Source organism: Conger conger, chromosome 16 (genome assembly GCF_963514075.1).
Source record: "Conger conger chromosome 16, fConCon1.1, whole genome shotgun sequence".
NCBI classification, from domain to species: domain Eukaryota; kingdom Metazoa; phylum Chordata; class Actinopteri; order Anguilliformes; family Congridae; genus Conger; species Conger conger.
In genome coordinates, this window is record NC_083775.1 from 25,065,036 (window position 1) to 25,186,402 (window position 121,367).

At 44.4% G+C, this 121,367-nt stretch overlaps 1 protein-coding gene across 1 annotated transcript; it reads right to left on the minus strand.

The window, feature by feature from the left end:
* Positions 1 to 26,209: 26,209 nt before the first annotated feature.
* On the minus strand, positions 26,210 to 83,871 carry LOC133114127 (uncharacterized). Its single transcript, XM_061223318.1, has 4 exons — positions 83,032 to 83,871; positions 78,018 to 78,151; positions 30,812 to 32,044; positions 26,210 to 26,616 (listed from the first exon to the last, which is right to left on the minus strand). Exons 1-4 carry the CDS (start codon positions 83,670 to 83,672, stop codon positions 26,210 to 26,212), a joined length of 2,415 nt encoding a protein of 804 aa, XP_061079302.1. The 5' UTR covers positions 83,673 to 83,871.
* Between the last annotated feature and the right edge of the window lie 37,496 nt (positions 83,872 to 121,367).

Here is a 121,367-nt window from a genome sequence, read left to right on the forward strand (position 1 = left end):
CGCCAGTGTTATGGTAGAATGAGTTGTGTTTTGGTAGTCTTAGTGCATTTTGTATGTAAGATTTACTGTGCCAGGCTGCGTGTTGGTAAAGAGAACTGTGTTAAGAGTTTTGAAAACTTGCACTCAGTATTGAGATATGGGTATAACCAATTGTAAAAAAAAATGGTAACCCCTGTATTCGGTTTACTTTTTAGCCCCTATGAAATGGTCGAATACATTGGGACTTTAAAGAAATAAAATGTATGCCAAAATACTCAATATATATCATCTGTATCTTGGTTCCAAACAATATCAACAGTATATTTGTATGGTTACTTGTTGCCATTTACATTTACAAGTGTTACAATTTTTTGTGATGAAGATGTTATATTAAAAATCTACAATTATGAAGGCATAGGGTGCATACATTTTGTTTATCTGTGTAAATTAAATGAAGTTAAATTAGAATAAGGTTTTCATGCAGTGCACTAGTGATATTCATTGTTCTGAACCAACATTTCCCATTATTTTTCATCTTTATGTTATTATATTCAATGAAACCGTGGAGGCAAAAAAGCATGAAGCAAATACAGGAGATGAAAAACAAATAAAAACAGCACGAGAAGCGCATTTACATTGCTTTAGTCAGTGATTATGAAATGCATCTCTCAAAAGTGCTGTTCCTCTTACTGAAAGTTTCAAACATGTCAGTTTGAACCAAACCGAACACAAGGGCTAGAAAGGATAGCAAGAGAAACAGAAATGGAAGCACAAACGTGGCCCAAAGGAGCCTATTTCCAGCACGCACACAGGAGTCATTATATCACAGAGCTGGACTGGCTCTTCACATCTCCTCTGTCCAGCTTTACATAATATCCGCTTTAGAGACGGCCTGCTCGTGCTCCTCAAATAAAACCCGGAGCTCAAACCTTCCCCGCCGCGTTCTGTCCGTGACTTCCTGCCACTCCTACACCACCCGACCCCTTCGGCCTCCGCGGGAGAAGCGAAGACGTCGGCAGAGAATCGACGCGGACGGCAGGAATCACGGGGAAGGCTCAACATAGCTCATCGATTTCTGTGCCCCCTGGCCTCTCACATTTCAAAACTTTCACGCTACAAAAGGGATGCAAAGTTATTTTAAAGACTCGGACGCCTGGGGCAGTAACGGGCCCGGCGGTTTCTAGCGCTGTTCGCTGCAAAGTGGCGTATGGAGCAGGAGCTGAGCTCGTGTGAGGGGCTCATAACCGCACGGATTCGGATCAGGGAACGGGTCTTTGTTTTAGTCGCGTGCTGCTGGTGCCTGCTGCTGGAAGCCTTCTTCAAGTCATGCAGGAAGCCAGTTGTTGGCTGTAGTAACCGAGTTGTGGGAATGTTTTTAACCGTCGCCTCCTCAGTTGGTGTCGGGAGAACATTAATATTCAATTTTCCGTCTTAATTCCATATGCCTCTGAGCACAAACAGCGCTTTGAGAAGTCTAACTCACCGCAGACACTACTGGGCTACCGCGCTCCTGTTCTGTAGTGCCATCCCTGTCAGGCACTGTGCACAGTTTTACTAGACACCGGCACTGAAAGCAGCTTTTTAAAAGGTGATAATTTGGCTCCGTGGCTATGCTAAAACATGTTGATGTTACTGTGTGGCGGGCAGCCCTTTGGTTCCTGCTCCATGTCCAGTTATGACAGGCATATTAATGCACTCGACCACGGTCACCTTGTGACAGCATCTGCCAGGTACCTAATTAGCTGCATAAATACATAAATAAAAGTGGATGTCCCCACCAGCAATATAATTCCACAGTATCTATCCAGGCTTTGGTTTGGCTCATGTATTAATCATATATTACTGTTGCAAATTTGGCACAAGGCTCCCTTACACACAATAAGTTAGCTCTGTGTCTTTCAATCACTGCCATTATCTGGGAAGGGACACTCTCTACTCCCCGCTCTAAAATAGGGGGCTAGCTGATTGACTTTCTGCTGTAACTGGTTAGCTAACTTCAAGGAAATAGAATGACGTTTGGCTAACAGCTCTATTGTAAGAGGGGCAGAGTTTAAATTTCTCGGATAATGAGTAATGCAATATATGGCCAACGGTTTTGAGCCGAGGCAATTGGGAGAAAAAAGGGGCATTAGAATTCTAGGACTCTGCCCCAGAGGCTAATACATTTCTCTGATCAATTTTTTAATACCCACTTCACTTCACTTCATATTCTCCAACGAGGCCACACCGTTTCTCTCGTGTGTCCGAGGAGAGCAAACCTCAAAAAAGGTGGGGTTTTCAATTAACACCCCAGGGGGCTGTGTGATAAATGGGCTGGATTAAGTGGGTCGGCTGTGCCGGGCGAGGATTAAGCGTTTATCAATACCGGCTCCGCTCCCCGTCTCACACACGGTTACTTGACGCTTGCTGCATGTCAGAGCTGTTTGCTTTCAAACTGCCTTCATTAATTACCTCAGCATTAAGCACAACCCTCGAGGATTAAGAGTTTTTTTGTTTTTAAATAAGCACTCTTACATTCATTTGAGCGTTGGTATTGAACAGGCGCGTGGCAGAGAAACCGGGTTATGCAAGAACCGGGTTATGGTGACACTGCTGCATGCTGGGATAGTAGTTTTTGCTGTGCTTTTATTTAGTGTACCAATGTTTGTTTTTTTGTTTGTTTTGTTGATGTGGTGAGGTCAGGGAAGGAGATGTCATGGAAAGCCAAAAGGGTCAAATTTTGTCAGGCTTTGCCAAGCATCTCATTTTGTAAACTTGGTTGGCTGCCATTCATAAACGCCTTTCTATTGCCTGCTGGCGTAAATTAATACCGTTATACGGTCCTATCTGCCAAAGTGCTGTTTATTTACGCCCGGTGGCTCCTTCTGAATCAACATATAATTTCCATTGAGCCTCTCCCCTATCCCATGGTCCCTTTCACTGCTAAGCACAAAGCGAAGAAGAGGAAATAGCATGCAGCTAAGCAAAATTTGTTTGCCAAATGCCAAAAAACATTAGCTGTGTGCTACGTCCTCCTCCTCTCTTTGTGCTTCCCAGTGAAAGGGACCAAGGGACCAGGGGAGAGGCTGTATGCAGATTGTATGTTAATTCAGGATGAATGTATGCCACCGGGCGTAAGTAAACAGCACTCGGCTGGCGGTGCATACGGCATTTATTTACACCAGCAGGCGACAGAATGCGGTTATGAATGTCGGCCGACAAATTTAAATTCAGACACCAGGGAAAGCCTGGCGAATCGTGACCATTTCTCCATGACAAGTTCACACAAGGCCTTTTGAAAAATGGTTCCCTTTCAAAAAGAGAATGACTAAAAAAAAAAAAAAAGGCTTGATGCAATTTTTTCCTTTTCGCTGTCGTATGATATTTATTTTATTGATTTTCATCATTTGCTGAAGTCTGAAGGGAAATGCTCTGAAATGTTGCGTGAGGTATACCTGACCACGCTGCCATCAGAGGTCTGGTCCATTGCAACATATCTGGACTCGTTCATTGGATGGTGTATTGAGGCCAACTTGCTCTCCTCCATTGCCTTGTGAATGGTAAATGATTGCCATTTATATAGCGCCTTTATCAAAAGCGCTGTACAATTGACGCTTCTCATTCACCCATTCATACACACACTCACACACCAACTGAATTTTCTCGCTTTAATGTATTCTTCACAGAGCTCTGGGGTGATTTTCTTGTTTGTTTGGTGCAGCAAATTAAATGGCAATTGATTTCTATCGATTGGTTGTGCATTTGAAGCAGCAGCAGTAGGTACCTTAAAGGTTTTCTTTCTAGAGGAGATAAGACAGTGATGTGTATATTTGGCACAAAGTTCCACAGAACTGTCAAACGATATCTATTAAGCCTATGTATGCCTTTACGGTAAAATCCTGATATTTTTCCGAACATTTTAAGATTTGTTCCTCCCACTTTACATTAAACCATCAAGTGTAATTGACGTAATTACATTTTATAAATGATCAATTACTTCTCTATACACTGAGAGAAAGTCACTTAATGTGATTGATTTCGGAGACAGGGTTCAGGAAAGTTTCATTAGGAAAACGATTACTAACACAAACCTGGATCACACGGTGATTGTTTTCACATAACAGTTATAAATCAGCCACAGGGTAGTTGTAATTGCTCCAATAATTTAGCGTATCAGAAGTCGGCCACAATATGCGAGCGAGAATGTTGAGCGAGTGCGTCAGCCAGACAGATACAGTACACGGTCTCACACTTGTGATTAAGAGATGCCGCCATAAGAGCAGAAGAGATGCCCCCATGTTCAAAAACCGAGGGCGATTATCGTTAACGCAACTTCCATTATCGTTACTCGGAGCCTCGTGTTTTATTACAGTTAAGTAGCATTTAATTCCGATGGCTGGCGTGATTATCGACGCTTCATTACTGCGGCTTCCTCAGCCATAAAGCCGTTTGTAGCTCTGAAAGCTGGCTGCACGTGTCATGGCGTGTAGGCATCTTCTGCCCACGGTCCGCGTCGACCCACTCCTCGATGCTGAAAAACGAAAACCACAAAAAACCGCCACCGTTTGACTGAACCACAAACTCGCTCAGAGCCCGGGGAAAGAGCGTCTCTATTGCTCCTCAAACAATGCTTTGAACCAGAGGGGCCTTTGAGATGTCACTGTGAGAAGTGGCTTTAAAGACGTGTTGCTCTCTCACTGACTCACTGGCTGATTGACTTGAGAAGTACCTCCCTCGGGAGTGTGTGGCAGTACCTGATGGCGCCACCAGGCGAACAGCCCAATAGGGTTCACCCTTTCACTACTGCTGGCCCTGGAAGCACTCTATGCTGGTAGTAGTGACCGCTGACCTTTGGCCCTGTAAAAAAAACGTTCATCAAGAATGCCACACCTTTTTCAAACACCTCCGATACCAATATTCCAGTCTCTGAGAGCAGTTTGTGTGAGCGGAGAGAGAGTTCACTCCCAGAGCCAGTATAGATTATGGATTATGATAAATTGTGGGCTCTCTATGGACTCTTTCCAATCGCTTACTTTTACCTCCTTTCTTTGGAAGGAAGGAATGTCCTCCAAGATGATGGACCTCAGCCGATTACCAGGTCAGTCGAGGGCCAAGGAGATGAGGATAAAATAAACCATCGGAATAAGATGTCCCCATGTCTGGGAATTAAACATAGGTAAACACTCCAAATCAAAATCAGTAACATTGATTGACAAAAGATTATGAATAATGTTATGAGCTACCAGTCAGTGAGCCACACAGCCATGGACTAAAGGACTTAGATGTACTGTCGCTACAGGGAATATGAAGTGAGAATCAGCGGGGTAGGAATTAACCCAGCTTGGGCTGATGTACGCAGTTTAAGCCTGGAATGTTCTATCACAGCTGTCTTCAGCTCAGTGTCTGGGATGTGATCAGACTGATGATTCGGGAGCAGAACTTTACAGAGGCCTGCAGACTCCGCATCAACCTAAGCTGTGATTCACTGCAAATATTTTATTTATTTGCTCATACTTATTTATAAAGCATTGTTTCTGCTTCAGAATGGTGCGCAAAATAGCTAAAGGCAATGTAAAGGAGAGAAATAAGATAAACAAAACTAAGAAAAAATGTGAGCTCTAGCCCTCTGCGATCATTCAATGACTCTTTTCAGCACATAATAATTGGCTTCATAATTACCGACTAACACACAGGACTGAAGTACAAAACAACTTCCATAAAGTTCACCTTCAGTTATTTTGCATAAAAGGTAGTTTTACCCAGTGCCCTGACATTTCCAGAGAAAGACGTTAATTTTTATAGCTCTGCAGAAAGAAATGTGTATTTAAATAATTAAATACAGTCATAACCAGACTTATTATTCCCTTATTATGACTAAAGACAGACTCTAATTGGCACTTTCTGGGGACTGTCAGTTAAGCATGAGTTCAATACTTTTATGAATTGTGTGTGTGTGTGAGTACACATTTTGTATTTCTTACATGCAACTGCTTGCTTGTATAGAACAATACATTTGAAGTACTTCGCGCACACACACACACACACACACACACACCAATTTGTGCTTCAAGGCAAATTTACAACACAAGCAACAGCTTTAGCAGCACGTTGTCAGAATATTTTCAGCCTACAATGCACAGTGTGTGAGCAGCAGAGCTCCCATTGGTTGCTTTCCCGCTGCAAAAGAGCCCATCTTAAAAGTGTTTGTTTTCCCCTAGGATTGATTAGTCAGACTCTTTATTTGTGGTTAGACAATTCTGCCTCATACTTAAAATCACTGAGGTGAAAAATAATTATTTTCACACAAAGTAATACAGATTCATCACATTATTATTTTCTTGGTTGAAGGGGTGCACAAAACCTGTACAGCAAGAAAATGAATGTATTCTGATTCTTAAATAATTTAAAGAATATTAAGTGACAGTTCACTTTCTGGGCTTTTAAAAATCTATTTATTTATTCATTCATTTATTGATTTTTACCGGGAAGAGAGTGCTATGATCAGATGACACCAAAAACATTTTGGCCATACACACTCTCGACATGTTTGGGAGCAAAGGAGGAATTGCAAAGAAGTAGACCTCATACCTACAGGAAAGTGCTAACACCAACAACAACAACAAAAATGTACCGCCCTTGGCAAAAGCCTATTACTGAAATGGGTTAAGTGAAAAAGACATCCATGTACTGCGTTGGCATTTCAGTCTCCAGACTAAAATCCCTTCACAGACCTGTGGTCTGAGCTGAAGAGGGGGTCCATAAGCACAAACCAAAGATTTCTTAAAGGATCTGCATGAAGGAATGGTCAAAAATCCCTCCAATTGTGTTCTCTGACCTTATCACTAACTATTGAAAAACTCTCATGGCTGTCATCTTTGGCAGGAGTGTTTGCAGAAAGTATTAAACCAGAGATGCCAATAATTGTGAAACCTGATTTTTTGGCAAATTTATTTTTATGTTGAAAACTTTGGCTGATTCCATTGAATCATTAATAAAGCACACTACTTTACACATTTTAGAAGATAAGTCTATATTATTTTTTAGTTTACAGTATTTTCTGTATTTTCTGTATTTTTTTCACATGTTATCAAGGATGCCAATAATTCGGGAGCCACTGTATATTTAAAAAGGATCTATCACTTTGCGCTACATATTTCTCAATTAAAATACTTCAGCATCATGCAGCATTTTCATTTTTTTGACTATATACGATACAGACAGACAGTAATGCTAGCTTTCCCATCTAAACGACATGGAGCGACCATGTACAAGGCCTCCGCTTTGCGAAGACGATCACAAGCAACAATACCCTCTCCTGTAAGTGGGTCGTTGGTTTCAGATCATTTCATCATCATGAGCGCACGGCTTTGATGGGCCATTAGAAAGTGGAATGCAAATGTATTATGTAAATGCCAGTCAGTTAATAAAAACGTAAAGGACATTTTAACATAGCCATGGTATTAAATATTTAGTCAGAAGTTTTTAACAGCAGCATACTGTCGAACGTTTTGACACACCTTACCTTTTTCTGCTTTTTTCGTATTTTATATTTTATTTTCTCTGTTTGTAATCAAACAATGCGTACATGGTCAAAGTGCAGATTCAATTTTGAGACTTCAATTTGTCTCAAACATTGAAATGCGGGGCTATGTATAAAACAGACTGTAATTAAAAAATACCCTTTATTAAAAACTGAGAATTTGCACTTTGACCACATATGAATTGTTTGATTACAAACAGTGGAAATAAAATACAAAATACGAAAAAAGCAGAAGTACTGTGTGTGACTTCTTGGGTATAAATAGTCCCTGGTTCTCTTGTATTACTATGTGTGACTTCTAGGGTATAAATAGTCCCTGGTTCTCCTGTAGTACTGTGTGTGACTTCTAGGGTATAAATAGTCCCTGGTTCTCCTGTAGTACTGTGTGTGACTTCTAGGGTATAAATAGTCCCTGGTTCTCCTGTATTACTATGTGTGACTTCTAGGGTATAAATAGTCCCTGGTTCTCCTGTAGTACTGTGTGTGACTTCTGGGGTATAAATAGTCCCTGGTTCTCCTGTAGTATTGTGTGTGACTTCTAGGGTATAAATAGTCCCTGGTTCTCCTGTATTACTATGTGTGACTTCTAGGGTATAAATAGTCCCTGGTTCTCCTGTAGTACTGTGTGTGACTTCTGGGGTATAAATAGTCCCTGGTTCTCCTGTAGTACTGTGTGTGACTTCTAGGGTATAAATAGTCCCTGGTTCTCCTGTAGTACTATGTGTGACTTCTAGGGTATAAATAGTCCCTGGTTCTCCTGTAGTACTATGTGTGACTTTGAGGGTATAAATAGTCCCTGGTTCTCCTGTAGTACTATGTGTGACTTCTAGGGTATAAATAGTCCCTGGTTCTCCTGTAGTACTATGTGTGACTTTGAGGGTATAAATAGTCTCTGGCTCTCCTGAGGTACTATGTGTGACTTCTAGGGTGTAAATTAGTCCATGGTTCTCCTGTACTGTGTGGCCTGTGGGGTGAACCCAGTTCTTGGCAGGGTGAGCCAGCCGTCAGCCCACATTCATAAGGATTTACTGCAGCTTGGATCGAGGCTGTCAATGTTATAAACCTCCCTTCTGTGCGGGGCTGTAAAACCCTGTAATGCACGGATTATGGACTGGTTTGAGCTGGTTGCAGGTGATGAGAGGTCTTTTATCTGAATGCATTAGCTCCTACAGCACGGTACTCCATTTCCATTAGAATACAGGTGTCAGAACCCAGTCCTGGGGGCCGGTGCGTCCGCTGAGTTTTGGTGTATTTCAGCAACAGTGATCAATGCACGTCCTTGTTTGGCCGAAGAGTTCACACAATCTCCTTCTCACAGCCTTAATTGGCTGCTGATTGAAAGGAAACCACAAAGGCCTGCAGAACACGGGCCCTCCGGGGCCGCAGTTTGACACCCTTGCATTAAAACGTCACCGCGATTTCACCTCGGAGAGCGAAAAAGGAGCGTGCCTCTCAGCGACGGGACAGGATCATACATCGTTCTGACGGCTTCTTCATCGCTCCCGGGTCTGGAAGGGCCTCGTCGGTGTGTGACTGAGGACCGGCGACTCCTCTCCCGTGTGTTCACCAGCGCGAGCGATGGCGTCCAGTCTCCCTGCCGCCGGCCCGAATCCGTCTCCAGCGGCTGAGGTGTGAAAGGAGCATTGTGGGTAAGGGAGGTTATAGCGCCAGTGCTGAGAGCCTCCCTGACTCTGCTCCTCTTTAATCAGAGAGAGGAGAGAGAGAGCCATTGCTCCCCTGTGCCTGTTTTTTAGCTTTTACTCACTGCTCACCCACAGGCAGGTATTTAAGGACGGACGTATGCCAAGTGTAAAATGGGTGAGCAGCCCAAGCGTTATAGTGAAAAACGGCGAGAAGCTGGTCTCCCAGAAAGAACTGTGGGGGAATTTCAAAAGATGACGGTCTATTATCAGATAACGTTGAAATGGGTGCTCATCTCTGATTAGAAATTTGTGAAAAGGGCCCAGAAATTATGGAATACATTTACACCTGGTGGGTAGTCCAGCCTCAGGGGGTCTCCTGGCTATCTACAACGTTCCTCTGATCAGTGACGATATCCAGCAGTCATGTAGCTTCACTGAATGTCCTTCAATGCAAGGGCACACTTATCAAAAATAGGCAATGACAAAGAAACCAAAATGGAAGCTTTAGGCCTATATTATTTAGTATAACACTTTCAGAAGACATGGTCCAAAAAGGCCCCTCTGTGTCTCCATAGAGGAACTAGATCTAGTTCAAGGGTTCTTTGTTAGGCAAAATGGTTGAATCTGGGAACCTTCACACTCTTCACACTTACCATGGTGGGTTCTTTAAAGAACTAAAAAGGGTCCCCTATGGAGACAAGCCAAAGAGCCCTTCTTTTCTGAGAGAAATGGTTGTGTATGAAGTCATATATCATTGTGTCATTTATAAAATGCTTTGATGTTTATATAAATAAGAAATCTGACCATATATGCAGTTTTATGATGTATTCTGTGACACGTGTGCGACTTTACAGATATGAGAGCAGCAGAGATGGATCTGTTTTCTAGATTGATACACATGAATGCACTTGAAATATTTGATCCCATTTGTCAACATGCATCCTAGCAAACACAAAATCTTCTCGCAATGTTTTCTGCTTTGTAGTGGCAATGTTCTAACACTGACATTGCATTCCGGTAATGTTGTGAGAACATTTTCTGTTTGCCAGGGTTTTTTTCAATGTTTAGTGTGTTCACTTTCTGGTCTTTGCCTGTGAAAAAATCAAGAAAGGGCGTTATTATTTAAAGCTGTTAGCGAGTGAAAGAGAGGTTCCATTTGGCTTGGCGCTAAGTGCATGGTAGGAGTTTGTAATGACAGGTGGGGTAAAGCAGTGAAATTGCAGCTGGATTGCAGCCCAATTGCCATCGGGACCTGGAGCTGGAACTGGAGCGTCCATACGCAGAACAGGAGCAAGTACCCAAACAGCGCCGGCCAATCAGGTTGCACAAACAGCCGGTCGGTGAGGAGGGGACGAATGCACACAGAGCGACGCTCGGCTTAAACAGGTGGGAGGGAGGGACAGTCAGAGCAAGGCCGCTAAGTCACCCAGCAGCAGACTGCTTTGGTGACTTTCAAATGCTGATTTTCTCTCAAACAAAATTAACAAAAAGAAATATCAAAATGTGTTCAGTTTCAGGCTCGATTTCTGTTAATATTTCTTGCCAATATGAATTGTATAGAAAAGCAGAAATGGAAAATCACCTCTGGTGGCTGATGGTCCAGGTGGTAAATGAATCAGAGACATTCTGGCGCCCCTGTCCACTGTATCACAGATCTGTTCCCACCCGGTCTGCCTCATCGTGGTGTGAGTCGGACCCTGAAAATGTTTCTGTCCATAAGTTAGATGGCCTGTGGGCCTCTGTGGAAATAGAAGGCAGTTACACAAGCTGAGAATGGCCTCTACGCTCCCAGATACATGTGTTAGAGCAGTTACTGCTGTCTGAGCGGCTGTTTCTGTGGACTGTGGCCCAGGAGGGGATGTGTCGTGCCAGAGAGACGTAGCTGGAACAGGAGAGCCACTCACAGAGACACAACTGAAACAGGAGAGCAGCTCACAGAGACACAACTGAAACAGGAGAGCAGCTCACAGAGACACAACTGAAACAGGAGAGCAGCTCACAGAGACACAACTGGAACAGGAGAGCAGTTCACAGAGACACAACTGGAACAGGAGAGCAGCTCACAGAGACACAACTGGAACAGGAGAGCAGCTCACAGAGACAGCTGGAACAAGAGAGCAGCTCACAGAGACAGCTGGAACAAGAGAGCAGCTCACAGAGACACAACTGGACAGGAGAGCAGCTCACAGAGACACAACTGGGACAGGAGAGCAGATCACAGAGACACAACTGGAACAGGAGAGCAGCTCACAGAGACACAACTGGCCACGAGCGGGGAGTGGCCTCCATCAAAGCTCACACTTAGTTTAGTTGTGACCTGTGTGCAGTACGCACGCAAAAGTAGTACAGGGATGCTGCCCATACTTACAGTTAGGTCCGGAAATATTTGGACAGTGACACAATTTTCATAATTTTGGCCCTGTACGCTACCACAATGGATTTGAAATTAAATAATCGAGATGCAATTGAAGTGCAGATTTTAATTTGAGGGTATTTACATCAAAATTGAAGGAAGGGTTTAGGAATTGCAACAATTTTCATACATAGTCCCCTCATTTCAAGGGACCTAAAGTAATTGGACAAATGAATATAATCATAAATAAAATGTTCATTCTTAATACTTTGTTGAGAATCCTTTGCAGGCGATGGCTGCCTGAAGTCTGGAACCCATGGACATCACCAAACGTTGGGTTTCCTCCTTTGTGATGCTTTGCCAGGCCTTGACTGCAGCTGTCTTCAGTTGTTGTTTGTTTGCAGGTCTTTCTGCCTTAAGTTTTGTCTTAAGCAAGTGGAATGCATGCTCAATCGGATTGAGATCAGGTGATTGACTCGGCCATTGTACAATATTCCACTTCTTTACCTTTGGGTCATTGTCCATCTGTACTGTGAAGCGCCGTCTAATCAACTTTGCTGAATTTGGCTGAATGTGAGCAGACAGAATGTTCCTATAGACTTCAGAATTCATGCGGCTGCTTCCGTCTTCTGTCATATCATCAATAAACACTAGTGACCCAGTGCCATTGGAAGCCATGCATGCCCATGCCATCACACTGCCTCCACCATGTTTTACAGATAATGTGGTGTGCTTTGGATCATGAGCCGTTCCAAGCCTTCTCCATACTTTTCTCTTCCCATCATTCTGGTACAGGTTGATCTTAGTTTCATCTGTCCAAAGAATGCTGTTCCAGAACTGGGCTGGCTTTTTTAGATGTGTTCTGGCAAACTTTAATCTGGCCTTTCTATTCTTGTGCCTTATGAATGGTTTGCACCTTGTGGTGAACCCTCTGTATTTGCTCTTGTGAAGTCTTCTCTTTATGGTAGACTTGGATAATGATACGCCTACTTCCTGGAGAGTCTTCAGTAGATGTTGTGAAAGGGTTCTTCTTTACCATGGAAAGGATCCTGCGATCATCAACCGCTGTTGTCTTCCGTGGACGTCCGGGCCTTTTTGTGTTGCCGAGTTCACCAGTGCGTTCCTTTTTTCTCAGAATGTACCAAACTGTTGATTTGGCCACTCCTGATGTTTCTGCTATCTCTCTGATTAATTTTTTCTTTTTTCGCAGCCTAAGGATGGCCTGTTTCACTTGCATTGAGAGCTCCTTTGACCGCATGTTGTGGATTCACAGCAACAGCTTCCAAATGAAAATGCCACACCTGAAATCAACTCCAGACCTTTTACCTGCTTAATTGATGATGAAATAACAAGGGAATAGTCCACACCTGCTCATGAAACAGCTTTTGAGTCAATTGTCCAATTACTTTAGGTCCCTTGAAATGAGGGGACTATGTATGAAAATTGCTGCAATTCCTAAACCCTTCCTCCAATTTTGATGTAAATACCCTCAAATTAAAACTGAAAGTCTACTTTAATTGCATCTCGATTATTTCATTTCAAATCCATTGTGGTAGATTACAGGGCCAAAATTATGAAAATTGTGTCACTGTCCAAATATTTCCGGACCTAACTGTATATCCAACTGGATTGTGCTGGTGCTGATTGCTAATCCTGATTGAGGCAGTGCCTCTAATCCTGGCTTTACAAGTGCTGACTGTGACTCTAATCCTCACTGTGGCAGTGCTCCCTGTGACTCTTATCCTGACTGAGGCAGTGCTGACTGTGACTCTAATCCTGACTGGGGCGGTGCTGACTGTAGCACTGTGGGGATAATGTGCAATTTTCACAACTGCCACAGCTTCACCCAGGGTGGGAATGTTTCATTCAGCAGGACACACTCTGTCTCTCTGCAGTCCACTGCCTATCTCCGGGCCATCAGGTGCCTGCAGTTCTCTTATTGCGCAATGTTCCATGCACTGCACCGGTGAACAGGGAAGGCTTGCCGTTTCAACTGGCCATTCTGAACACAGGAATGAAGAAACACAACGATTCAAAAACCGGTCCGAGTCTGTGGCACGTAGGAAGCCACGTGGGAAGATGTGGCATCTTTCTCAGTTTGGCCTCTGAATAAAAATAAAAAAACCTCACTGTGAGTTCTTGCCATGTTGCAGTGTTTAATATCCAGTCCATATATCATGGTGCGGAGCGTAATGTGTCTCAACCAGGTAATATTGCAATAAAGATGGTAAAATGTACACCATAACAACCTGCTTCCACGTTCCTCCTATGTGTTTAAATTTGCTCTGGCCTCGCCTCAGACTTTTGTTATTGACCATATTCGCGTACAGTATTCTCTCGCTCATTTCCTGGAGTAGGTTGCACATTTAGAATCACTAGAAAGGAGAGGCGCTGTAATATTTGCTGATCCGACTCTACATGTTTGCTGATGTGTAATCTCGCTTGGCTGGTTTGTGGAGCTGCAGACTCGGGGGTCTATCTCTGAATGGATGCACGACTGCAATTTCAGATTTTGTGTAAGGGCTGCATCTCCCACACGGTCTATATTTGGACGTAAACATTGCAGGTATGTGCAAAATAAAATCATTTCTATGACACAACTCACCTCGTCCCTCAACACCCCCCCCCCACTTCTCTAACCACCACCACCCATCTGCTGTTGCCATGGCAATGTACAAAGAGGTTTCCAGGCAATCACTATTATTCCAGTCGCCGTGGCAACGTTTGGCTTTCATCCAGGCTTTTGCAACGCCGCCGTCTTGCTCTTCCCGAACGCCACAGGGTACCTGCTGTCGACGCCATTCTGCACCTGGACAGCAGGTGACCCCCAGACAAAGACGTTGTGTTGTCCAGAAAAGAAGATGCTAAACTGAGTACAGGTGTGTGGGTTGTCATCTGAGGTTTCTTTATAGATCTAATGGTCTTGGAGGCATTGATGCCAAATGTGATGCACATGTATCCCTGCAGAGGCAGCATCTTAAACTGTATTTTTTACTGTGGAAAAACTGGCTCGTACCACACCATCCTGACCTTTCATTATCTCTGTTCTGTGTACAATTATGAGAATTATTATGTTATGAGAATCTGTGTAAACAGTGACCAATCACTGGACAACTTCCAAACACATTTCACGGGCATCCGGTAATGCACATCTGGAGGCCTAATGTAGATTAACAAAAATTCATTTCTGAAGATACTCCTTGTTGTGGCCACTCAGAGCCAGGTTTTGAGTGAGTGAGGCCTCCTTTTTTTTTCTTTAGCTTAATTTGCCGTCAGTGATGTAGAACACCTGCTAATTGCGGAACTGCAAGTCCATTAGCGTTAGCCTTAGCCTCCCTGAGGTCCATCCGGGGGGGGGGGGGGGCTTTAAAAATTGCTCTCTTCGGGGGAATCCTGTCAGCCGTGGCGGCAAATTACTGTAATTTCAGTAACAGCCACACTCAGGCCTGAATTACTGCAGAGCATTAATCAGCTGCAGTAATGAAGGCCAGGCCAATGCAGGTGAAGATTGCTCTGCCAGCTGCAGCAATGCATTGTAGGAAATGCGGTTATTAACTGGGACAGGAAGTGAAGGCTGGCAGATCTATGAGGACACATAACTACTTCCTGGGTCAATTTTGGATATTTTTTCAGATTTGTCAGTATGAGTCTCTTAGTCGTTGGCCTCAGGAAAGTTGAGTTCTCAACCACAACTTGCAGCAATGTTCCTACAAATTTGATTCCTAGGTGGGGCACCGCCATTGTATCTCTCAGCAAGGGCACTTGGAGGAAATGTTTCAGTAAATATCCTGCTGGATAATTGCATTCTGTGTGCTGATTTAAGGTGGGCAAATCCCTCTGGATAAGTGCAGCTGCTGAATGCATAAACATAAATGTAATGAAGCAGCCATTTGTCTCTGACAGTCTATAAACATCTGCTCGTGATTTTCTTGGGGTGGATCAATAACTAAGGGCGAGCATGTCCATGCCAAACGTGTGGCGCTAGCCAATGACCTGAAGGCATTCGTGATGGAGCAGTAGGATCATGACTTCATGTCGGCTGAAGTGACGCACGGTACAAGAATCTCATCGTGACTTCCCCGCCGTTTTAGCTCCGGGTGATACTGCCCCGCCCCGTGACGACACACAGACTCAAAGCAGCCGTTTCTTTGCGCTTCATGTGTACGAGGAGATGAAGAAAATCAGCAAGAAGCAGAGAGAAAAGGTGCTGGGTACATCTGAGCCCAGCCTCAAAGCCTCTAATGTAAGCAGGGTGAGGGTTGCAAACACACGCGCTGAATATCAACAGTCAGATTCGCTGCAGGGCCAGAGCACATTACGATTAGACACAGTCTAGGCCCGAGTTGCACAGTCTACTTATTTATACATTTTCTTAAGTAGCCTGGCTTTCTGGTATGAAATGAAAATCACCCCTCCCACTGCAGCATTGTGTGTGTTTGCGTCTGTGTGTGTGTGTGCGTATGATTTCCATTATCTCCTGGCTGAGGATACAGTCCAGCAGTGAGTGCCATCTTATCATGAGCACTGCACCGCTATCAAACATTTATACAGCATCAGAGCGCAGCCTCCAGAACATCCGGAACCCTCTCCACAGTCCACCGCTGTGATGGATGGGGCCCAGGGAGGCCAGAGCACTGTACTTAAAGGCCAGCACTGCCCCCTTCTAAATCACACACCTGGGGACCGACAAACAGAGGACAGGAGAGACCACTTCCCCTGAGTGATGTGATGAGTGAAAGACTGGGCCGGGCTCAGGGAAGATTTAGCCCCCTCTACAGCCAGGACAGAGCCAGAGAGACACTGGCTGAGGGCAGATTTAGCCCCCTCTACAGAGCCAGAGAGACACTGGCTGAGGGCAGATTTAGCCCCCTCTACAGAGCCAGAGAGACACTGGCTGAGGGCAGATTTAGCCCCCTCTACAGAGCCAGAGAGACACTGGCTGAGGGCAGATTTAGCCCCCTCTACAGAGCCAGAGAGACACTGGCTGAGGGCAGATGTAGCCCCCTCTACAGAGCCAGAGAGACACTGGCTGAGGGCAGGAGAACTGGGTTGAGCTGGGGGCAGATTTAGCCCCCTCTACTGCCCAGGAGTCAGAGAACGTAGGAGAAATGAGCTGAGTTTTACCTCAGATTCCTTGCAGACATCAGATACTCCCCTCCATATTGTAAACACACTGAAAAGTTTGGAAGCCAAAAAACTTTCTTTAAAAACATTCTTTAAGTGGGCACGCCAGGGACAATGCTGTGGAAACGGACGCTGTGAGTTGGGCTACAGCGCCAGTAACTCCAGATACTGTCTGAAACCTGTCGCTGAGACGCGGAGAGGACAGAAGGAATGTAGGAGCGGAGTATCTGGCAGGTCTGAATAATGGCTGCTTTCGCTGGCCGACAGACGGAGACCTGAGGGAAGGGGGGGGTGTGGGTGGGTTTTTGCAGCTGAACTTCTCCTCGCTTTTCGGGAGGGGAGTTCTCCCACAGTTACCATAGGAACCGCATGTCTGTTTTAGAATTTCTCTGTCCTTTTCTTCCTCAAACAGGCCTTACAGGAGGAGGGAATATCAGCACGCTTCTGTCGGCGCATGTCGATACACGCACACTGATGTTTACCTGCCACGTGCGCTGCACGTTGGATACGTCACTTTGTGTGGTCTGTGCAATTAGGCAGTTTGCTCTCAACTGTGTTTCCAAGTGTGCAATTACAGTGTAATTACACATGTATAACAGGTTATACTACACAGGTATAATATGTGGTAGAGAAAGACCAGGCTTTCTGTTGCAAATTAGCCTTCAGTGCTGTGTGCTTTATCTATACAGGGCAGTCCAGGCCTGGTGCTAGGGCCCACCCACCAGGGCCTGCCCACACACAAGCCTTCCTGGCTATGGCTGCGATCATAACAGATCTGCCGTGGATTTCTGGGATACAAGTGCAATCTACTTCCAATTTGCTAGCGATTTTCAGTATTAGGAAGAACCACAGGGTTCGTTGAATGGGTGCCATTGGCATTATAGGGAACTGGAATGATCTTTCATTTTCTGTTATTTGTGAACAAAAAAGTAGGAAAAGTATTTTTTTGCCATTCAGTAAGTACCTCGATTACGTACTGGGTTTTTCCTGAACACACAGGCAATGTCCAACCAGATCCATTCACCTGTGGACCGAGCGTTTGGGTTGGGCTGTGAAGGGCCCATTGCTGACTCCCACTGGTCGTCTCGTAAACCCACACCCTAGCCCGCTGAGAGCGAGGGCGATTAATCTCCGTAATTAGAACGTTTGCACCTTCATTCTTGATCTGGCTCCCCCCCCCCCCCCCCCCCTTCGTAGCAGAGCTCAGCGTTCTGGCAGCTTGGGGAGGCCTCTCCTTCTGGAGCGGGGCGGCCCAGCTGCCACCTAATGCCGACCACCTGTTCCGCGCCCAGGAAGAGCCTGCCGTGAGCCGAGCCAGCAGACAGCCACTCGGGCTTAATCGGACATGACTAATCAATCACAGAGGCCCCCCTCCCTCCGTGGCCTTTATTTAGAGGGCTATATAAAAAGCAGGCCGCACTCTGCGCGCTGAGTGTTCCTGTGGAGCGATTAGCTGCTCAGCGCACAGATGGGGCGCTGATTTCTCCCCCCCACCTCCCCGACAGGGCATACGGTGTGGCACTGCTGAGGAACAGGGGACTACTAAGAAACAGGGCACTACTGAGAAATGCAGTGCTGAGAAACAGAGCACTGCTGAGAAACAGGGCACTGCTGAGAAACAGCACTGCTGAGAAACAGAGCACTGCTGAGAAACAACACTGAAGAGAAACAGAGCACTGCTGAGAAACAGAGCACTACTGAGAAACAGCACTACTGAGAAACAGCACTGCTGAGAAACGCACTGCTGAGAAACAGAGCACTACTGAGAAACAGCACTGCTGAGAAACAGGGCACTACTGAGAAACAGGGCACCACTGAGAAACAGCACTGAAGAGAAACAGGGCACTGCTGAGAAACAGAGCACTGCTGAGAAACAACACTGAAGAGAAACAGAGCACTGCTGAGAAACAGAGCACTACTGAGAAACAGCACTACTGAGAAACAGCACTGCTGAGAAACGCACTGCTGAGAAACAGAGCACTACTGAGAAACAGCACTGCTGAGAAACGCACTGCTGAGAAACAGAGCACTACTGAGAAACAGCACTGCTGAGAAACGCACTGCTGAGAAACAGAGCACTACTGAGAAACAGCACTGCTGAGAAACAGGGCACTACTGAGAAACAGGGCACCACTGAGAAACAGCACTGAAGAGAAACAGGGCACTGCTGAGAAACAGAGCACTGCTGAGAAACAACACTGAAGAGAAACAGAGCACTGCTGAGAAACAGAGCACTACTGAGAAACAGCACTACTGAGAAACAGCACTGCTGAGAAACGCACTGCTGAGAAACAGGGCACCACTGAGAAACAGCACTGAAGAGAAACAGGGCACTGCTGAGAAACAGGGCACTGCTGCGAAACAGCACTGCTGAGAAACAGGGCACTACTGAGAAACGCACTGCTGAGAAACAGGGCACCACTGAGAAACAGCACTGAAGAGAAACAGAGCACTGCTGAGAAAACAGGGCACTACTGCAAAACAGGACACTACTGAGAAACAGCACTGCTGAGAAACAGAGCACTGCTCACTTCTGCACTGGAGGGATTTTTCATCTTTACTCAGAGCTAGAGGGAGGGAGGGAGAAGGCAAAACAGAGATACCAGTATGTAAATGCATTCATCTGTTTGTGTTTCCTTGCTTAAGAGGAGTCATATTCACATAAGGGTCGGTAATATTTGCTTTTATAATATGTGTTTTTCTTGTGTTTGCCATTTTATTTTAATTTTTTTAATGCTTTTTGGCAACACGGTCGTTTTCCACTACTGTGCCAATAAAGCTGAATTCAACGGAAATTTCAGAGATGGAGGGAGACAAAAGCAGAGAGAAAGAGGGAGAGCGATAGTGGCGTATCATATTGCATATGTATGGTGATGTTCAGTAATTGCTATGTAATTACATATTTGGCTTGTGCTGACTAGTTACACACATGAATAATGGCAGACGCGTGAGGTTTTTCACCACTGTTAATCTTGCATAATAACATACACTTTCATTATAGTTAGTACTGACACATAATTGCTGAGAGCCATGGCCAATGCAGTATAAAATGTGTCCAAAATTTGAAACTGGCCGCAATCTCAAAGATAGCTGCCATGCAGTTCTCCCATTCACTCCCGCAAGAAATTACCATGGTAACCAGTTAATGGAAATAAGTGCATTTTTTGGTTTTATGGCTTTAGGCTTACAGAGCGCGAGTCCTCCAGCACAGTATCCCAGTAACACCTCAGTAATACAGCGCGCTTGTCTTCCACCCAGCTCTCAGAAAATAACCCAGCATTCACGGGGCTTGGGTGGAGGACGCCAAACCAGTTTAATCAGGATCACGATTACAATCAGGTGGGTCGCTGATCCATGGGAGAGCGAGGTCATGCCAATATGAGCCAATCAGACGACTGATTAGCAACCGCAGAGCAAAGTGACATCCGTGTCGCATGGAGCTGCAGGTGTCGAAGGCCTCCAGGACCAGAGCAGAGTCACCCAGACGCGACGGCTGAGTCTCAGATCCGACGGCGGTCGCCGTGCTTCCTGATTGGTCACAGTCCTTCAAAGGCGTCTTAAAAGGCAGCGCGCTTAGGCAGCATGTGAGCGAGACGTCAGAGTGAAAGTGACGTGAGTACTCGATGCGCGATTACAAGCAATTTAGCCCGCTAGTTCGCAGAAAGCTCGCGGGAGGCTTATAAAGATTAAATACGTTATTTCCGCATGCTGAGTAATTGAAAGTAAAAGAAATGTAACCGCAAGAAAGTATGGAGATTGTTGTGTGCTTGCACTTGTGGACGAGCTCTTTTACAGTTCTTTGCGAACTGTTGTTTTCAGCTGCCATTAATTTAACGGAAATAAGAAGCATAAGGTTAATCATGAAGAATCATGGGATATCCTGCCTGGCGAAGGATACATCGATGCTCACTTCAAAATCAGTCAAATGAAGGCACCTTAGAAAGCATCATCTTTTTTCACTCTTTGGAATGGGACTCTAAGAAGGCAGCATTTTTAACGATTGAGACGCAGCCTGTATCTCTTCAGGACCAGGGTCTAGCCTGTTTACACATGCTAAAATGGGCACTTGTTGCCGCATTTCAAAATCGATCAATGCATAATATATGCTTTTGAAGTAAGAAGAGAGGTTTCTAATTAAGTAGTTTAAATGGGTCATGATTGTACTTCAAAGATGAAGAGTCCTTATAAATCTTTAATCATTTTGCTTACAAAGGGAACTCTCTGTTTGGGGAAAATATGGATTCAACCACCCATATATTACCAAACATCCATTTAGTATTTTTCCGATACTATTTATTTCTATACTATGCTTTTTTCTATTTTTTCTATATTTTATTTCAGTGATTGGTAAGTAGTCTATTGATAAAGATGATTACTAACTGAAACGAAAATGTGAAAAACAAACTTCATTGAAACCATTTTGCATTGTTCCAAAACTATATTTTGATCTAGTCGTGAGTGTGTATGAGAGTATGTAAGGACATGTTGTTGTCGATCATGGTTTTGTTGTGAGATAACATTAGTGCAAGGCCAGTCCTCCAACCTCTGCTCTTCTAAGCACACTGGCAATAACAGCAGCCATAATGGCTAGCATTACAGTAAACTTGAGGAAAACATGAAATCCTTTTTAGCCGTACTTTGACTACAACAAAATGGCCGCAACTAAATATTTGGAGAAACAAAATTCAGAACATGTTGGAAAAACTTGAACTTAAACGAACACACAAATTAAACATAAAAATTTAACTTGATAAAATGAATCCTGTATTACCCCATAGATCTTAGGGAACAGTCACAGATAAAGACATGAGAAGAGACTGGTTTATTGTAAATAATTATTAAGAAGTGAACAAGACAACAGTGATTAATTCCCCATTTTTTTTGGAACTTGCAAAATACAAATAATGACAAGAACAGCATTTAATTTTAAAATGAACCCTAAAGCAAACTGTCACCTCCCGGAACGATGTACAACTGGTAGAGCAGTTCTCTCCGCTGTTCCCCTCCCCCATTCCAAACACAGCTCCAGATCTTAGCTCTCAGCCCAACCGGGAATGTGGACCTTTCTTACAGTTTTGTGGCAGTTTTACAGTCATTTTTAAATAAATACATAAACGGATCAAATTAAAAACATACTGTATCCTTTGCCAACTTTAAACACATAAAGAAATCCATGAAGAAGGCTTGGAAATGACCAGTCATAAAATTGCATTGTGAGGTTAGCTCTCGGGATTCTGTAGTCTGAAGCTTAGTTTAGTGGTAGAGCTCAAAGACGTCTAGAAAGGGTCCGCTTCTCACGACGGGATACTGCCCTGGCAACGGTGCCCCCATGTTTGTAGTGTCCAAGGGGCACTGAGCAACACTGAGCAAAATTTGTCGTTGGGAAGTCTGGTGTTCCTTCAGAGCATCCAGTTTTGGAAATTGGGTTCCTGCAATCAGATTGGTTGATTGGCTGATTTTGCTTGAATCTCATCGAAAGATTCTTGTGATTTGTCCGGAGTAACTGACTGTTGGCTTATTAGAAAATCACATTCCCCATGTGTTTCATATTAGAGTGTTGAACGATCATAATACTGCAAGGTGTAAAAATCTGACAAGTGAGGCTAGTCATGTAAAAAAGACCTCCAGATCTTTCAAATCTTTATTCATAATAATAAATCTCCAAACAGACATTCTGCAAAAACAACTTTCTCTGGACCTCATTCCGACAATTTTTTCTTTGTTTCCCCAACAGGCCTCCATTTTCCTCAGTGTGATACACACACAAAATCAAACAGGCATTCAGCTGTCTCTAACGCACAGCGGCCAGGACCCACACAGGAAACGCCATTTATACACAGTCCCTATTTCTGTACATCTCTCTCTTTCTCTCTTTCTCTTCAAGCCTATTTTTGTCCAGCAGTCCTGTGAATGCGAGGGTGGATTATCTCTGGAGGAGTCGTTTCAGTAAATTGGCTCTAGGATTGCATTGTGTTTGGCTTTGGCTTTAAGACCTTCTGTATTCACCTGGTAAGCACACACATCTACGATAGCATTTGTTGTCGAGATTTTCGACCTTTTTCTTTTTACTCCATTTTGTCCACTGCTTCACCTTTGATAACACAATGCAGCATATGCTCCTTCAACAAGGAACATGATTGGAAGAATTGGTCAAAACCTTTACAAACCTGTATACAGCTCTAGAAAAAATTCTCCACATCAAATTCAGATTCACAGTTTATGGTTATCTGTGTAATATCTAACTCTTGATATTCTTTCATGAACTATTGACCCCATTTAAATTCTAAACAAAAATATTGTCATTCAGAATATTTGCAGAAAATGTGGACTGGTCAATATACCAAAAATACACAGTGTTATTAGACATTGCATAATGCAAATTAAACAAGTTCATGCCCATAAATAAATAATAAAAATAACAATGTCTTTGCTTAGGAAGGGTTCAACAATCAATGGTGGAATAACCCTGATTCTTCTTCAAAAGATATGTGGTATTCTCATAATTTTTTTCCAGAGCTGTATGCTTAAAATATAAGTGGGAAAAATCTCCAATAGCTTCCATTTTTCCCGAAAAACTTTCTGTGACCTAGATCATGTTTTTCAGTTCATTTCATAAGCAGAAGTAACGAGAAATAGCTTCAGCTTTCTATATATGAAGACAGTGTGGCCAATCACAGGTACTATTTGTTCAGCTGATTATCTGAGAGAAAAGAAAACCAGGGCCGAATCCGGAATCTCTGAAGTGGGCAGTGGTCTCCATTCCTGGTTCTGGAGAGCCCCAGGCTGTGCCGGCAAATCACTTGATTGCACAGTTAACTCACCTCCCCTGGTATCTTGGGTCTGAATTGGTTGCTGCTATAAGGGCAAAAACAAAACCCAGCCCACCCTGCAGCTCTCCTGGACCAGGGATGAAAGTCACTGCTATCGGGGAACCAATGGCCTCTTCTGCTCATTCTTTATTTTTATGTTCATATGTATCTCAATAATGGTTTTGTTCTCTGGAGTCTGTTTTGGAGAACTGCTCAAACTGCCGTTAGTTGGTCTTGCGGGATGCGTTTGCAGGAAATCAAATGATCAACAGTAACGGTGTTATTGCCATTAACAACCGAGTCTGTGTCGCAGTGATGAAACTCTTCAAATAAGCATTTTAGTGAGGAGATCAACACAGACTTCACCCCCCACCCACCCCCCTCCAAGAAAGGGTTCCTTTGGAAAAACTGTAACTTGGCACACCCTTATAAAAAGTAATACATTGTTACGTATAAATGCCAAAGTCTATGGAATACAGTCTACATGTACATCAGGATCTCATCAGTATATTACAGGTATCAGTTATCCCCACTTTCATGGATGTAATTGTATGTGTACGTCCTTGAGGACACTGCACAATGACATGTTTTGGAAATATATTGTACAACATATGCAAAATAACCGCATGAAAATAGAAATAATTGATATATTTTGTAATATGTACCTTTTATTTGGCATAGTTTGAAATACGCATTTCTGATATGTTTTCCTATTTTGTTTTCTGTTTTGGATTTGATTTTTTTTTTTCCTCTATATATTGACAGTTGACATATATTGCTTTTTCAAGAGAGAATGTACAGATTGCATACATAATACTTCAATAAATGTTCTTATCTAATAATTTAGAAAACACAGCTAGTCCCAGTCTGGTGGTATAGTGTTCTCCTTGAAAAGCAGCCCGAGGTCTCACACACCATAATCATGTGAGACCAGAGGAAAAATCTCTACCAACATCACCAGCAGTTCAGTTACTGTCAGATATTCAACTCCTGTGTACAAAACAGTTTTGTGCTGCCTTCACCACATCCCTTCATAAATATTCATAACTCAACAGCAGATTGGAAAATGTAATTGGCTTTATCACAACCGGTGACAGTTGTCAGCAAATAAAGAGCGCTTCTAGCTTCAACAGTGGCAGAGTCATTGCTCAGTAACCACTCGGCAAACATCTTTTTCTTACCGAGACGCACCAATCGTTAAGCACAGGTAAGTCATGTGACCGTCTACCTCAGTGATTCAGCCAATCGCATCTCGCCGTGTGCTGCGTGTGTGGATACTGCAGCCGGCCCGCCTCAAATGAGCACGCAGGCTGAAGTCCGGGGAAGCCAGCCTGCTGTCGCACACACCTGTGGGGAACGTTCCGGAGGAGGCTCTCCCATCGCCTTCCAGTGCCGCGGCGTCCACGTTCTCCTTCCCTCCCCCTCCCTATCCTGTCGTTTTTAAAAGTGGTATCCCATGGAAAGAATTAAACAGAAGAAAGAAAGACCCAAAGAAAGACATAATCAGACAGACTCAACCGAAGAAGCCCCACCCAGTCCTGTCGGATGCCTGTGGGCATGTTCAGCTGAAGACGCTCCGTTAAAGGTGAAGTTTTTTTTGTTCGTTTTTATTTCTTTTTGTAAGCAATTTGGCACGCACAAACTCGCCCTGTGTCCAGTGCCCTCGTCTCTCAGACACGACTTGGCAGTAAACTCTGTTCTTCAAAGAAAAGGAAAGAAGGCACGGCCCCGAAAGCAGTCTCTCCAAGGTCTGCCCGTCGGCCCGGTGGACGCGGAGTCGTCTCTCCCCGATTCGGGTGGATGACATCAGTGCTGTTCTCTGGAAGAGTCTCAGTTACAGTGCGGCAGCCTCGGAGAGGTCCGGCCGGGGGCCACCCGGGATCCGGGGGAACGTACCACCCGCTGGGCGGAGGGGAGGGGGCAGTCCGGGTGGAACGCTCGTTTCCTCTGACGGTGGAGGAAAAGTACATTGTTTTGCCCCATTTAGATTTGTAGAAATTTTTTGCATGACTGTCTCAACCACCCCCACCCCCCTCCTCCCCCAAAGATAGTCTCCCAGGGTTGGGGCAGGGGCCGACGGAAGTGTTTTGTTGGTTTGGATGGTGGTTGTTAGTGGTCTTATCTATTAATCTTCCTTTTCATGACTGGTCATGAAAGCTGCGATGATCGCTGTGATGAGCTCAGCCAATCCCGCCGCCACTCACACTCACGCACAGAGGAACGGTTTGCTACTCCAACCTCTCCATTGACCAGAAAATCTCTCCCTTTCTCATTCCCTCGTTTCTCAATATCTTTTCATTCCCTCTTTCTCATTTCTCACTCTCCTACTCTCTCCATTTCAGTTCCTCCTTCTTCTTTCTTCCCTCCCTCGCTTTCTCTCCCTATCCTTCGATCTCTCTCCCTCCCGCCTCCTCTCCTCCCCACCCTCTCTCTCATTCTCCCTCACTGTCCCTTCCTCCCTCTATCACTCCCCCTCCCCCCTCATCGCCCTCTCATTCTCTCTACTCTGTCTCTCACCCACCCTCATTCTCCCTCTCTCCAATTCTCACCCGCTCTCATTCTCCCTCTCCTACTCTCTCTGTCTCTCACTCACCCTCATTCTCCCTCTTTCTCACTCTCTGACCCCCCTCATCCTCTCTCCCTTCTCTCTCACTCTCACCAACCTCCTCTCATCCTCTCTCTCACTCTCTCACTCACCCTCCCTCATTCTCTCTCCCTCTCTCTCACTCTCTCACCCCCCCCTCTCTCATCCTCCCTCCCTCTCCCTCCTCCCTGGCTGGAGTCACACGGTCACCTCAGTCTTGCTGTTGGTGATGAAGTACGGTTGCGGAGGGAGGTAGTGCTGGCTCTGGGCCTGGCGGAGGGGTTGGTTGTGCTCCAGGCCGTAGTGTCTCTTGGCCCCGTAGTTGTGCCGGCGGCCCAGGGTCTCGGAGGCACCCCAGCCCTTGAGCACGCTGGGGCTGGCGATGGTGTGGGAGGCGTAGGCCAGCGGGTGGGGCCCGTGCGAACGGCTGCTGGATTTGGTCCTGTGGCTGTTCTGCTTGCTGCTGCTCATCTCCGAACCATAGGGGGCAGCACCTCCGCCGCTGCCGTGCTCGAAACGCACCGGGTGCAGCGGCAGACTGCCCTTCACCGCGAAGTCCACCATCTGCCGACGGCCGGAGAAGTAGCTTTCACTGGCCTTTTCCGCTGCAGAAACGCACACACAAATAAAATAAATACACACAGATAACAGAAAGGAATTAGTAATTGCATCAATTTAGTTTCTACTTAAAAAGATTCACACCATATATCGCGTAGCTTCTTTTTCAGTGGTCCCAGCTTCTGGTGCAGTTAATGAAGGAGTTTGTATGTGTGTGTTGTGTGGGTGTGATCAGTCTTGCTAACTAAGCGTCCTATGCGGCAGCTTCTGTTGCCCAGTTTCGAGCCGTTTTCAATTTGAGCTCAACGTGAGCAATATAACATTATCCATGTTGATGTTTTTCTCGGGCCGCCTGATAAAAAGAAATTCATTTTGGATGAGAGAATAATTGGAAATCAAAGAGCGAAAGACTAGCGAACAATAAGGAATGGCGCCGTACGTGCATCCTCATAATTTATTTCCACAGGCCTGGAATGCCATTAAGTCTGGCTGCGGATCACTTTGTTTTTGTCCTGACTTTGGTTAACAAATGAAAGCGGTTTGAGCGCAGCATTTTTAATGCACTGCGGCAGCCGCCGGACTCTGGCCTCGGCCTGGCTCTCCCAGCTTGTGGGCGCGCTTCAAAAGCCAGCGCGTTTCAGGGCGAGCGACCTCCGCTTGTCGAGACGCTCACCAGGGCATTAGGGGTGGACCGACGCCTCCGTTCCGGTCTCCGGGGGCTCCGGTTTCATAATATTTTCCTTGCCTTCACCTTCGCGGTTATCCGCGGAACAAGTCGCAAACCGGGAGATTTCCGCGGCTTCCCGGAGTCGCGGAGACGACGGGTTAGACAGAACATCTCCGGGGGAAACCCGTCCCTGCAGGTTGACAGCTGTCACCCGAGCGCTCGCGTTTGATGGCTTTGACTTTGAAGGCAGATTAATTGACTTGGGCAGAACCGTGAAAGTCAGCGGTTTGATCCAGAGCAAGGCGCTATCAAAATTTCACGGGTTAATTTATTTATTTCTCCATCGGGTTTATGGAGTCCCTGCAGTCTCCCGGCTTTGTTTATGAGTTGATTCATGTTCACGTGTGAAATTCCCCCCTGGGTGTCTTCCTCGTTTGGTGTTTGATAGCCCATCATTTTGAACTTTTGAAGATAAATGTACCGTGTTTAAGGGCTTAGCCAAACTATGAATCTTATTAATCCTTCTTCATATTTGTAGATAGTGTGTGAGACTGAGGGCGACTGACAGATCTGTTAAAGGAAGAAAAGAAACACATTTTCAACGAAAACAACGTTTTTATGAGCAGAGCACTATAACCCTGCCGAGTCAGTGCGACGAAGAGGAATTAAAACGATTTCATCTCAAAAGTGGTCGACCTGAACAGACACATATTCGGGAGAGAATCACTATTGTTGTCATCTTTAACAAATATCGAAAAAGAATACGTATCGTCTTACTTCTCTCTTCTTTTGTGTGAATGACATTAAAATAATTGGGTCCGTGCCCTGACCCAGGCGGGCAGGGGTGGGGTCCAAACAGCCCACGGCTGCTGTGCCAGCTCCTCTTCATCATGAACAGGCTGCTTCAGCGCATCGACGTCTGGGAGGAAATCCAATACAGTGACCTTCCCCAATTGGTAAGGGACAGGAGACAGGCCAATTGATCGCCGGTTTGGGTCTTATCGGTGCCTGGGCTTCCCGCCCAACCCTCTCCGGGAATTTGGAGGTGAGGCAATTAAAACAGAAAATTCTCAAGTAAATAACACTAACTCCCCAGGCTGACAGGGTCACGTCGTCCAGTTCTTTGTGCCTCTGATCTCCGTTAAGCGTTAAGCGTAAGCGTTTAAGGTAGCCTACGAGGCTAAATTGTAGCTGTGGTCTAATGTTCCCTTCACAGACCGCTGACGTACAATTACTTAATTGCCGCAGGTCTCATTTCTCTAAAACACAGATGTTTTGTTCATCCCAGTTTGTCTTTGTTCAGTATTGTTTGCTTCATAGGTGCTTTCATTCGGCAGAACTTCCATCCAGTTGTTTAGTATCCTTGCTGAGCATCATGGGAAATAAGCTCTGTTCTCGGATGTGCAGCAGCAAGGCTGTTCAAACCTGGAACTTTTATTTTCTGCAAGTACACCTTAGGCTCCCAGGCCATGAGAAATAAACGCCTGTCAGGTTTTTCCCCCTCTGCAATCACAAGTAAGTAAAAGGTGCGGACTGAGGAGGTTTTTTGATGTTTTGCGATGTCTGGCGCTGCCGCAGGTTGAAAGACTCCCTGTAGTCTGCAGCATGTGAGCGGAGCGTGTTTGCAAGCTCTCTTGGTGGGCATGCCCTTAAGTGACTGTCATTTGACGGATTTCTGGCACACGTCATGTGACGGGGGGTGGCTTCATGCCATGGACGTTTGACAAGCTCATCCAGCAGCAGCCCGAATTGGCAGATGCCACCCAACCCCCCGCTTCGGGCTTTCACACTGATTTGCCAACCGTGGGGCGGGGCGCGGAGGGTGGCACTCCAGCCGGGAATGAAAAGGAAGTGAGAGGGAGCTGCTGGTGCTAGTGTGATTGCATCTTCAGCCGCGCCAAACCGGTTTGCTCCGGTATTCCCAGGGCCACCTGGGGCCGCCTGACATCAGTCGCGGATGCTGTAGACCAGGGGTGTCAAACTGAATTCCCAAGGGGCCGGAGTGTCTGCGGGTTTTTGTGCTTTCCTTTCAATCAGCTGTCATTTAAGGCCTTGAGAACAAGGTATGTTGATTCTTTAGCCAATCGATGACTTAAATGAACCGCAGGTTCTGAGAACAACCCGAAAACCAGCAGACACTGCGATCCTCCTGGACTGGAGTTTGACGCCTGTGCTGTAGACTAACCGGGTGGCTCCTTCTCTCTGCCTTCTAACTGCAGGAGTTGGACTTGGTCCCACCCTTTCAATCCTCTGATTTCTAACTGCAAGAGAGGTGCTCCGTCCCTTCCCGCCATGAATATTCATATGGTTCATGAAAGTGGATTGTTTTGGCTTCTGCTGGAGGGTGTTTCAAATACATAGCCAAGTGTCTGCTTGGTCTCCAGAGTGTGGGGTGGCTCAGTGTGGTTTAGCACCTGTGGCAGTGTGCTTTCCGCTTTCAACAGAACCAGGATATGCAACTTTACAGAGAACATAATGGGTAATTAGCCTGCAGGGGTGTTGCTTGAGGGGAATGTAATCCTCCATTGGGAACACCAGTGAAAATGAATGCTTTGGCATTCACTTGGCCTAATCAAACCCCCCACGCCTCAATTCTAATGAGACTCCTGCACATAGTGAATGGAACTTCGTTTATTTGTTCTTTTCTTCTTGTTATTCTTTTGTCACCCAAACCCACATCTCTCTGTGTGACCGGCTATATTCACAAGCTTCAAATTAATGAAAGCTAAAACATTTTTTTTGTGGTGGTATACATGGTAATTACACTGTTATCCGTGGCTCACGTGTTGGCCATGTGTTGTCTGTGATGTGTGACGGAGAGAACTGTCAGGTTCTGTGTTTTTCTGTATCTGTTTTTGTCTAAGTTCTTAGCATTTTCGTTCCTTGTTACCCTCTGTGCTCACCATAGTCAGTCTGTCAGTTCATTCACTCCATTCATTTGTTTCACCCGTCCTCCATCTAGTGTCTCCCCCTCCCAATGTACTTCCTTCCTGCCTATTGTCATTCATTTAACCTGTTCCTTATTATCCGTTCCCCAGTTCACACACCTGATTCTTGTTTCCCCTTGTTATCCGTTATATATATACCTCTCTGTTTCGTTTGTTCAGTGCTAGTTTGTCTTGTCCTGCTTTGCGAGTTTCTGCCCTTGTTATTCCTTTTCCCCAGTTCTAGCTTCCTGTCCCTGTCCCTGTCCCTGTGCTTTGTGCCAGTGCCCCGGTTATATTCTGTCTGGTTCTGCCCTGTTTTTGCATTTTCTGGTTTTTGGTTCTCCGCCTGGTTTTGTATTTTGTATTTGTACCTTTGCTTGTTTCCGAACTACTCTTTTGTTTATCCTGTATGTGCTTGTTTCTGGATTACATGTTGGATCTACCCTCTGTTTATAAACCCTGCTCTTTTTACATTATCTGGTCCCTGACAGAGAAGTTTTAGCCTGTGTTGATTTGGGGATGTTCTGTTCAGCTTTCTAAAATAGATTACTATGCATGGCTAACAACTCTATCAAGCCTTCTACAGTCTCCTCTGCATTAAAAAAAACACAGAAGACACACACACACACGGCAGGGTGGAGGTCTTACCCACAGCCTTGAGAGAGGCATACTTGCTGCTCAGATCCTTAGCAGACTGGTGGTGGTCGTAGTTGTGGCTAAGCTGGTCCAGGGTGTGGTAGGCATGGGTTATGGGTGTGGCAATCGGCGTGGCAATTGGTTGGGGTAGGGTGTGTGCCATTGGTTGGGGCAGAGTTCGGGCCGATGGCTGGGGGAGGGTGTGCACCAGCGAATGGGTCATTTTTTGGCCTGTTGGGTGACCTAAAGTGTGGGACATGGAGTGTGATGTATTTTGGCCCATAGAGTGTGATGTAGTTTGGCCCATTGAGTGTGATGGATTTTGGCCCATAGAATGTGATGTAGTTTGGCCCATAGAGTGTGATGTATTTTGGCCCATAGAGTGTGATGTAGTTTGGCCCATAGAGTGTGATGGATTTTGGCCCATAGAGTGTGATGGATTTTGGCCCATTGAGTGTGATGGATTTTGGCCCATTGAGTGTGATGGATTTTGGCTCATAGAGTGTGATGGATTTTGGCCCATAGAGTGTGATGTAGTTTGGCCCATGGAGTGTGACATATTGTGGCCCATACCATGGCCCATGGAGTGAGATATATTTTGGCCCATGGTATGTGACATATTGTGTCCCATGGAATGACCCAAAGAGTGGGATACATTTTGACCCATATTATGTCCCATGGTGTGACCCATGGAGTGAGATACATTTGGACCCATAGAGTGAGATACATTTTGACCCATATTATGTCCCATGGTGTGACCCATGGAGTGGGATAGATTTGGACCCATAGAGTGAGATACATTTTGACCCATATTATGTCCCATGGTGTGACCCATGGAGTGAGATACATTTTGACCCATATTTTGGCCCATTGCGTGGCCCATTGAGTGAGGCATGTTTTGGCCCATATTTTGGCCCATGGCATGGCCCATTGAGTGAGGCATATTCTGGCCCATATTATGGCCCATGGTGTGGCCCATGGAATGGGACATACTTGGACCCATGCTGTGGTGCATATTTTGGCCCATATTTGGGCCCATGGCGTGGGGCATATTCTGGGCCATAGTGTGGCCCATGGTGTTGGGCATACTTTGGCCCATGGAGTGAGCCATGGTTTGGCCCATGGTCGGATTCATGGTTTGACTGATATTTTGGTTCATGTTTTGGCCCATAGTTTGGCCCATGGTGGGCACCAGGGAAGGGGTGGGACCCATGGATGTGCCTGTGTTGTTCATTTGGGGCCCCGCTGTAAGACAGAGAAAGAGAGAGAGAGAGAGAGAGAGAGAGAGAGGGAGTGAGATGGAGATGAACAGTGAGGAAAATTCAGTATACCCAGTTATGCAACAGAAACGGAAGATTTGGAAAATCATAATTTTTTACATCGGGCCCCTCACAGGGGAGCTGTTGGCCATTTCCTGGTTGGCATATGAGTGATCAGGGTCAAATGCGGTTATGCAAAACACGGTTAACTCTCCACGGTCATTATGGCCGCTGTGCTTTATCTCTCCTCTTCAAAGACTCTGACCTTGTGGAACAGGACATGTCCCACTATTACAACTGAATTACATCTTAAAGAAGGGGGAAAAAAAAGCTTTCTGGTTGGATGTGCTGAGAATTTCATAAGCCAGCCCTGCTCGGGCCATTGACTCTGCTCAATAGCCTAAGCAAGGAATGATCAACCATAATCATTTCAAATTTCAGTTACAAGGTCAAATTAAAATGATAATCCCCTGGTAGGGTCCAACTGAGCTTTTTCCAGAGAACAGTTTCAGGGTGTTCTTTAAGGGCAGCTTCTGGATCTTCACAAACAAACTGGATAATGGATAAATGTGCTAATTTTTTAAAATAAGTGATTCAGCCCCCCTGATCCCATGCTGAAATGTAAGTTCAATAATAATAATAATATTATTTTTGATGCACAATTAATTCTGAAAACCAGATATAACATCGGTGAGATTTTCCAACTGCTGGTTTTAATTATCAACAATAGATATTTTCTAATTGGGATTGTTATCTTGAGTGTGTTTAAAAAAAAACATTATTAAACATATGGCTGTCAATCCAGATATCACGTTTTATTATAAAATATGTGTAATTCCATTCGAACATTCAACAAGAACATTTTTCCACTTGCAAGGTCTCATCAGACTATGCAAATCAAAGACAGTTGTGTTCTTTGATGCTTGAAACGAAGCGAGGTTTCCGCAGCAACAGAGGGGTATTATACTTGTTTAATGACATTTTCTCTTTTAGGGGGAAAAGATGTGTGTTATTTACAAAGCAGTTATTGGAGTGTTGTGCTGCACACATTCTCTTTCTTGTGAAAGAACCCCTTCCAGCTGGCAGCCCAGTTCTGCTCTTCTGTAACATGTTCGCAGACATTTAGCAAAGTCGAATATGAATAGGGTAATTTTCGGACTCTATGCATGCTTTATTGGGCACTAATAATGCAGTAATAATGTAGGATAAAGCATTACCATTTTGTCAATGATCTATTGTGAAGCACAGAGTCGCGTGGCAAGCCTCATAATTCTCTTTGTTGAACATGAATGTAAATTACAACTAACCGCCCCCACCCCCTCCCCGGAATATTCATTTAAATAGGAATTGAAGAGATGATTTACGTTGGTGCAATTTTATGATTTAAAAGGGTGCCGTTATGAGCCAACAACTGATCCAAAGGTGATGTTAAAGTAGGAATAAAACCTCCATCACGAAGAAGATCATGAATTCAATCACCCCCTTTAGTTCTTCATCTACACTGAAAGTACTACAGCCGATGGAGACTTTATATGCGGCATGAACTACAGAATCTTAGAAGCAAAACTACCCTTTTGTGATTTTAAATAACATCAGGAGTGCAAGGCACATCACCAGGCTAAAAGAGTACTATATTGCTAACTTCCACTTGTGCTCAATAGCAGGACCTAAATCCAAACAAAGCACTCCAAAAATGACTGGCCATCTTCAGCAAAGACCTGCACTAAAGGACCGGGACAACGTTATTGGCACTTACAGTTGTCGAGTGGTCACAAGAAGGAAGTGAAAGATGTGGTATACCTTATTTTAGGTATTAATTCATGCAATGGCATGCGGTTTTTCTATACCTCTTCAATGGTATGTTTTTTCATCCACTGAATATTAAAAATCACACACTGTACGATAAAGAATTGGCAACATAAACTAAACAGATCACTTGGCCCTATTATCTCGGCTCATGGCATGGCTTATCATTGTTATGCCGATGACACCCAACTCTTTCTCTCCTTCCCCCCATCTGACACACAGGTCTCTACCCGTATCTCCGCCTGCCTGAGAGACATCCAGAGCTGGATGGACAACCACCATCTATAGCTCAACCCAGGTAAGATAAGATCTTCATCCCTGCTCTAACCTCTCCCTTATTTGATTTTTCCATTTCACTAGGGGATACCACAGTGACCTCATCCCCCAGAGCAAGAAACCTTGGAGTGGCGAAGGACAACAGGCTGTCCTTCTCCGAGAACATCGCTACGGTGACCCGGGCATGCAGGTTCTTCCTGTTCAAGCACCGGAGAATCTGTCCCTTCCTCACCACATACTCCACTCCGTTCAAGCAATGGTCCTGCCCCGCCTCGACTACTGCAATTCTCCACTGGCTGGCAGACATTCACACGCCTCCCCCCTGCTCAGCAACCTACACTGGCTGCCTGTTATGGCTCAGGATAAGAGCATCTGCTCAATGCATGTCATGTAATTTACACAGGTAATGAGACACAGTGGGATTCAGGTGAGTGTGATTGCACATTAGGAAACACGTAACAGATACGGGGGCTAGGGATCAGGTTCAGTGCAAACAAAGAAACAAAACAGAACTACAAAATATATAAAAACAGATGAACAGGGAAACAAACTACGAGACAGAGGCACGGGACATGACAGGGATGATTTTTATTACACTTAAACCATATTGATGATTACCAAATGCTTGTATAGCCCGGCCCTACCTGGAAGAATATATTTTTAATTTTGTATTTTTCCATCTGGTGGACTCCAGATGGAAAGAGGAGGCCAAGACGTAGGAGGCCATGTAGGAATAGAGGAGAAAGAGATGAGTGTTGAACCATCTCAGAGAAGGCAGCGGATCGAAAGCAGTCTTTCTCTCGGGGGTGCTTAAACACATGTACGCATGCATTTTTCACAACGGACTTTTGCAGCCTTGAAGCAGCTCGGAATTCACGCTCTGTAAACCCCCAGGGTGTCAGTCAGGTGGTCACGTGACTACATCAGGAGCTCGATACGCATATTGAAGAACAATAAGTATTGACTTGGGTATTATTCGCATCACAGACAGCGCTGTATGAGCCTGCAGGAGTGGCGGAGGGTCACACAGTGGAGACACAGGGTCGGTGTGAGTTTGTTGTGTGAGATGAGGCCCAGACGAAATTTGCTTACACTGTTCTTTTGTTATGGGTGGCACGGATGGTGCAGTGGGTAGCACTGCCGCCTTACAGCAAGGAGGTCCTGGGTTCGAATCCCCGTCGGCGGGGCCTCTCTGTGTGGAGTTTGCATGTTCTCCCCGTGTTTGCGTGGGTTTCCTCCGGGTACTCAGATTTCCTCCCACAGTCCAAAGACATGCAGGTTAGGCTGATTGGAGAGTCTAAATTACCCATAGGTATGAGTGTGTGATTGAATGGTGTGTGTGCCCTGCGATGGACTGGCGACCTGTATGTATGCTGGGATAGGCTCCAGCCCCCCTGTGACCCTGTTCAGGATAAGCGGGTTAGGATAATGAATGACTGAATGAATGTTCTTTTGTTGTCGGGTATTTAAATCTGTTAATTTTGTTCTCCCTGTTTGAAATGTCTGGCTGTGTAATTAGGGCCGTCTTGTTGCTGCTCGAGTGTCCGCCGCCTGTTTCGGAGACTGCAGATGAGCATGCCGTCTGCCATGGTGTGCATTCCGCTGCTTTTCGCTCCACAGTCCATCGTTGGACGAGTGTGCCCTGCAGGTCCACTGCAGGCACTCCCTTAACCTGAGTGCCTGCAGTCCACAGTACGACAGGAATCCTGACTACATCCAACCTCTGGGGTACTGAAGAATACTGTCTGAGGAGAATGAGCCACCCAAGAGATATTGGATTGGATATTCAGATGCGGCAGTGCTGCGTATGATGGGTTGGTATGACCCACCACTGCATTTGTGCGTTTGAATGGCTCCTTAGAACCAACAGCAGAATGTTTAATTAGTTCAAGAGACCTGGCATTTGTTTTTTGTTGCTTTTCAACAGCCCTTACCCCGAAACCAACACACACAAGCATAGATCCTGTACAAATTCCTTGCCTCGTGCTAAAACACAGAGAGCAGGTGACCCCTCTCACTGCACTGCCGTGCAGGCCCGGGTAAGAGGTAGCAGGCAGGAGGCAGGAAACGCAATACCGTAAACCTAAAGGTGCCCTTCCCCGCTCGCTGGGTCCTTATTAACCGCATGCATGCGTGCTGCATATCTGGCGAAGAGCACCTGTTAAGGAAATGAATGGTAATCCTAATGGTCCTCTCTCCTGAGATTAAAGTAACACTGATAATTGAATGAGAGCTGAGAATGAGATTGGATGTAATTATCATTTTCAGTCCGCGTACCCTGGAGATCAGGCTCTGGAGCTGGGGAGATTTGTCGTCGCCAGGGCAACAGCTGGAGCTTGTCTCTCTGTGAAACAAACCTGCCAGACACTCTGGCCAGTGTCAGACATATGAATGATGCGGGGGGAGGGGAGGCTGAAGAAAATTGATTCACAGGTGCTTGAAAGGACACATAGGGCCATTCTGAAAGAAAACCAGGCGTGGAGCGGCCAACCGAACACGTATCCAGGGTTTTATGTTGCTACAGCCCGAGGCTGTGTCCGAATAAGCCTTCTAACTGCTGTGTCATCAAAGTATGTACGGTCTACTATGTGATGGACACTATGCAAAAAATATCCGCCATACTATTTTCCAACCATACTGTGGATGTTTGGCCCTTCTGTGTCATGGTCAAGTGTTGTGGTTGTTGTTGAAGGAAAATATAAATGAAGCTGTGCATCATATTTATGTGTCAAACGGTCATTTACTTCCTGAGAGGTATGTTCGCAAATATACTCATCGAAACCCTGGATATAAGTATATAATTCTCCAATTTTAAGTATACTACATTCAGAGAAGTTTTCACAACTTAACATAATATCCAGCAAGCAAGTACACTGATTCGATTCAAGTGTGCTGATTCAATTTTGAGTGCTGATTTTGAGTGCGGGACCTCAACTGCACAAACATTTACGGACAATCAATGACCAGAAAAACACAAAGACAAAGTCCCGATGAGTATTCCCCTGCCTGCCTTCTCAGGAAAGTTTCCTCCTGCTAAGAATTGAGGAGTAATTTGTCTGTCTGCTCTGATGCTCCTTTCACTCCCAGATAATGACAGCTGCTGTCTTCCCTGCATTTCTGTGACCTGCCTGCTGCTCATTATTTACACAGTTTGGATCAGATCATCACTCTCTGTCAGCGGTTTGGGTGTCGCTGTCAATGTGCTCTAACTTCATTGGAGAAGCAGAACCCATCCCCTCAGGTTCTGTTTACAGGTTTTCTCCAGATCTTTTAAAAGAGTATCTGTGGGTTTCCCTTGTGCTATTCATTCTAAGGTCAAGGAGGTGTCTGGTGTTGGAAGATAAACCACTGTTCTGGCTGGGGGTTGGGACCCAACTCGCCAACAGATTTTTTAATATTTAGAGATAAATGAACATGCTAATAGCTCAAAGAGTGTATAGTCTACGGACAAGATACAGGAAAGGGGTGTATGCATTATCCAGTCAGGAAAATTAGAAGTCCGGCTAAATGACCTGAGAAAACAATGGATAATATGTGACCTGCTCTATCAAAATCAGTCAAATTTATTTTGAGTTTTAGAATGTAAGATTTCTAACAATACCAAAGTTATATCTCTACTTTAGATATCAAGGGAGCGGTGTCTGTTGCTTTTTGAGTGCCACCAAACCGCATCTATTAGCAAAACGTCTTCAAAGTTTAGTCCTGAGATGTTAATTACGTGTGGCTGACTACCGACAAAACTTTGGGGCGATAACTTGTCATCTTATCTATAAACCCTTTAAAACTATAATTTTACTCTGAACATTTACCCTTGACATTAAGACAGACCATGAAAGCAAATACATTTTTGACTAAAATCCGATGAAACCGAATAGCTACATTAATTTTTAACCACGGACAAAGCTGATGTGGTTGTTTGCCAAGTGACTGGGGAAGGATGACAAGCTGGCTAGCCTCCAAATGACACAACTCTGTTGCTACCTTGTCATCTTACGGTAATACATATCATTTTAAAACTGAATTTGACATTGAGACATACACATCATGAAAGCCAAGACATTAAAGTGGTCGCTACGTGTGACATGGTGACAGACAGCTGCGTGGTCTCAGTAGCAGAACAGAATGGCCGTGCTAGCTTGTGACCTTACATTTAAAAACGTTAAAACTGTATTTTTCCTCTTAATATGGCATGGCGGCATACAGATTATGAAAGCCAAGAAACTGTTCTACAACATTAAGATGAAAGCTTAAAACAGCAAAAATTAATGTACCTAAAACATTGCCCATCACGACTTCCGACCGATGTTCATAGAACTGGTCACATATTTATTATTCAAAGTTGGCAAAACCCTGGTCTGCAGAGCTGGAAAACACAGGGCTGAATAAGCGGCGCGTCTGCGTGATCTGTGGCTTTAATTCCGTGTTTCCTGACGGATGAGGTAGGCAGGCGGACTGAGACATTAAAACCCCGGCCAGAATGAGTCCTGGCAGTGACAACAGTGAGTGCCAGGTTGACACAAATTGAGTTAATTTGAGGGCCGGCTGTGGACAGGCGACGGCTCGTCGTCGGGGAAGGCAGGCGTCAGCCGTCCTCCGGAAATGTCACCCCCGCTTTTGTTCCCTCTCCTTCTCCGCTGGCAGCTCCATTCAGCTTTTATTTCTCTCCTGTGTGTGTGTGCGGATGATGGCGGTGTAATAAACATGCCAGCCCTGGTTACTGCCGCTGCCCGGGTCTGAATCCGCCCGGCCTGTCTATCTGACAGCTGCTTTGCAGCGGGCTGAAAAAGCCTCTTCCGCTCGGGGGGCCGCGGAACGTGCCGGCGAGCGGGGAGATGATGGAGCCTGACGGGCACTGGGGGGCCTGAGGGTGGGGGCGGGGGAGGGGGAGCGGAGCGGAGTGGGGGGGCGCTCTTCTGCGGTAAATGAGTCTGTTCTCCCTTCAGGCTTTCTGCCGTGTGATCCCACAAGCTTTCCTGGAACCTGTTGCGTCCCTTGGGAGTCTTCCTCCAGGATCAGGAGGAGGGCGTAATCCATGCGGAAACATCAGCTAACCTCGGTAATAAATTCCGCACAAAAGACATTTTCCACCTAATAGTCCTCTTTGCTGCAAATGTATTTTCCCATGAATAGTCATTCTACGTTTTTCATCGATATCGTTTTGATCGCTTAACCGCAGCGTTTGAAATGAGGGAACGTCACTAAAGCAGGGTAATAACCTCGGCCGCTCTCCTATCCTCTCCGGGTCTTATGGGCTGTCAGTGTTTACCAGCATTGGATCATAACACAAGTGTGACAGAGCCTTAATTAAGGTATTGAGGTTAACTGGCTGCATCGCCCCCTCTCTGTGTGTGCTATTCCACCAGAGCAGAGAAAACAAAACTATCTTTACTGTGTATTATTTGCTTATGATTATGTGACTAATATGTGTGTGTGTATAGGTGCAGAGAGATAGTGAGGGGGTGTGGAGTGAGGCGCTCCACATTAACTCCATTTGCAGTGCCTCAGTGTTCCTGTTGTGCGACGCCAGAGCTCTGCACCTTAACACACACTCTCTCTGTGCACCTTAACACACTATCGCTGTACCTTAACACACTCCCTCTCAGCACCTTAACACACTCTCTCTCTCTGCACCTTAACACACACTCTCTCTCTGCACCTTAACACACTATCTCTGTACCTTAACACACTCCCTCTCAGCACCTTAACACACTCTCTCTCTCTCTGCACCTTAACACACACTCTCTCTCTGCACCTTAACACACTATCTCTGTACCTTAACACACTCCCTCTCAGCACCTTAACACACTCTCTCTCTCTCTGCACCTCAACACACACTCTCTCTCTGCACCTTAACACACTACCTCTCTCTTTGCACCTTAACACTCTCTATTTGCATCTTAACACACTCCCTCTCTTTGCACCTTAACACACTCTCTGTACCTTAGCATAATCTCTCTCTCTCTCTCTCTCTCTCTCTCTCTCTCTCTACCTTAACACACTCTCTCTCTCTCTTTGTACCTTAACACACTCTCTGTACCTTAGCACAATCTCTCTCTCTCTGTACCTTTCCACACTCTCTCTCTTTGTACCTTAACACTCTCTCTTTGGACCTTAACACACTCTCTCTGTACCTTCGCACAATCTCTCTCTCTATCTTAACACACTCTCTCTCTTTGCACCTTAACACACTCTCTCTGTACCTTAGCACAATCTCTCTCTCTCTGTACCTTAACACACTCTCTCTCTTTGTACCTTAACACTCTCTCTTTGGACCTTAACACACTCTCTCTGTACCTTAGCACAATCTCTCTCTCTATCTTAACACACTCTCTTTCTTTGCACCTTCACACACTCCCTCCCTTCACCTTAACAAGCACACTCTCTCTCTTCACCTTAACAAGCACACTCTCTCCCTGCACCTTAAGACACTACGTCACTGCCTTAACACTGTCTGTGATTTCATCCCTGCTCTACCCGTGTCTGCTGCAGCCTGTTCCCATAATGCGGTCTGATGGTTCCACTGTGGGGAAGCCTGCGGAGAGAGGTTACTGCAGATTTGAGATGAGGAGGAGGAGGATCTTCTTCTGGTATAATTACGACAATGAAATATCATATTATGCATTTCATTTAACAGGGGAGTCAGAACTAGCGGAGGGAACATGAAAATATTTTGAAGCTCAGAGAAAACAAGGCCAACATTGTATACTGTACAGTAACTACTACTTAAATTCAGCATGGACTCATACCACCCCCTCCCCGCCCCAGTGTCTCCCAGTGATAAATGCAGGTAATTAAGATCAGAAAGGAGGCTAATTAGTTCCAGGTTGCCTAATGGTCAATAGAGAATTTCATTGCTGCCCCAATTACATCAGAGATCACGGTGAACACGTACACACCGGCCCGGCGAGAGCGTGAGTTAAGAGGGCCCTTAAAGGCCGGTCACAGCACTGAGACGTTTAGACGCGTCTCAGCGGCGAGGTCATAGCCACGGGTGGCGTTTCGGCAGTTAGTGCTCTTTTAAAAGTGACCCTTGGCATCAAGGTGTCTGCGATGCAGTGTGAAGGGGGGGGGGGAGTGGGGTTAATGCCGGTGTCAAAATCACAGAGAAGGGGGTGACAGGGCAACGTAACGAGAGCCGGGTTCAACTGGGGAGTCAATTAATCAATATCTTAATTTTCTCTGCAGCAGTCCTATTGTGTGGGAGAAAACAGAAGAAAAGGCACGGAGAGACACGCAGTTCTCACAGCTCTTACCCCATTACCCCGCCAAATGGGGCTGCATCTCTCACTGAGTCCCTGTCACTCCTGCTCACTGAAGAAGCATGGAGGGAAGGGGCTGCTGCTAACGGGCTAACAGGCTAACAGGCTCAATTCTCAATGCATTTGCTTATCGGCTCTGAGCAAGCGGTCAACAGCCCAGGTCCTGTAGAGCTGTAGGGTCTGCCGGTTCTTGTTTCCACCCTAAAAACGGCAATCACCCCAGACCCAATGAACCAGGTGAGGCGGGTCAGAGTAATCGACTGCTTTAATCGATCATATGTGCTGAGTAATGACAAAAGCCAGCGCACCCCGGAGCTCTCCGGACCCAGGGTTGTTGACCCTTCCTCTAGACGATCCCTCAGGCCTGTTGCCATGGCAACGTGCTGTCCAATCACCCGCGCTGCGGCCATGTCCTTCCAGGGCTTTTTGCGGGAGTGCACCCGAGATGGCATTAAAACCGGGAAAATCCAACCTTCCTTCCCCCAAGAGTCATGGCCTTATACACAGAAGAAGGGCTTGTCGGGTCGATAGCAGACAAGCATGCACTTTTATTTTTCAGAAGTGTATGCGGTCATCCACCACTTCTTATCACACCGTAGTCCAGGTGTGTTAGAGCTGCAGGTGAATCATGGATACCAGGTGTTTTTACACAAAGCTGAATAGCTGTTACTCTATAAAATAAATCCTAGTCTGTAATCCAGTAGGTAACAGTGTTTAACCCCACGCCAACTTGATGCAGCCACTGAGGTATATGGATATAGACTAGATGAAACGGCTCCTATATCACTGGTCCACTGTCTACACTTTTTTCTTAAAAGCCACAGCATGAAGCGTACAAGTCTTAAAAGCCACTACACTAAGGCTTCTGTTCCAGCTTGTGTCCTGAACAGACTCACAGAGAAGATCGGCATCTGGTTCATAAGAACGGAAACTCTCAGAATAGTTGAACATTAATGGAATTCAGTGTGGCTGATCTTATACTCTGCTAAGTTTTTTCACCAGGAGAGCTAATTGAGCATTGTGAGACAGCTGGCTTTCATCCTGTATAAACCTTAATGCACGTCACAGTGTTCCATACAGGGGCTGATGGGATATGAAGTCCAATTATGCAGGTTGTTACGATGCGCAAACTGAGCCGACCCCAGCAGACTCTTAGAGTCTCCCTTCAGTTGGCCAAGAGCTGGTATGCGGAGAGACAGGTGAGGGGACCTCCTTTCTGACTTCAGTCATGAAGGGAGTTTGTGTTTGATCAGAAAGAAGCCAACCCTATATGCCTCTGGGAGATCAGCTGCCAGCTGCTCTGTGACTCATCAGAGCAATGGCTGCTCACTGTACAGCCATGACAGGCAGCTGGAGAGCCCGAGCCCTGACAGCTCCACAGAATACCTGGAGGGCTGTGGAGATTTTAAAGCTGTACCAGTGACAGGTGATACGGAGCAGTTGGCTGCATTCAATCTTGCATTCAATCACGCATACGCATGTTCTCACACACACATATTTAAGTGATCCACACGACCGGCCGTGCTCCAATACGGTGGCTGTGATGACTACGGCTAAGGAATAGGAAGGTTGCGATGGCTTCATGGTAACAAATACGATGGCTTTGATGACAACATGTTGACCAGTAATTGCCTTTCCAAGATAAATCTTGCAGTAATTGCCAGGACATCAGTGCTCCAGTTAACATTTTAAGTGCAATGAAGTCTATGTTCTCACATACTTCATCATGACATGATTGCAGACCAAGTAACCCTTCCACCTGGATTCTATCGACAATTGTTCCAAAGTACACTTTTAAGTATTTTCTTTTCCAATTTGGCAAGCTTGGCCACCAAAATTGTTCTCACCAAACTGTATTTGTGAAGAGAAAAATCACAGTTAAGGACAGAGCTTGACCAAACCCAGTCCTCCACGCCTTTTCCAATCCTCCAGGCCAAACTTTGTTGGTGCATCATTAGAGCGTTGGTAGAATGTTGCTCATAGTGCACTGTACAGGAGTTCATGTGGGGATGTTTGACAGTGCTTATTTAACTCAGGCAGACTCTACTGTGACAATGACTGGGTGTCACCTGGTTAGTCATAATGTGGAATTGTTACCTTTTGTGCAAGTATAATTTACGGTTATGAATCACCATGTTGTGACAGCAGTGGGGAAGTCTCATCGGAACCCTAATGTGTCATTAACTGAGCGCTACTATGTTGGGAAACATTGCTGTTGTACTATTTCTGATATGCATTGCGCATATGTATTCGTTTCACTTTAATGACATACAGAACATTTACTGTTAGTAGTCTAGATTGGAAAAAAAAAATAATTGTACCACCTCTCATGACAGTTCTCACAGATAAATTACCCTAATGAGGACACAGTTGCCTTAACATTGGTCTCAACCAGTGAACCATTGAAGTAACTGTCATCTTCTGGATAAATACCTCATTTAAGGATCATGAGTCAGGCTGTGAATCTGTAGGAAAGGTATTAAAATGAAAACTAAAGACCAGATCAGGAGTCAGGTGTGAATTTGTCAATGACCATTGTCTGCAGATGTCTTCATTTTCAGACAAAAATTTAGTTATATCAGAGTGATGGTAAGAGCAAAGTATTGAGGAGAGAAGGAACTGGCCAATATCCAAAGCACACCACCTCATCTGTGAAACACGGTGGTGGGGGTGTTATGGCCTGGGCATGTATGGCTGGCAAAGGTACTGGCTCACTTCATTGATTATATAACTGCAGATGGTCATATCAAAATGAATTCTGAAGTGTACAGACACTATCTGCTCAAGTGTCAAGTGAATGCCTCAAAACTCAAACATACTGCTAAAGCAACAACAGAGTTTTCAAAGCTAAAAAATTGACAATTCTCAAGTCAATCACCTCATCTGAACCCAATTGAGCATGCCTTTCATATGCTGAAGAGAAAACTCAACTTAAGGGGACTAGCCCCTGAAAGAAGCATGGGCTAAAGATGGCTGCAATACATCAGACTTCAAGCAGTCATTGAACGCAAAGGATATGCAACAAAATACTAAACATGACTACTTTCATTTACATAACATTGCTGTGTCCCAAACATTATGGTGCCCTAAAATGGGGGGACTATGTATAAAAACCGCTTTATAAAAAATCTGATAATGTGCACTTTAACCACATCTTGATCTTTTCATTACAAATCTCAAATTGTGGAGTACAGCGGCAAATATAAATATAAATAAATGATGGGTCTTTGTCCCAAACATTATGGAGGGCAGTGTATGCCAATGTCATTTGTGGAAACAGATTGGCCCATTTCGCTGCCTTTTCCATTACAGACTAAATTAAAGTTGTTAATTTTGAAGTTATCAATGTGGTACTGCCAATCGATATGATACTACCAATTTTATAATACAATGTTTTAGTTGTTTTGTTTGAGTTAGTGTTTAAGTACCAGAACCCCATATTCGTATCATTTATTTTTTTAGGAATCAAAGATAATATTTCACTTCCCTTTCTTTTTGAAGAGGCTTTTGTTAATTTATTGTTAGAGAAGAGGCATTTGTTAATTATACTTCAAGTCCTCCCTGCTTTATTTTGTTGGGAACTGGTTATCAGAATTATTCCCGTTCAGCTGAATATCAGTACTGCCCCAATCCATCCGACCTGAACTCCCTGAGGAAAATCTGTCGAGAAGAATGGCCAAAAACCAGTGTTCACAGCTGGTAGACATCCCAAAAGACTTGGATGATATTACAGTAAAATGAAAATCAAATATTACTGTTCAAGCAGCATATTGGAGTTTTGCATTTTCTTACAAATATCAGCTGATAAATGGCCAATTTTATCTTAGAGTGTGTGTTTGTCTGCACTCTGCAGAATGAATGGTGTATCACTGCAGTTAAGATTGGCCTGTGAATATGACCGGCTATTCCGGGCTAAAATAAATGCGCGCAGGCTGGGAATTTACAGCATGGTGTAGACATGTAGACATAAAATCCATGTAGACAGTATTTTTCAGCTAAATGAGCTTGTGATCCGCCTGTGTAATGTGACACCCTGGAAACACCTGCCTCGGTTAGGGCTGGTCTGAGTGATGTCACGACGGGCCAGATCAGTGGGCGTGCGTGTGGGGGGAGCTATCTAAGCCGAGAAGCAGAATGACGAGGGCTCTTTGCTTCTCCAGCGGCAGTGGGTGGACATTGTGCGAGCGTGCTGCATTGTGAATATGCATATTAAAACAAACTTCCAACCCACCCCCCCACCAAATGTGAAGTGTTCCCTCCTACATTTACGCCCACGGAGTGTAAAGTGATGTCACGTAACAAACTGCCCCTTTTCTCCCATCCGTTTCAGACTGTCAGTCAGAGGATTGTGTGAAAGGCAGTCTTTTCTTGTGCTTGGCGTCAGCCGTGCTCTTTGAATAAAATGGTTAATTTTGGCCTTTGTTGGCTTCGTGGTTCAGGTAATACTAGAGTGGGGGGGGGGTGGTGGGTGACATTTCCTTCCTTTGATCTTGAAATTGGTAGCTGCTGTTCTAGGTGGGAGAAGCTGCTCCAGGCTAAATGGCCTGTCGCCCTGACAACGCCCAGCAAGGCTGAGGATAGGCCAGGGCCACGTTCAGCCACGACAAAACGTAGCACACAAACTGAAATATCATAACCAATCCTTTAATGGCTTCAGCACATACACAGGTGCATGGGGTCTACTTGCAACATGCTCACCCGTGTGTGTGTGTGTGTGTGTGTGTGTGTGTACGCCTGTGTGAGCTCGGCAGGGAGGTTAATGAAAGCTGCGGGGGTTGCCGCGGTGACGGCTCTGAGGGGGGGCTCCGCCCCGTTCCCCTCGGCCAATGAGACGGGGTGATTTATGATGATGGATGTGTTCCCTCCGTCCACTGGACAGAACCCTGATGACTTACAGTCCTGCGCCCCAGTGAAAGCCTCCCCGGCCCGGCAGGCCGTCTGTCAGCCCCGTCACCACCCGCTCTGATCCCGGGATGAGGAAGGTAAAAGAAGGGGTAAATAACTGCTCTTTATCCGCTATGGCTTCCAGAGAAGCAGTGCTGAGACCCTCTCCAATAACCGTCTTCTAGGGCCTCGGATGGATAATTATGATTATGGTTACTAATATTCTTATCTCCTCAGGAGGATGATTTATTATTGTTCTTTTTTTTTAATGGTTTGATATTGATTTTCGTGAGTTGAGGACAGTGTTTTTTTCCGTTGCAATCAAGGATGATCAATTCTAGTGCCCCCCGGTGCTGCTTCTCTTAATTATCAAATCGATACATTACAAATCTATGAAATGTGTGTACATGGCATAGATGAGGAAGTTTATGACGGTGAATAAGCACCGCCCCGCCCTCCTCTTCCTGTCTATGAGAATGTGTGATGCATCGTGTGGCTGGATCAATGGCGGGTCAGGCCCTGGAGGTGAGGGGAGCCTGGAGCGCTCGTTCGCCTCCCTCAGCCGCTCCAGGAAAGGCGGCAGGTAAAGCCGCTTTGAGCCGTCGCTTCTACTGTGACGGGCAAACGCTTTTTTGAACAGAGCGTTGATGTCACTGCCCTGTACATTACCGGGGCAGGATAACGAATGCACTCTGACCCAATAAAATGTACCACACGGCTGCTCTCGTTTGAGCCCGAATAGCTAGTCCCTGCTTTACACCGGAACAGGGATGAGCCTCCTGAACGAGCGCACAGCGCAGGCACACATGCTTTCAGCGGCGGTCACCCGGAACTCGTGTCTCTCTCCACTCGACGCGCCGCATCAGAAACGAACATTTAATCACCGCGCCGGAGACACCTGCGAGTGCGTACTCTGCACGGGCAACGTGACATCGCCTCCCCCCCATTACCGGCTCGGCCCGGCGACAACGCGCTTTTATGCCTTATTCATGGGTGAGCGCAGCCCGGGGGGAAAGTGAAAGGCTCTCTGCGATGACCAGGATTGATTTTTATAGAGACGGAACAATGCGCACACGATGCGCCGCGCTGTAAGTGCCGGGTACGGGTCCATTAATGACGCGGTTCCGGTCCACGGCACGCAGAGCCGGGGGCCCAATCCCCGCTCACGGAGAGCTGCAGGGCGTCGGCAATTTTGTCGCTGCTCAGCACTTAATTGTTGAAATAAAGCGGCTGATTACCGTTTTCGCAGCATCTGGTTCCTTGGGACTGAGTTTCTGGTATTGGGTTGAAAACTAAAACCGCAACAAGGCTCATTGCAATCTGTTATTTTGTCCTCTTTCTCCTTTTCTTTTCTCCTTTTCTTGGCCCTAGCTCCACCCATCGGGAGAGGCTAGGAAGGGATTAAAGATAAAAATGGGTAAATTGAGAATGCAAATTATGCCCTTGCTCCTTCAAACGTCAGTTCGAAGCCACGTCAGGTACAGACGCGGCAGATGGGGTGAGGTGGATCCACAGGTCGTTCAATTATACGTCAGACTTTCTGAAAAAATACTTCCCCAAAAAGGATATGCTGATATTTTCTTGCTCAAAGGTAAGATTGGGAGTTCCAAACTTCTACTTCTTGCTCCGAGAAGAAATATTTAAGGGGTTGGAATGTCCTTGTAGGATGGCGGACCTCAATCGATTTCCGGGTCTGGAGCAAGTAAAAGGTAAAGGAGGAGAAAAATAATAACATACTTGAATGTTCTGTGTTACATCCACTCTGAGAGATTACATTAGATCCGCATTGGTTTCATGTAAACTTGCTTGGTGTTGAATTCACATAAGCATTTTACTAGGCAGGGCTGAGCACTTTAATGACCTTTAATGACCTAAAAGTGGCCATTAAAAATATTTACGTGTCAATTTTCTGTCTGCATGGATGACTGCTGTTCAATCTGACTGCAGGAAATAAGGGACACACCAGGGCAAGGAATGGCAGCTCAGGGACCAAGGTGAGGATGGAAAAGGCCTCTGGCCCTGGTATCTCTGCACACATCTGTCACCGTTCACTCCTTCAGCTCATATCCTCCGCATCTCTCACACCTGAGTCTGACTGCAGAAGACGAGTTTGGTGGAACGCAGCACTTGTACCGGACCTGGATTCAGTCGTGTTACAAAAATAGTTTTCAACTGTTTGACAAGATTTCTTTCCGATTAAATTGAAACATATCGGTTATTTAGGAGACCTCTAAACTCTAAATTAGCAACAAGATAACAGGTTCATGTTGTTTTGGCCAAATTATGATGTGGCCAGGCTGAATGCTTACCTGTACCAGACCACTCTCCTGTGAAATCGTGTCGCTCTTGTAGGGGCTTGTAGCTGATCACGGAGAGCCGTTCCGTCGAGTGGTTTCACCCAGCCTTTAATGGATCAACGAGAGCAGCTGATTGCACAGTTGACTCACCTCGCCTGGCTTTTTGGGTTTGAATTAGCTGCTAATTATCAGGTTGAAACAAAGAGCAGCCATGCGGTGCAGCAGTCAAGGACAAGGGGCTGGGACCTGCTACAATGAGACAAAGCCTCGACTGAACCAGACCTCTGATCATATCGCACAGTCCACTGTACCCGGAGAGATGAGCTAAGACTTCCCTGTCTACCCTAAGCTGGATGACACGGCGCGTTAGCGTAGCCGAGCCGCTAATTAATTAATAACCATAATTAACGTAATGATAAGGAATATGATGGCGAGGTACGTTATTAAAGCCGCACAGACTTTGTCTGTTTGATCTATCGCTTGGGTTTTTTGTGGGGACGGTGCCGCAGCTAACAAACGGGGTGGAATAACACCGCTTCATTATTCTCCCTTTCCTGCCATCAAGCTCATTTTCTTTTTCAAAAGAGCCGGAGAAAAAGTGGTTATAAAAACGCGTCGTTGAAGCGCTCCTCCGTCCCGAGCTAAGTGTTTGGACGGGAGATAAATAACGACGGCGCTCCTCGCCGATGGCATACAGATAGGCAGATTATCAGGCCGCTTTAAAAGCGCCGTTAATAACGCCTGTCCCCCGGCAGCTACGCTGGTGTTGCTGCGCTCTGCGGAGAAACGAACCCTGCGCCGAGTTAGCAGTAATGAAAGAAACACAGAAAACATCCCGTATCTAAGAAAACATTCCTTGACTGAGTTTTAAGTCGAGTTTTTAAACCGGCTCCACCACTTTCCGCATGCGAACATGTCCCCGGCACCTGCTCTGTCTTGTGTCAGCTGTTCCTGCCACGGCCGCCTCCCCTCCCCCTCTTTCCCCTTCTCTCGTTCCTGTCTCCATCTCCACCACTCCAATCAACACTTTCATGTTCTAATTTCTTTCTGAAAATGGGTCGGCGACCTTTCCCCAGCAGCCGGGTGAAAGCCGGTCCGCTAATAACTAGCGCTCCCCGCTCTCATGCGGAGGATTGGATCCTTTAACCAGTCCCGTTAAAAATCGCTTTCCTCACTCTTCTTTCTACCCCTGGCGGTCGTGCCGGTACGCTTTGAGAAGCGGGAATGGTGCGGCGGGAGGAGAGAAGGGAGAAGAGGAGGACAGGTGTTGTTTTAGCGCCTAGCGCTCATTCAGGCCGCTGGCTTCGCGCAGAGTGCTGTGCGGACTCCATTAATCTGCAGCGACGCGCCCCGTGTGAATTATGCATGTCTTTCATCGCTGCCGGGCGGCGACTGTGCTGCTGGACTTTAATATCTCTTACGCCCGCGTGATTATCATACCTCCATCACTCAGCCCCCATCTCCGACAGAGGGAAAATGGCACCGATTAAAATCAATAGATACATAAATTCATAAACCCGTAGCATGAGGCCAGGAGCCCCGGGGAGCACATGTCTCTACGATGGCAGGAATTCCACCTGATCTTTAGCGACTGGTGGAGTGTCAGTCCATTCTGCAGGTATCACCTTAGAACTCAAAATTCAAATGTGCAATCTGCCGTTTTTACAAAAATTTACAAAAGAAGAGGGGTTCAAGGATTTACCAAATTTTTTTCATACATATTTTGCAGGCAGGCGCTGCATATTTTCATTCTGTGTCCTCCAGCTAGGCTGCCGACGGTCTCTGATGCGAGCCGCAAGCAGGGGACCCACCACAGGGGGCGCTGTTAAGCAGTGCAGAGCAGGATTACTTACCAGGATTCCCCGCCAACCGGGGGCACATTTGTGCTTCACGGCTGAAAACATGTTATGGTGTCCTTCTTTTTTCTTTTTTTCTTCCTTTCTTTATTCCTCTTCTCTCAGCGCTTAGCTCCTGACAGCGCTGCCTGGCTTTAGCTTGAAAGCTGGGGCTGTTTCATGCTCACAAGGATGAGTGCTGCTTTAAGCCACTGCTGTTTCCCTCCATCCAGCTGGGCACTGAGCTCTGTCCATTCAAGGGGCTTGTTGTGTGTTGTTGTCGAGAGATTGCCACGGCCTGTAAATTGCAAACCGCGCCACTGGTGTAACCAATGGCCATAGTGTGTATTCATTAGCCTGGGCACCACACCCTGCCCGATATGGCAGTCAGGCCTCATTGTCAGTAACTTCAGTTACATTGTCAGCAACATTGGTCTCACATTTTCCTCCTTCTAATGGGTTATTAAAAAACCCTTTTCCCCCCATGTAGTACAGGATGGAGCTAGAACCAACCAGAGACGTGTACCTTAATGAAGAGGCAACATTGGTAGCCTTTGGGTGCCTCCCTCATGGAGGACAATCTAGAAAAGAGGTCTCTGCATCCCACTCTTACCCCTGGCTGTGGCATACATGCATCATGCTGGCTGCATTTGAATTGAGAGGCTGCTCCACTTGATGCTAACAATCTCACATACAGGGAGACCGTGTGGCACGCTCTATAGGGTGACCTGCTCAACTCTAGCATGAACCCCCCCCCCTTTTGGCCAGTGGTTCGATTCCCCTCTGTGTCAGTGCCTGTATTGTGATGCCATTTTACTGTTGAACTATCTTTAATGGACTCTACTTTAACAGTCTCTGAAAGAACTCATAAAGAGTGTGTACTGTCTTCTCTCCTCTTAAACAAAACACAAACGGCAAAAAAACAATCCCACTTCGAACCTCTGCAGGGTTCTGGGCCATGGGTTGGGGTGAGCTTTTGCATTTTTATACCCTCTTAAAAGTCAAAGTTTCTCCTTTCCAGGGCCTTTAAAAACACACACAAAAATGCCTTCAGGCAATGACAGTTAACAAACAAACCAAACCAAATTTATTTCAAAGGAATTAGGAAAGCACCATTCATTCCTACGTCTATTTATTTATTTTTATCTGAAAGTCTCGAAAATGCTAACAAACCCGAAGGCCAAGCCAGGTGCAAATATCGGAAGACCAGTGTTGCTTTTAGTAGTGGGAAAATACAGCGTACAGTCCTGATGGCAATATCTAGCTTAAATCTCAGTTTGCCATATTGAACAAAATGGACATGGCCCTGCGAGCTGATAGGTGATCCTGATAATTTGTGTAATGAGGGAGCGGCTTCATTTGTAGTTATTACTTTATTTTACGTGAGATGTGCTTTGGTAGCATAAGAGCCTGTGAGAGTTGGCAACCCGGTAGCCTGCATTTTAGCTCGAAATAATTGCACATTAAGAATTTCTGGAAATCTAGGTTGAGATGTTTTGACAAAAACGGACCAGGTTAACCAAATTATAGCTCAGGGTTTCACCCAATCACAGTAACCTGGCTATGTCCTAGTCGGCTTTCATTTTTCAACCAAATGTAGCCATGTTTCCACCTGAACGCCTCAATTGTGTTTCACCAAAAATAGTGAAAATAGTTTTTTTGCTGCAAAAATAGTTTGAAAACATTTCACAGCATTTTAGCTTGATTAGTGACATAACTGCTTGAGGGCTTGTGTAACATTCTCACCTGAAAATAATTGAACATCGAAACTGGTGAGCTATAATAACCTGAAGTTAATCTCTTACACTTGATAGTGCTTGAACAAATTGTTAGAGTGGCGCAACGCCAACTTTACATTCTTTGGAGGAGAACCCTTCTCTGTAAGTCAACAGTATCTCAATACTGAATACTGCAGCCATTGTGTTAGATATATCTCTCTGTGCTGAGACACAGTACCCCCACCACCACATAGTATCTCTCTGTGCTGAGACACACCACCACCACCTAGTATTTCTCTGTGCAGCGGTCAAACCCCCCCCCAATACATAGGACTATTTCTATAGAGTGTGGCCCCCACTCGAAAGTGCCATCTGCCTCTGTTGAGAATTTATTCCGCAGCTTAAGGAGGACGAGATGACAAATGTCTTTAAGAATAGACCTCAGGTCAAGACAGAACAAGTAAACAGGAGACCAACTGCAGTAGGACTGTGGGACAGGCGGTCTGGGTGGGCAGAGGAGATCAGTATGGCGGGATCGTCTCTGGAATTAGTGCCTCCCCCGCGTCGAACGTGGACAACCGGCCCGCAAATTGGTTTCCCTCTAATGGAGAGCAGGCGGGATTATGGGCAATTTCAGACTGGCCTGCCTTCGTAGACGAGAACGGCAGCGGAGTCTAGGCATCTGGGCGTCGGCGGTAAGCCGGTTACATTTTCAATTTACACGCTCAATTGAGCCCGGCCAGTGCCCTGGGGGAATTTAACCATCAATAACATGTCGAGCTCTTATGTAAAGTGTTCCGGCTCTCCTCCATACACTAGTCCTGCGGTCCGACGCTGATGGAGAGCAAGCACCACCGTGCTGAGCACCATATCTGGGTTTCAGGAGTGAATATAATCAGGTAGCTTGTTTTTGTTTTTTTTTGAGGGTGGGGCTGGGGTTGAAATAAAACAATTATAGATCTGTACACAGTGAAACAGGTCTTCTTGAATAAACCGCGGCTATTTTGCGTAACTCAGCATGGGGGGAAAATAGGGCCCCATTCCCCTTACCACAGACAGTGATTACTGAATTAGACCACTTAAATCTCCAAATTAGAAATGTTCTCTGGGGAAGATCTCAGTTTGTACATTCTGACCCTGATCTCTGTTAAGCTGATCCTTCTGAAAACAAGAAGCACGATCCAGGAATGCTTGCAGCTTAATTACGATTGAACTGGACACGCACTGTGTCATGAATTTATGTACAGAAATACATTTGTAAAGAAGGAAGCCTGAAATGTGTATTAACCCTCAGAAACATAAGCATATTTTGATTGATTGTCCCCTTCTCTTATCTCACCTTGCCTTCACCATCAAGTCATGGCTTTTTTCTTTTCAGAGCAGTCCCAGCTACTGTACATGAACAAACCATGAAGTAGTCTTTTCATTGTATTGTGCGAACTGCCCCAAAAAAGAGAAATAAATTATTCTATTTTATAACACATGAGGTGTTCCCAGGCTTTTTATTCATATTTCTGTCATTCAGGTCTTGGCATGAGAAAACAACCAAACACTATCACACATCTTAGAACACAAAATATTGATATAATTATAAGCATTGGAAAGCAAAACTGTGCTATAAGAGTAAACCCAAGTATTAAACTATAAGAGTAAACACACGCAAACACGGGGATAACATGTAAACTCCACACGGAGAGGATCTGGCCAGCTGGGACTCAAACCCAGAACCTCCTTCTTGTGAGGCAACAGAGCTAACCACTACACCGTGCCGTTGAAGTTATTAAAGATTGGCTTTCTATATTATACAAAATATGATAGTGGAACCATCGGTTTGGTGAGAATCTTAGCTTTTAAACGCATTTTATGGATCCAAAAGTGAGTTGTTAAATGTATTGTTTTATTACAGTTGGATAGCTGAGACTCTTCCTATACTGTTATTTGTGATTAGAGAGAGAACACATTTGGAAGAATCCATTCCTCCATGAACATTCCAGGTTTATTGATATCCTTGGGTTTGCGCTTATGGACTGCCCTATTCAGTTCTGGAGACTTCGATGGATATTGCAGAACTTGAAGTCATTGTTTATTAGCTGCAGGGACCATAGAAAGCCAGGTCACACGGTAACTAGCCCCTTAAAATAAGGCAGTGTGTAGCTATCACGCTGCTTATCCAGCATTACTGCTTGTTCTCTCAATGTTTGGAAGTGATGTCACTCTCAGGTCATTCATGCTGTGAATTAAAGGTACAGTGTACAATTTGGCTCTTTCAGTACGGAGGTGGCGGTTTATGGTTCATTTTGAGACTTGGTGACTCCAAGCCAATCTCTGCGATTCTTGAACCAGGCTCTTTATGGCCCCTCTCAGCATCTTCCTCACCATCCGTGGAGACAGCGTGCACTTGCATCCTTTTCCTGGCAAGTTTGCAACCATCCATAAGTTTTATATTTGTTATTATTGCCCTTACCGTGTTAAGTGGTGTGTTTAACCGTTTATGTATTTCTTTGCACCCATTACCAGACTTGTAATGGCCAATTGCCATCTGTCTCTTTTGAATTGACAGTAATTCTGCTTTTGCAGGCTTGTTCCGTCATTGTTGACACAGAAAGTGATGGAATGACACAATATACCTCCTTTAGACTGAGATTGACTAAATTAACTAAAATTCTGTTGCTAATTTATCTTTGGTTAATTTGCAATAATTGTGAAACCTATGGCTTTCAGAAATAATGAGATTACTGAATAAAACACAGTGAAACATGAAAGTGAATGTATTGAAATAAAAGTATATAGCTTTCCTATTATTTTTTAACATAATGTATACACTCAATACAATGAAAATTATGTATGATTAGACCAGTACACCAGCTTGTTAATGCAAATATTTAATTAGCCAATCATGTGGTAGCGACTAAATGCATGAAAAGCACTGTCAAGAGGTTCAGCTGTTTTTCAGACCAAAGGTCAGAATGGGGAAGAGTTGTGATCTAAGTGACTTTGCCCATGGAATGATGTCAGATTTTGAGTATCTCCTGGGATTTTCACACACAACAGTCTCTAGAGTTTGCAGAGAATGGTGTGAAAAACAACAAACATCCAGTGAGCAGCAGTTCTGCGGGCAGAAGCACGTTGTTAATGAGAGAACACAACACAAATAACCACACATTACAACAGTGGTAAGCAAAAGAGCATCTCTGAATACACAACAACAGTTTGTATTTGTATTGACAATATGGACTTTGGATTCCGGTTGTTGGCCTTGCGAGTTCTCCAAATCCTCTGACTTTCGATCCATGCACCCCTGGCTCAAACATGAATGGCTGTATTATGCTGTATCAGGATCAGTAATGCCTTCTACATATTTGTCAGTCATTGGGGTCATTGATACAGTCCATTGATCCAGAATCAAATTTGTTGATCCTGTCCATTTATGTCATAATTTATCAACCTAAAGTATAATAGCAGAGCTGCTTGTGTTCCTGCTGTGACATCACAGTAATTTTCCAGTGTGGCTTCGGGCGTTTCCATCAGCAGCAATGATTTTGTCTGATTTTTTTGCAACACTAACAATAATTTCAGCGTAATTTAATGAAACCTCTATAATAAAAATAATTGATCTAATATCTGTGGGGTGTGTCATTATGTGGTGCTTCCCATTTAAATTAAACCGATCTGAGCTTTCACTAATGTAATATAAGTAGAACAATAAGCTGCATTCAAATGTTCTTATCCCTAATTCAGTGGATGGTTTGGTAAACTGGGCTGACTTGGCTTGATTTAAACATTTCAATTTAGAAAATTGATAATAATTCTGAATGAAATAAGAAATCGTAATATACGAATAGATGGAACATTGCAAAATAGAGAATTTACCATGCAGAAGAAAAATAAAATTGTGAGAATTTACTGATCTGATGGTGGCCCCAATGGTGGTGTAATTGAAATCATTACCAGCTTCATCTTGCTGCAGAATTGAGCTATATCTCAGCGCAACGGGAGGGAAATCGGGCGTGACGGATTTCTCTCCACCTGGCCTGCCCTCTGTCCCTGCCTGTGATTATCTGCCGGCCCTCAGTTTCAGCCAAAATGGAGCCCTATCCACTAACAGGCCATTCTTTCTCAGAGCTAGCTCCTCCAACAGCAGAACAACCGATCAAAACATCAACTCAAACAACAACAAATAAAACAACCATTTCCAAACAAGTCCGATGGCAATAAATGTTTCGTCTGTAGACGGCTCTGCCAAAACATGTTGGCGTTTTTAAATTGTTCTTTGGACCTTGGCATCGAATAAAGGCATTTTATTATTTATTTTCCATGGAAAAGTGCCTTTGGTTTCTTTGAAATAATAAACTTCCTTGGCTTTGGCTCATGATTAAATGTAAGAGGTTTTTTTATTCACAAACTCAGTTTGGTGAGTTCAACAACTACAAACTTATTAACTCGCCCAACTTTATTTGTGAAGGACCAAAATTTGAACTTTAATGTATTTAAGTCGGTCTTAAGGAGAAATGCTGCGTCTTTCTTGAGCCAAGATGTCATATTTAGGGCTGAATATTTTTGTACACTTTTGTATAGCTCCTTATGTACAAAATATCCATCCTAACGTGCTTCAAAGTCATAGAGAAAAAATTAATTAGTAAATGTGAATAAAAATGATCATAAATAAATTGATTCAATATGTGTTTAAAAGAGAAAAAAATGGATGAAACAAATTTATAAGAAATGCAAGTTAAAAAAATAAGATTTAAGATGGAACTGGAATTGATAACAAATGAGGAATCTCTTCTATTCTGTGGTAATGACTTCCATAGCTTTGGTGCGTTAAAATAAAAGCCTGTCCTCAGACTGTTTTTATGTTTCACGCTGGGTAGATTAAGCAGAGTCTCATTTGCAGAGCGGAGAGCTCACTTTGACTGATAAACAGTTAGACGGTCGCTAATGTATTCCTGTGCTAAACCATTCAGTGTATTAAAACCAACAAGAGAGTAGCAAGAACAGTGGTGCTGTGAGCTGAAATCATAGTTTCTGGCAATAATGCATTATGCAGTGTCCATATTTTTCAGGATATACAATACCGTGCAGAGGCCTTAAGCACATGCAAAAAAAATCAAAGCGAAGATGCTTTCAAAAATAATTAAATTAACAGTTTCTAAATATCAAAAAATGTACTACGAGGAGTGAAATGCTCAATTCAAATCAAATCAATATTTGTTGTGACCACCCTTTACCTTTAAAATGCCACCAATTATCTTTGGTACACTGTCCTGCTGTTTCATAAGATAATGGTAATTGTTAAAAACTGGTAGGTTGTTCTATTGAGGTATATTGAGAACTTGCTACAAGTATTCTCCTGACTTTGGTTGTCTCAATTGCTCCTGGCTCTCCAGGTAATCCCAGAACAGCCTCGATCAAGTATTTATCTGAAAAGTGGTCTATCTGCACCATTGAATTTTTTAGAAAATCTCAAAAGAATAATACAAAAAATAAATCTATGGTGCCTAAGACTTTTACACAGTCCTGTACATAGATACATGCTTGTTTTTGAAAATGCTGAGAGCAAATGTATCCATCATATTCTGGAGAGCTGTTTTTTTAAGTAAATAGCATTTTTTTCCTCCCTGTTTTCAAGTGGAAGTTCTATTGTGGTCTGTCACCATAGAAACTACATAGCATAGATTGCTAATGAATAACATACCAGCTCACAGAATGAACACCATAGCCTTGCGCTAGCTTCATTTGCGAGTGCAGTCCTTGCCTCCATTACTTGATGGGCACAGACCACATATGTAACCAAGGTTACTGCCCTGTTTGTCTGTGGATGGTGCTGCCTTTTGCCTCTAGTGCACACCACACAGATTTTGAAATATGGGGCATCTGGCTCCTCCTCCTCTCTTTTTGATCTCATCGTCTGTGGTTCTTTGCTGTTTGTTTAATGTACATTAATGCTCATTGACATGCCCTCGTTTGTAAAGGTTTGTATAATGGTCAATAGGGCACTTGACTCAATTGAGTCTGTATTTCTTGTACTTGCTCTAAGGAATTACTGCACTTTGACCCCTAATCTTCATACTTGCGATTGCAATATAAATTCCTCTGAATGAGTATTGCAGATTAATTCCATAAACATTAAGCAGTTTGATGAGAATTGGTAATGTCGATCATTTTACTTCTGAGTAAAATCTGCAGTGGCGGTTGCCAGTCATTGTGGAAACTGCTGTAGATTATGAGCAGCTGAACAAACGGAGAGGTAGGATGAAACAAATGCCTGAATGCCGTTCGGGGGAATTTCACTGTTTGCTAATTGCCTGAGGCGCCTGGAGGGACAACGTGAAACTTTTTCAAAAGAGGGCAGGAATGGAACCGTCTTTCCCCGGATGATTTCATCAGCCATTAATTGGATGCAAATTTAATGCATCAATTAGCTCATCGTCCCCAGCCCCTCATAGTGTGAGGGCCACCGGAGAGCGGGTCTGCCGCGACTCCGTGCTTCACTTCCTGTGCTTTCAGGAGCGCTTAATGTTTAATAAACTTTATTTCAGCAAAGTGCTACATCATTCCACTGGAGTAAATTCAGTTTTCTGACGAGAAAACACACGTTGGTAAAATTGGGCTTTCGGATAGTTGGGTAAGTTGGAATGAAGGGGAAAACTCAGGCCGGCACATTCCGAACAAAAGTACCCTGCTCGAAGGCTCGAACCCGCCGCGACCGAACCCTGCCTGCACACATATATTTTATTTGTTTTTTCTTAACCCCTTTTCTATTATATTCAACCTCCACTAGTTGAGCTAAGTTTAACTAGTTCACTAGTTAAGTCTGCACTGAAACTGAGTCAGAGGACGGTATTTCATATATAGCTTGTGCAAGGAGACTCTGGGACCCTATCCACCCAGGACTGACTTGGTCCAAATGCCAGACTGTGGGGCCCATCCACACACTGGTACAGTGGCCTATCAGATACCAGACTGTGGAGCCCATCCACACACTGGAACAGAGCCTGAACAGCTACCCCAGACCATGGGGCCCATCCACACACTGGTACAGTACCTTAAGAGGATGAACCACTATGCAGCTGTATCCTGTGTAGAAGGATGGCTTAACCATACCTCTACTCCAGTAAGTGTGTTAATATGAGACTGCAGTACATCAGTAAGAGACCGACGGGGCAGCAGAGACCAGTGTTGATCTCATCTCAGCCTTTTTTTCCCGAAGCCCCATCTTTGTGTGCACGATACCAGGCAGCTTTTGGCCATGGTGTGGGCGCTGAGCTTGTTCTGTCCGTGGCCCATGCCCTGGCCAGGGTGGAGGTGGGGCTCAGATGCACCATTAAGGACATTTGCAGCCTTCCAGCTGGGGGCTGTAGTATCAAGCCATGTGGCCAAAGTCCCTGCGCCAATGGCATCCAGCCATCTGCCTGTCTGTGAGGACCGTGTCTGACGGACTGACTGACGCCACGTCGCTGTCACCGATGACACGCGCGCGCCCCCGCTCCCCCAACCTGCTGGTCTGTAATCCCGCCAAAATGCGAAATGCACAGTCGCTAGCCTCCAGCTTTTTTCGGAGAGTGGGCACAACGGAAGAGTGGGCCGCGTGTGACCCCCCCCCCCCCACCATATCCCCACCACCCCCGCCGCTCACAGTGAATCACAGAGAGAAACAACATCACATACAGTAGCTACAAGTCCTTAAGATACTACACGCTCATTCTCCTTTCTTTTTTTAAAAGATGTGCTCTTCAACTGTAGCTTCACGGAAGCCAATAAGATTACGTAGCATGGCCTGTAACGCACTGGCCTATTTATAACCCCCCTCCCGGCCTGCAGGCTGTTCAGTGCTTCCTCTGCCGTGTCTCTGTAGTGCTTCCTCTGCCGTGTCTCTGTAGTGCTTCCTATGCCCTGTCTCTGTAGTGCTTCCTCTGCCCTGTCTCTGTAGTGCTTCCTATGCCCTGTCTCTGTAGTGCTTCCTCTGCTGTGTCTCTGTAGTTCTTCCTCTGCTGTGTCTCTGTAGTGCTTCCTATGCTCTGTCTCCATAAGTGCTTCCTCTGCCCGGTCTCTGTAGTGCTTCCTCTTACAATGTGAGCTTACGGGAGGAGAATAAACTGAGGTTAGAGGTGATTCCAGAGGTCTTCCCCTTCTGATTTAAACACGTCAGCTTGCTGCAAACATGGTTTCATTCACCGAAACTATTTTTCACAATCATCGAGCTGGGGGGATAACGGATATAGCAGATGATATTGAACAAGCAGAAGGGCAGTTGGTCGGTCTCATGACACTCATGGTTTCCTCTCATCATGAGAAATGGGTCAATGGGGTCTGCACCGACTCTGAAGTGGGTGTTTGCACACAGGGACTCTGTGTTCCTCAATCTTGCAGAATGTAATGACTAAACCAAGCAATGGAACACTGGGAAAATGTCTTTGGCTTTATTAAGCACTATTATCGTTATTGTTGTGTAACTCTCAAATTAACTTATTGTGTATTACATTAGTAGTAGTGATGTTAATTACAATATTATGCATTTTTATTTTTATTAATTTATTTCCTGTTTCTGTTCATTTTGCTTATCGCTCAATTTGTCAAGCTTTGTTTTGGCTTCACTTTGTTTCGCTTTATTTCCCCGATGTTTATCAGATGGGAAAATGCTAGCCTGTTCTGATCAATATAAACAGCGATAAATGTATTAACATCATGCGATCAGAAAGCTAGCTGGCTAGCCTGTTCCGATCATTACGAACATTAAAATATTAAAATTGGAATAATTCCTAATCTTAATTCATACATGAATTCATCATTGATACTGAAAGAAAGGAGGAGGATGGTCCGGTGCTATTTGTTTCTGCTGTTTTGAAACACTGCTTTATTTTCTATTGCACTCTGTGGGGTTGTTGCCTTGTTGTTTGAGCGAATGGGCTTAGAATTTGAGTAGAGTTTGTCGGGCTGGTTCACATCGGTTTGTGAAGGGATTAGGCGGGCTCTGGCCTCATTTCTGGCAGACATGTGTATCTGTAGCACGAAATACCCTTGGTTTCTGCTTTAAGTGGATATATCACCAGTGGCATCATTAGTTAATTTGGGAAGATGATGCCTCACAACAGAAATCCATAAGAGTTGCTTAATGCACACAGCTCATTAAAGGGAAACAAACTACTCACGATTTCATCTTCACCAGACTGCTCTGTTTGACACGCTACTCTGTTTACTGTCCTTTATGCAGCAAACCAGGGTCATTTTGTAAAGATGAATTTGCAAGGGGAGCCTAATAAAGTATACAGCACTCATTTAAGTTACAATAAATGTGATTCAAGGATATCATTTCAGTAACCTAATTTCCACAGAGAAAATTAGCAATATTATCTGATGTTAAGGGATGTGTTGGTCGAAATCTTTATCAAATATTGGCTTTGGCTTGTTATACATTATACTGTATAGGTTGTACTTGTGTTACAGTGCAGTCCATAAGTATTTGCACAGTGATACAATTTCTGTTCTTTTGGCTCTGTGCTCCAGCACATTGGATTTGAAATTTAACCTAAAAAATGATGTGTAAAGGGCCATCACCTTTCATACCTCCATATCGGGTGATCCATGGAGGAATTACATCACTTTTCCTACAAACTCCCTCCATTTTAGGAGACCAGAATTAGACAGTTGGCTTTTCTGATTAGTCTGGTGTATTCAATAACTTCCTTAGTGCAAGTATAAGAGACCTTTCAGTGTCAAGTCTTCTAGTTCAGTTCTAGGCTTTTAATTTCCTTTGAAGTCTACTATTGGCATTTGTCAGCATGAGGACAACAGTTCTGTCAATGATCAATTATGAGGCTGAGAAATAAGAAGACATAGGCCAAAAAACAGGCCTCCAAAAACAACTGTTTGTAACATGATTAAGATTAAGTTACATAAATCAAAACTAGACACCTAAAGCTTTCTTATACATGAATTCAGGAAGCAACTGAATGCACATGACTGAATAGAAATAGCTGAGAAGCCAATTGTCCAATTCCTATTGGTCCCCTAAAATGGTTGTAAATTAAAGGTGACAGTCTGCACTTTAAGCTCATTATTGTTTCATTTCAAATCCAATGTGCAGGAGCACCGAGCCAAAAGAACAGAAATTGTACCACTTTTCAAATACATGCAGACTGCACTGTATACATTTATATTACCAAACCCACCCACAAGTAAGCTAGGGCCCTCAATGAGCATGTAGGATGCCTAAGTGAAATATGGACATGGCACATTTTTCATTGTTTCGAAGCTTGCAAAATTAGAAAACCCTCTAACAATTCGGGAGAATTTTAAACCAAACACATCAGTAACCAAGACAATCATGCGAAAGGAGTTTCGTTCTGAATATTATAGTGAGCAGGCGTATTTATTTTAAAATTCAAGTGAATGTGCATGAATTCCAGGGGTGTCACGGCTAGGTTAGGTTTGTTGGTGCGACTCTGGCCTGACTGCTCCACGCAGAGCGTGAGCTGGGAGCAGGGGGCCAGACGCACCAGAGATGTGTTTGTTGTGCTGCCTCCAACACGCCCTGCATTACAATGGGAGAGCTTCAGAGAGAAAGCGCGCGTAAGGAGAAAAGCACACAGCGCGCGTCGGGCCCGGGCGACGCTGCTTTTCGTGGTCTCCGTGGGCGGCTGAAGCCTGGTTTGCTGAGTCGCTGTAGCTCTACCCGTGGGGTGGCCAGGGAGAGGAGAAGGCCCTGCCTCTCTGGCCCCTCGCTCCCCCTGGAATATTCATATCCTTCAATCATTGCACTCTGAGCTACATTTAATGTATGAAAGGTGCTTTATTAATAAAATGTATTAGTATTTATTATTATATCAATATTAATACTGCGTCCGACCGACTAGTTACCTGCGTGCTCATTTGCCAGCCGAATTGCAGCTGTTCTCAGATGTGTGACTGAGGCTGCTTTGAGCCAGGGTCACCAGCGGGATTTAAAATTTCTCACTATCTCTCACTATCTTTCTCTAACTCTTCTTCTCTTTCTTACTCTTTCCCTGTCTCTTCCCTCTATCTTTCTCTTTCTCTGTCTCTCTTCCCCTTTCTCCCTCTCCTTCTCAATCTCCTCTTCTACTCTGTCTCTCTTTCACTCTCTCTTTGTCTCTCTGCACATACAACGCCGGGCGCAACAGAGCGATGGGTTTTTCCTCGCATGTTCGATCAAATCATTTTTTAAATCATTTACGCCTACCGCTTTTTCATAAGCGCGACGGCCTCCGAAAATCTCATCGGGGACGTTCCGTGGCCCGGCGGGCGATATTGAACACGCCTCACACGCGTGTGCGGTTGTCACGCTTCGCCCCGCTAGGCGCACAAACACGCGTTACGTGACCGCCGGCACGCTGCTGGCCGCTGCTGTCACAGGTGCGTGACTGCGTCAGGATGGCATGTGTCATCGCCGGGGGTTGGGTTCGCTCATGGCGTGTTTCTCATAGGAAAAGGTGCGGTGTGTCTCACGCCTGTAGACTGTTAATGACTGTAATCCCACATTAGCATCCCCTTGAGCTCTTGACATCACCTGTCACTACATTGCAGATTTACATAGGCAGCCGTGCACACGCATACACGTACATGCATATCAGCACTGTACTGTACACGTACCCACACATACATGCATGTACTGTACACATACTCACACATACATGCATGTACTGTACTCATACCCACACATACATGCATGTACTGAACACATACCCACACATACATGCATGCACTGTACACATACTCACACATACATGCATGCACTGAACACATACACACACCATAGAGTCTGTCAGTATGGATGCTTAACTACTTGCTGGTTCACTAATGAAGTGATAATTACTTTCAGTGGTGGGGTGGTGCTGGGATGGGGTGTGTTGTTGTTATCTGGTTTAAAAATTAATTATTTGAGAATCACACTGAGCCAGCACTTGGCACAGAGGCAGTATGTGAAATATGAGGAAGGTAAGGCAAATATGAAAATATAACTCTTTAGATGGAGGGATGCACAAACCTCAATGAGCTTATAACCGTAATGTGTCGACAACACACATACACACACACACACACACGTTATAGGTCATTCCTTGTGATGGCCTCACTGCCTCTTGTGATAACTATGAGAAATGTGGGAAGAGTTCCATACATAATACCCTATAAACATTGACTATGGGATGTATTTCATGAAATCCTCTCATGAAGGAAGAAGCTGAAGTTGCCATCTTATGACACTGTTAACTGTTGCTAAAGCATTGTTTCTTTATCGTGCCGTAGCAGCCATTATGCTTCAAGAACTGAAGAATATAAAAAAGAACCGTGAAAACAATGAGTGCAGTGGATAAGCGTCCCATATCATGAGCACAGATAATTCTGCTAAATCCCTCCGTTCTTAGCCTGCTGTGATGCGATAGTTCTGAGCCTGGCCTAAAACAGGCTGTTACATAACCCCGTATGTTTGCTGAACACCAACGCCAGCCGGGTAAGAACGTATAGCGCTTTTCCCGGTTCGTCTATGGCCGGCGACGTGCCGGAACCGAGAAACCCGGAGAACGGAAACCCGCGGTGCCCTTTGATTGGCCGTCGGCGCGGGTAAAAAGCTTGGCGGGTCCTTTATCAGCCTCGATCCAGAGCCCAATGAGCTCTCGCTGGCGTTGCGCAGGATCGCCATGGAAACAGTCACACACGCGCGCGCGGAGCGAGGGCCGCCGTATTGGCGGCACGCTGAGTTTCCAGGTCCCTCCACTTCTTCTGAGAAATTGATCCATTTTAAAATGTAACGGGCCCTTTCCTTCCTCGGGGCACGCTCTTCCAACAATCTCCCCAAATCAGAGCGCCCCCCTCGCCCCGGCCAGCCCACTGGAGCTATGTCAGTCTGTCCTGTCTATCTGTGTCGGTCAGTCTGTCTCTATCTATCTATACATACCCCCTTTTCTGAGAAAAAAAAAAAAGCCAGTAGTTAAACTGAATGTTAATGTATAGTTAACATAATGTACAGTTAACATAACATATAGATAGTGTAGATTTGGGCTTGGCACTGTGTCTAGTTTAAAAGTGTCAGCCTAGCCTGTTCATATAAGTGTTTTTGTAAAATGGATGTACCATAATGAAATTCTCATTGTGGCTTGCATCCCCGAGAGGCTGACTGGAAAGGAGGGGGTGGGTTCCTCAGTGCTGTATACATTCAAAGTCTTTCTTCTGCCGAGATTCTGCTCAAACCCAAAGATCGCCTACCCCATCTTTAAGACTTATATGAATTAGCTTTGCTCATTTTTTTTTCCATAGTATTCATATATGTGACCCAGTCTATCATAATCAGTCATACGTTGCGACTGAGAGTTTTAATGCCAAATTAGTAAAAATATTGTGTTTAAGCTTTTAAACACATGGTAAATGGCAGGCATTTACCATGTTGCCACAAGTTGCAAGTGAAAGTAACACCTTTGTGCATAGTTTTAAAGGGTTTATACACAAGGTGACACGTTATAGCCCCAGAGTTTCGTTAGCCCAGTGTCGATAGTCTCCCAGCCTCACGTAACTCTCGCAATGAGACTTTGAAGCCGTTTTTCTCAAAAACATGGTTTAGTGCCACTCAAAATGACACTGGACACAACCACCTTGACATCTGGAGTAGAGAGATAACTTTGGTATCTTTAGCTTACATCCTCAAATATGTTTTGGGGTCAACACGACTGATTTTGATAGAGCATGTCACATAAACATATGGATATTTATTCAAGCCTATACTCTGAGTACCTTTCTTGGCAGCAAGTCCTCTTACCATTTTCCCAATCCATTCTTCTGGTTCACTCAGAATTGGGCAGTAATTGCCGTCACTCACTAACCTGCTCTTCTGCAAGGCCTGACTGAACTCTGGAGTAAATTGTGTTCTGAACTGAACATGAAGGAATGAACTGAAGTGTAGGAAGGATGTTCAGGCTTGTGGTTTTGAGTATTCACACATCCATATCGAGTGAACGAATAGGAGCTCTTTTTAATCCCTTTTTGCAATTTTCAATCACTATGGTAACAGGGTATACTGTTTAAAACTCACGGTTCTATCTGTATAACTTATTTTAAGATGCTATTGCTTTAGTGACAGTGTTTCTTATTTTGTAACATGGGTGGTAAAACAAGTGTGGGGGGGGGGTGGTAAAACAAATGTGCTAACTCTGGTTGATAGAAACGTTGATAGAATATCCATTGCTTACTTCAAATTTCTCTGGAGGAATTATCATTGTTGTCCGTTTTGCCGGTGTATATTTCTACAAAAGTACTTTTACATTTTGTGGGCTCTCTCGAACACGGTGAGCCCAAGTACAACTGCCTCTGACCAGTATTTGTAGCGTAGTAGCAGAGAAATTGCGTTACCCCCATCCGTGTGAAAGAAAATTCAGTATAACTTCAGCTCATCAAAGAACCGACTACAGGCATGTCATTGAAGCGATGACTAAAAAGCATTTCCAATGGTGAATAATTTCTTAGGCTTGCATAAAACTACACTGCTTAGAGGTGAGTTTGTTGCACTTCGGCAAAAATAGCTTTATGCCAAAAAAGGTTGACATTTTGCAACAAAATTTTTTTCATCTAAATAGAGGACTTCCTTTGGAGGAGTTCCAATAAATCTCTCATCTGGGTGAATATTTCTGAGGAAGACAGTGAAAACAACACAATAGAGGGAATTTTCAGTGACATAACCCCATTTTATATTGGTGAGTACCTAAATACATTCTCAAAATATTTGATTATTATTCAGTTTGCTTAGAAATAAGGAGCCAGTCTGTATTTGAATAATAAATAGCATGTGAATTTATGGAATGTGTTTGACTTGTTCATGGGGGTTGGGTATTTGACAAAAACTTGGGCTTCAATGAATATATTAATATACAAGATGGTATTATTGTGATTATTGTACTTATTTTTTATGATCTTCTCGACCTGTTGCTATCTGAGCTTAGGTGCAAGGAGAGGGAGTTTTGGACAGAGAGGTATGGGAGGGTGACAGGCGGGGAGAAGTGCAAATCCTTTTTCAGGAGAAATGGTTTTTGCTGATATTGTCCTCAAATTTTAAAGGGGATTGGTCCAGTGTTGTGACTTGGCCCCATTGTGTTTCTAAGCACACCACAGCTTCCACTTCTACTGTTTTTGAGCTTCTGTAACTTCTCTTAGTAATATCTGGAGTAATTCTGACTCTTGGTAAACAAACCGCTTTCGGAAGAGACCAGGATTATGCCTGTAGTTAAAAGGGTTCAAGAATAGTAACTATTTTATTTTGGGTATGTCATTTTTAAGCTTATGTCAAGAAAATGGGCGACACTTAGGGGTTTAATACATAGTTCCAGCATAATATCAGGATAAATGGCTTGTTTGAATGTTTCTGATTCGGTGTGTTCAATTGTTTCCTTACCAGGAATAAGAGAGTCTCCAGTAGCTAGTCTTGATTCGAGGTGTTTCTGGTGTTTGTCAACATGAGGACCAGTTTTGCCAATTAATGCCAAGGAAGCCATTATGAGGCTAAGAAAACAGTCAGCGCAATAGGCCAACCAACAGGCTGGGCAAAATAAACAGTTTGAAACATACAGGGACAGAATCCTGTGTTGGGGGACTTCATTTTGGATGTGGAATGCATTATTTTGAAATTATGGGAAACAATATAGCCAAAATTAAACCACTGTGTGAATCTTCTTCAGCCTTATACTGAATGTATAGACACCGCTTTTTTAAATCTTGCAGTATCACAGTTTGCATTCAACAGTTATGGCTCATTATGTGAAATATGTGCCACGCCATAAAATTCATTGGCCCACAGATGCCATTTACTGTGTGAATAGTCTAGGAGTTCGCAAAAATTATTGTATAAGTGTTTCAGAAAATTCAAAATGGTGCAAAATCCTGTCAAGTGCAAATGAGCGTGGGCTACAGTATATCGATTGATTTGTCTTGCCTAAAGAAAAACATTCTTGACCAGATGGTTCAGAAGTTATTGGCAAAAGCAATAAAAAGGGTTCTTATCCCCATCTGGACAATCAATATAATTTCTATTGCTTGACTAGTGAGTGACATTTGCAACCTACCTACCAAATTTATTAGCTCTATGACGTACTGTTTCTGAGATCCAGATACTTTAAGGGCAGAAAAATAATTAAAAACAATAATAATCCGAACAATCCCAATATGGTGATAGCAGCTTCATCGCTTGTACCCCTAATAAGCCATTTAATAAAAAAGCAAAACAGAATATGTCCCATTTCGTAGCAGTTTTGCCTGAATAAACAATCTAGAAAACATATTCCTGGCAAAACTCATTTACCCATTTCTAATACCGCTGTATATTTGAACTAATTTACATGAATTCATGATTATGTATTTATTTTTGTGAAAGGAATGCATTTACGACAATAGCTGCAGAGGTCTCTGGCCCGGCTCATTAGATCTTGAGTAGCGCATAATGCATATGAGCCTAATCGAATGCGCTTAAGGCATTTAAAAGCACTTTCCTGGTCTTTGCAGTAGGTGTACCAATAGACTTTCTTTAAATACAGCCACTTCGCCGCCACCGCAAAGCACATAAAGGAAGCTTGCTTTTGTCCAACGTCAGTTTAAGAACTATGTGGCGCGCTGACACTGAGCATTTTCCAATTAAGGCTCCTTTGTTCTGCGGTGGAGAGCGCGGGATCGGACCCGCTGATTACAGAGGAACGGCGAGCGTTTCATAAACAGAGACCCCCGCGCGCGAGCAGCGAGTCACGTGACCCTGAAGAGCCGGGGGGGGGGGGGGGAGCGCGCCGGGCCCAGACGAACCAAACGGCGTTCTGTTGATTTTATTATTATTATTTTGCTGTCTGAAGACAAACAGACACGCCCGTGATTGCAAACAGGGTACGCAACGCGCGCTGTTGTGTTTTTAGCGCTGCGTGTTGGCATGTTAGAGCTATGTTTTAATGCCTGCGTTACTGATGCGTGTTAGTATGCACACGTTAATGTGAGTTAACATGAGTTTCGTATGTGGAAGCTATGTGGAAGCGTGTTAATTACTGATGCATGCTCATGCGCATGTTACTGGTATGTTAGCATGTCGGATGCTGTTACATGTCAGTGTAGTGGTGTATTAGTGTGCGTGCCATAGACTTCTGCTTGTGGCCAGAAGATGAGCCTGATTAAGGTTGGGTTGTATGTGGATGGTGGAGCTCTCCGGCAAACATGACTGTACCCCTGGCATCTAAAACCCTAGTCCTGCAGAGTCACAGCATCTGCTGGCCTTTTCAAGTAATTTTCACATCCCAGTGTGTTTCAGCGCTTAATTGATTGGTCATTCATCGGACTCCCTGATGTACTTAATTGAAGTAATGGGTTAACTAAAGAGTCTACATGCTTTGTTTTCTGAGGGCTGAATTGGCTGCTAATTGAAAAGGAAAACACAGAATCCTGCAGGCATTGAAGCCTTGGAGACCGAGACCCCTGGTCCTCCTGAACGTGGGTTTGAGACCCCCAGAATATATTCAATCTGGCTATCTGCTCACCGCCCAGTTTAACTGTCTCGGTTGCTGTCTCCCTCTCTACATCGGCTGCCGTGCGTGACGAGCATTCAGGCTCAAAATGGCTGCCGTATGTTACCCGAGTGGGGGATTCACATAAAAGATGATCCACGAGATGCCGTATTTAAATGCAGTGTTCTTCACCGCTGTCATCACCGCCGTCATTGTCAGTTTCGTGTCTCTCGCATGCTGTCCCGCCCCCCCCCCCCCCCACAGGCCCGGTTACGCACACGCTCAGTAGCTCTCTCGCGCCTTTTAAAGCAGGTCATCCGCTCAGCTGGCGAATGCCAAACTGGAGTGGAAAAAACCCCTCCCTGACAGAGAGACAGTCTGTTTCAGAGCGAACAAACTGTGATTAATGCACACCCCTCTAGCCACACCTTATGCTACTGCTGTCACTTAGAACAGCCATGGGTTACAGCAAAGATGCCATACCAGCTTTAACCAAGATGGTGAACTACAGTATATTTTACACTACATTGCTGAACCATCAGCGGTGCTTGTTCAGCTAGTTTAGAAAAGTTCATTTTTATTACATGACAATTTTTTACATTTTTTGGAATCACCAATTGCAGAACTACTTTGCACTATACAGGCCACACAGTGCTACAGGAGAGAGGTGGCACTGGTTGGAGGAGAGTTCTATCTCATGCTAGGCTGCAGGAATCTGCCATGTTTGTGGGACAGGAGCAGCAGTAACCAGATAAACCCTGGCAGACTTGGGCCGCTGTACAAATATCTCATTTCTTGACAAATGACACACTTGATTGTGGTGCGAGATAAGGATCCCTAATCCCTTTGGAATCGCACTGGGAGGTAGCGCAGATTGGATATTGGCAGTCTACAAATACAATCACCCCAGCGTGCGAATTCTCCCGCCGTTAGGAAAAGAACCTTCCGGAATACGAGTATGAGAAATGCAAGACACCTGTTGAAGGGCTCGCTGGATGAAACGCTGAGCACGGAGAGTGGGAGAAAATCTGTCTGGATGCAGCAAGTCTGATACCAAGCACATTGAAATTCAAGTCCTGATGACCACATGTATTTATTTTGCATTATACAGAGATGTGATTTCTGTATGGGATATTGGTGTAAACAGTGCCTTAGACATTCAGACTCTGCCAATATAATGCTAATTATGTCAACACTGGCGAGCAGTGGTTATTTACAGTGGCACTGTTTGACGAAAGACATTTTGCTGGGGCTGCTAGGAGGATAATTCTTGTGCACAGATGGACCCGGCAGTCTTGCAGGGGGACGTATAATTGGTGGTAGTATCACCCGGGTTTAGGGAGGCTTCAGTTGGCAGGTGATGCAATGGGATGTGGATGGGTGATGGGGCGCCTGTTAAAACGAAACCTAAATTTTTATCCCCATTTTATCCTTATCACGCTGCAACCCCGACTGGTGAGCTGCGGTGTGATAAGGAGCGATGCTGGAATCGCGTGTTTCTGAGGACACGCGTGTTTCTGAGGACACGCCTGTCTCCGCTCTTTCAGAGTGAAAAGAAGGTTCCGGCAAGTGTCACTGTCTACGGCCGAGAATTCTGAACAGGAAAACAATTGTTTTACTGCTTTTTAGCTGTTGCAATTACTGTCAAATTTGTGTAGCGTTTTGTCAGCTGCTTGGTTATCGTAGAACACGGTGCCGCATCAAACATATGGCTTGTGTTTGCGAAACAGACTGTACGTACAGAAACACGCGCGGTATTCAGATTAAGAAGTCAATTGTATGTGTTTTGCCATACGGACATTAATCGCATTCCTGAGCATGGCTGTGCAGTCTGACTGCTGCCTGAACATCAAGGGGTTTCAAGGCCACAGAAATTCTCAGCAGAAAAAAAGTGACATTTAAATTTTTACATTTGAATAACTTCTTTGATATCTAGTGATTGATATCACCGCCAGAATGTTAATGTCTGGATTCTGGAATTTAAAAAAGGTTTTGTTTTTTGCCGTCGAGGGGATGCAGTTCACGTAGTAATAAAATGGAAGCGCATCAAAATGCAATTCAAATTTCACAAGGCAGAGTGCATAACTTGTAAGGGGGGGACTGAGGTCATTGAGGGCCCAGTTTATGCATGTATTCCCTTTGTTGTTTAGCACACATCAGTAAGTCTTCCCTGCCGCTGAAGTGCATGAAAAATACTTTGTCCCCGACTGCCACACTCCTGGGTGTTTGGATCGGGTGTTTGGATCAAGAGCCTGTGCGCGTCTCACCGGCCTGTCCTGCCTCATTCCCTGCGCCTGCCTCTTTCGCCAGCCTCACTTTTAACGAGCCTCTCACCTATCAGAGTCACGGCAGAAATATAAAGGGGGAAGATATCCCCCAGCCACTGCAGAATGATAAAAGCCCCAGCAGAACTCACGCTGTTCTGGCATGGAGAAGCTGGCTGAGAAATGTGTCCTCGTTCTATCTGAATATTTTGGGCAGACCATTGTGTGAACGCAGTCAGTAAACACTTTGAGAATAAATAAATAATATAAATCACTCGGAGGCACAGTTATCATTTCATTTCCATGGTTACTTTATAATCAGTTGCAAATGGAAATGCGTGCAGACAGACAGACAGACAGACAGACACACACACACACACACACACATGCATAAACACACATATGCATAAGCGCACACACACACACAAATGTATAAGCACAGATGCACACACACACACACACACACACACAGACACACATGCATAAGCACACACACACACACACACACACACACACACACACACACCCAACTCTTCCCTGTGGGAACAGAGCTGTGTTTCGGTACTAGAAAGTGCCCCCCCTGCAGGCTCACTGGGACTGCACGTGCCCCCCCCCCACATCTGATACATTCAAAGAGAGAGTTATGTAAGGGCGATTCCACATAATGGCTGCGATTACCTGGCAACCCTCCATTCCACTCGCCTCTCACACAGCAATGGAGCCATTGCCTGTGGCAACTGCCTCCCCTCCCAGAACTCTCTCTCTCACATACACACAGATATGAACAATGTCTGATATATAAAAACACTTGAATGTACTGCACACGCAAACAATATACGCACATGAATGTATTCACACACTTGAGCTCACAGGCAAGAACATGCACACAATGACGCTCAATAAGGCTGGTGCACATACACAGGTCCAGTCCAGTTTCTCCATTTTCTCCAAAAGGAAAGCGAATTTTACATTTGAAACATGCTCCTCTCTCTCACCTGTTCTATATTAGTACCCACTCCATACTATCACCTGTTCTGTATTAGTACCCACTCCATACTATCACCTGTTCTATGTTAGTACCCACTCCATACTATCACCTGTTCTATATTAGTACCTTCTCCATACTTTCACATGTTCTATATTCGTACCCACTCCATACTATCACCTGTTCTATATTAGTACCCACTCCATACTATCACCTGTTCTATATTAGTACCTTCTCCATACTTTCACCTGTTCTATATTAGTATCTCTGTTGTACAGGTCTTGTAGGGGGTGTTGTGTTACAGAAACTGTCTCCAGCTCTTTAGCCAGCCTTCCCACAGCAAAATAAATAAATATGTGAAGAACTGCGACAGAAGCCATGTGCAACCATGGAAACCAGAAAACCTATCTTGCAAGAGCTATGGTTGCCAAAGGATGCAATGAATATGGCAGCCTGGTAATTAGGTCCCATTTAATTTGTTTGATTACTGGGAATATAGAGATTGCACAGTTCCATCTGCTATCCCCTCACTCTCCGCCGAAATGGTCCAACGGTGGAATCTTCTGGAACAGGAACGGGACCACCTGTGCCCCTCCGAAGCAGGAAGTGCATCTCGGGTTTCACTCCTTTATAGGCTAATACATTCTTGTGGGGTTTGCGCACCTCGATCCCTCACTGGTTCAAATCAAGATGGCCGACCTACAGTATAGGGTGGGCTGCTCAGCCTGTTGCTTCGAAATGAAAACGCCAAACGGTTTCTCTGCCTTTGGCATCTCCGCTATTGTGTGTAAGTAGGCCACAGAAAAGCAGCAGAGGACAACCTGGCCTTGAATTTCTCGCAGTCCCTTTCAAGAGCAAGTACATCCTTATCTTGACAGACGTGTATGTGCACAGTGCAGTAGCTCACTTCACACCTGATTCATTCTGAGCTAACACAAAATGTTTTCACAATGTTACTGTAACGTTGTGTCAATGCTTTAACATTGCTACTACATGGCAACAGTATTGTGGGGATATTCGCTAGCTGGGAGCTGAATAATGTCTGAAAAACGTTCGAAGGGACTGCACAGCTGTGTGCGATGGAATAAAATCCCCCAGTTCTCCCTCACTTCCTGTTTCTGAACATTTGACTTCTAAAAATAGGAATAGGTGGCTAGGTATGACTCTGAAGTTCCTGAGGTCACCTTTAGTGAGACCACTACTGATGAGGCCATGCTTTTAAAATATAAAGAATATGTGTCTCAATATTCTGCATTAGAAAGAGATCATTTTTCTATTCGGTATATTTCATTTCATATGCAGCACATATAGAATAGCCATTCAGTTTAAAAGGTACTATACTGAAAAGGCGACGATGAAACTATATTGCATAAATGGTTAAGAAATTCATAATAAGCTATTTTATATACACCAGGTCACATATTTTGGAATTCACCTCGCACAGAAAGATACATGGATACCTTACATTACATTATTGGCATTTAGCAGACGCTGTTATCCAGAGCAATGTACAACAAAGCAATGTACAGTAGATCAGAACCAGGGACAAGTGCACTGAAGACCCTAAAGGGAAGTACAGTTCAAAGTCCTGGAGTGATCCCACAGATAAAACTTGAACCCTTGAAGAATAATCAAACAGCACACAGAAAAGCCCTGGCCCAGGACCTTTATGCTGTGAAGCAACCGCACAATCCACCGCACCACCGTGTCGGCCATTTTGATGAAATGATAAATTATGCAAACATCTCCGAAACGCGCAGATCCCGGGCCTCTCCGCCCTTCTGGAGAAAAGGTCAATGGCTGTAAAACTGGCTCTGACTTCAGAGCCCGTGCGTGCCAACATCGTGACAGCTAGCTTAGCCAGAGTGATTACCGCGCCCTGTTCCTGCCTGAAGCACCTGAAACAGCTTCCGGAAGGTTCTCAATCACGGACGCGCGCAGAGCGGCCAGCCCTCGGCCTGGAGGGGCCGGAAAGGTCAGATTTACCGCCGCTGTTCTGGATATTTCTCAAACTTCTTTGAAGTTTGGTGAGTTGTCCTTCACCCTCTGTTCCACCCCAGGGTTTGTGGTACTCGATACTGAGCCAAAATCAGCTACATTTGGCTGTTTTAAATCGTAAACTTAAAATATAACTGTTCACAAGCCATGAGGCTCTGATTCTCCTCTATTTCTCATTTGCATTTTAATCTAATGGTAAAAAAGCCTTGCATACTAAAATGAAATGAGTAGGCCTATGAAGGGCTTTGTGTAGTGCGCTGTATTGTATTGCTTTGTATCACATTGTGGACAGTGTGTAGTAGGGAGTGTGTTATGGCGTTATGAAAATGATGACATTGAGTGCTTGTGTTTAATGAGCCGTGATTGACTGGTGAGTCTCTGGCTGTCACCCAGGCTGGAAGGAGCACATTTAAGAAATAAACAGCCACATTTTTCGGCTTCAGATGAGCTCCAGCAGCTCTAGCTGTGAGAAAGTAAGAGACTTTGTAAAAGAACCACGCACAAGCACCGACTTCACTTAACGTCTTCGCGCTCTCTCTGCACGAGCCGTGAGTCGCGCACATTTCTTTGTGACAACAACATCGAGACGAGCAGAGGCACGTCTCCCGGAATCAGAGGGAACGGCGGGTGATTGGCTGAACGCCCTCTGACGCGCCCCAGCAGGTAGCTCGTACCGCCACCAGTGCATTGCATCAATCAGTCAACTTTTCCTCAAATCCGCTTAATCTGCACGAACGGCGCAGCCAGACAGAATATTCATGGTACAGATGTTCCGCCGAAATATTTTTCATCATAACGTTTCATATTTTACAGCTGTAGCGTAAGCCGCCTCCTCTACCAGCCCCTCGGTGGGATTGCGTTCAAAGCCTCTCCCCGCCCGCGAAAAGCAAAGCTCCGGCTGAGAGCGCGGTGGAAGTGCCGCAGCGCCGGGTCTCTGCGGAGCCCGTGTGTTTCTAACACCGCTTCTTAAACGGCGCCTTTTGTCCAGCTCGCTCCTTTCTCAGCTTGACTGCTCAAGCGGGGGTCCTTGCAGGCCTCTCTCTCTCTCCTCCTGGTGCAAAATCCCAATCCTTCATTTGTCCTCTCCGGCCCTCTGTCTCCTCTCTCTCTCTGTCTCTCTCTCTCTCTCTCTCTCTCTGCTCTCATTCCTCTCTCTCTCTCTCTCCCTCTGTCTCTCTCTGTCCTCATCTCTCTCTCCCTCTCTCTCACTGTCTCTCTCTCTCCCTTTCCCTCTGTCTCTCTCTGTCCTCATCTCTCTCTCCCTCTCTCCCTCTGTCTCTCTCTGTCCTCATCTCTCTCTCTCACTGTCTCTCCCTCTCTCTCTCACTCTCTGTCTTTCTCTCTCCCTCTCTCTCTCTTTCGCTCTCTCTCTCCCTCTCACTCTCTCTCCCACTCTCTCTCTCTCTCTCTCGCCCCGCCCCCCTCTGTCAGTGTCACTGCCGAACGGCTCTCGCCAATCAAACATCACCGGTGTCTCATGACACCCAGAGAGCACGGGAAAGAGGGTCGTGTCGTAGAGCGGGCACTGGATGCGTGCGAGTATTACAGATGGGGCCCGTTGATGTAACCTTGGTGCGAGGGAGCACTGCTTTAGAGGAAGGCTTGATCCGATCTGAGTCCAAAGATAAGACCATTCAGTCACGATCAGAGATAGCGCAGCTCAGTTCTGTTCTGCCCTGGTGTGTTTGTGCGTGTGTGTGTGAGATCTCTGCGTATGAATGTTTGGTTTGTTTGTGTGTGCATCTGTGTGTGATCTCTGTGTATGTGTGTATGAATGTTTGCTTGTGTGTATCTGTGTGTGTGTGCGCATGCATATCAGTGTGTGCAATCTGTGTGTGCGCCTCGCCAGTGTTAGTCAGCTATACTCCGAGGTAATAATTATCCCAGGTGTTAAATGATCAACACAGATGTTAGTATCAACCCCCGCCTACGAAGCTCACCAAAAAACAACTGCTTTCATGTTCACACTGTGACTAATTCTCCAGAACGCCACAGCCCCATCACAACATCCATCAGGCCTGGCCTGAGTCCTATCCCTAATTACAGCATGCCCTGTGCCTCTCCGCACAGTACCCAGCCACGTGAAGAGATTCGTCCTCCATTTCAAAAGGAGATGAAATAAAGGCATGAGCCTTTTCTGCTGCTGACCACACGCATCCGTATTCATTTTATTGGCTCTGAAATTGTTATCCGGAGCCAAGCACAAACCCTGTTGTGTTCACGCCGAGTCTGCATCTTGGCTCGTATAAACCGTGACACGGCTGTCATTATCACACCTGCCCCGCGTATTACTGGATGGATGCGTTTAAAAGAAGACCCCTCTCTCTAGCGGTAGCCTCTAGCCTCTCTTTTCCGCGGTCTTACATTTCCATAGCAGTGCGGCTCTCTCCCCTCATTAGCATTTCAATGAGCTCGCTCCTGGCAGGCTGGGCTTTTAATATTCCTTTTAATGCACGCCATAATGTGGGAACCCTACCTCCAGTCACACGGTATGTAAAACAGAGAAATTTATACCGCCACGAAACCTTCTTGTGACTTGCTCCCATGTGGATTCAAGCAAAAGCGAGAAGTTGACTTAAGGGACAGCAATATTCGATCCCCAACACCCCAAAATATAAAAATGTAGAGTGAATGAGATCCTCCTACACAGAACCAGCACCGCAACAATAAAGCGGCCCTTTCGAACGGAGTTAATACCGCCGAGACTGGCTTAAGGGGGGCTGTCATACAGTAATATGGCCGGAATGGATCTCAGGAGGGTTTTCATTCATTAATATTAATGTGCAGTATTATTTAATAACATTTTCTATGAGGGCGGCTCGTGGTTTGACTTAACCCAGGATTTCAGTTAAAATCTCAGTTTCAGCGTCTGTGTGTAAAACTGACCCAGGTCTGCTGCATTATTCAGATCACGGCCCTCATTGGCGGTTCCAAGAAGACGTACGATTGGCCTCCTGAACCAAAATCAAATGTCTCCAGCCAATGAAGACTAAGTGCACTCTGTGCTTCTTCAGGAGTTTCTACACTCTGCCCTCTGTAGCAGACATTTGCATTGCACTCACATCTCTGGACCTCCAGAGAGGAAACAGTGTTGAGAATAGCGTGCTAAAGTTTCAACCCAACACAAAGAGCAGGTGAAAGGTGATAGTGGGGAGCAGAGACTTACGGAGGCTGTTGGCCGTGGCCCGGGCCTGGGCCTGCATGTTCTCATAGTGCTGGCCCTGTGACCCCATGGTGACCTCCTGCTCCATCTGGTCCCTCGAGCCCGGAGCCTGCTGCTGCATCACACTGGCCAGCGCTCTGCAGGGGGACAAACCTCATTGGTTACCACAGTGCTGTGGGGGAGTCCTGATTGGTTGTCCACAGTATGAGAACTTGCAGACGCTGCATCAGTGGCAACACGATGATAGACTGTGTACTGCACACAATGTTCTTTCTTCATTTACTTTACTCTTCAAAGAGTTCTAGTGCCAGCAGATACCAAGACAATCCCTTTGCAGGTACAGTAGACCTTTGCTTGTCTGGTTATGACACTAATTGCAAGGATGTGCTGAATAATTATAACAAGTTCCCATGTACAGCCGAGAGATATTCCAGGCCTGGATAAAACGGCTGTCCAAGGAACTCTGTGTGATGATGGGAACAAGCAGGAAGTGGTGCAGGGTATCTTGTTGATAATTAGTGATCTCTGCTTTCCCTGTGCTACCTGCAACTGAAGCACGTGCAGATCTCCCACAAATAGTTCTCCCAGAAGCCCTAACTATTTTCCGCATTACAAGTTACAGCGGATAGAGACAAAGGTCTAGCATCTTTAATTGGCAAGTAGCAAGGTGTGCTCAGGCTGCGATAACATGGGGAATTTTGGATGACTTAGGCCCACCCTGCTAAAGGCAAGCCAAAGAAGACTATGTCATGCTGCTGTGGACTGTTGGTCATTTACGGTTCATGACGTAGTGGTCTGGAGCCTACGATATGCTGGCTTTAGGACCCACTCTGTGCTGCTGGAGGGAGTCTTCACAGAAAGCCAGCATATCATAGGCTCCAGACTGGGCTACATCATGTACTGACCATGACCCGGACATGACATGACAGCAGCCAAGTCTGGAGCCTACGATATGCTTGCTTTAGGTGAAGACTCACTCCAGCATTGCATAATGAGTCGTAAAGCCAGCATATCATAGGCTCCAGACCTAGGTTGGAGACATAAGTCTGGAGGATATGGTGTGCTGGCTTTAGGACCTATTCTGTGCTGCTGGAGGGAGCCTTTGCCCAGTGAGCCGTAGGGGAGCCCCTCGGTGCTCTGGACGCTGTCCTATTTGCATCTGGGGCTGTTCTCCAGGGCACTGGGCACATTTGGGCCAAGACGCCTGTCCATTAGATCTCCGGGTGAAAAGTAGGCTACGTTTTTGTACTCAGCCCGGGGGTTTTGGCCTAAAGAAGAACGAATGCCCAGTGTGATAGTAGCACGGGCAGTGCCGTTACCAGATCCGCACAGAGGGTGTTGCCTGAGTGCTATTGACCCAGCTAGCCACTGAGGAAAGTTTGAGGGGCACCAGTTAGAACATTTGAATATGGGTGTCTCATTTGGTTGTGAGATGAAGTTATGACAAGAATATTATTCATAAATGTGACATTTGTTCTTAGAAAATGTATCTGTACCCATAACAGAACTTATCTGCACATATTGCATACACACACACTACTACTGTACCAGCCCCATTGAAAAACACCAGCTTCTAGAATATTCTAAATGCAAGAATAGAGGGTGCAGTATTGTTGAACATTGCTATGCAAATTGTCCAGAAGAAATATGGATTCATTACTATACATATACAGTACACATTTTAAGTGTATATGAAACCAGTATTACCTTCTTAGATTATACCTGGCTGACATACAAATATTCAAGGGATATCCTGAAAACCAAACAAATGTGTGTATTGGGAATTTACTTAAGCTTTCAGGCAGTAATCTTGGAACCACTTATTACAGAATGACCACTGTGGGTGATTTCAACACTACGCTGCCCCTCCCTCCCACTTAGCAATGCCTTAGTGTCCTCCACATTCAGCCCAACACCCTCTGCTGATGCCAGTGTCTACCCCAGAGAATGATGGGCTACAGGAGTCTTAGGGAGGCAATCACCAAAAATAAATTTCTTTCATATAGAATATTATACTGTCAATCGTAATAAACTATTCAAATGGTTACCTATTTGTATTGTACATACATTTTGTAAACCCTGCTGAAAAGACCAGCTCATACCCAGCTAGATCAGCTTTCTGACAAGCTTGGCCATGCTGGTTGACACCAGCTTTCTTACCAGCTTTGCCATGTTGGTTGACCAACTCATACCCAGTTAGACCAGCTTTCTGACCAGTTTGGCCATGCTGGTTGACCAGCCCATCCCCTGCTAGACCAGTTTGACGTAGCTGGATTTTGCGATAGGGAAGATCTGTGAAATAATGGCATCAGGATTTCATCCTGGAGAGCTGCAGGGTCTGCCAGTTTTAGTTTTTGCCTTAAAATCCACAAATCAATTTTGACCCAAGGAACCAGGTGCGGTGTGTTCACAGTAATCAACTCTTGCCGTCTGGGTCCTCAGCCACGGAATGGTCATTTTGGATTCAAAGTAAAGTTTGGGAACCACAGCCGTAAGGAATTTGGTTGCCATGGTGATTTAAGGGCCAGACCCCCTCAGGGAGGAAGTGAATAACAGCTCTGTGCTGTGTGAATGTTAGAGCCGTCTCGTTATTCAGCCTTCCACATAAAGTGAGAATGTCTGTTGAGCGTTTGTGTGCTCCAACAATCAAACTTCAGACTGCAGGGCCGATTTCATTTCTGCTTTTGTGCGTACGTAATTGTGAGATTATCACATTTTTGCGTCGTCGATGTTTAAAGACAGCCAAATCAATATCGGCTCTTTTGTGACAAATATCCGGACAAGTTACCGATAGGCGAGGGACTGGTTTAATAGTTTACGGGGGAGAGAAAGCGCCGTACCGTACTCCCAAAAGCAGACGAGGGTTAAGGAGGCGGGAGACGTGCAGCACATGCAGTAAACAAAGCGGCGAGTCTCCCGGCGGATGTTCCGGCGACTGGCAGTCGGGCTCAGATTTCAGCTGTGCGCATTATTCCTTCTGCCTGTGTCAAAGCAGTGGGAACGGCGACTCCATCGCATTGCCAAAAGATTTAAAAAGGGCAGCTGGTTCCAGCTATTCAAACCCATGCTGCGAATGCACGCTGCCAGCCATGACCTGCACGTGTACAGACATGTCCATGACACTCCCATAAACGTCCACCAGTTTGTGAACGCCAATACAGAATTAACTATACCCCAGCATGGAGGCCATTAGCATAGCATCACCACCGTATGGCGTTCTTTGTAGCTGCTTTACCCGTCTTTAGTCGATAGGAATTGAATATACATTTCATAGGCCACCATTTTCAGCACATTTAGTTGAAATCAAATTTTTTTGTTCGCTTTTAACCCAAAAATGTGTTCGATATAACAAGTCTTGATATGAAATATGCTACATAATGAAACATTTAGGTTAAATATTTATTTTGCCTTAAATATCTACATTTAACATGGTATCCTTAATATTTAGACCTGTAATTTCAAACCTGTGAGTATGCAAATTATATTTAGTAAACTGGGAAAAATGCTTCATGAAATAATTGCATTTGATTTCACATTCGGCACCCCATTTGTTTTTACAGTATCAATTATATCATTTTAACCATGTAGAATAGCGATTTGATGTTTGACTTTTTGAACAGTTTTGGCTTTTGGTTAAGTTGTTGGTTTCTGTGGATTCCCAGAAACCAAGTAGAGCTTAGGTTATTTATGTATTTATGTATTTGCACAAGCTTTTTTGTTAGACTATTTAGGAAATCATTGTAGTTCAACAAGTCACTGCATTTTAAAGGAGTGGGTAAATACTTTGGAATACTGTCCAGTAGTATGGTGGGCTGGCGTTGGTAATTTGACCATTACATTTCAATGGTTAAATTGATGTCGAAAATTATCTAAAAACAATATACTCTTGTGTTTCTTTATTGCGTCAGTATTAGTGTGCTGCAACCTACACGTGGCGTGTGTACACACACTGAATCACGCTCCCAATAACATAATCAGAGAATGACTATATGTTGTTGTAGGTCATGATGCAATTACATATCCCTATGGTCCGTCTTTGTATACAGATAAATTGTGTGACTGGCTAAAATACTTACTGATGAGGAAGACTGACGCGCACTGTGGTGCGAGAACATACCGTACCGTAGGCTAACTGCAATGCTTCCCTCCGACGTTTGTTTATGAGGTCTAATGGTGAACTGCAATGCGGACCCAAGCCACTAGTACTTTGAAACAGTTTGACAGTTTGCATAATGAGAATGGCAACTCCATTTACCTCCAGCTCCTGATGATATTTGGTGATGACATCACATCTAAGCGCAACTGTGGTACATTCTGTTTGTGTGCGTTATTACATTTTTTGGCATTTAACAGACACTCAGAGCTGCGTATACTTTCTGTACCTACAATCCATTTATACAACTGGATATGGAGCGTGTGGCATATTCTAATCACCATGGCAACAAAGATGTAGGCATTCGCAAACGCTCTGCCAATTTAAAGAAAACAAGTTGATGATTTGAGGTTGTTTAGAGGCTGGTGTGGCGAAACGAATTCATGTTCGACCAAGAAAGAAAAGTAGTTTTATTCGACACTGACCAATACATCTTATACAAGCAAGTGTTTTGGTCTGATAGCCTACTTTCTGTTGTTTTTCTGTAGAGATAAACACTTTTCTGTAGGAAGTCACTTTTACCCGTGATCTTAACAGAATTGAAGACAATCAGTTAAAACGCATTTGTAAATCTGAGTTACCTTACTGGGGCGTGAGTAACCAATGGGTGATGGTATTTGGTTTTAAATGTAACTATCGAATGCGCAACGCCTACTCCATTATGTGCCAAGGAATCAAAGTCATATGGTCAGTTTTCAACGATATGGCAAAATGGCTCTGTAGATCCAAGCGCTTTCTAATTTCTTAACCCCATTTTCCCCGACCAAAAACGTATTGCGCCTACTGTGCTTCTCCAGCAAACAAACAGACAGTGGGCACGCAGCGCACCGGAGCCCAGAGTTACCCTCGGGTACACTGACCTACCTGGTCATGTTTTCCCTGTGCGGTCTGTGCGCTTTTTCCAGTCCCAGTTTTGTGAATATCCCAACAAGCGCCATGATAGCTACTACTCCACAAACGATATAGACGATTAAGTTAGTTTTATCCCTGGTGGGGTCATGATTCCGGTCGTTTTTCTTGGATGGGGTCCTGCCTGTCATCATCCACATGGGGGTGTCGTAGTTTTGGCACTTGCTCTGGTCCAGGCGCGAGCTCTTATAAGCGCAGCAGAACCTGAAGCCACAGGTGCCGCAGCAGTACAGGTAACTGGCTGTCCTGCAGACGAACGGCGGGTCCCACTGGCCCATCACATCATAATAACCCCTGCACCTGTCTTCTGTATGCGGTGGCTCCGGTAACCCTCCCTCCGCTTCCCTGGAGTCGTTGGACGCCGAAACCATCACGAAGCCCTCCAGCTGCTGCCCTGGTTCCCCATCCGCGTAACACAGCAGCGCCAGAACTTTCACCAAAAAGTAACCAAACAAAAGCCCCGCGCGACTCATACTGAGCTCTCCTTTGTCTGATCTCTTCCCGAGGACAGCAGAAAGAAGGAACGGCGAACTTGAAGACAACCGACTCTCATAAAAATCCAAGAAGCATATCTCCAAAAGGCAAGACACAGCCATCCGCGACGATTATCATTTTTTCTAAAAATATTTCAGTGCGAAACTGTCGACGAACGGTGCTCCCAAGTTTACAGTCGGCTGTGTTATATGCGTGCGTGGGTATATGTGTAGGTGGTGCGCTCACTACTGCGGCACATTCAATACACACGTACACGCGCTCCTGTTGTAGAGTGACGTCTCTCACTTGTTACAGGTATCCGCAATATTTGAACTGACTCGCGCTCCCCTTCTGCACTTCTCGCGCTTTTCTCCGCAGCCAGCCTGGGTACTATGCGTGCGCACACATCGTTGTACTCCGGAGTCGGTGTATATAAAACTGAACAGATCTCAGAGTAAGTGTGAGTGAATAAGACGGAGGGGGAGAAGCCGAAGTGCGTGGGAGTGTGCTATAGAGAGAGCGAGGGAGAGGGAGAGGGAGAGAGAGCAATGTGTAACATTTTCCTCTGACTGTTACAGATTCCAAGCTTGTAGTATGCATACATTCGGTAGTATGCCATCATGACTTATTGTTTTTTTCATTAACGCACACTCATCCAACTGACTGTAAAGCAGGGTATGCACTTTTGGTTTTCGTGAAATTTACAACTGCACCTGTATTCAAGAATGTAATCCGCTATAAGTAAATATGGCTTTAAAACCATGTTTTACGCTAAAAGCACACCTGGAACGTTGTTAAAACGGCAACAACCAGATGATGTTGAAGTAATTGCGCAAATGGGAATGCATCACCAAATTCTCAAACTTAATATAATTTCTTGTTGTGTATTTAATTCGCATTTGAAACTCAAGTTTTAATAGTTGACTACACCTTTCTTTTTTTTAAATTATATGTGACATCACCCATGCCGTATTAAACGCGTTGTCTGTCTGCAAGCTGCAAGTTTTACTCATTAGAAGAAAATAAATATTAACTGCATTGTCGTAGCTAGATCGCGACCTCTAAAGCTTGCGCGAAAAGACTGCTAATGACAACTGGTGTGCACATTCAAACAACTTGTAGCTGCATCGGCAATGAAGTTCGTCACACTTCTGCAGCACTGTTACGTGGAAGTGCTGTGAACAATTACCATGTTGATTTTCAGCGGCATTATTGGGGTCTTGGCACATATTCCTCTCGCGTTATGCGTGATGCTCTTCTTTGTCTCGCGCTGCGCCGCGCGCCTCTGACTGTGAATCATTTTCACCCTGTTCGGCTCAGACGCAGCTTCATTCTCTCCTCTGGCACCATCAGCGCTGTCTCTCCGGTCCCTTGAAATGAGAATATACTCTCCAGGGAACTGATTTGTTATTTACCCGGCTGCCTGACACTGCCGAAATGATCACTGTTGCTTTTGTATCAGTTCCACGGTAATTCAATTCAGGAGTTTAACTGCAGCCAATTGTCGGAGATTGTAAAAATAAAGAAAGCGATAAGGATCTGTTTAATAGTTCTGAGAATAAAATACACATTTGTTTTTCTCCTTCAATGCAGTAATTCCGCCACAAGCACCATCTTGACTGAGACATTGATTGACCCATTGTGTGTTCTAATATACTGCCATGAGGCCATCCCTGTATACGTATTTTAGATTTTAATTAAGAATATATATTCATTTAGACTAAACTCGTCTTATTTCATTTGGAACTACGTTTTGAATGTATTTGTTTAGTCCACAAATATATCATGTTTCCTCTGCGAGGCTTTTAATAGGTAGGCTTCTAAAGCATTTTTTGAACAGAATTGAAAAGACCCATTTTTCTAACAGTGCAGTGCTGTCCACGGTTCTGAAGTTTGACTTCACGTCTCTGATTCTTCGTATTCGAAAGTAAGTAAGAAACGAAGAGCCATTGATCTCACCATCATATCAATATTTCCCTAAATCCTCAACACCCTGCTGGTGGAGCGTGCCGGTGATTTTCAGTTTCGAGCCTTATTAATACCGTCGATCAAATTCAATCCTAACAATATGTTTATCGTTGGCGTTCATAATTGAACAAACTTTCTACTTGAACTATGAACCCGACCCGAGTTAATCCACTGAAATTGCAATATATGTAGATGTAAAATACATCTATAAGAAAATGAGAATGTTAACTGAATGTTAATGAAACTACAGATAATACGATTTGTTTGAAATTAAACGCAAAGAAATTAATTTAGCCAGGGTGCAGAAACCGGCACCAGGCGGGTTATTAAAACAGTTATTAGGACGACATGTTGTCCGAATACGACAGTCTAGTTGTTTTCATCACCTTGTCTATTTTTATTTGCTTGTAGTCATTATCACTCCTCTTTGAAAGAGAGCTGGTATGGATCCATAGCACACTTTCCTTAGCCCTCACATAGGGACTGTCGGCAAGTGTGAGTATTGTCCCAGTGAGAGTTACAGTTCTTTATCCTTCTCTTACTCTATCTCAGCCCCTGTTTTGCACTGAGTAAACAGTAGATGGCCCCTTTTTTGATGCATCGCTCTAACGGATAAATTGGTCCTAGGGGGTAGCTGATTAATCACGAAGTCAGGATGTGACACCAACCTGCTGCTCAGTTCACCAGCTGGGGTTTCTAGGGATTTTTTCAATTTTCTACTGCAATGTTCTGGACATAGTGATGCTGTTTTCATCTATTCCTGTTTGTTCTAGTGTGAGCCAGTTCTCCATGCACACAGTTGGATAGTTGGGTAGATTCAAAGTTTAATTCAGGGATTCCCAATCCTAGCCCTGGAGAGCCAGAGGGTATGCTGGTGTCCCAAACCCTGCTCCCACAGGTGAGATGAGTAATCAGGTGCTTTAATTGATCAACAAGGAAAGCCAACACATCCTGCATCCTCCAAGGACTCTAGTTGCAGACGCATGGACTACATTGCATATGTGTCTCTTATCTCTCCACAAGAAAGCTGCGGCCAGTAATCTGTCAGAATTTAGACCCATCTTGCAATAATATCCCACCAAACAGTAAGTGAGCAGGAAAAAAACCTTTAATCTCCACAATCATTTCACTATTTCCCTAAATCTTTCTTCAACAAGGTGCCTGCTGGTGGAGCGTGCTGCCAGTTTTCAGTTTCTGGCCTTTAATTTTCTTTTTCTTTTTTTAATCTCATTTGCTATTTTGAGGGTTAGGTCTGGTATTTGCTCTTCTGCTACTCTGTAAACCGTGTTTGTGACAGTCTTCATTGAAAAGCACTGTACTGAATTGAAGTGATAGGCAGTTACAAAGTAAATGCACAAATACGTAAATAACTGCGCTTTGCCATTGTCATTCTGGTGAACATATTTCCTTTGTTCACAGCTGCGACAGGGGCCATTATTGCTCACCTTCCCAAGGTTTTATACACAGAAGCAAATGGAACTAAATTAAACTTTTAGTTACAAGCTTTTAATTGCCGTGTCTTCCCTAGCTGTATTCCCAGATGCCGCACATTTGATGGAACAATGATTATCAAAGAGGGGAAATATCGTGTTCCTGTATATTATTAATATTGAACTCCCTGACAGACCCTAAGACCATGTTTCTGAAAGTGTAAAGTGTATCCAGGGATATGATGACAAGTTCTGTTTTAGGCATCCCCCTGTTCTGAAGCTCATTGGATGGCGTGACAAAATCGCAAAATGCGATCCATCATAGCTCAAGTTAACCAGATTGTTTGTGGATCTGAAGTGCTGGAGTTACATTTTGACGTGTGCAGTTGTTAAGTTCCTGAACTTGTAACCAGAGGGTAGCACTACGTGCAGTCGGAAGTGAGCCCAGCAACACACACTGATGCAAACAGTAAGCTGGGCAAAGCCTTGTCATAACTTCCAACGCCATCAAATAAAGAGCTGTAGGGAGTGTCTGAGTCTGTGCCTCACATTTTTCTTTCGCTCTTACTTTTGCTTAAAAAACATATTTTCTTGAAGTTTTGGAACATTCTTAAATTTTTCATCCATCTTCCCTTCTCACCTCCTGTAGTATCTTAGCCATTCCCTTTCAACCAATGCCGCATGCTGCCGTAGGGAAGAAAAAGAACATGATTTTCACAGCAGCCCTGTAATATTTCACCTTTTACATTACCGTTGTCTAAATGCCTTAACACGTACTGGGTCTTAATTCATAAACAGCTTTCAAACCGGCAGTCAGCTGGGCCTCTTTCTGACTGATTGGCAGACCTCTGCAGGGCTGAGACGATGCCAGTGCGGCAGTGTCTGACAATCATGGGCTGGATTTAGGGTTGTCAGGGGCAACGGGTCAACAGGGTCCATGGGTGGGTACTTCAGTCACTGTAATTATCTGTGGATGTGGATTACCATAGCAGCAAGACAGAGAACACTAGCCCATTCTCATTTCATATTCATATCCAGAGAATTAGATACTCTTAAATAATTGAGATGCTAATGGAAAGAAGGAGCCATACAAACAGACGGAGATACACATATTACTTGGTTTATTGTAGAAAAGGGATAAAACACAAACAAGCTCCTGTAGTAAACATACAGTGAGGTCTGTACATTAATTTGGACAATGGTACAATTTCTGTTATTTTGACTCTGTACTCTAGCATTGGATTTGAAATGAAACAATGAATGTGATGGTGCAGACACCAGACTGTTTGAGGGTATTTACATCCATATTGGGTGATTCATGTAGGCATACATGGCTTTTTATCCATAGCCTCCCAATTTTGGGGGACCAACAGTAATTGGAGAGTTGGCTTCTCAGCTGTTTCTGATTAGTCAGGTGTATTCAATCACTTCCTTAGTTCAGGTATAAGAATCCATTCAATATCTACTGTACTCTTGATTCTAGGCTTTTGATAGCTTTTGAGTCTGTTTTTGAGGACCACATGTGAACCAATGTGGTCAAGTGAAAAGTGAAAATCAAGGAAGCCATTACAAGGCTGGGAAATAAATAAAATTAAAAAAACAGTCATACACTTGCTAAATACAAGGCTTACCAAAACAAACTTTTGGAACATCTCTAAGAAGAAAGAAAATACTGGTGTATGTTTGGGATCATTGCCTTGCTGTGGGATGAAGCACCATCCAATGTATTTGGAGATATTTGATTGAACTTCAGCAGATGAGATGCTTCTGTATACTTCATAATTAATTATCAAAGAAGGCAAGTGGCAGCCATACATACCCAAACTGTAACACCCCACCTCTATGTGTCACAGATGAGGGGGGTACTTTGGTTCTTGGGCAGTTCCTTTTAGCCTCCACACTTTGCCATCCCTGATACAAGTCCATCTTTGTTATGTACGGTGCAGGGAACCCAGACGCAGACCACAGGATAATCCAAAAGAGTAGTTTTAATGTCCAGTAGTCACAAGCCAAGAGATCCAATACACAGCCAAAAACGCAAAAGCAAAAGAATGGTCGAAAAAACAAGCGAGAGGTCAAAATCCAGAAAATCACAGGGCGAAGGTACAGCAGGGCAAAAGCAAAGTCAAAGTCGAAGTCAAGGCAAGGCAAAGGGGTGTCTTTCAAGAATCTCTATAACAAGGCTTACAATCAATCGGCATTTATCAAGATCAACGTTCTGACAACGAAGCATACTGAGACTGAGGTTTAAATACAAGAGGGAAGGTGACAATCTAGGTGGGGCAGAGGAAAAGGTGGGCTAAACAAATGGACAACAGGTGGGGAAACACAATAGGGTAATAACATAATAACGGGAGGGAGACGAAAACGCGGACTGGATGCACGAAACAAAACATGTAAAACATACGGCTCCGGACTAGGGAGTAGACATTTGCATAGTTAGAAGACGTAGTGATAGTTAGAGACAGGTGCGAACACTTCGTTGAAACTAAACGAGTAATCAGGGATAGCATAGGGAGGCGGAGTTATAGAACAGTGCAGAAATACTAAGAGATAGCGTTAGTGAGTTAGTTACGTGAATATTTCTAAACTACCCAATAAAAGTGATTGTTAGTTAGTTAGACAGACAGTAAGTGTATTAATTGGATTAGTACTGTACAAAACCTAGATTAGTAGTAGTTAGTAAGAATCGTGCTTTACAACATTTAACTATCAAGAAAAAGCAGGAAGTAAGAATCGCGAGTTTAGAAAAAATGTTGAACCCCGAAAACTACCGTAACCACCCGAATAGTGGGGCACGCAGACAGGGGAGTGACTAGACTGATAAACATTCAGACGTAGACATAACAGGGGAGGACAATAGAGAACTGTAATGGGAAAACATAAACCAGGTACTATGAGAAATTAATGATAAACAAGAATAAACATGAAAACATACAGAACAAATACAGAAACATTACAATCTTGGTCACATCTGTCCAGTTTTCCTGAACTCTGCAGGCTCCTAGCTACTTCTGAGCAAACTGTAACCTGGTCTTCCTGTTTTTGCAGCTAAATAGTGTTTTGTATCTTGCAATGTAGCCTCTGTAGACCTGTTTGTGAAGTCTTCTTTGGAGAGTAGTCACTGACACATCCACGCCTGCCCCTGAAGAGTGTTTCTGATCTGGGGGTTTTTCTTAATTATGGCAAGAATTATTTGGTCATCAACTGTAGAGGTCTTTCCTTTACTATTACTGAGTGCACTAGTGCTTAATGATGCCTTGAACAGTTTGTTTCAGCAAGTCTGTTGTTTGGCCAATATCTTTCCCCTGATGTAAAATCCAACTATGACCAACTTGAAATTACCAGCTACCAGCTGTTTCAACCAATTGAATACACCTGATTTATCATAAACAGCTCACAAGATAACTGTCCAATTACTTTTGGTCCCCCAAAATGGGGGGACTATGTAAAAAACATGATGTAATTCCTGCACGGTTCACCCGATATGGATGTACGTACATACCCTCAAAAAAAAAAAAAATTAATATGAGTACACTGAGTACACAATAAAAAAAAAAAAATTAAAATCAGATGCTGAAGAACAGCCAAAAGAACAGAAATTGTGATACTGTCCAAATATTTAGACTGTATGTATTTGACCATGAATGTAAAAAGGTAATGAACACAAGAGGCACCATAGACAGACAGACAGACAGACAGACAGACAGACAGAAGAGGGGGTCAGTGGCTGATCAATACCCAGCCCCTGAGACCGCTGTCCACAGTATATGAGTGTGGTCAGAATTTGGTTTCATACCAGTGGGTCTATCCCAGCAGCCCCAAGCAGCTACAGCTGCACCTTGCCAATGGCAATTCCAATACTTAATATGTACTCTATGCACTCTAATATTAATCTCATAAAGGATGGGAAGATATTTACTTTCATCCCGAATCAAATTGGAATCAACTTTGAACTTTGATGTGCAGATGGATCGTATAGATTTCCGAACGGCCGCTTTCATCTGGAATTATAATCGGCATTATTTGAAGTGTCATCTGCCACCTGAGAAATCTGGCTCATTTACACTTGAATCTGGCTTTGCAGGAGCACGTGGAGAGCCATTTTTATTTACAAATTGGCCTCTACGGAGGCTTTTGTTTGTCCTTTGTAGTAGTATAGATTATTTTTTCTTTCATTCTCTCTTTTTCCTTACATATCACGGCAAATCGTTCATGCTGTCTTAAGGGAGACTGCGCTTTTATGTTTGTTTGATGTAGGAAGGGCATACACTCACTGAGAACATTATTAGGTAGAACTGTACACCAGCTTGTTAATACAAATATTTTATCAGCCAATCATGTGGCAGCAACTGAATGCTTGAAAGCATGCAGACATGGTCTGGTTTTCAGACCAAAGTCAGAAAGGGGAAGAAATGTGATCTAAGTGACCGTGGAATGATTGTTGGTGACAGCCAGGATGATTTGAATATCTCAGAAACTGCTGATATCCTGGGGTTTTCACACAGAACTCTTTCTAGAGTTTGCAGAGGAAGTCAAAAACCATCCGGTGAGCAGCAATGTTATCATTATGCGCTTGTCAAAGCTGACAGGAAGGTGACAGTAATGCAAATAGCTACACATTACAACAGTGGTGTACAGAAAAGCATCTCTGAACACACAATGCATCAAAACTCTAAAGTGTATAGGCTACAGCAGCAGAAGTCTAATAAAAAAGTCTAATAAAATACCAAAAAGTGCTCACTGAGTGTATAAGGGTGCATTACGAGGAAAATGTCACTCAGGGGAATCATATTTAACTCAGGCTTCAGGACTGAGTGAGAACCCAGGATGTTATTTGAACACGTGGTGTGACAAATTCCTGGTTTTTCATCAGCAGAAACCTTCTCCCCACATTTACTTCTGTGATTGTGCCTGCTGATTGCCGAAAAGTGGAAATAGTTTAGCTTGCAACTGCCATCTTCTCACAAATTACGCACCCATTATTTTGTAGCTCGGTGCATATTCATTTGGCATCATGATAAATACTGTGGAGGTGTTCTACAAAGAAAAACAAGTATCGTTTCCTTTTTTCTTTTTCTTTTTTGCTGTGCCTGGTCTCAGTTTTTTTAACACTATAATTTTTTTGTGTTTTGGTGTCTCTGGATGCACACATAAATTACAAGGCTGGTTGTGCTCACACCTATTTTTGAAGTTGAGAAATTGCTGGTTCATTAACATTCATTGGAAACTTTCCTGTCATTTTAATTTGGTGCACAAATAATGGGCCATGAATTGTAATGACTAAAAATGACCCATCGAGCCACAGATGAGATCAGTTGAATGGCCAGCAAATGGTCCTCAGGATTACTTATAACAACTTACTCTCTCAGTTCATAGAATAGAATCCATTTTAAATTAATGATTTTTTTAAGTAACATACTGTATTTGAAGGGCAAATGGGAGTAGGATAGGGTAAATATTTGTTTTGTTTCTGTGCAATGGCATAGCCTGCTGAAATTACAATAGTAAACAAATTACCGGTGGCAGGATCAATGTCATCTTTGTTATCAAGCAGTTCTAGTATTGAGTGACAGCCTGTAATGACCCTGTTAACCCAAAGAGGCATACTCTTGTAGGTCAGAACCGAAGTCTTACAAGCATGAAATGTTGGCGGTGTGTTCCTCTTACAGCTGGCATGGCCATATTACAACCTTGCTTCACATCTTATTAAAACACATGCTTGCCATTTGATGGTCATTTGTGATCATCTTTCTGAATTGGACATGCCCTGAATTGAGCCCTGTGCGAATACAAATGAGTCATTTGGCCACTAAAATATATGCAGATGACATGATAATAAATATTCATGAAAGAGACAGGGTGCTGTGTCCCTCGTGGTGCAGTTGTATGCACTCTTTACCCACTGCAGGTGATTTATGAATAATATTTTTCTTTTCTGGTACTTGCAATGGTTCAGTGTGCACAAAAGCATCTCGGCCCTTTTGTGGATTCTCCCCTCTCCCCTCCGTTGTTTACGTTGTCGTGGTACAAAGATGTTTAACAGTTGTCTTTATCTGTGCGATACAAACGATGTGAATCACCATGGCAACCGTCTTCCCAACGTACCAGTCCTCTCTAAAACCACAACTTGCCGCCCCCAACACTCCAAACCATGAAACCTGTTAAAGCGCAAAGCAGGGTCAACCACCAGAAAGAGCCGTACCGAGCCCTGTTCACTCTTTTAAATGAACCCTTTCTCTCAGTTACTGGGGACAAGGCTTTTCATTCTGATGTGATTTAGAGACTGTGCTGTGATTGAGAGACAACCGTACAGATATACAGTAGTGTCCAGAAATTTGAGCACCACTGGTCAAACAGCCTTTTACAATTAAGATCTAAGTGAACAGAAGCGAGCCTGACCTCTAAATGGTAATGTTAAACATGCCACATTTCTAAAAAAAAAAAAAAGCTTAAACTTTTTATTTTTATTTTTTTACAATTTTAAAATAATTAAAAAAGGAAAAAGGCCCTGTACAAAAGTTTAGGAACCCTGTCAGGTAGAACTTGAACTCCTCCTCGGGCAACTATAACAGCTTGTAAACGTTTCCTGTAGCCATCTAAGAGTCTTTCAATTCTCGCCTTTAGAATTTTTCCCCATTCTTCCTGGCATAACATATTTGATATTTCTCCACAGATTTTCAATAATATTGAAGGGAATATGGTGGCCATTTAAAAACTTTCATCCATCTTTCCTGGAGGTAATTCATGGTAGATTTTGAGGTATGCTTTGGATCATTGTCTTGCTAGAATATTCAACCTCTCCAACTACAATGTCTGGACTGACCTTTGAATTATTATTAACCTTTATTAAACCAGGAATGTCCCATTGAGATTAAATCTCTTTTTCAAAGAGACCTGGCCAAGCCAGGCAGCAGTACAAATAATTTACAAAAGGCATTTGTATTTGAGATCAAAAGATGAATGAGACAAAAGTACAGACAATCTTATTTCATTGTATAGTATTTACATACATTACATTTAGCAGAGATTCTTTATCTAAAGCGACATATAAAACAGTGCATATCAAGGTTATAGAACAAACAACCTAACAGGTCAGATAAGGTAAAATTCATATATCATTAGTTGTAAGGCCATGAATATAAGTCCAGTGCACAAGGTAGATACGCCAGGCCTGTAACTACCATTCCGATATATCTCCAACTTCAGGAACTACAGTGCCGAGACTAATACAAATTCAAAAGTCAAATTCAAAAGGTACAAAATATAGGGGCTTAAGATAGAGATGACTGAGATGAGTCTTCAGACTTTTATACGACCCTATCTCCACTAGGGTGGTCTAAAACGTATACATACACATGTATGTTTTATAATTTTACAGAAACGGCTGTTTTTGTGTTGAGCTGTGCAAAATGAAGTTAGCGGATAACTGACAGGTGTTGCATTGTTTACACATAGAAGAGTGTCTCATCTTAGTTTTACCCTTTGGTTTCATTTTTGGAGATTGCATTTGGAGTCAGAGGCATACATCGTCAGGAAGACTAAAGAAGTGTAGCTGAAAAACAACTCATTCGTAAGCTGACAGAACAGAATTCATTAAGATGGATATCAAAGAATCCGGGTGTATCAAAGTACAGCGGTTTGGAAAGACTTGAAACCTCTGGAGAACTCAACTGCAGTTGATGACAGACAAATCCTAGGAGCTGTGAGGAAAAGCCCTAGAACAGTGTTCAGTAACATCACCAGCAGTCTGCAAAGGGGTGAAAATATCATTGTCACCTTATGCAGAAGACTTTGGGCAGAGTCGTAGAGTCTACCCTGCAAGATTCAAACCTTTATCCATTCATTTATTAATTTGTATAGCACCTTTCATAAATGGGGCAGCTCAAAGTGCATAGATAAATAGAGATAATAAACAATAACCATCAGCAGCAAGAATTGAAAGGCGAGATTAGAATTCACCAAAAAACAAAGAGGCAATGTTTATGGACAGGTGAGACCAAAATAATCCTTTACCAAAACAATGTAAAGCTGTAAGTGGACAAAGGAAGGAACAGTACCATGATCCAAAGCATAATACCTCATTTGGGAAATATGGAGGTTATGTCATGGCTTGGGTATGAATGGCTGTTTCTGGAACGAGCTCATTTGTCTTTATTGATGATGTGACGGAGGATAGCAGCAGCATGAATTGATTTTTATCTGGCTGTGTACAAAGAAATCCCTCCAACCTCATTGGCCAGCGCTACATCCTGCAGCAGGACAATGACCCCAGACACACTGCCTATGCAACCAATGCATTAATCGATAGGAAAAAGCGGGCACATTTGGTCTCGCCAAATCAGGTACTGGATTTAAATCCAAAGCATGCATTTCACATGCAAAGGAGGAGACGGAAGACAGAAATGCCTCAAAGGAGGCTGTGTGTTTGTCAAATATTTAGGCCTGTGTTTGTGATACTATTGTTTATCCTCTTGTCATCCTCCTTGGCAGCCTGCAGTTGAATTAAACACTTGAATTAGTCTTCATGTGGTTTGATGTTTTGTCCGCTTCCTCTCCGTTCCATGCATCAAACCGAGATTATTGCGCCCCCTGTTGGCCGTCGGCCCCCACCGCAGAGCGGGCGCGCAAGCGGCAGTGAATCCTGCGTGACACGCCAACGTTTCGGGAGCTCAGACTCTCCGAGCGTGTCCTCTCACTCAGGAACCGGCGTAGCGAACGGCCGACTCCGCTGTTATTATCGTCCCCCATCAATCCCGCGGCGTCCGACACGCGAAGCTCGTTAATCAGACCTGTCGCCGCGCCTCTCTCGCTTTGTGTATTTCCCCTGCGGTCGCCGCCGGGCGCCCGGAGCGGAAGGCTCTTTCCGCCTGTTGCGTGGGAGCCGTTTGTGGAAAGTGAGTTCCTGTTCATGTGATTATCTGCTGGAAGGACCAGCGAGAGGCCCGGCCTGTGTAACAAGGCAATTTGAGGTTTTCACAGAAAACCTCAATCTTTTCGCTCACCAGGAAGAGGATTGGAGGAGTGGAGACGGCTGTTAAGTCTGAGCACTAAACCGGATATAGCAGAGAGAGTGCGGTCCGCTTCCTGTTCTCATTATTGCTACCCTATGTCATCGAGTAAAGGGATTTTGAAGTTCCAAGCAAGTATCCAATCAGTATTCCCAGTGAGTAATGTATTACTCTGCAATTGATGCTGTCCCACACAGAGCCCACTGGTTCCATGACCAGGTCCTACAGGTTCTAGTTCTAACTCAAAAACTGTTTTCATTCACCCGACTATTGGTTCAGACCCTGGTGATATCCAACATTGCAGCTTGCTTTTGACTATTGACTTGTTCTTGAATAATTTGTCATATTTTTTCCAAGTCTACTTTCTGAAATATTGCGATGGTGTGTATGAACTATTTAGATGGCATTAAAGTGCTAGCAGATCCCTGAGACTTCTTGAAATAACTGCCAAAACTTACAATCATGGAAAATAACTATTTTGTTTATTCATGGAATAATGAAATGTAATGTTGTGTGGATGGCTGTCTGCCCCTCACATAAAGTGCTTTAGAACTAGTGCACACTGTGATTGAATGGGGTTTTGAGACGAATAAAATAAAACTCTAAATTGCATGCTCCTCAATTCCCCATCCTGTGTCACACAACTCTCTGGCTTCCAAAAATTACAAAATGATGCAATTTCAAAGATGATGGGATGCACTTCCTGTCTAATTTGAAGGTGATGCACACCAACTCCAAGGGAAATCGTCCTCACCTTTTTATTCTTCAGCCTCTGGAAAAGTCTTGCTTATGCTGTTCTATCACTGCCAAAAGGGGAAGACTTCTTGGATTTAATCTCTTTCTTTGTGTGTGTGAGAGAGAGAGAGAGTATGTATGTGTATATCTTGACCCCATGTAATGCATAACAGTAATGGTACAGGGCAGACATTTTGGATTCATCAAACCAATGCTTTCCCTTGGCCTTTCTTTACTCCTAAAACCAAGATGGCTGTCTGTCACCTTCACAGTCTCAGTGCACTACTGTTCACTTAAGCTGGGGTCATTGTGTCCTCATACTAATTGGAGGTAACTGATACAGTTTGTAATGGAAATGCTGTTTGATATTTGAACTCAAACATACTGAACACTGAACACATCCTTTTGTACGAACAGGACCTTTATACCAGTGCCACAGGAAATACTTCTGCTTTTATCTCCGTCCCATTGATATGGTGAGTGCAGTGTTCCAGCTACTCGTGTTGTGTTCTGGAAAAGAGCGATGGGAAGCCGGCCTGATGAAATGAGTTGAGAAGTTACAGCTGACCGATCTTTAATACATCACACGCAGACGTCTGGCCTGTGGGCCACAGGAAAGCAACTTGTCAGAACCCATTAGCCTGTACCTGATGGTACCCGCAGAAAAACCGATGCTCTATGAACACGTAGGCACAGTTACAGGAGTAACAGGGAAGAAATGTCCTGTCTGACATTTTTGCCATTATTAAACTAACACATTTTGTCTGAATTCGTTAAGAGCTAACGCGGCGGTGAGAATGGCAGGTGTTAAGATTGGCAGAGCCAGGTGTTAGTATTCTGGGAAATGTAGTGCCGGCATATGGAAGTTCATTTTCCCACATAATCCAGGCCAAAGCCCCTTGCCAGGGGAGCTGCCCCGGTGCAGCAGGCCAGGGTTCTGGGCTGTGGAAGACGCTCTCCTGCTGTTATCGCCCTGCAATATGGATGAGCAGGCAGATGGCACCAAATCAATTACAAGCTTCCTGGCTCTGACAGCTGAGCCATCAATAAACTGACATGATATCTGATGTCTGACACTGGCATGGTAAGTGTGTTTCTCTTATCTACCCCTGGCCCTCATAAATTTTCATAGGATGGTGCTTAGCCAGGCCAACAGTTTAGCCACGCTATTGTTATCTGGGATCAATTCACCGGAGGTCAACCGTCTCACGCTTTCTGTTATCAGGGGCAAAAAGCTACTTCCAGTAACTACTCCTGCGTCTATGAGCGTCTGAACGATCTGTGGGCTGGCAGGAATGTGTGTGATAAGGTGTGTGTAGCTCTTCTGACTGCGGGTCCACTAAGTGGTTTGTGTCTGTGTGTGCCTGTGTGTTGGGATGAGTGTTAGAGTGTCCGTGCCTGTGTGTTGATGTGAGTGTTAGAGTGTCCGTGCCTGTGTGTTTGGGATGAGTATTAGAGTGTCCGTGCCTGTGTGTTGGAATGAGTGTTAGAGTGTCCGTGCCTGTGTGTTGATGTGAGTGTTAGAGTGTCCATGCCTGTGTGTTGATGTGAGTGTTAGAGTGTCCATGCCTGTGTGTTGATGTGAGTGTTAGAGTGTCCATGCCTGTGTGTTGGTATGAGTGTTAGAGTGTCCATGTCTGTGTGTTGGGATGAGTGTTAGAGTGTCCGTGCCTGTGTGTTGGTATGAGTGTTAGAGTGTCCATGCCTGTGTGTTGATATGAGTGTTAGAGTGTCCATGCTTGTGTGTTGGGATGAGTGTTAGAGTGTCCATGCCTGTGTGTTGGGATGAGTATTGGAGTGTCAGTATTTTAGTAGTTCATCCCATAAAATGTATTATTATAAATATTATAATATTCAATAATATATAATATTATAATATAAGACAGGAAATCAATACTACTCTGTTTATCCCCTCTGCATTGCTGCTCTCAGATAAGTCAAAACAACAATTCCCACACAATTAGTTGCTTTCATGAAAATATACTGGGATATCCCCAAGCTAAAAACAGCTTCTCTTGTTTTCTAGCAGTGGTTGCATCATTATCCGTATTGATATTCACGGAACACCTCAAGGTGGGGTTCTGTTCAGTTTTGAGAACATCCCTTAAGCCTTTTATTTGTTCCATAATAGAACTGGACCCCCAGAGACCATGTTCTTGGGAATTCAGACAAAATCAAACCAATCAATCTGACATAAAGCTGCTAGGCAAAGACAATTCAGAATTAACAAATTAACTTGTTGGCCCCATTTCAATCCTGGAATATGCAATTTGCACTTTATTTTCTCATTTCTGAATTTTAGAACAGAAAAAAACAAAAACCGTGTCCACAGTTTCACATAGTCTTGCCCGCTAGCTCTTGTAGCACACTTTACCGCACTCCTCTCTTATACAAGTTTAAACTGAATTGTTGCAACAATCAGTGTAGTGTAGCACTCTATTCAGACATGGGAGGAATGTTCATTTGAAGGTAACATGTCTTTGCTCATTAATTCAGGTCAACAGGAGGTCAAAGAGAAGCCTGGCACATTTGGACTATCATTTAAATGCAAAGGTTCATTTTTCCCCCGACTCAAATATAGGAGTGTATAGGAAATATAGGAGTCACCAAAATTATCTCATCAAATCATGTTCTGTATGGCCAGGGTAGGGAAGAGCACAAACCAATGAGGATGCATCTAAGCCTCAAACCACCAAAAACCAATAAAATCATGTAGTGTTCAGGGCTTCAAATCTAAGCATTTGGCAGGAGTGAATTAGATGGGATTCATTAGGGACTCTCTTGATCCCAGGTCACCACCACTTATCGCTAAACATGCTAACAGTCTCTCTTTCTGCTAGCTCTCGGACTAATTTGTTTTAACAGTCAGCTCCCTGTCACTTCCAGCCACCTTCAGCACTTAACAGTTTACAGGTCCGCCGTCAATTACAGCAACCGCGGGGGGAAAAAAAACCCCCCTCCCAAACACCGGGTGTCAACGCGCAATTAAAACGGTATCAAGAGCGCCGCAGACAAGCGAACGTTCGGCGCGATCTAAACGGCGCCGGCTGGGTGCTGTCTGAACCGGGCCCCGGCAGCGCTCTGCCGCTGTGATATTTCTGAAGCGGAGGATGAAAGATCACACGCGCGCGGCCGGGGCAGGGCCACGGGGCGCCCGTCAGCGGCTCACGCGGCTAATTATCGCACAACAAACAGCGCGGCGCGCGGGACGGAGCGAGGAACTTTGAAGATGCGCCGTGCCCCTCTCATCAGCCGAGCAGCGCTCTTTCCCGCTCCCCTCTTCGCTTCGTCTCTTCCTCTTGCCTCATGCAGTGAGTGAAGGCCTGGACGTTATTTTCCTCTTTTCACACTAATGCTGAATGTGCACATGCGCGTGTGCGCACACTCTCACACACACACTTTACACGCAGTATTCATGTGCGCGCACAAATATGCAAACGCATGTACTAGAACTAAAACGGAGAAATGTGAACATATACGTATTAGTCTGGTGCTAAAAACCATTCATTGGCTGTATAATTGTGCGTATGATACAGGGTGCCGTGTAGCGTAGTGGTTAAGGTATATGACTGGGACCCGCAAGGTCGGTGGTTCGATCCCCGGAGTAGCCACGATATGATCTGCAACCCCGCATTGCTCCAGGGGAGGACTATCTCCTGCTTAGCCTCCCTAACAGTACGTTGCTCAGGATAAGAGCATCTGCCAAATGCCATTAATGTAATATAATATAATTGCTTGTAGATTTTATTGTTAACATATACAACTTTAACAGGCTTGGCTCCAACATATCGTAGTGATTTACTTATTCCTTACTCTCCTCCAAGATTCTTTCATTCTCAAGATGCTGGTGTATTTGCAAATTCCAAGTATATCAAAAATTACAATGGGAGTTCGAGCCTTCTCTTACAGAGCTCATAATTTATGGAATAATCTCCATAGACATATTCAGGCTTCAGGCACATTCAGGCTGTCTTCACAGTAAGTGTAAACTCGAAATGTACTTTCTCGGTTAATCCTACTGTTATGTGGCATGTAGTTCTGGCGATGGTTGGCAGGTAAGGCTAGTTTTAGTATTTAGAAACTGGTTGGAGTGGCATTGAGTAGACCTTAAAGGTGCCAGTGGAGTTAGTTCCAACCTTAGTAACCAGGGAGGTCAGTGCGGTACTTGTGTTCTATGCGTGGGGCACGTTGGTGGCAGAACCTGATGTAAGTGAAGGGCATCTGATGCTCAATGAGCTTGGGTGGGTTAGCCTAGTTTCCTGTCTGCATGATCAGTTAGCCACCTCAGGGTTAGAATATCAGTTCAAATTGAGTTGGAGCTTTGGCACATAGACAACGTCTTGTTCTGTATACTAATAACGTCTCAGACCGCTCCACCCCTGTCCCTCGTCCGGAGATTGCAGACCAGGGGTCAGAAAGTAAAAGGCCTGCCGTGTGTTTCTTCCACCCGTGCACTCAGCCACCCGACACTTAACTGTGTAAAGTGTCTTTGTAAGTGCATGTACACAAGCTTATACACATGAATGCACTCACTCACACTCTTGACACACACACATACAGTATACATAGAGCCTCAGGTCGTACAGTGATCAAATGGGATGAAAATCATCAAAGGAATTAGCACTATGACATGGAGGCCCTGAGTATGGGTGTAGTGGAGACATGGCTGAGTTTGGGAGCAGCCATTTTGGGGGGGGGGGGGTTCTTCGTGACAGCTTTAGCATTAGCTCAGCCTTTTGTGCAATTCAACAAGTAATGATTTTGTATTATCCATCTCTTGCAAAAAGTGCACATTCTAATGACAGATGGGAGTTCAGGGAAATAATATTTCAAAATGAAGCATTAACAAACAGCAGTTAATTATTCTTTATTTGTTCTGTATGGCATGGGTACAGTCTTATGACAATTGGCTATATTCAACTATTTGGAAAAGTGTTCATAAAAAAAGATAACCTAAAATAGCTTTTTAATCATAAAAGCTCTGAAGGGCTGTTTTCATCAGGCTGAGAACTCTGAATATGTGTGGTTAAAAGGAGGTTAACAGTTGGCAGGCAGGTTTCCCTCCAGTAGCGGAATTTGCAGTACTTCATTTTTCTTCAGAGCTTCACCCTCCTCCTCGCGGAACCAGATGAAAGAGTTTCATAAGGTTCGCATGACAAGCCCCAGAGCACAATGAAATCTCGAGATTGCTAAATTACCTACTTTATTTCCTGGTAATCGATCAACTCCGCCGCCCTGTCAGTGAAGTGTCGTCGACAAGATCTCAGCCCGCTGGCGAATGTTTAATTGAGCCATGAGGGCGGAGAGGGTAGCCCATGGAATAGCGTCCCTCCTCCAGAGGAGACTCGCTCTTTCAGACCACTGTCGGAGTATAAGCGAAACATATTGGGTTCGAAAAATTAGTTCATCGGGCATGTACGACATGGATGTGACTGTCGTATTTCACAGGCCTAATGAGGAAAAAATCAGTTTGTGACTGTATTGTTCTGTAGACAGATCTGTATCATGAGAACGGTCTTTAAATAGGAAAATGGTTCCAAGGGATTGAATGGACGAAGCTTTAAATCCTTTGAATCTTTTATTCTGACAAAATTAGCGAATAATGTTTTCTGGTGATCTCACTGCCCACACAGAACTTCTTTGTGTGCTCATACAAACACACACGCACACGCACACATGCACACCCACACACATTTTCCAGAATTATTTGTTATATCACGTTTTTATTTAACATTTTTAGAGCCCCAATTATGCTTCTTTATTTCAAAGTTCGATGCCTATCAAACAGCCCACACACGCACACACAAATGCACGCGGATACAAACACACAGGCACACGCACACACACACACACACACACACACACACACAGACCTGTTCCTAAATTATGGTTTTAGTTCAGTCATTTTAATTTTTGATTAAATTGATTAAATTGATTAAATATTTGTCAAACGCGTGAAGCACACAGTCAATTATCTCAGCGTGCCGGGTAGATAAATACGCTTTTTGAGTAACTGTGAACAGAGTGAATTGAGAAGGGACTACTACCTTAAGATGCCGTCAGCATTAACCCAGAAGTACTGTGAGAAAGTGAGCTCTGCGAATTTAGACAATAATCACCCAGGTAGGGGGATGAAATATAAATGTTTAAAGACGGCAGTCACTTTTGACGTATTCCTGGTCTCCGCATGAACACGTACTCTCGTTTGCTTCTACCCTCATGCGGGAGACACGTCTCTGTAAACCAGGTGCGCTGGCACTCACGGTATCACTCTCAGAGCGGCACTCGCTCTCAAAGACTGTGAGAAAAGCCGAAAAAAAGGAACGCACAGCTACCAAATGGAATAACATCCTCACACCCTTCCCCGCATGATTGATTACCAAAAAACTACAATGTCTTTATCGAGCTGGTTGATGGAGACGGCGTAATTAGAAGCATGGTGTTTCTGTAATAAATCACTCGACGGCATTTAAACAGCGTGTGGGTGAACTCCCCGTCTCCTTGCCTTGTGTTATTCTTTGTTCCCATGGACCTTCATTATTGATGTGCGTGTGCTCTCCATTTGTTATTAGCAGCTCATTGTTTTAAGCAAAGGTCGGTGGAAGCTTCGCGAAGTGCCCATTTTTCAATTTGCATCCTTCTACTTGTTGTGAAACCTTGGCCTCTGAATCGAGGAGATTCCAGTACGCCGTATAACGCCAGGCTGCAGTGTCATCCATTTTCCTCAATCGGTGTAACACAGGACGGAGATAAGCAAGGTCTCTGTATCCGGCTACGTAAACGGGCAAGGATATTGCAATGTTAATTCAAGTCTGTCGCCATGAACATAAGCTTGCTGGACAAATAAGATTGGTTACGAAAGATGGAGACACTGTAACGTGTCTGTATGCATTTTGTCATGTCAGTACCAGGTCAGGGGTGCTGATGAGCCAGTGCACATGGGTGACAGTGCTCCACTGTTGACGTATTAACTTGTCAATATGAAGACAAGGCGGTGAACCGTGCAGCTCTCCAGTGGATGTGCGCGGTTGTGCATTCACGTGTTCGCACGGGCATTTGTGTATGGATTTGTGGGTGTGCTTTATGTGGGTTTGTGTACTCATGTGTGTGAATTTTTATGCACGCATGCCTTTGTATGATTGTGTGTGTGTTAGTTTGAGTATGCATGCATCTGTGCATGCAGGTGTTAATATGTTGATGTGTTGATGTGTGCATTTGTTTGTGTATGTTGTTTTTACAATGGTGTTCATGTGAATGCATCACCTGCTCCATCCTGCCACCAGTCTTTAACCACCTCTGTCACAGACAGGGCCTCTCATTTTTTGCCACCTTTCCCCCCAAAGAGCCAGACACCTGCACTATGCAATTTGGCACCACCTTGCCTGTCAAATTAAAGCCAAACGGAGACTGTTATTACCGTGATTCAAAATTGCACTGCCATTTGTATCAGCCAAACCAATTTTGAAATGTGACTAGCTGTTTCCAAAAAAGGAACATATTTCTCCTCCATTTTTTAAAAATCCTAGAGTAATCTATCTATTCCACGCCTTCTCGAAACTGATTAATTTTATTTCCCAATGGTGTTACTGTGTTTATTTTGAAATGGAAAATATTTCATGGTATGTTTTTTTTTTTTTTTACACTGTAGCAGTCAGTCAGAGCTGAAGGGGAGATTGGTGCCTCTGAGGAACCCTGGCTGGTATACATCCACAGTACCACTGGCAGAATAAAGCCTATTGTGGCCCACTGCTGTGGGCTGCACACATTCAGCTAGTGACATACTGTAGCCAACATGCAATTTTTATCATTGGACTAACGTAACAAGCTTTGCTTGTGCAGCAATTTGAGCTATGTGCTATCTCAAGCCAGGCCTGGGCCTTTAAGTAGGAGGACTGTGTGTGTGTGTACATGCGTGCGTGTGGCCTGTACAGAATGTGTGTGTGTGTACATGCATGCAGCATGTGTGTACTGTATATGTGTGTTTGTGTGTGTATGCAGCGTGTATGTGCCTGTGTGTATGTGTGTGTGTGTGTGTGTGTGTGTGTGTGTGTGTGTGACCTGAGGCCGACACTCATATAGTTTGAGCCCTGCACAGCAAGCAAATTAAGTATTTCCTTCTCCACTAAAAAATACTTCTGTCACATTTTCTAGGTCATTCACACCCATTTTCTTTTTCCCTCTTTGATGCTTTTTTCATCTGCCCCATTGTTTTCACCTTGAAAAATCACTCTCCTCTTCCGCAGTTCTAAAACCCTGTTACATCCACCTTTTTTCACCTTGAAGAATCACTCTCCTCTTCCACAGTTCTAAAAAACCCTGTTACATCCACCTTTGCCCCCCTCCTTCCCAATGCTAAATCAGCTGACCTTTTCCCAGAGTCCTCCTCGGGGGCCACGGGCTGGCCCCGTCCAGATGCTCAGGCTGGCGTATGGGGCGTGGGAGGGGCCGGGGGGAGTGATTGAGCACACTGATGCATTTCCTCTGTGGTTACCACAGAACGACCAGACGTGTGTTCAAGATGCTAATGTTCGGCAACATATTAAAGCATTTTTCTGTTGTTCTCTTTTCTAAAATTTCCCTCAGGATGAATAAAGTATCTATCTATCTATCTATCTATCTATCTATCTATCTATCTATCTATAATGTTAACTAACAGTTTGAAAAGGTAGTGCATGGTGAACAAAAATGGCTGCTGATGGGGAAAAATCTACATATATAGAGTTTAATCAATGTACACTTTAATCAATGTAATATTTGTTCTTACCTCAGCAAATTAATTGCGCAATGAATCGGCTATCTGGCATTGTCTGACCTCAGTCGCATTTGTATTAAAAGTTGTTGGTGGTGAACTGAACGGAATGTTCATTTAAAATCGTTCAACAGTAACTGTTTGCTGCAAACATAGTTAGCCGTGAATGTTTGCTATCTGGAACACATGTCTGGAGTCACAGCCACAGCCTGTGCAGGACTGAGCTGATGGCTGAGCCCTGGGGTCAGGGTGAAAAAGAGAATTTCCCTGCCTGTGACGTTCCCTTTCTCCCTCTCCCTCATGCTTTCCTTCCCTCTCCTCCTCTCTTCCTCCCTCTCTCTCCCTCTCCCACTGTCTCTCTGCCTCTGCCTATCGCTCAGTTTGAAGCGTTTAAATATTGAAATGTGGAGCTAGGGTGTAATGAAAGGATAATTGTGAAACTCATTTTCCTGACAATTGGAGCCGTCAGATGTGATATAGATGGGCAGAAATCCAAGCCTCCGATTGGAGCCGTGTTTTATGTGAGCTCGGCTGTGATTGGAGCACCGTTTTGTGTCAGCTCACCTGTGATTGGAGCAGCATTTTCTGTGAGTGTGACTGATTGGAGTGCTATTCTATGTGAGCTCAGCTGTGATTGGAGCAGTATTGTGTGAGTGTGACTGATTGGAGCGGAATTGCATATGCGATTGGAGCAGTATTTTACGCGTATAGCTGTGATGGAAACAGTGTTTTATATGGTTTAGCTGGGTTTTAGATGCTGTAGTTCACTGTGTGGGACCCTTCTCTGTGTAGGGTTACATTATTACCCCAGGGAATTGCTTCACGGAGTCATTAAATTCCTCTTACCCACTCCCTCAGTTATTTATGACAATATTTCATCCTTCATCTTGTGTGATACAAAAGACCTGAGAATACAGCATATGGAATTTTTATTTTCAACCTAAACAGCAACCCCCCACCCCCTCTCCTATGATATGTCTTCCTCCCTCTTCACTTGCTACTTTTTGGAAGCTGAAAGCCTGTAATGGTTTTCATCATAAGTAAAATAGAACTTATAAATATCTGAACTGTTTCAGCTCCACGGCACAGAAAAAAAGCAGATCCCCCCGCAAGTTAATCTTTTGATCTACGCGTTGTGCTTTCTTGTTTCTGCACAGTGGTGTTTGTAAGAAACGTCTCCCGTTTCACAGCCGTCAATATGTGCCTGACGAATACTGCTTTCTCCTTCCCCCGTTCACACAAATACTGCTTCCTCCTTCCCCCGTTCACACGAATACTGCTCCTCCTTCCCCCGTTCATACGAATACTGCTCCTCCTTCCCCCGTTCACACGAATACTGCTTCCTCCTTCCCCCGTTCACACAAATACTGCTTCCTGCTTCCCCCGTTCACACGAATACTGCTCCTCCTTCCCCCGTTCATACGAATACTGCTCCTCCTTCCCCCGTTCACACAAATACTGCTTCCTCCTTCCCCCGTTCACACAAATACTGCTTCCTCCTTCCCCCGTTCACACTGCAGCCCCCACCCGACAGAGCCAGAGAGGGCAAATCCTTTTACAGAGGAGAACATCTGCTCAGCAATGCGTTAGTTTCTCTAGAACATACTTAATGCAATCTACCACAGGGGGTTCATACTTCAGTCCTGGTGGGCCCGGAGTGTCTGCCCAACAGGCGCCAATTTAGCAGCCGTTTGGAAACAAGGTTTGCAAACCAATGGCTTTAGCCAATGAACAACTTAAATTGGGCGGCCTGTAGCATAGTGGTTAAGGTACATGACTGGGACCCGCAAGGTCGGTGATTTGATCCCCGGTGTAGCCGCAATAAGATCCGCACAGCCGTTGGGCCCTTGAGCAAGGCCCTTTACCCAGCATTGCTCCAGGGAAGGATTGTCTCCTGCTTAGTCTAATCAACTGTATGTCGCTCTAGATAAGAGCATCTGCCAAATGCCATTAATGTAATGTAGTGTAAATTAAGTAATTGTATGAGCACTTCAATAACCAGCAGACACATTGAGCTTGAGATCCTGATCCATTATATTAAAACATATATATTGTACCTATACTTACAGCTTTCTCTAAAGAGACACACATTTGTTCTTTTAAGATGTGCAGTAGTTTTACTGCAGGTTTAACAGGTCGTTCCAGTAGCTTGTATCCCGTATCTGAAGCCTGATGCATTGTGCGGAGTTTGCTAATGCAGCATAGCGCTCCCTGCAGTCGCTAAGCTAAAGTAGCGCGCTGCGTTTGGTGAATCAGCATTCCGATGAGCCTTTATGAGGCAGGGCATTGGGTCAGCTGGTAAAAACTGCCGGTGCTAATTTCTCCTTTTGCACCGATGTCAGCCCGATTCTTTATTTATTTATTTTTCCGCTTTCAGCTTTCTTGTTTGTTTTGCCTCCGGCTGTCGCTTTGGGAAAATTGGGTCGAAAGCTCCGCCGCTTCACTGAACTTTAAATCCAATTAACATGTATCACAAAAAACTATTTACGTCACTGCGCGGTGACACACATCCAGAAATTCATACGGTAAGGCTTTTTTATCATGAGGAATAAGCACTTATCTGAAGTGCTTTATCCCTGCATTACTCATGCACTGTGGCTACTTTGAGTGGAACAGAACATTTTTTTCAGCAAAAGAGCAGTTGTTTCAACGTATATTATCATAATTTCTGGGCGCGATCTTACGCGGGCCAGCTTGCGGATGATAGTTTTTAAGTGTCTCGCGATTGCGCGGCTGCGTATGTGCTGAGGCCTCTCGGGTTAAGTACCTGGCCCGGTGGTGTCAGAGCTACGGCTTACTGAGGACGCAAACCCAGAACCCTCTGATTGCGTTTGCCCTTTTATTTAGCCAGCGGCTAGTCTGAGGGCTCAGTTCTCATTAGCGCTGATGACCTGGGCAAGCAAGTGGGCAGGGAAGGGCAGGAAGTGTGTCATCAATCATTAAAAAAAGAGAAAATCTGTCTTTGTGGACTGTGATGACTGATGAATGTACTGTACTCTGTCGTGATGGATGAACTGTTATGACTGATTAATATAATGTTTTCAGTCAGGACAACTGAAAATATATCAATATATAATGAATATGCTATGTAATTATTTTTGGTTTTGTGCTGAATGGACCTTCTACCTGCTTCTACAGCACGATACGTCTCCCCTACTAAGCAGGAGAAATCCCAACCCTCCCCCAGCACTGAGAAGCAGATCCAAACAACAGGTCAAAGCTGGGGTGTAGGAGGTTCTCATGAATGTTACGATGCCATTTATGTAATCTTGCATTTATGTGTCTGTAATTCTATTTTTATGTGTTTATGTTATGCACATGTATGTATGACTATATGCATGTGCACTCAGAGAACACTTTATTAGGTACTTATTAGACTTATTTTTTAGACTTTGTTCTTCTGCTGCCGTAGCCTATCCACTTAGTGGTTTGACGTGCTGTGTGTTCAGAGATGCTCCTCTGCATACCAGTGTTATCTGTGTTCCTGTCACCTTCCTGTCTGCTTTGACCACTCTGACCCTTGTCCTCAGACTTTCTATCCATAGTTGTATTCTGTTTTCTCTTCTTTGCAAGAGCATGAAGGATGAACAGGAAGCCAAATGTAGAGAGGCAGTCTTAGTGGGAATAAAGCAGGACTGGCACTGAGGTTAAAGCGAAAGACAGTTTGCAAGTCCAGCAGCAAACATCAGCAGCGCGCTCCAGCCTCAGGCAGTGTTCAACAGTCCCGGATTCCTTCTTCAGCATTCAGCATTTCAGCCCCAGCTGTCAAGAGGAAAATAAGACCCAGGAGCTTTTAATGGCGACAACAGCCGCCCATCAGCTCCGTAATCGAAGCCTTTACCGGCGCATTAGGAAGAAAAACACCCTAATTGGCCCGACGGTATGGCGTATACCTTCATTTTGAAAGCGCATTTGGCGAAACTGCTTCCACTTGTTTTCTTCTCTCTGATGTCTCCTGTATGGCAGGCGAGCTGTAATTAAAGGCCATTAAGCAGTGACAGGAACTGGATCCTGATTAAAACCAGCGGGTTTTGAAAGCTGTTTCCATAAGGCTTTCAGTCCCCCCTCCCCCCGTTCTCTCCCTCTCCCGCTCCCGTGGACCTCAGGGTCTCTGTCTGCGATTTCCTCTGCAAAGGTTGGGCTGAGCCGCCATCTTCCCTCACAGTGCTCACAGTTAAATAATAAACAAACGCTTGTGTAAAGCCCCTTTGTGCCCGAGAAGCTTTTAATGAACATCCATAAAAAGTGTTCCATTTGCATATTAAATGGCATTAAGGTGAAGCGCTAAAATGGTGGCGGATTGATCACCGCTGGGGAAATGTCAGTCATCAGACACTCGCTCAAACCTTGTTTTCTCAAAACCCCATTCTATTACAGGTAACAGGGCCTCTACTGCCGGGGGCGGGGGTTCTTCTGGGAGTGCCTGTAGTGGTATGTGACAGCCGCATGCACAGACCAGCAGAATCTTTGGGGAAAACGAGATGAGATTTGCACGTCATTAAACATCTCAACATACAGTATCTATATCTATATCTCTCCCCCCCCTCTCTCCCCCTCTCTCTCTGTCTCTCTCTCCCCCCTCTCTCTCTGTCTCTCTCCCCCTCTCTCTCTCCCTCTCTTCCCCCCTCTCTCACTCCCCCTCTCCCTCTCTCCCCTTCTCTCTGTCTCTCTTCCTCTCTCTCCCCCCTCTCCCTCTCTCCCCTTCTCTCTGTCTCTCTCCCCCCTCTCTCTCCCCCTCTCTGTCTCCCTCTCCCTCTCTGTCTTTCTTTTATCACCCTTCTTCCAGGGGATCCTGGGTCCCTGGAGACACAGGAAGTGGGGGAGTGGGAAGCAGATTCTGCTCAGCTCGAATATTTACTTTTTCTCGACCGTCTCCGGCGTGACACGCTTTCCAAGCGCGGGCGGCTGCAGCACCTACTGCTGTCCCACGCTCGTCGGCCCCGTCCCCCCATCACCACGCCTCCATTTCACTGCTAGCCCTTTTATTTAGCTCGCAACTGCCAAAAGTTAGCTTACCAACTGCCAACGCCAAATTCTGCAGCAACACCAACCACGCTTTCTCAGAAGCCTCGCAATGGAGCGCTGATATTCCCTCAGTTTCACATTCAAGGACCGGTTTTTCGTGCCTGATTCCTGGGGCTCTGATACCGTCTCGTTGCAAAATTCATTACCCGTTTGTGTACCGACTCTTTAAGTTCAACTAGTTATGTCTCGTATGAGAACTTTCGTGAGATTTGCCAAATGCTGAGCCTGTTATTTTTTGTAATAAATGGAAATCAGAATGACTGTAAAGACAGAACATTTGTAAACGTGTTTTGCTGTTTCTTTGAATAGGGCCATGGTCAGAGTTGCGGTCACACTGGCGTATACTTGCTGTGTGATAGGTGAAACAGTCCCGGATTGTTTAATCCTTTCACCTGCCCACCAAGAAAATCACTCGGATAATTAACACTCTCTCTGCTCCGGTAGGTTTTTTCCCTCAGCTTTCTTGGCAGCCTTTGGGCCATCAAGCTGCAGGTGAATGATGTGACCAGATGCCCATTTCCGGAGTGTGTTAATAGGGTGGCCGTGAATAAGCCCAAGCTGGAGAAGGCTGAGCTATAGCCTCTTGCTCAGGGGCACTGCAGTGCTGAAATTCAGGTATAAATTCAACCAACATGCCCCAACTGCCAAAGCAAAAGTAATAGTTTTTGTCATTTTATGGCCCTTGTGTGTCCTCTACAGATTTTGTCAACCCATGGTCCAATCAGCACTGCTGTACAGGTCATGTAAAAAGCCGTATAACTGGCAGCAGGAGGGGTATGAATGGTGCACTCAATCACAAGAGAACATTTTCTGCATTGATGTCAACAGTGACCTGCATCTCAGCTCCATTACAGAAGCGGTTATAAAACAGGGTTTCACAGCAGAGCAGTGGGAGGAGCACACACAGAAGGTTCCGGATGCCTGTGTGGGCTCTCGGCCTGTGCGGGGGAAACAGGCTGAGGGCCCTCAGCATCAAGGACTTCCTGCTGTGTAAGCAGATTTATCGCTACTGCCACACTGATCGGGCTGAGCAATCTATCCCAGAGCAGAACCTTACATCCCTGCTCAGGTCCTGAGCAATCTATCCCAGAGCAGAACCTTACATCCCTGCTCAGGTCCTGAGCAATCTATCCCAGAACAGGAACAGTATATCCCTGCTCAGGTCCCGAGCAATCTATCCCAGAGCAGAACCTTACATCCCTGCTCAGGTCCTGAGCAATCTATCCCAGAGCAGAACCTTACATCCCTGCTCAGGTCCCGAGCAATCTATCCCAGAACAGGAACAGTATATCCCTGCTCAGGTCCCGAGCAATCTATCCCAGAGCAGGAACATTACATCCCCACTCACCCTAATGAAAAAAATAAATCAATAATGTGTCCAAAAGCACATATGAATGCCCAACATGTAAGTGCATTGTGAACAAATGTGAACGATAAAAATAATCCCACTTATCAAATGAGAGCCGAGAAAGGTAACCTATGCTATTTCATGTCACATGCTTTGTTTTTGCATGGAGAGCTGTTCATTCACGTGAAAATTTCCAGTTTGCATGTAATATCCTAGATTAATCCTCCATGAGGAATCTCACATCCCCTTCCGTTAGGTTAAAGGGAGCCATTAGGGATCAAAGGGTCTGCCGATCAAAACATTCAAGGGTTAACACCAGTCTTATCAACAAATCAGGCTACTATAATTGCCTAGCAGTTTTCACCACAAATTCACAGGAGTACAGGAGTCCGATTTCTACGCCATTTCGGTCCATGTTTTTCTTTCTATTGAGCCCATTAAAATGGATTATGAGTTAATGACACGCTCTTACGGCGTTATTTAATTTGAGAGGAGGAGGAGAGGTCAGCATGCTGATGTGTTCAGGTTGGAGTGGGATGAGTATGACACCTGGTCATTTGGGACGTGGTTGATGAGCAGCTCAACGATAGGGCTGAAAGCCCTCAGTGACATTATCTAACTCTCGGGTTCCCTCGACCCGTGAGTCACCTAACAAGAAAGAGCTATATACAAATCACACAGACTTTCCCAGGTTAATCTAATGCCGCTGAAAAATGAGGTGACTTTAAAAGCAAGAAGGGTTACTTGACTCATCTATCTGGGAGTGCTTGTTATTTCTGGCTGGATACTGCTCTCCCTTAATGCCACATACATCTGTCACAGGCCCCGATTTAATTTCCTTATTCAAACTTCCTGGTTTGCTGAGAGTTTGGCCTGGTTCTTGGTCACACTACAGTCAAAGCTTGGCCAGCGTGCCGCATGCAGGCTCTGTTGTCCTGAGACCTTGGAGCTCCTCACACCATTGAGGGGGGCCCACTCGATACGCAATTTCAACCTCCCCACCCCCCTTGTTTCCTGACGACGAAGCCCTTCCCGGTTCGTAACCGCAATGTGATAATCGCATGCCCCCCTGGTCCGCAATGTGATAATCGCTTGCCCCCCTGGTGCTTAAATATCAAAATCTGCCTCAAATTAGCTGACTTGCAGCTCTAATTGCAGAGGACCTGAGATTAGGGAGACTCATGCAGTGAGTTGTTTCCCTGCACCACACAACCGTTTTATTTCACTACTGTGTGTGCTGTATACTTCCGCCACGCATTCATTTAAAAAAATCATCTGATATTTGCACCTGAATCAAAAGGATTCAGTGTACGTGTTTATGGATTCAGCGTGAACGTATCTGTAAGGTGGGAGAGTGAGAAATGTCCATTTTACCAATGTGTTTTCACAGTTTCTTTCTGTGACTAATAATTGTAAGCCATCAAAAGGTATTTTCAGATATTTTAACTTCATGCGTAAGGTTCCAGGGTTCATTCAAGTGGCATCATGCAAAATCAAGTGTTTCCTGCATGGTACAAGAACAAAACGAAAACCCTTGCATTTCTTGTGTCACACACAAAAACAAACATGGGCACACACACACCCGCACTAACAGACATGCACATGCACTTGCACACACACACGCACACCCACACTAACAGACATTCACATGCACTCACGCACACCCACACTAACAGACATTCACATGAACTCACGCACACCCACACTAACAGACATTCACATGCACTCGCACACGCATGCGGACACACACGCACAAATGCACACACACCTACATGCAGACATGCACATGCGGACATACACGCATGCACAGACACACACACACACACACACACACACACATACACAGATGTGCCTTTAGGTGCCAATAGTTTCCCTGTCATGTTCCCTGGAGGACAGTTTTCTGTAGGTAGCTTTGAAAGGGGATGAAAGCCCCTCACTGTGCATTAACTGGGGGATGAGGCCGAGGGGGAAGGGGCTGGTTCTGATATCATTCGTTTCATCAGATGCTCATGTATCTGGATGCCAAGGTAAATAAAACTCTTGTCTGCGATGCAAAAAAAAAACTCTGCATAAAAGCTCCAGTGTGTCTGGGAGCAGCTGCCAGGAGTGTTCACAGCACTTAGCTGGGAGCCATTTTCTGTTCTTTGTTGTTTTTGTTTTTGTTGTCAAGCAATAGCATTCTGCATGCATGCTCCCACTGTTGAATTATGTAGAAATTCACTTTCTTATTTCTTTTCGAGTGTCTACGGTGGAGATGACCCTGACCGCCCTCTACCCATCTGCTGCACCGAGACAAGCACACCAGGAGGAGTGTGTACAAACTGCAGAGAGACATGAGCAATGCGTAGACTTCAAAACCGCGTATGCAGCACTCAGTAGGGAGTGAGCTGCTTCCGGAAGGTTCTGGAAGTCTGAAGTGAAAGTCACACAGGTGACCTGAGCTAATGCGCTATGATGCCTCGTAGCCGTTAGCAGCTTCACCCGGCCCTGCTGAAAAAAACAGCTCAAACTAGGTCTTGAAACAGCTGGTAGCTGGTTGATCAGTTCGGACCAGCTCCACGCTCAACATGGTTTGACCAGCTCAAGCTATGTTTAGCTGAGAGCTGGTAATTTCAAGCTGGTCTGGTCATAGCTGGAGGCGTGCTGTCGTGAGCCGGCGTGCTGTTGCTATCCCACAATCAGCATTCCCAGCGGGCCCTGCTGACAGAATCCCCTTCCTCAGCACCGTCTGCTTTATAAAACAAAACTAAAGGACGAGGCAGTGTTTCAGAGCCTGAGAAAATGTATTACCTCATGCTTTCCATGCGATCGATGATGTTAAGGATCACCAAATTAAGGTTCTACACTAAGGCCTTCCACAGTGTGCAGACTAATCCGAAGAAGCTGTTTGTTATTGTTCACAGTGAAAAACCGCAATAAAACTATTTCCATTTCTCTTGGGGGGAGGCTGAACATACTGTATGTGGAACTGGCTGGTTTATTTGTGTGTGTATGTTTGTTTCTGCGTAGGATCCGTAGTGCTGTGGTTGCTAGTAATTAGAAGTGCGCTTGTGTCACTGCTGTAATTGCTTCTGTAGTGCACCGCACACCTGCAGGCAAGCGTGTCACACATCTCAGCCTGTGAGACGCCATTTGAAACACCTGCATCTTGTTCCACGTAAGTACTTTTCTTCTTCATTGGTTTAGTTTTTTTAGGGCGGCCTGTAGCATAGTGGTTAAGGTAAATGACTGGGACAAGCAAGGTCGGTGGTTCGATCCCCGGTGTAGCCACAATAAGATCCGCACAGCCGTTGGGCCCTTGAGCAAGGCCCTTAACCCTGCATTGCTCCAGGGGAGGATTGTCTCCTGCTTAGTCTAATCAACTGTACATTGCTCTGGATAAGAGCGTCTGCCAAACGCCATTAATAAAACAATAATAAAATAATAAAATCTTAATTAAAGCAGCTTGCAGGAGCAGACTGCTGGTCCATTACCGGCCAGAAGAGGTTGCTACTGAGCAATGAGGTGGCGGTAGTGGCCCCATGGACCAAAACTCTTCCTCCCTGGAAGATACTACGGCCCAATACCTGATTGAGTGTCCAGTTACAGAATTCTACAGAGGGTTATGAGCAATACATTCATGAATGGCTGGCTGGCTTCAAATCAACTGGGTATTTACTGTATGTATAGAGTGGTTATTACTGCTTTATTAAAGAGGAGGTTCACCTTTATGTACTTTCTGTTTACTACACACTGTATATTATTGTATTCTTCAATAAATTGTGTTTAATATTTGTTTTTGGTTTGATATACGGTACTTCCAGTGGCACATGGAACTTGGGGTTGCTGGACTGAAAAAATAGATATTTATGTTTACAATGGTGAGTAAATGCTATGAATTTAATCTGTCCATATTTATAGCTTCTGGAAACATAATTGTACTGCCTTTGATGTATTTTATTTATATTACATTTCAAACCCCCAAATGTCCTATACCTGCCATTGTAAAGCCAGCAGATCATCAAACATCTTAAAAATACCTCATGCACACAAAAAACAATCAAAAACATAAACTAAAACTAAACCCGGAAATTTAAATAAACAAATGTGATTAAATACTTGATTTATCTAATACCTGTTTCAGTTGTTTGGTTGAGAGCTGGTTCAGTTCAGTCTCCAATGTTGTAATTCAGTCTGCCTCTCTCTCTGAAAAGATTCAGTTGGCAGGCAGTTTCAGTGAAGCCAAAAACGGTTTTAAAAACTGACCTAAATTTTCCAAGCAACAGCAGCATGCTTCTTATCCACGCACCTGCTACTTTCCCACCCTCCGCTGCTCCTCTGCTTGTTCCCTTGGGGGGCGTTTCTCCTCAAATGAGCCATCTCAAAGGGAGAGGGGAGACAGACGAATATCAGCGGGAACGATTTAAACAATTTTCTGTGAGCGAGCGAGAGAGAGTGCTCTTCTACTGCTTTGGCTCAGCTGCTAGTCTCTGGGGGCAGGGGTGGGGGCGGCTGGGGGTTGGGATTCATACTGTACATGAATCACCTCCACAAGGACGTTAAATATCTCTCTGTCTCTGCGTTCTCCCCAAAGCAAACAGAGATAAGAGCTCCCTGAGGCCGGGTCTGGAGGACTGAAATCTGCGGGCCGAGCGGCTCTAGCACTGAGAGGAGGGGGCAGGAGCGAGACAGGCGATTCATTACATTACATTACATCACATTTCATTACATTAGATTACATTACATTTCATTACATTTCATTACATTTCATTACATTTCATTACATTTCATTTCATTACATTACATTACATTTCATTACATTTCATTACATTTCATTTCATTTCATTTCATTTCATTACATTACATTACATTACATTAATGGCATTTGGCAGACGCTCTTATCCAGAGCGACGTATAACAAAGTGCATACCCATAACCAGGGATTCAATGTGTTCATTTCCATTCCCCCCGCAGGTGAGTAAACTGGTGTGCCCATAACCACAGGGTTATGGAGTTTAATCCTACGTTCAGCGTTGCAGCTGTACCGAGAGGAATACAAACGCACGCGCACACACACATAAAAAGAGATTTTTGAGAGAAAGTTTTCTGAGTACAGGTAATCTCTTTTGCAGCGCAAGGCTTGCTATTGCAGGGAGAAAAGCCAGCTTGAGTCCGGAGGATTTTCAGATCAAGGAGATTCAAGACTGGCTGCCAGATTTTGTCGGTTTTACACAAGAATAGGGAGGGAAGATGTTTGATTGAAAAACACCAATGAATCCCTGCAAATCCCAATTATGTTGCTTGTTATTGTCCCAAAGGCTTTATTATATAGTTATATAGAATGTACTACAAACATATAATAATATATAATGCAGTACTTCATTATCTATTATGTAACACATATTTTGTAAAATGATGCTCTCATTTGCCACAACACTTGATATTACGGTCAATCTGATTATAAAACAACAATGCTTAATTTATGAAGACTGTCACACTTTATTTCTGCAAACACCAACACATACATGGCTAGCACAGATTTAGGAAGGCCCTCTCCCTGTATATAAGGGATGAACAGGAATAAGTAAAGAGTTGGGGCCAGTTGCACCAGCTGGACGTAAAACAAATGAGGCTTACCTGTTAAATCGGTCATAGCCGGCATTGTATTACATTTTTACACTTGTTGCACCATCTAAAAATATGACTAGGTGCTGTCCAGTCCAGCGAAGACAATGTTTGTTCATGTTGATACATTCTATCGCTGGAATGTTGCCAGGCAGTGTGTGTTGCTTGGCTACAATGCTGCAACTGCTTGATTTGTTGACATTAATCACCTAAAGTATTCTGAAAAGCACTATTAGCATGGAGTCTTTGTGCTGCTATTAGTAACTGCAATGCTGGAGACAGCACACTGTTCCGGTCAGAGACGTGTTCTAATTGAGGTGAGAGCTCGATAATTAATTCAAACAGCTCAGCCGTACTGAAACGAGAGTGTTAAATCAACTCAATAACCCCATATAGGATTTGTCCGCTCTCATAATATTCTTTAGAGTGTGAAAGCACGCTGGTTGTGCTATAAACGAGAAGCACCATATTCACAGGTTGTTTTTTAATTTGTAAAGAGCATTAGTAGAATAGTGCAGAACTTAGGCCGACCCCATAGTAGGTGTAGAATGTACACCCAGATGTAACACTATGTCCATTTGGTGCAATATGTCTATTTCTTACATCTGACCTTCCGTACATTATGTCAGACTGAACTATAAGACCAGGCATCATCTGGATGGTATGAAACTGATGCCATCTCATGTGCAGCAGAAGTGGATACAGAGATAAGCTGGTTTTCAGTGATAATGGGAAATGTGTAAATTTAATAATGAGTTATGCACAGAGAGAGTACGCAGAGGCTGTTTCACTTGAGATGAACATGGCAAACTGTATATTGGTTCAAAAAGTGTGTGTGTGTGTGTATGCGTGTATGTGTGTGTGTGTTTGTGTGTGTGTGTGTGTGTGTCTGACAGAGGGAAACATTACCAAAATGAGCCATAGAGACACTTGCCAGTATTTTTCATTTGCATGTGTGACAGGTTCATTTACCAGCAGGTCACACTCTTCCACCTGCTGCCAGGGTTCACCTGAGCCCAGTGACCCTTTGTAGAAGAACATGGCTGTCGTTCTAGTTTGAGCCTGGTGAAAGAAAGAGGCCAATTCAACTGTGACTCAGAGGAACAACGTGTTCCCCTGCATCGGAAGCAGTGTGTGTCCTGTTAACCTGTCTGCAAATTATTTCAGCAGAGCCTCTCGCCACCCCCCCACCCCCCACCCCGAAATGCCCAGTTACAATTTCCCATCATTATTACTGATCCTGTTGTCACAGGCAGGAGACCGGATGGTCATCTTATGAAAGGCAAAGTGGTGAAAATGGCCATGTTTTTTTTACCTTGAAGACTGGGTGCGTATGTGTGTGTGCGTGGTGTCTGTGCGTGTGTGTATATGTAGGTGTGTGTGTGTGTGTGTGTGTGGGGGGGGGGGGGGCGGGGTTGTCATATGATCAGCAATTAGGGTTATTTCACCCCTAAAAAAGGCAACATGTGATGCCATTATATCACACGGTCTCAGGCATGCATACTGATAATGCTTCACAAATGAGAAATTCCCACCTCCATTTCTCCAGTCTGGCATCACACTCTGGCTTTGATACCAGAGTGTGATGCCAGCCTCTCTCTCTCTCTCTCGCTTTCTCCCTCTTTCTCTCTCAGGTGTGGGTAATGAATGAATGCCTGATTTATTGCGCTACTGAAATAAGTCCCAATGCCCATCAGTCTTCAGAGGGGCACAGCCAGCTATTGCTTGAACTCGGTTCACCTTTAATGCTGCAGTGCGGTGATCATACCTCAGAGTTCACCGAAGGCCATGCCATTCTCCACAAAGTTATACAAGCACACCATCTGGAGAAACGGCCACTCAGCCCATCCCTACTCGTCATTGAGCCACAAATTAGAGAGTATCCTGCACTGTGTCAAACCTGAACATGAAGACCTCGAAGGTCTCGGCCTCATTACACAACCTGGCAAGCTGTTCCACATGTTGACAACTCTCTTTGCGGAAAAAGTACTTGATATCAGTATTTATCTTAGTGTGGAATTTAACTTCGCAAAGGACCCACCTACTTATACCCCCTTATTGCAGAAGTCAAGCAAATCGTTTGTAGTTAATTTTGTTAATCACGTTCCGCCATTTTGTTAGTCCTCTTGTGCCACTTTTCTGAAGGAATTCAGTTTTGCATCATTTCTTGTAATGCTCAGATTTCATACCAGGAATCATTAGTTGTCCTTGTCTTTATATTTTTTTGTTTTTATATTTTCAGGCTATATAGCTTTCTTACAGTTTGTGGGCAGGACACATAGGTCTTCTGATTTATATTTTAGGCTATAAGTCCCTAAAACACATTACTACTAGCATTGTTCAGTAGTTTCAAAGCATTTTTTAGCAGATGCTAATGTTTGTCCTCCCATGAAACAACCCTGCCCTGCCATGCCCTGTTCAACCCCAACTTCCTATGCACCCCCTTTTCATGTCTTCACCCATCAAAAAATAATTTTGTAATCTTGTAATGTAATGAGACTTAAAATATTTTTTTAATCTCAAGTAGAAAATATGACCTTGTTTTAAGGTACTGTTTCTTTGAATTGAAATTTCATACTCCATTGGCAAATCTTGTCTCACCTCATTGGCAGTATTTTTGTCTTATTTAGCAAAAATGTAATAGAAGTAAGATTTGAAGTTGAACTATAAGACTCAAATACTTGCTGAGACGTATTTTTTTGGTTTTTAGCAGTGTAGCTGTTACAATTTAGTTAATATGCACATCCCATTTCAATCCTGTTTCACTGCAGTTTGCAGAATAGAGCAGATCTAGGTGGAGCAGATAGCACATTGTTTAGCGCACAGAAGCAGATATAAATCCCAGTTCCACAGTTTGAGACAAAGTGGCTATGCACATAGTGGTACATTCAATTCAATTTTATTTGTACAGCGCTGTTCACAGAAGAAATCAGAAATATGTTTTACATCTACTTCTCAAGAATGCGTCATTAAGGAATAAGGCAGTTAGATTTTAAAATGTACCTGCTGAAGCAATGCATTCAAGCTCGGCGATCAGAGATTTGGCAGTTGTCCACACTCGGAAAGCCTGGCCATATTCAGAGTCAGTAGTAGGGTGTGACAATGCGACAGGATTTTATATCAGCCTGCATGTTTATCTATTAGAGCAAATGATTTCAGGGCAGATACAGTGACACACCGGGCCTATGGTCATGAGTGCATGTTGTTATCAGGCAGTCATTGTCAGGCCGCTGATGTACGGCACACTGTAGTAATGTTAAATTCATGGTGAATGTGCAATATGCCCTTTAAAGGCCACCCTGTTCCTCTCCGACGTCCAAATAGTGAGCATAATTTCCTGCAAGGTGCAAAGTGAGCTGGAGCAGTGTTTTACCTCTTTCTTTTAGCTCATAAGGGACAGTATCCGCTTCAATCCTTCCTCTTGTTTAATTTTGAGGCAGTGACCGGTATGAGAGACCATGCAGAGACAGGTGCCTGCTGATTCTCCTCCTCTCTTCGAAGTGAGAAATAGAGAAACGGAAAGAAAAAACCTGACAAACGGGTAATTGAAGAAGACCAACAGGGTTCCTGTTGCAGATTTCATTGCTTACGCGTACGCACTGATGGCAAATTTGAGTTCTGACTCATACCTTGGCTTGGGCCTTAGTTTTTAAATACAATTGGACAGATTTTTGATACTGATACCTTCTATTGTAACAAAACGTACTTAGAAGATTATAATCTTAAAGGTACAATTGGTAATTTTGGACTGCTAATGGTCAAGAGAGCAACAGCAACAAACACCCTCAAACCACAACACTGTTTATCCCTCCCCCTTCTCTGTGAACGTGCTGACGTAGAAACCCCCCACACCATCGGGTATGGCATGCAGCAATACAATATATGGCAGAGAGTGACAGAGGGTGAGTCAACATGTCAGTGAGCCTTTTTCAATAATAGGAAGGGAT

What these genes read in the sequence shown, in the direction of transcription:
- LOC133114127 (XM_061223318.1), bottom strand. Translation starts at nt 83,672, where the DNA reads ATGGCTGTGTCTTGCCTTTTGGAGATATGCTTCTTGGATTTTTATGAG. An exon ending in GGCCACGGCCAACAGCCTCC is followed by an intron (nt 32,045 to 78,017) that starts GTAAGTCTCTGC and finishes TCTGTCTTACAG; the next exon opens with CGGGGCCCCAAATGAACAAC. An exon ending in TGCCTCTCTCAAGGCTGTGG is followed by an intron (nt 26,617 to 30,811) that starts GTAAGACCTCCA and finishes GCGTTTCTGCAG; the next exon opens with CGGAAAAGGCCAGTGAAAGC.